The 121,896-nt window shown below is 48.6% G+C and overlaps 8 protein-coding genes, 2 long non-coding RNA genes and 1 other non-coding gene across 18 annotated transcripts; 6 read left to right on the forward strand and 5 right to left on the reverse strand.

The window, feature by feature from the left end:
- Positions 1-2,908: 2,908 nt before the first annotated feature.
- On the reverse strand, positions 2,909-3,331 carry SMIM33 (small integral membrane protein 33). Its single transcript, XM_050905597.1, has one exon. The coding sequence runs from the start codon at positions 3,329-3,331 to the stop codon at positions 2,909-2,911; it is 423 nt and encodes a 140-aa protein (XP_050761554.1).
- Positions 3,332-6,444: 3,113 nt separating this feature from the next.
- On the forward strand, positions 6,445-28,337 carry ECSCR (endothelial cell surface expressed chemotaxis and apoptosis regulator). Of its 3 annotated transcripts, XR_007767276.1 has the most exons (12): positions 6,445-6,503; positions 17,658-17,699; positions 18,271-18,321; positions 20,289-20,402; positions 20,917-20,964; positions 22,900-22,947; positions 23,543-23,641; positions 24,956-25,054; positions 25,661-25,697; positions 27,056-27,155; positions 27,713-27,776; positions 27,982-28,337. XR_007767276.1 is itself a non-coding variant. In XM_050905307.1 (11 exons), the coding sequence occupies exons 1-11, from the start codon at positions 6,446-6,448 to the stop codon at positions 27,719-27,721; spliced, it is 705 nt and encodes a 234-aa protein (XP_050761264.1). In that variant the 5' UTR covers position 6,445; the 3' UTR covers positions 27,722-28,337. The 3 variants fall into 3 exon arrangements, 2 of the variants coding, with proteins under 2 accessions (XP_050761264.1, XP_050761265.1); XM_050905307.1 differs by having other exon boundaries at positions 27,713-28,337; XM_050905308.1 differs by lacking the exon at positions 24,956-25,054 and having other exon boundaries at positions 27,713-28,337.
- Positions 28,338-30,728: 2,391 nt separating this feature from the next.
- On the forward strand, positions 30,729-45,475 carry DNAJC18 (DnaJ heat shock protein family (Hsp40) member C18). The gene is made up of 7 exons (XM_050905190.1): positions 30,729-30,766; positions 30,971-31,116; positions 32,296-32,481; positions 35,666-35,778; positions 37,133-37,242; positions 39,290-39,462; positions 43,187-45,475. The coding sequence occupies exons 1-7, from the start codon at positions 30,729-30,731 to the stop codon at positions 43,309-43,311; spliced, it is 891 nt and encodes a 296-aa protein (XP_050761147.1). The 3' UTR covers positions 43,312-45,475.
- Positions 45,476-50,303: 4,828 nt separating this feature from the next.
- PROB1 (proline rich basic protein 1) lies at positions 50,304-54,517 on the forward strand. Its single transcript, XM_050905598.1, is given in 3 exon segments — positions 50,304-51,032; positions 51,087-53,667; positions 53,670-54,517. Coding segments are annotated over 3 exon segments (4,158 nt in total).
- A 969-nt stretch (positions 54,518-55,486) lies between these two features.
- On the forward strand, positions 55,487-56,662 carry MZB1 (marginal zone B and B1 cell specific protein). The gene is made up of 4 exons (XM_050905531.1): positions 55,487-55,678; positions 55,987-56,093; positions 56,222-56,326; positions 56,425-56,662. Exons 1-4 carry the CDS (start codon positions 55,487-55,489, stop codon positions 56,600-56,602), a joined length of 582 nt encoding a protein of 193 aa, XP_050761488.1. The 3' UTR covers positions 56,603-56,662.
- Positions 56,663-56,951: 289 nt separating this feature from the next.
- On the forward strand, positions 56,952-61,197 carry SLC23A1 (solute carrier family 23 member 1). Its single transcript, XM_050905387.1, is given in 16 exon segments — positions 56,952-56,989; positions 56,991-57,041; positions 57,043-57,109; positions 57,598-57,669; positions 57,889-57,990; positions 58,104-58,261; positions 58,343-58,431; positions 58,518-58,585; positions 58,670-58,851; positions 58,952-59,072; positions 59,185-59,341; positions 59,536-59,906; positions 59,985-60,114; positions 60,369-60,516; positions 60,670-60,761; positions 60,944-61,197. Coding segments are annotated over 16 exon segments (2,088 nt in total). The 5' UTR covers positions 56,952-56,963.
- Positions 61,198-64,586: 3,389 nt separating this feature from the next.
- Positions 64,587-73,518, reverse strand: PAIP2 (poly(A) binding protein interacting protein 2). The gene is made up of 4 exons (XM_050905532.1): positions 73,438-73,518; positions 68,722-68,881; positions 66,101-66,280; positions 64,587-64,826 (listed from the first exon to the last, which is right to left on the reverse strand). Exons 2-4 carry the CDS (start codon positions 68,857-68,859, stop codon positions 64,761-64,763), a joined length of 384 nt encoding a protein of 127 aa, XP_050761489.1. The 5' UTR covers positions 68,860-68,881; positions 73,438-73,518; the 3' UTR covers positions 64,587-64,760.
- A 3,882-nt stretch (positions 73,519-77,400) lies between these two features.
- Positions 77,401-104,636, reverse strand: MATR3 (matrin 3). 5 transcript variants are annotated; one of them, XM_050905579.1, is made up of 15 exons: positions 104,464-104,607; positions 95,028-96,103; positions 90,446-90,507; positions 89,891-89,932; positions 89,529-89,632; positions 88,307-88,359; positions 87,683-87,808; positions 86,930-87,055; positions 86,574-86,744; positions 85,158-85,289; positions 83,692-83,735; positions 82,832-83,222; positions 80,816-81,209; positions 80,078-80,199; positions 77,401-78,468 (listed from the first exon to the last, which is right to left on the reverse strand). In XM_050905579.1, the coding sequence occupies exons 2-15, from the start codon at positions 95,916-95,918 to the stop codon at positions 78,418-78,420; spliced, it is 2,709 nt and encodes a 902-aa protein (XP_050761536.1). In that variant the 5' UTR covers positions 95,919-96,103; positions 104,464-104,607; the 3' UTR covers positions 77,401-78,417. The 5 variants fall into 5 exon arrangements, with proteins under 5 accessions (XP_050761536.1, XP_050761537.1, XP_050761540.1 ...); XM_050905580.1 differs by lacking the exon at positions 104,464-104,607 and adding an exon at positions 103,746-103,764; XM_050905583.1 differs by lacking the exon at positions 95,028-96,103 and having other exon boundaries at positions 104,464-104,636.
- A 3,701-nt stretch (positions 104,637-108,337) lies between these two features.
- On the reverse strand, positions 108,338-110,048 carry LOC127022049 (uncharacterized). Of its 2 annotated transcripts, none has more exons than XR_007767289.1 (3): positions 110,010-110,048; positions 109,479-109,576; positions 108,338-108,664 (listed from the first exon to the last, which is right to left on the reverse strand). It is a non-coding gene; the product is annotated as an uncharacterized LOC127022049 (long non-coding RNA). The 2 variants fall into 2 exon arrangements; XR_007767290.1 differs by having other exon boundaries at positions 109,967-110,012.
- LOC127022195 (small nucleolar RNA SNORA74) lies at positions 108,835-109,038 on the reverse strand. Its single transcript, XR_007767313.1, has one exon. It is a non-coding gene; the product is annotated as a small nucleolar RNA SNORA74 (small nucleolar RNA).
- A 5,244-nt stretch (positions 110,049-115,292) lies between the features above and the next one.
- On the forward strand, positions 115,293-120,583 carry LOC127022075 (uncharacterized). Its single transcript, XR_007767297.1, has 2 exons — positions 115,293-115,599; positions 119,790-120,583. It is a non-coding gene; the product is annotated as an uncharacterized LOC127022075 (long non-coding RNA).
- The last annotated feature ends 1,313 nt before the right edge of the window (positions 120,584-121,896 follow it).

A 121,896-nucleotide genomic window follows, 5' to 3' on the forward strand; every position in this document is an offset into this window, starting at 1 on the left:
TCGAGAATCCTAATGCATTTTATAAAGTCTTGTGCTACGCAGAGCAGTCCTGTAAGCGGATAGCAGTAAGAGCTGGCCAAATATAAAAGAGGAGAATCTGTAAAAATGACCTTTTATTGTGTAGGAGAAAGCAACGAGAAGCAGAGTTGAAATATAACGCTTGGTGTCCTTCTGGAGGAGAAAGCTGGCAAAAGATTGTCGCTGGCTTGTATGATCTAGTTTGCTGTTATGAGTCTTACAGTAATTTTTTTCCTGTATTTCAAAAGGTTATATCTAAATATTTGTTTGCAAATGAAATACATGAAAAAAAATCCTGAAGGCCAGAACTGCGATACTAGATCTTTCCAGAAAAGGTCATATAGAAGAAGGGGCCGCTGACAGCTCCTGGCCTGGGCTGGAAGGATCAGAGCACAGGAGAAATATGGGGGAAACTGGAGCCCCATCAGCACCACCGTTCACTGCCAGGTTTTTTGCTTTTAGTTTGACAAGCTGAAATACCTGAGCGATGGCAAAGCGTTTTGCAGCGGTGGGGTTTCCCCGGCTCCTCCACTGTATACGTGACAGATCTAGGCCACAGCACGCTGTAACATAAATCAGACCTTTACAAGTCCCCAGCGGCTGCAAATCAATGAGTTCTAGTAATAATTACCCATTTTATCTTTCTCTTTATTAATATTTAGATGTTTTTAATCTTTTCTTTGCAAACACAGTGTTTCCCTGCTGCAGTTGTCCTTCAGTGGGAGCTGCCATAAAAGCTCCTGTTTCCCCGATTAAAGACTTTGTCTTGAACCAAGCTGCTCCCTGATCTGAAACGACGCAACCACGAAAGCCGGGTGACAACTCCGCCGATTCACCCTGGACGGGTGACACCATCTCGGCGCACGGCCGGTGTCCCCGAGACGCGGTGTAGCCAGTCTGGGTACAGCAGATCTTGTGACGGTTGTAAGGGGTGTTCTTAAGCTCTTAGACTGAGCCCTCACCACGGGTGACCACGTGGATTATCGCAACCTACAGCCGGTGTTTAAAGAGATGTCCCTGGAAGGTGGGTAGCTCTTCAGGTCGTGCTGCTAATGAGGGATGTATAAATTAAAAAATAAGCCCTGTGTTGACATGCAGAGGGAGGCGGGGCTCTCAGTGATTTTCAGTTGAAGTGACAGACCTTATCTCCTCTAACACAGGCGTGGGGAAGCTGATAATGCACTATCACCTTGGGAAAACACAAGGGAAAAAATCAAAACAGAAAACAACGCCCAAAAAAAGTAATATAAATTATGTTTATTGTAAAGACCAAAATTTTCCAGCAAGTCCAACCACTACTTAGCTTTAAAGTAAGTGAGAAAAGAAGCTGGAAATAAGTGAGAGGAAGGATGCTGGAGCATCTGCCATGTCAGAAATACCTCCAGCACCCGGAGGAGTAGGTAAAAGACCCCATTTCTTGTCCAACAGTGCACAGAGGGATCTGTGCTGGGGATGCGGCGTAGGACGGACACGGATCTGGCTTTTCTGTTCTGGGATGGGGAGGGGAGAGGCAGGAACCATACTTTGACTCCTGGGACTATTCAGCAGAATAAATCCTTGAGAGTGATCCCAGAGGCTGCGCTCCCTCCCCAGGGACTGTCCTCCAAGCCCAGGGACTGTCTTCCAAGCCCACGCACTGAAGACAGGCTTTGATGTCCAGCTTGCACCATGTGAGGAGAAACCGAGACCAATTTCTTCTCCGAAGAGATGCCCAGCACTTGCAGCAGCAGCAGGACTCCCAGGGCTGAGCAGGTCACCACGGTCTACTACCACCAGGAGCCTGACGGGGCTCAGGATGATGTTTCACCCCTCCATCTGCTCCCTCTGTGCCGCCTCAACAAGCTTCTGCCCAGGGTGACATTCATCCCAATGGATGGACGACCCCACCATCGCTCCCTCCTCAGCTGGGACGTGCCCTGCTGCTTCCAACGCTGAAATCAGCCAAGTCCCCAGGTCCTCAAGCAGAGCTTCCCTTGGCACAGGGACAGCAGACAGCAATGGGGACAATGAGGATGACCGCAATGAAGATGACCTCAGCCTCCCCATCCCTGCCATTGTGCACGGAGATGCTGCAGGCTCTGCCCAGAGACGCACGTGTTTCTCCACCGGTGCCAACACCTCGAGATGTTCAGCCAACTGCAAGGGGTGGCCGATGTGCTGTTATCACCTCTCCTGCCTCTGCCGTGTCACCTCTCTTCTCTCACCCACCTCCACTGAGGGACCGGACACGTTGTCCTCTGCCGCTGGCTCCACCGCTGAAACGCCAACACAGCTTCAGGTGCTGCCTCCTCTCCTCTGGCTGTTGGCCACGCCGGGCTGAGCCCACTGCCGGGGCCGGCAGGAGGGAGGACAGCGTTTCAGCCCTCCGACAGAGGGAAAGGGGCTGTGGCATGGAGGAAAAGAGGGGCTGGAGGCTTTGCTGTGCCATACAAGCGGCATAATGAGGACACCGTGCATGTGGAAACATCTATAATCTGGAAAGCAATTCCAACTTCCAGCTCCTGCCAAGGGGCTGAGCGTACGCCCAGAGCTCCCCAGCTGGGGCAAGGACCAAGACAGCTCTCCTGGGCACTCCCGACAGGTAAAACCAGGGCAAGAAAAACCAGAAGAGGTGCTAATGCTGTCCCACGTAGGCTGACCCAGCCCCAGAGCCCCCAGCTTCTTGCCTGGGGACAGTGTTCCCCCTGGGCTGGACTTTTGGGGGCTGATGATGGGTCACTGCAGTGACACAGCCTTCTATCTGAGCCTACCTGGGGAGAGACACAATCCCGGGGAGCTAAAACCTCCACGTGCAGGAACCGGTGAGTCTCGGGCTAAGCTAACATCCCAGTCACTATTTTTCCAGCGGGACATGGTCCCTTGAGTCCTGCCCAGGTGGCCCACAGCCTTGTCACAGGTACGTGATCTCGATGACACTGGGCTCAGCGCTCCCGCAGGGAATGTGATGCTTGCAGGAGCACTGGCAGCTCATGCCGGCCGCGTCCGCGCTGCCCAGCTCCCGCTGGCAGGGCTGGGCAGGCAGCTTCTTCTGGGAGCCCAGCTTCTTCCAGTCCGTGAGGTGCACCCCATTGTCCAGGTCCTGTGGCATGGGCTCGTGGTAAAGGGTGATCTGGACGGTGCGGAGGTGAGGGCCGTAGTGGACCACGACGATGATGAAGACGGCCAAGAGGACGAAGATGACGACGATCACGGAGATCATGGGCAGGGCATCGGATTTCTTCGTCACGCTCCTGACAACGGAGATGGGAGTGAAGGCGGCCACGTCCTGGGGCTCGGGCTGTCTCAGCTGGCTGCCGGACGTGGAGGTGTTCATGGCTGAGCAGGCTGACCTGGGACAGAGAAACGTGGGGTGGAAAGGGGTGACCACCGAGCAGAGGCGATCCGATGTCCTTATCTCCTGCCCTCCAGTTGGCAGCTCCTGCCTGCGCTTGCGGCTGCCGGGGAATGGGACCGTCCCGTCAGTGCTCCCTCCCTCGGGCTCACGGGACAGGATAAATTTTGGTGGTTGTAGCTGGGGTTGTAGGGATGGTGCCCTGGACATGTTCAGCCAGGGAGGCGATGCCCTGCATCCCCTTGTCCCGGACACCTTCGGCGGGGGGGTCTTCCCTCCCCGCTGCACCTCGCTCCCCAGCTGCAGCCAGCGATGGGAACGGGGAGCCCCTGGAGGGGAGCCCTCCACCCTCCCCTCTTCACCCCCAGCCCCACGGTGCTAATCCAAAACCAAACCCCACGGGGACCTCCCTGGGAGACCCAACCCCACCAAAACACACCACGAGGCTTCCCTCGCGACAGCCGCGAAATCCCACGGGAGCCAGCGCACGTGGGAGCAGGGGGCGGCGGGAGGGGAGAGGAGGGAGGGAGAGCCCTCCCCGGCCCCGCAGGGGTACCTCGGCGTCCCTGCTGCGTGGGAATCATCATCTCCAGCGGCGAGGCTGGGAAGCTGAAGGCAGGACCAGCAGAAAAAACCTCCGGGATGGTTCTCTGGTGTAGGTGCAGCCAGACTCACCTCGGCAGCTGCCACGTCATGCCTCGGCCCCACACCCCCCCAGGATTCCCCGGGGTAGAGGAGGAAGCGCCTGCTCATCCCGTGGGCAGGAGAGGTGCTCCCTTACCTAGCCCGGTGCCACATCAGCGCCACCGCCCCCTCCCTCGCTGTCACGCACCCTCGCCGGAAAAAACCCTCCTCTCACCCGCTGCAAGACAAGCGCCCTTTTGTTCGGGGAGAAAGCACCTACCGCCCCTTCGGCTGCACACACGCAACCCCCGGCCACCTAACCGCAGGAAACCTCCCTCCTTCCACCGCCTTGGCGTTCAAATTTAATGCGGTTAAGAAATCGGTGTAAAAAAATCACCCTTCTGCATGTGAGCTCTTTGCACAGCCCGGCAAAGTGTAGCCACACGACGGTCCAGGCTGGAAGGACCCTCGCCCCAAGAGATGATGCAGCCCCAGGGGTGGGTTTTCTCTGCCGGGGGTCCCACTGCTGCGGAAGGACCATTCCACAGCACTGCTATGGCCAGCAGCGGTGTGAGACCACGGCGAAGCTCTGGACCCTGGGACCCGCTCAGGGTCGCAGGCAGGAGCCAGCGCCAGGTCAGTGCTCGCACATCTCTCCCCTCGCACGGCAGCCATGCGAGGAAGGCTGCAGGGATGCCCCGAATCCGGCAGCATTTACCCCTGCACGCAGGCGGGTACCGTCCCCCGTCCAGGGATGCCGTGCGGTCAGACCCTCTGCCACCTGGAGTGACCCTGAGCATATCTCAGAGCAGAAAAGATGGATCCTCTGGAGTTTTAGCCATTACAAAACATGTCTCCCCATCCTTCCACCCCAAAACAACACTGCTCTTACCTGGAGGCTCTCAGCAGACAAGCTGGGATGAATATTTGGGCTCTGTCTTTCCTCCACATGGGGAGGACGGGGTGGGAAATGCCTCTTCCCCCATCCAGCTGAGCGGCCAGAAGAGATTTGGCCACACATTAGAGCATCTGGGAATTTGCACTCATTTCAGGATTCAGTAAAACCTTAATCTACAGCGTAATCTCTGAGCATCACATCTGTGCAAAAGAGAGAAAAAATGAAGGGGGAGGCTGCTAACAGAGGTTTTATAAAAGCAAAGGCTGCTGCGGGATGCTGGCTGCTTTTGGCCTGATGGTCTGCGTGGGTTTTTGTAGGTGTTTGAAGAGACCCCCTGAAACACAAATTGCTGCGCAGTGCACGGGAGATCTCTCCCTCCGTTCCTGCCACCGTCTCCCGGCCGTGGAAAGCAAGGACCTTGCCGGCAGTAGAAGACACCCCCTTGATGCGCTCCATGCAGTGAAGAGGCAGCTCCATTGCCCTCGGCCGAGGCTCTGCGGCTTTCCAGGGGGCTGGGGGAGGGGGCTGGACCAGCCCCTCCAGCCAGGAGACACAATCCTGTGGATTTGCATCCTGAACGCCCGCACGGACCCTCCGAGATGCGGGGACATGGGAGCCTTTCCCGCATGAGGACACTAAGACCTTTCTCCTCCCCCCCAAACATCCGTTCGCATCCAACGCGGGGCAACTTGTTACCTCTGACGTTCAAACTATGCCAGCAGGGACGGACAGACGGACAGGGCGTGCATAGACAAGCGCCTCACAAGGTCGGGGCCGAGAAACCAAATGCCCCGAACCCATGGGCTGGATGGGGGGCAGAACCGGCCCAATTTTCCAGTTCCTCCCCTCGTCAAGGAACTGAGGTTAGGGGAATTCCACGCCAGCCATGTGCTGTTCGTGCTGTATGTCCTGTGGGGAGGGATGCTGCTGTTACCTGAAAAACAGCATCCCAAAGCCAGCATCCCAAAACCAGCACATCCTGGTGCCCAGACTCGCTGGAGCGGCACAGGGAGGCGCAGGGCATGGGGCAGCACCGGCTGCTGAGTGACCCTGGCTCCACGAGGAGCTAATATTTCCAAATCCCTCCCGGAGATGTTAAGAAATCCCCTCTCAGGTGGGAGAGGAGGACCGGCTCCTCCAGCAGCTCTTAGCCCACGAAACACCAACGCAGCCTGCAGCCCTCACGGCTGATGTGGAGCAGATTGGACCTGGGGTGCACATCCTCACCACAAACAAAGCATCTCCCAAAAAACCCAAGTGCCAGAAAGAAGCTACTGAGGCCCAAGCAGGGCAGGCCCGCCGTGACGCCACTCTCCCCCGCTATGAGAGCCGAATCCCCCAACAAACTGATGGCGAGGTTTCCTCTGCCATCAGTAAGCGATGTCTCACATCCTCTCCGACCATAATGGGCTAAAAAACACAGTTCCCCTGTGGATTCAGCCCGTTTCCTTCTATTCTTTAACAGGAAGCTCTGCGAGAGTCAGCCCAGGCAGGCAAATCACTCCTCACCCTCTTGTCCCTCCCGGGATGGACAGAGCCTTAGCGGGGCTGCAGAGCCACAAGCCACCGAGAAGATGCTGGCTCCGTCCGTCCATCCGCTCCTCTGGCTGTTCGGCTGCGTGCTGTTCCAAGGTGAGATGCTCCGCTCGCACCCCAGGTAGGGTGAAGCGGTGCTGGGCGGGGGGGTTTGGGGAGCCCAGCTTCACGGGGGGTACCAAAGGGAACCGGCCAGACGTTCGAACATGTAGTACCTGCCATGGGAAAGCTCAGCCTTTAAACGCAGGGGTGGCAGGAGTCAGGTTGCTGGGAAAAATGCGGCTGTACCAGGTTTACAGAGTTTATTTGACGGCACTAGAATAAGGGAACCCGTTTCCCGGTTAACAAAAGGAGTGTTTCTGCCAAGGTTCGCGATGCTGAGGCGTTTTGTAGTAAGTGACTTTTGTCAAACAAGCGTAAAGGTAGAACATTTAAATGTACAGGACATTATTTTCCTCAAAGGTATTTTTTCCTTGGCTGATTTTAATTTTTCCTCTTGTCGATATAAATACAAAGACCCCGTGCAAGACTCACGCAGAACATGCCTCATCCTCACTGTAATAATTCTGCTCCTTTGTGATCATTCTGCTTTAACTTCTCTTTCCCACTGAGTCGCTGTGTGGGATGAAGGAACCGGTTTCCTGCTCTGAAGGGTGACAGGTTCTTTTTTCCTGCATCGTCAGGCACCTCTTGTGTTGCTGACAGCTGTAGTAGCTAGGAGCTGAAAAGCATCCGAAGGAATATAGACTGCAACATCATCGCTACTTCTAATAGACAACCACCTAAAAATAATGTGTCTCCAATCCAAAGTTTTTATCATTAAACCATAGAAGTTGCCTACGGGTTACAGCCAGTGTGCTGGTAATAATGGGATTTTTAAAAGGCAGAGAATATAGAAACCAATTCAGTTAGTAGCTGTCTAATTCTGAGAAGTAAGAGCACATGGACTGGAAAATTTCTCTCTTCATTAGAGGGCAATACTGCTGGCTTCAGCAGAGGAGTGATTTGTGCCTGGTGTCAGACAAAGGGCTTCGAGGCCCCTTGGCCATACTGCGACGCTCCTTAATGCCTGCCCAGAATGCTATTTTTCTCGTACCAGTACTTGGTATGCTTTGCATGGGACAGGAATGCCACAGAGGTTGTCAGGCACCTTCTCGGGCTCGGCTGCATCATGCCAAGATGCAGCCCCCTGCCCGGTGCGGGACCGCCGGCCGCGCTGCCCCCAGAGATTCACCTCCCGGGTGGACCCGGCTGCTGCAGCGTCAGGTGGAAGGGATGCCGCCCTCCGTCCTTCGGTCCTGAGCGCATCATCTCTGTCCTCTGCAGCCTGCTTAAAATCCTGGGGCAGGGACCGCTCTCACTAGCTGTGTGTCCAGCAGCTAGCGCCGGACCCCAGCAGGGCCAATGCCTACAGACGATAACGACGGCACTGCTGATGCTCACTGTACATCAGCTGATGCTGCAGTTGCACCTCTCCGGCTTTGACCAAAACAACCGGCCTTCCCCACTGTCATGTATGCTGTCTCATTTTTTTTGCATCGATCCGACAGTTCTGAAATGGCTTTTTTAATTTTAATTTTATAGCAAAGTCACTAAGGTGGTCTAGTACTTGGGAGGAAAGCTCCTGCGCAAGGCAAAGCAGCAGGCTTAGCGAAAGGGGCAGAGACGGGGTGAGTGGTGCCGACGGTTCCCCGACATACAGGCAGCTGGAGAAGGGAATTAGAGGCTCTTGAACAAGACAGAAGAGCTCAGATGTCTCCCTGTACCTGAGGAGATGGAAGTAACCTTGCAGAAGAGACAGAATTTGCTTTGGCTGGAAACTAATACCTGCCTGTTTCCACTTAGGGGTTTTTTTTGGGTTTTTGTTGTTTTTTTTTTTTTACTTTGTACAAGTTCATTAATTTATTAATGAATTTATTATTTCTAAATTTAAACTTCTAAGCTCTCGCAGTTATTTCTAAAGGGAGGTTCAAATACTGTTATTTTGAAATTGCTGAAGTGGGAAGGTTTGGAACATTTCCAACCTGGTTTTCCTCCCCCAGAAACACTTAACAGAAAATTGGTCCAAACAAACCTCTTCCTATGAACCATTTCCATTTACAATGGGCAGGCATTTTCCAGACAAAAGATTCCCACTGAAAAATTCCTCCTCGAAGCTGATGGAGTGGGAAAATCCTGCTGGGATTTTCCCACTGTCAGTCGCTCCATCCACTGCTCTTTTTATCTGTGCCACAGCCAGTGGATGGATAATGCCACGAGAAGCATGGTAGATCAAACCCATGTACGTATGTTGATACATATTTTCAATATAATCAAAAACATGGCGTGCAGCTAGAGGATAGACATTCAGCTACCAGGAGACCTTCCAGATACAGTACTCGCATCCTTAAACCAGGGCATCCAGTGCATCCTAAAGCTGATTCCTTGGCCAAAGACGAGGCCAGCGCAACCCCGACCTGGTGAACAAGGAAGAGAAAGCAGGAGGTGGCTAGGAGAAATGTTTGTTCACAAAACAAACTGCTCCCTTCTAGTAACATGAAACCCTGCAGATGACTCTGCAAATCTGACCAAAGTGGCCGGAGACGGTTTCCAGGAATTATGTCCCATTTACAATGGGTGAGTCAACAACAGGTGTCCTTGGAGGGGATGGTGCTGGTAACCCAACGCCGGGAACGCTCCTACTGGGAGAGCCAAGGCGTGGGCTTAAGCCCAAGACTAGAAAAGGGAGATCTGTGTCTTGCATAGCACCAGCAAAAGCCACCACTGCCAAGCCTTGGCTAGAAGGTCTCATTACTCCACTTCCCAGAGGAGTCCACTCAGCATAACCCAACCACCACAACAAGGAGGAACCTCCCTTTTGGTCTTTTTTTGTAGACATGGGCTGGGGGGGCTGTTTTTACCTTTCAGCTGAATCATCCCAGCACAGCAGAAAGAAGCAAAGTCCACTCTAATATCTCTGGTTGCGGTGGTGTCTGGAGATAGAAAAGGTGCAAGGAGACTTTGCCCCTAATGCTGGTAGCTGGTGAAACTTGCTACAAACCTGGTGAAACACCAGGGATGTGGTTCAATGGCACTGCCTTACTAGCAATTGGATTTCACAGGTTAGGGAGAATCTTCTTACCCCTTGCTGGTGAGAACCCACTGGCTTGCGACCCAGTCCCCTGAGATCAAGGTTTTGCTGGTCTGGGGCACAGGGATGGGACAGGGACATCGTAGTCCAGAAGCAAAGCTAGTGGCTTGGGCTTGCCACCCTACATAAAGAGGAGGCAGAGAGAGCTCACGTGGAGCTGTTTGTAGCAGCAATGTGGGTCTGTGGAGGTGTGGAGCATGTCCCTTCACACTCCAGAGCAAGCCAGACAAACCCTTCTGGCATGGGGGACAGCCATCACTGGTTCTAGGCAAGAGAGAGGATGCAAGGTGGGTCTCCCCTGCCCTTCCCACCATCATCAGGCACAACTGCAGACTCTGCGTGCTCCCGAGGGCAGCACAGCTCTGGGCGAGCAGCTCCAGACATACGATTCAATAAGCTCCTCTCGTACATTAGCTAGAAGTGACTCTGGAGTTGCTAAAAATCTTGGAATCACACTGAAATTAGTGTGATTAGAAATGAGGGAGAAACATGTCACAGCTGACGATGCACCAGATGGAGACACAGGACCACTGGGCTCTGTGTCTGCCACTTATCACAGCTGCGTAACTGTCGTGGTTTAACCCCAGCCGGCAGCTAAGCACCACGCAGCCACTCGCTCACTGCCCCCCCACCCCTGGGATGGGGGAGAGAATCAGGAAAAAAACCTCGTGAGTTGAGATAAAGACAGTTTAATAGGACAGAAAGGAATGAAAAACAATGAGAATAATAATATGACAATAGCAATACTAAAAGAATTAAACTATACAAAGCAAGTGGTGCACAATGCAATTGCTCACCACTCGTTGACTGATGCCCAGTTAGTTCCCGAGCCGCGATCCCCCTCCCAGTTAACTCCCCCCAGTTTATATACTGGGCATGATGTCATATGGTATGGAATAGCTCTTTGGCCAGTTTGGGTCAGCTGTCCTGATGGTGTCCCCTCCCAGCTTCTTGTGCCCCTCCAGCCTTCTTGCTGGCTGGGCACGAGAAGCTGAAAAATCCTTGACTTAGTATAAACACTACTTAGCAACAACTAAAAACATCAGTGTGTTATCAACATTCTTTTCCTACTAAATCCAAAACACAGCACTATACCAGCTACTAGGAAGAAAATTAACTCTGTCCTAGCCGAAACCAGGACAGTAACGCTCCCGTGCCTTGTTTTCCCCAGATATGAAATAGGGATAATAAAATGACCTCTTCCATGAAGTGCTTTGAAATTCGGGAATAAAACCTAGGTGATATCACCAGGGTCACTCACCTAAAATCTGGACTCAGGCGAAGCTTGTCAGGCCGAGATGCTTCACCTGCTCTTTAGCTGCCACTTCTGCAAGACTCAGCACTTCAGGCAGCAGCGGCACGGTGCCTCCCCAGCACCCATGTGCTGAAATGACTGCCCCCAGGCAGGGACGTCCTTCAGCCGCTCCCCTGGGGTCCAAGCCAGGAGACTTAAGAAAAGAAAGTGGAAAGAACAGGAATTACGAGAAATCCCTTTGCCACCCACCCCTTACACACCTTGTCTCCTGGGTCACTCGGTGGGAGCTGAACTGATCCCAGCAGATCACGTTCCTGCATGGCGTGGTTCACGAACACCGCACAGCCTGGCTGCTACCAGCAACGCCCAAATAAACCTGGGGAATCTTGGAATTACTGGAAAGAATAATAAATTTGTGAACAAACTTGGAAGCGGTAGCAAAGAGCCTTCATGAACTCGGGGGAAGCAAGACGTGGCTGGTAGGCACCTACCGCCGATCCACCACGTTGGCTGTGCCGCTGCAGGGGATGGTGACACGTGTGCTGTCACAGGGCTCTGCGGACGCCTGTCCGGAGGTGTAGTGTACAAGCAAATACAGCAGCTGACCTCCTACAGCAGCTGGAGCACACAACATTTGGAACAACATCACACAAACTGCTGAGGACCGCCTGCGAGGTGGCCTGGACAACAGCAGGACCTTGGCTGGTAGCCTCGTCAAGGTGTGAAAGCAGCGCTGCTGAACTAGCCTGCAACTCCTGACACTTCCTCTGCGCCTCAGTTTCCCCACCTACAGAAAACAAAGCGGAGCTAACACTACCCCTCTCCTCTGTAAAGTGCTTTGAGATCTGCTGATGAATAATATTATTTTAAAAAAACTGTAGGTAGGCGAAAAGCACACGCTGGGCTCCAGCTCCCATCAGGCCTGGATAGGTGGTCCCCCCATCTTTCATTTGAACTGGGCATGGAGTGATTTCCTCCTCTAAAAACCCAGACCCAGCGTCAAACCCTAGGAGCAGTGCAGCCAGGAGAAGGGCAGGACCCATGTCACCAGCACTACAAAGACCAGGAGCAAACACAGAGCTCTAAAACAAGCAGGTCGCGGAGGGAACCAGAACCAGTAAGCAGTTGGGAGAGTGACGGTGCAGCAGCATGATGGAGCTGGTGTTTACTCCCCAAACACCGTGGAGTGTGTGGTGGTCCAGCCAGGAGAAAAGCCATGCTGCTTTCCTCTTCTAGGAGCAACCACTTTTCGTGTTAAAAACAGACCTCAGCATGCACGGTGATGTGGCAGAGCCCGCTCCATGCACGCCGTTTCCCCACATTGTTTGTCTCCTGGCTTGTTTTCTACATTCAAGTGGTTTTTAATTGACTTCCGCTAAGATCTGTTTCCAGAACAGCTCACCAGAGAGGAGCACAGAGCATGATGCTCAGAGAGGATGCCCAGGCCTGGGTGCAGCCTTTGAGGACGGACAGAGGAAGGCTAAGATTAATTTTAATTGCTGATGAGATCCGGCTTTAATTCCTGGCTCTCTAAACTTTCCATAACACTTTGGCCGAGTCATTACAATTCAGAACCATTTGGCAGTGAGCTGCCAAACCCCCCATGTCATTTGGGAATTAGACGCTTAAATACCTCTGTGGATCTGGGACCTGATTTAGGCTGTCACTTATCCAGCCTGCATAACAACACTTTTCCTCTCTCTCTGCCATAATTTCCACCTTACCTGTTCTGCTGTGAGACCCTCAAGGCAGAGGCACCTTTTTTAGGTGCTTAATAAAATAGGACCTAGATTTTTGCAGAGCTCTCTGCTTTCCAGGTTTCCTAATACAGGATTTTTTTTTCCATGTGAAAATCGTAAGAACTGGGTGTTGTTGCTCTCTGCTGCTTCAGCAGCTGCTGTGTTTCACCCAGGAAACAGCTGCATTTCTGTTCAGCGGTCAGTATATTTTTGTCATGGGTCGTTTGACAGAAGTGCCAACATATGAATTGAAAAGTCTAATTTTAGGTTGCTCGGTCTCTTTTCTGAAAGCGTTTTGCAACCTGCAAGCAGAGGGTGACACCGAGGTTGGTACAGCAAGGCCACACAGTGCCACGCGGGCTCTGCAGCTCCCTGCCATGCAATGCGCTACCTGGGGACAGGTAGGACATCACCACATCTCCCCCCCAAAACTGCCAGGGAAGGAGAAGAGTCCAGCGAGTCCAGGGTTACACGTCATCGGGGATAGACGGTCCCTCTCCATCACCAGTTCTGAGTGGACAGGACCATTCCCAGTGCCATCACACTAGCGCCAGAGATCCTCCCCTGGGACTCCATCCCTCTCTGAGTACAGACTGGAGAGCACGAGTCCTTCTTGAGCCTCATCTAAACCCTGCTGAAGTGTTTCCAACAGCTGGCCCAGGTCTCTGCTACAGCAGCGCTGCTATACGGAGGCTCTGATGTAAAGTCTGGGGTTTTTAAATGTCAGTGCCTCTCTTTGGTCAGCAGCCAGAGAAACCACTCTTTAAATGATTGCTAAAAACAATAGCAAAGCAGAAATAGCTAAAATTCACCTTTTTTTGTTTTGACATCGTTCTCTTTTTGTGCTGAGGAGTGAGCAGGGTGAGCTGCTGGCTCCGGCAGCATCTCGGCTGCCGTGTGAGAAGGCTCCATGGAAAGACCCCTCCGCTCTCAGTCTAACACTCACATCTAACCTCACAGAAGAACTACTGCAAATAACAGAAATCCAAAATTCCCCTGTTCATCCTCTGGCAAAATTAACCGAAAAGCAGCTAGCGCTGAGTCAGAGCTGAAATGCACCTGCAGCTCCAACGCGCTCCTCTGCAGCCCTATGGCTCTGGTGGGTAATCAGGAGCTTCCCATTACAGCAAGAGCAGAAAGCCGTATTTCCCATCATAAATTCCTTAGCAAGCTCCCTGTCTCCACCTAGAACTGCACAATCCGGCTATAAATCACTTGCACCCAAACACGCAACAAATATCTTGGCAGTGCTTACGCTCCATGGCGAGTCATTTGAACGGCTTTGATGTTTATTGCAATTACAGCTGCGCTGGCTGCGTCCCGATTATTATTGTTAGCTGTTTACAGAGGCAGGGCCCTCCGTGGAGGGGAGCAGGGCCGTGCTGGCAGCGGCACCGGGAGGAAACGGCTTCCAGCACCGTTTGCACGAGAGTCCCCCGGGGACGTCTGCAGGGAGCCGCGACGCGTGGCGCTTTTTTGTTCGCACCCACCGTGCTGCCCAGCCCCACGACGTGACTTGGGTCTCTTCCTGCTTTGCGCACGTCCGTCCCCCTCCGATGTAATTCAACCGGGATGCTAAGCACCTCCACCAAAAGAAAACACCTAATATAACAGGACTTTTGATTATTTGAGTTGGCAGGGAAGGCACAACAAGCAGCAGTGGCCAGAAGTCAGAGCCAGACCTGCTCCGCTTTGAAATAACGTGCGGTTGTGCTTAGAGAAGCCAGGGCCATTTATTCCTGAGTAAAGTGCCAAAAGTGGATCTCCATCCCTTGGCCTCTTCACAGCAAGACCTGTCACTTCTCTGCAGCAAAGCTCAAATGCGGCAGACCAGGGCGAGCATCTACTTGGCCAGGGGAACTCCAGGGACCGAGCACTGAAAAAAACATGCTTATTCATCTTATTTACAATAACCCCAAGGTTTAGTTTTGCAAACGGAGAACTCCTTATGAGCCAATGCTCTGGTGTGACCTTCAGCAAAGGGCTGAGCTGTGGTGGAAGAAAGTGTTGAGTACAATCCTCTTCCTCTTGCCCGAGGGCCCAGGGGTGCTGGAGCTAGCCCATGGGATGGTCCCATCAGGGAAGGCAGGACAGGGCAACGTCATCCCCCTTGCTCTCAGCTTCCTCACGCCCTAGAGCTCCGTTCAAGCTCTCAGATTTCTCCTCAGCTGCACCAAAAATGGTGGAATAAACAGCCAGCTCAGCACCTTTATTCCCCTTTTCCTTCGACAAAGACTAAGTGTAGACAATAGCTCTTTCCTCAGCGATTCTTGATACTTTCACATGCCATGTACACTAAAAAGCATGTGTAATAATTTTAAAAAGAAAATGTGTTACAAGCAGCTACTCCTCCCCACGAGAAAAAAAGACAATGGCTCCTGCAAGCAAATTTTGGAGAAAGAGGAGCTGTTTGAGTTTGGCAGCTGCTAGAGGATATTGGCCCCCCATGATGATCTCAGCACATTCTTTTTTGCGCTGAATGCATACAGAGTACCTTAAGGCATTTGCAGGCCAACATCCAGAAATTGTGTTGTAAAGCTGTTTAAGAAGAGGAAGCCCAGTGACAAAGTGAAACCTTGGCAAACTCTTGGGATCGATGGAAACAGCCCAAGTCACCGCATGTTCTCCATGGAGTCAGGTGGGCCCCCGGGGAGGAGGCAGTGACCCACAGCATCCCAGGCGACAGGGCTGCAAAGGGGTGCATCCCCCTTCCTCAAAAGCAGCACCTCTACACCTCTTTAAGAACAACCGTGCGCCCAAAAGATCGTTTTTCCCATTATATTAGTTGATTTAGTAAGTGATGCTGCATATGTCCATAATCCTGTCTATGTTACTAGACTGATGTTCATCCAACCTGCTCTTCAAAACCTGCAGAGAAGGATATCCCATAACTCTCCTACGCAATCACTCCTAGCAACTCACTATCCTTATGTCAAGGCAGTTTCCTATTGCCCAGCCTCCCTTTTCCTTGCTGCAGTTAAAGTCCTTGTTTTCTGGTCCTGTTCCCAATGGACTTAGAAAACCAATTAGTCCCTTCCTCTCCATGTAGTTAAAGATCTGATCATGTCTCCTCTTTCATGGACTAAGCAAGACAGATTTTGCCAGCCTGCTGCCCAGTGAGCTAGAAGAGAAAAGCATGGAAAAGATCTGAAAAGTCAGGTCTGATTTTCACAGCCAAATCCTATCTGGAAAGACACTGTGTTTTATTATGTATTCACCGTGGTTTACACACTGTTTTGGTTCCTGTTTGGCTGGGATCGCTGTCATAAAGCCTCAGACAAAAAAACAATTACGGCTCCAACGCAGTTACATGAGAAAGATGAGATCAATCAGGAGCTCGCTACACCCAGACGGTCCCGAGGGGTGGGCTCTGAGCCAAGCCCCCATAACCCACATACACCAGATGCTAAAGATCTCGTTCCAGACACACACCACTATCAGGGCAATCATCTGACCTCTTTCAGACACCTACAGCATAGGTACCTACCGCAAAGTTCATCGCCTACATTGCCTCTATGGCTCCTGATAAGAAACGGGACGGCGCAGGCTGTGGCTCCTCTAGCCACAGCCAGAGTAAGGTAGAAATCTGAAAGAGGTAAGGTAAGGTAGTAAGGTAGAGGTCTGAAATAGGTCAGAGCAATAGGGTTTTGGAAGTGCCTGGTCCTCTCTTTGGTGAGAAAGAGAGCCTGGAGATGAGCTCTCTTGCAGGCTGGCTCATGAGAGATGTAACGCAGCAGTTGAGATGAATCTCGCATACAGGGAGGACAGATTCTGGCTGTAAACGGCGCACAGAGCACTGCTCTGCTCTGGCCAGCGCTGCGTTGCTGGACCTCCCCTCCTGCCACCCCACAAGGCTCAGCATCCTGCAAAGGCACTGCACCTCATCACAGACCACTGTTGCAATGGAGTTACGCGGCATTACAAGGGGACAGCGAGCTGGAAGGATTCAACCTTTACTGCTGTCCCTTTTTGTCCGAAACCTTTAGCTCTCGTGGGACTCTGGTGAGATGGATCACTGCTGGGATCAGATTCAGCTGGTTTCTGCAGCTGTAATGTAGTTTCTTTCATTAATCTTAACTACAGGCAGCACCAGGATCACCAGCAATAACCATTTAAAAATACCAGTTAGGATGTGCATTTCCGAAACTAAAAGTCACCTTTTCAAAGTTAAACCAGTTGGGTTTGATGGGAGCATTTAAAGTGCACTTACATTTTCCAGTTCCTGTCCCCAAGTGTGGGAACTGGACATTTCTTTTTTCTGTTTTAAATGGCAGCATTTTTAATTGGCATCTCATCTAATCACAGGACTCCAGGAGCTGGGGCTTAAAGGAAAACACCAGGGATCCTGAGAGTAGGCAACATGGGGGATTGGTGCAGGGATGCTTTGTCATAGATCCAAAACAAAAACCAAAAAAAACCAAACCCAAAAAGCCCACCTTTCAGTTGAGAAACTAGGAGCTCAGTGCAACACCTACAATCCCGGGAGAGCAAAGCCTTGCACGGACCTACAGGAGTACCCACCAGTACCAGGGAAGGCAGCTCCGAGCCAGTCCCCAAGCTGCAGCCCCCTCGCTGTGTCCAGACTTACACGGCCACAAGGCTTCAGCCGGCTTCCCAGGATACAAATACATGGGACAGAAGGATCAGAGGTAGGAGACAGGAAGGAAAAACAGTCCCATCAGCTCCTGGGAGCCTTTACAAACCTCATCAAGTGTGTGTCTTAACTCTTTAAACAGCTCCAGAATACAGGTCAAAGAGCCTGTCTCCACCAAGACGGAGCTGGAGGCAAACAGCTCATGGGGAGGGAACGACCCCACTGATTTATATGGCCTTGCATATTCCCTGTAAGAGAGGAAGACGGCTCTGTGAAGGGTTTGGCTCCATCTCAGGAGGAGGGCATTTCTTCCTGGCTGAATAAACTCCAGTACTAATTTACTCAGAACCTGGTAGTTTTGCACTCAGTGTTTGCTACTACTTCTTTACTAATGCTTTTGGGGAAATCATGTATTTCAAAGTCATTCCTCCAGAAGATGAGGAAAACCCAAACCACACAACCAGCAAGAACACAAATGCATTAGTGACAGTCACAGATTAGCACCGCTAATACCCTTATTCTTTCATTTCAGGTACTACAACCTCCACAGACCCTTCTGTCCACGCTGTAACAGGTACCTCCTGCATCGTGATCTGCTTTATATGTCTATTTGAATGTGGCTGCACATGCCCACGTGGGGATGCAAATGGAGAGCCCACAAACGGGAACCAGATTCAAAACTCCCAGCCGCTGAAGCACCTTCTCCCAGGACCCTGCGTTGCCCACCTCTGCCTGCCCCATCTATCGTCATTTACCCCCAGATCTCCAGGGGCCACGGAGGCCACTGCACCCCAGAGGATGACCTTGCCTGGCTCCCCTTTTTGTCTGGAAGAGAGCAATGCGGTGTTCCAGGAAGCCTAGTGAAAGCCTCATCTTTGCTCCCCGTTTCCCCCAGCTGTTTCCTAGCAGTTAGCACGCTCTCCCTCATGGATCCTCAGAGCCAAGGTCCCTTTGCCCACAGGTCCCTGTAGCCACACCAGTGACAAACCCTCTCCTTAGCATCTCTTGCCCCCATCACCCTTTCAGCTCTCATTGGCTCCAATGGCTCCTTTCTGGCCCATCCTTCAACCCTCCCTATGGGGATCCTGCCAACAAGGAGCACGCGTAGGAGACGTCACCTTCATGTCTCTCTGCTTGTGTTACAGGTCAATCCCAATCAACAACCCACAGCCCTGAAGTAAAGAACCATACCTCAGGTAACGCTCATGCGGAGACCTAAGAGTGCAGCTCAGGGGCATCCTGGCTTGTAACTGGTCTGACCTTCAGTCCAGCTGGGCCATCCAGCAATAAAAGGGGCTGTGCAGCGGCAGGTTAGATGAGAACAGTGGTGGGGAAGAAGGAAAATCTGTGGCATAAGGGCTTCTGATCCAGCCAGCTCACCCCAGAAGGATCAAGACATGGAGGTGAGCAAGAACAGGAAAAAAAATCACTAAATTGAATAGGGAGAAGCAGGGTCAGCAGGTCACAACCCAGGGAAAACCCTGGGCTTTCCATCTTGTGCACACAAAGGATGCGACTGCCCAGAGCCCAGGAGCCAGGCTGGGCGGTGTCCGCGTTGCTGCATCCTCCTGCCTGGCATCACCCGCTTTGCGTAGCAGCTCTTCCGTGCAAGGACCGTCAGGTACGTGCAGTACGTGCAAGCATAGTGCCTGGCACGCCAGGTCTGGCCTTAGCTCCTGGTGTCGTGACGGAAGTAACAGCAATGAAGTCGTCGTTGTAAGAGCTTCCCTGCATTGCATTTACTGTTCAATACTGCCCTCTTGACAAGCCTGACCACACTTTTTTTTTTTTTTAAACTAAAAAGTACCAGTGCTTTGCACACCCTCAGCACCTCCCATACAACAGGTCAACACGTTCCCCATTTCTCCAAGAGGAAAAGGTGAAGCATGAAGAGGCTTGTCCTAAACTGTACAATGTTTGCGTCAGCACAGGGACTGAACACTGCCTTAGCTCTAATTCAGTTATTCATGTCGGGGGTTTTGCTTTGTTATCTTCCTTCAGGGAAACAGCAATCACTCATAAGGACAGAAAAATATTTAAAAGTAATATGAACCTCTGAGGAGTTCCCTTACTTTATTCTCTTTTTTCTGTTCTCCTCCTCTGCTGAAACCAGCTTCAGGACACTACCACGTGTACGTGGTCACACAGAAGCCCTGGAAGTGGGCGTAGGGAGGTGTTAGCAGAAAGTTATGTGTTTCAGTCTGAAAATACACAAAACCAAATACACAAGAAGGGATCTCTCCAACTCCAGATCCACATCTGTTAGTCCACTTCGATCTTTGGAGACAGATCTCTTCCAGCTATGTTTGGAAAAAGAAAAAAAAAAAAATGTTTCTAAGCACAACTACCCCTCCAAAGGGACCCCAAAAATATAAAGGAAAAAGATCTCAAAAAGATCTCAGATTCTGCTTCCATGCCTTGCAGAAATAAGAAACTTATTCCTAAATTCAAATATTTTGGTGAAGCATTTGGATAAAAGGGGGAAAAAAAAAAAATACAACCTTAAAACCATTTTCACTCTTTTCTCATTTTTATTGGAAAGCCAAGAGAAGTCCAGACAAGGAACTTGCCTATAAATTCCAAGCTGGTGATCTGCTCTTCCTTGCAGAGGGATTACTGAAAGCTTTTTCCTCCACATCTTGCTCTGGATCATTTTCTTGCTACGCAGCTTTGAGTAGCAGGTTGAGAAAGATGACAGAGCCTCCAGACCACTGCAAGAACTGAATTATTTGTGCTTAGAGACTCTCAGTGAAGTGAAACATAAAAGTTAGCATTTCAGTAACAAGCAAACAAACACGCAGGTGCCAGGCAGCTCTAGCCAGTTAAAGTGTCCAGTGATAAAAACACCTTCATTTTCAAAGCAGGAAAAAAGCGGTGGCAAAAAGCAGACTTTCTCCATGTGTCTCCTGAGCTCTACCAGCTCAGCACCTCCGTACACTAAAAAAACCCAAAAGCTAACGCCAAAGTACAAGAGCTCCCTGACTCTGAGCAGGACGGAGGCTATTTCCTTGTCTACTCATGCCCGTGCTTTCCCTAGCAGATTATCCATAACTCCAAGGAGTTTGAGGACTCTTTGCAATAGCCATGCCCTCCTCCAAGCTGTTTCTGAGCAGAGCTTGTGGGGAGCAGAGCTCTTTGAAGTAATGCTATGCTTCCTCTACAGAGCCTTCAGTAAAATCAACACCACCAACCGACTTGTATCTCACCTCTGTGGGTCAAACTACTACAGCCAAATCCTCTTCCATCGCTACAACACCGCTAGCATTGACTGCACGAGGTAAGTACGGAAAACTCAAATTTTTCCTCAGGCAGGACCTGTTTATGCATCCCTCTTTATCCAAGCAAAACTGGGGGCATCAGAAAGACTGGGCTAGTCCATGCCACGCTACTTATTCAGTAGCAGCAACTTTTTAATCTCTCTGAGTCTTTGCTAAAAGAGCAGCTCATTCCAGCTCCCCAGAAGCACAGGGCTGGACACAACCATGACCTAGACGTGGCAGCTGCACAGCAAGCCCATATCAGAAAAGCCAGATCATGCTTTACCACGTAATGTTTTGTGGAGGAGCTACAGGCACCCCAGCCTCCCCAGCAGACCTCTCCCATGCTCACCTCTCATGTACACTCTCTAAATTGACTGCACAGCTTGCTGGCTGGACATCTTGATGTTTGTTTGGAGAGGAAGTCTCATGCAAACAAAGATTTTTACCCTGTGGAAAACCCAACAGCTCTCCATAGCTAATTAGTAGCAGCTTCAAGAGTTAATTCTCCTTTCCCATGTTTTCTTTATCCAGATGAAAAGTCTAGTGGAAGCAGAAGCACAGCAGCTTCACCACCTCAAGGTACTTTGTCCTTTTATAGAGTAATAATAAGTTTATATCATTTCATGGCAATTAGTTTACTTGAGTCACGTGGTACAGGTGATCTAAGCACTAGTCTTTATCTTGGGGTTGAGCTATCAGTAACACCCAAAATCATGTCTGGTATCCTTACAAGCAGTGATAAAACACAAGGCCAAATGCACTTAACATCCTCTGCCTGGGATGAACTTGAACAGTTCTGATCTGTGTTTAGGAAAAGGGAGCCCTTTCAGCATCCTTTAAAAACAAAAAAATAACTTTGCTTTTGACAGTTTGCTTAACCCAGCCTGTAAGCAAAAATTAGAGAATTCAGTAAGAGTTTTCTCAGTATACAGGCAGAATCCAAGAGAGTGGGAAGACTGAAATCTGACAACTGCGCTGATTCCCCATTAAAGATTCAGCCTCAAAAATCTGCAACGGTCAAGACAGAAACTGCTCTGCCTCTCCACGTAACTCTTAGATCTTCTCTAACGCAAGCAAGGTTAAAAACCCGTGGTCAGCTCTGCCTGCACAGATGTCCAACCAGCATGCCTGTGCCCAGCTAAGCCAAGAGCCCTTTGCATCAGAGCAGACTGCTATTAATTATAACCCTGCTTTATATCTGAAAAGCTCCATACATCTTTGACTATAGAAATGTTGCTGATGCTTCCAAAAGCAAAGTCTCCTGTTGTGTGAGACCCAGCATTTCCCAGGAACGGGGTATCCATGCCAGGCTCAGCAAACCACAGCTTCTGCCCACCGCCTGTGGCTAGAAGAACAATTTCAGAATGAAACAAAGGGTTTGATGACCGGTGAAAAAATTGCACAGCAGTAGTCCCTGCTTCTCAGGACTGCTCTGCTCCGTGTGGTTACCCATTTCTGAACCAGTTAGATTTGTTATTTCAAACCGTTTCCCCTTTTTCTTCTGACTTTTGGCAAAATTACATTCCGAAACAGTGATGTTTTCTGCAAGACAGGAACCCCAGTTTCAGCTGCACGCCCTGTGGTCCACTGCAAAGTGCCAGAAGCTGTTTCACACTTCTCCAGGCAGCGCATACTTTTGGCCAACACTGCTGTTGGGAAGGTGAGGATGGGAAAGGAGGAAAGAAGATCCTACTTGACCTACAGATGATCTTCTGAAGCTCTAAAGTATCATTTTTAGTCTCCTGACAGGGCCTGTAGCTCTTCATTAAGGTCAAGGCAGACAATCTGGCCGTTCAACACTCATCCAGGAGGCAGCAAAGGGTTTTTTCCTCTGTACAAGCGAAACACACAGGCTAGCTTTAAATTTGCTTGCACAGGCATTGGAAGCAGCTGTCACAAACCAAACAGCTTCATACAAGCCAGTTCATCCCACTGAGAACTGGAGTCCTTGCTCAAACAAACCTCTACGCTGCCACAGCTAGACTACATATGGTGTACAAGTTAGCCCAACTCAAACTAGCTTAATTACTTCTAGATAACCCAGGACAGCATACCCACTAATTCCAACTCCAAGGACAAGCCGAACAGTCAATCCACACCCATATTCTGCAGAATTTCTTCCCCTAAGCAGATTTTTTTTTTTTGAAGTCTCAACATTTATGAGCAATAGCAAGTCTATAACCTTCCCAGCTTACTCTTCCAGTATTCAACTGCTGTATCTGCCTAAAAACTGCATCTGGGACTGCAGAACCTGAACAGTTTATACAAGGGTATTTGAATTTTGGTTCCCTGAGTTTCTATTTGGACATGGAAAATAGTACAAAATATGTCTGGTGGGAAGGTTTTAGCCCGAGTATGAATTCCATGTTTTCCCAGATATCACCAGCATTACTGTGAATCTGTTCTCCTCTCCAGCATGCCCATTAATTCTTTTGGTTATTAGATGGCACTCAAGGACAAGACTATTAGATGACACTCAAGGACAAGACTCACATTCTGCGTTTCTCTGTGCAGGTCAAGAGCCCAAGAGAAGTGAGAGTACCACATCATCAGCAACTCAAGGTGCTTTCTCCTTTCTCACGCAGAGAGATGGTTATCCCTAGATGCTTTACAGCCCTCTTCACAGCCAACAGCAAGGCCATCATATTGCTGTCTTCAAGGCAGCACGGTGAACAGCCAACGAGTACCTGAGGGATGCTGGCCATCCCATCTAGCCCTTGAAAATCCTGTAAATCTCCACAGAAGCAGCATTTTTGGGGCAACCTGTTGAGCCTGGGAACAGTCGTTGTGAGTCACAGCAGGAAAGGTGCCACTATGGCAAAAGCTTGTAAAACAAGGGAGACGGGACAAGCCTCCCCTCAAACACACTGCCATATCAGTCCTTCACCTGCCACGCTCAGCTTCGTCACTAGGGCCCCAGCAGAAAACCCTGCGGGTGTTCTCCAACTGTCGATAAAAGGGGCCACACCAATGCCATCCGATTCCCACATAGGTCTTGGTCACTTTGCTGTTAACATTGATGGGGCTGGCCAGGATCCAATGTTATTCTCTTCAGTAAAGTACGAGTGCGAGTTAGGTCCTCTAGCATTGCTAGGAATCCTCTTCCCAACCTTGGAAGAAAGATTTTTTATAAAGCTACCTTTTTCCCCTCTTGTAGGCACCTCAAAGCCAGTCACCCCAACACCAAAGTCCTCTGGCTACTTGCCTGTGCCCACTCCGACAGATGATAAATCACCACTGACGGTGGCAGCTTTTGGTAAGGTCTTGTGCAACCTGGGGAGAGGAGGGGGATCTGTTTTGCCAGGCCACGTTGTTTTGGACACCCAGCTTCAAAGATGCTTCCCTAGAGACGGCTCCACAGTTTTCTTCTTCAGCATGCCTGAATCTGGAGTTTTCAGAGTGCAAGGGAAAACCCTTGAGAAAAAGACTTGTCACCAGCAGGTGATAAAGCACCTAATAAATACTCCCAGCCATGCCCAGCATACAAGGGACAGACAATTTAAAGTCCATCATGGCTACACCTGAGCTTGGGATCTTGCTCCCAGCACCAGTGTTTGCCCCAGCTCCGTGTTAGGACCAGACCTGGGCACAAATGATCCCATGCTATGCCTTTGTTTCCCTGATAGTGTCTAGAATAAACACGCTACCCGCCTGGCAGCTTAGACAATTTTTTTTTCCCCTGCAAACCTGTAGGGACTTCATTCCCGCCCTGCCTTACTGCCTCCCCCTGTTCAGTTGCACCCTGCTTGGCAGGAAGCAGCCAAGTCCTCCGCACCCTTCAGACCATGGAAGGATGGAGCCAGAGATGCCACTCCTTAACCTGGCAATAGATTTGAAGATAGGCACGGGGGAGATTTAAGAGACCCACTCTGCCTTGGGCTATACTGTCCTACTCCTCCATGAAGACGAGGAAAAAAAAAAAACCAATTTGCTCATTTCTATCACACTATAGGAAAAAGTGTTATTTCAGAAGCATTTTTAAAAGTCAAGTGTTAACTTTATAAGTATCATTTGCTTATATTCTCCGAGGGAAGCCACAAGAAGTCCTGAAGCAGTCTTAACAGGACAAGATTCCCGTGAAAAGAATAGTTTGATTTATTGAGGCCTCATGTCAGAATCAAATCTGCACTTGGCCATTGGTTTATGAGACAGATAACATCGTTCACAGTCTTTAGCTTGTCTCTCCCTGTTATATTACATATTTATCTGACTTTATACACCCTTAGGATAAGATTTACCAACTGTAGTAGGGACATACTGACTTCAATCAATCCCCAGAGTAATCAGCTCACTTCTGCCCTCCTGGCACTGCCTTACCAATCAAGTATTCATCAGAAGCCTTTTGAGGCTAAAACACAAGAGGATAAAGCCATTCGCTCTAGTGACTACTTACTACTACTACTCTAGTGATTACTTACTTCTCTGCCTATTAAGTACTATGCTCATTTTAATGAAAATATTGATTTCCTACCCAAGTTTTGCTGACAGTCAAAGTCTCTCCACTACCCCACAAGCCGAGGACAGGCACGTTGTTTGATCAATCGCAGACAGTTCTTTCCTCCATCCCCAGGTGTCATCAGCTTCATAGTTATCCTGATAGTGGTTGTGATCATTCTGGTCAGCGTGGTCAGCCTGAGGTTCAAGTGTAACCGCTCAAAGGACTCAGAAGGTATTTGCCTGCGGCGATCTGTCTTTCCCTCATCAAAAAGTCATCAGTTTCTACATGGATCTGGCAATTCCTAAAAGATGCTTTTGAAAAGCTTACACAGTGGGGAGGTTTTGAAGCTAAACTGGAACACAGATTCAGCAGTTAGGAATGTAGTGCGAACCACCTCTTCAGAGCCCCAGCCCAGACCCATCTGCACAAGGAAACAGTCTCAAGTTTGCTGCAGTTAAATGGGCAGACTTCCAGAGGTGGGCAGCTCTTCCAGCAAAAGTCATGGAGTTTGACACTCCTTTTCCCTAGGAATCCCATTTCCCACTAAGCAGTGCCCACTAGAGGGCAAGGCTGCTCTACAGCAAGACAGATAACTGCCAAAAGACCGAAGGATGCTAGTGACTAAACAGGCAGCAAAGCATTCAGTCCTGCCTGTATGTCACATCGGTTGAAGAATTTCTCTAATCAACTCCCAGGTACCCGCCGCGGTGTCTCTAATCTCATTTGGATTTCATTTATAACCCTGTACAACATAATTCTGAATATAGCTGACTTATTTTATTGCTTGGCTGTGATGTTTTCTCACCTGTACATCACCAACTGCCTTTCTCCCTCCAGACAAACAGAAACCAGGGACCTCCATGGTATCAGAGAGGTAAGGCTGCTCACACTATACACTTCCTACTGAAAATGCCAATTTTATTCCAGAACTAATTTTAGCAAGGAAAAGAGGCTGCTCTGGTTATTTCAGGTGGAAGCATTTCAAGACATCTTTGAGACAGGTAAAAAACCAAAATGAGCGTTGATAGCACCTCATCCCCTGCCTGATGGAGTCAAAGGTTCAATATTCAGGGGCCTCATTTCAAAGCTGCACTGACATCTGTGAAGACTCATCACCTTCCAAAAGCAGTTTGCTTGTCTTTCTTTGCCTAGATACAGACTTGAGGTCTAAACTTGGGTTTCTGAATCTCAAAGCAGCCTCAGTGAGATGAGATCAGGTCCCCAAAAATATCTTCCAAGACGCCTATTACTGTTATCTAGCAAGAGCAGGATAAGGGGGCCCCAATCCAGAGACCTTTGGAAGAGAAGCACCAAGCAGAGGATGGTCCATCACTGCTACCCAAGAAGAGAGGCTGCAGGTGGGAAAGCAGCAGGAAACAAGAGCTGGAAGGGACCAAAACATGTTGCTCCTACTTTTCCATCTGATAGTTTCCTACCAAAGTAATAAACCCTGCTTTGGAAAGAGGCAAGGTACACAGGGAGCAAAGTCCCTAAGTATTTAGGTGCCAAATTTGCATCAACATCAATGGTTCCCAAATACCCTTAATAATCATGATCTAAGTGATGTGCTGCCACTGAGGCAGGACATGCCACAGCAGAGGACTGTGCCCCCGAGGGACCCTAATCCTCAAAGTCATCCAGTCTCCACTGACACTAAATGCGCATCCCAGCCCTCAGGGTAGGGAGAAAGGGGAAATCCACCTTCCTAACACTTGCAACTCTCACTCTTAAGAGAGACGCTGGCAATACGTGAGCAGCAGCAGCAGATGTAAAAGTATCTGGGGCTCCCTTTGTATGACAAATAAATTTAAGGGCGTAGGACAGAGGGACCCGGTAATGTTTCTTTTTGTTCCAGTTCTGGTAATGGCTGCAGGGCTAGAAGGTAATTGAGTCACTGAGAACCAGATCCAAACTGTTCCTTGATTCTGCCTACAAGTAGTGACGCAGGTGACAATGGTGCTTTCTGTCAGGCAAACCAGCGCCGCATCCGAATTTGTCTGGACGCACTGCTTGTTTCCCCAGAGATCTCCAAACTTGTGCTCAGACAGGGGATGGGGAATTTGGCGCTAAGGATGGGCCTGAAGCAGGACAGCAGCTCAAAAGGCAGCTCAAGTCAACCCTGGTCCCGTGTACAGCCAGCCGCAGCCTTGCCTGTTTGCCTCCAGTTGTGTGCAAAGAAACTTCCCTCTCTCATTTTCCAGAGTAGTTAATGTTGCCTTCTCTTCTTGACAGCTGCTCGACAGGCACAAGCCAGAAGGATAACAGCATCACTCTGATCTCCATGAAGAACATCAACATGAACAACAGCATGAGTTACCCACCGTCAGAAAAGGTTTCCCTTTTAAGCCTTGCTTTTTAGAGAGTTAGCTGGGGATTATTTCTCTTGCTGGATAAAAGCATGCCTTTGAGGTATTTCTTTGCTCTCTTATTCCTTCAGAAAGGTGATAAAAAAACAGCTGCCATCAAAATCCTACAGGTCCAAACTGGTTCCAGTGAGCCTCGTGAAAGTTTGGGTGCCCATCTCAGGTTTATCCAAGCTGCCTGAACTCAAGGTGTCAAGTGTACCTCACATATATAGGTGTCATCACCTAGGGCCAGCCATCAGAGCTAGAGTGGTTTGTCATTAAAGGAAGAGGTAAATAAGCTAGCCTTAGTGAAGTCAAGGTCTCGCCCTCTAGTCCAAGCTTACCACACTCCTGCTCCACAGGTGATGTTTGGAGCACATTCCCATCAGTACTCGCAGATCCATTCCACACAAGTAATTCACATAATTTTAAGTTGTTTTAAAGCTAAACTAGCACTGGGATTGGGTTTGAGGGAACACACCGCTTAACTTCTTTTGCCAGCCCAAACAGGCTGCTGATGCACCATGTTTTGTTCCTTTTGCAGGTGCTATGAAGCCAAGGGCCCAGAGCTTGAAGCTGACTTGTGACAACCAGCAGTGACTTTCTAGGTTTTTTTTTTTTTTTCTTTTCCTTGGGGAAAGAGCAAGGGTGGACTTTATATATAACTTATTATGTCCTTTCTGATCAATACATTTACAGTAGCATCCCACATAGCTTCCTCGCCTGGGGTCTAAGGGCTTTCTCCAGTAACAGCCTGCCATGCTCAGTGGTTGATATCTAACTCTATTTTTTTATATGCCTTCAAATCCTCAGACTATTCCAGCAGCAAGAAGCACCAAGGAACCATCTACTTCGCTAATAAACTGCTGCCTTAGATTAATGGCCTTTATACTCTGTGCCAGCCAGTCACAGGCTCATCAATCAGTATAGCCCCACATTGAGTCAAACCCACGCATTAGAAAAGCATGATCTGAGGCTGAAGGCCTAATGGGACATAAACGGCCAAGTGCTAGGTCAAATCCCAGCACGATTGCTCCAAGCCCCTTATCCTTGGTGCCCTCATTGTCCCCGCAGCGGTGGGGATGATCATATCCACCTACCTCACAGGGTTGTTGTGAGGCTATGTTAATCAATGTCTGTAAAGCATTTGGAGAGCCATGAATTAAAGGTGCTGCTGAAATGCAAATTGCCATCTTAAATACTTTATTATTAATAAACTGAGCTTCAGGCAGGCAGATCGCTATCTTCCCGCAGGTCCAACATGCTCAAACACGACTCATCTTAAGTGTAAAGAACAAGGTCTCTGCATAGACAGGGTTTTATCCGAGTGTAAAAAGGAATGGCAACAAGCAAAATGCTGAGCTACTTCAGCTCCTGAAGTTTGGCAGCCTGAGTTTGCTGGGAGAGCTTTCATCTTCCGTACCACCGCTTTCCCAGAGCTTCCCGATAGACCAGAAAACCAGATGCCCCTTCCAGTTCAGCCAGAGCACCCACCTTATGGCAGCACCAAGAACCACCAGTGCAGCCCCGCGTCACCACGATAATGCGAACAGTCCTCTGTTAGGCTCCACAGCGTAACAGCTCACGTTTGGAGCCAGTCGGTTCACAACCCGAGCTGGCTCAGACCCAGCTGCCAGTCACTTACTGCCTGCAGCAAAATACTTATCCTTATAAACCGAGCGACCGAGGATGACGGAGACGTCAACACCCAGCCCCCATGTGACTGTAAGAGAAGTGACGTGCTGTTGGGTATTTCTGGAGGTCTCAGCTGCCTTATTCAGCAGCACAATGTACTAAAGCACTAACCCTGCAACTACCTTTGCCTCTGCCCATCTTCACCACGGCTCCTGCTTGCAAGCTTCACCAGCTCCACAGTCAACACAGACCTCCAGAGCACCTCGTCTACCTGGCAGCAGTACGCTGAGATACTGCCTTCTCCTAACATGAGCATCAACATCCATCAACCCTGAAGGTAAACTGTGAAGTTAAGGAAAAAAAGATCTAGCCAAGCACTCAAAATAGGTATCGCTGCACACATTCCCCTGCACAGTTTGATGAAACGTAGTAATTTAGCCTGATTTAATTTTATACGATGGATAAGAGATGTTTACTGGAACGTGCGGTGCTGGAGGAAGCTGTGCTTTGCAGCTGGCAATGAAGTGTTCAGCAAAATAAATGCAATGTTTTCACAACTCCTGCTAAGATCCAACACACTTTCTATCTTTAACATACGCACCAGGTAGTTTGATACGGTATTATTTAATAAATGAAGCTTTTCTGGTAAAATTCCTGAAAAGTAAAACAACATCACTCCACTCACCCAGCCTCCACCAGACTGGTGAGTTTGCTTAAGCACAAGGTCCCAGGTGATTCCCAGCTAGGGGGATCCAGACAGCTCCAGATCCCAGAGACCTGTGACTCGGTGCGTGGAGCCTCGTAGGTATGGTTTTGGTCCCAGCAGGACAGCGCAAAGGCAGCTGGTAAGCACCTGTAATATCAAACACTTCAGTAATGGTCAAGCTTTAACTAATCTCCCCTCCACACCGACCTCTGAAAGATGATCCCATGCTTAATTTTCCTTCCTTTGAGCTCCTTCTTCCCAGACTCTTGAGGGTATTGACAAATAACCCAAACCCGCTCCACTTTAAAACTGATCCACATCCAGAAGCAAAGTTCCAACTTTGACCTCGTTGAAAAGAAAGCCTGAATAAAAAATAAACAATAGAAGTGATGTAACGCCCAACTTCCAGTCGCTGCCGCTCACGTGAAAGGAGAGGTCTTCTCCAAGCTGCTGTGCTCCTATGAAGCACACTGGTGGAAGATACCAACTCCCTCACACCATGACTCCGCTCCCACAGCTCGTTAGCCCAGCTTTAATTGGCAGGTGGGATGAGGGGAAACAAGCAGCAGCATTAGCAATGGATGAATGCAGCTGGAAGGAGTTGCAGGACAAGCCACTGAGGGGCTTCCAGCCAAAGCTCAGTCAGAAGGTGCGGAGCAGGTGTTTCTCCAGGCCCCTTCCAGGCTCAACACGACGACTCAAGACCATCTCCCACAGCTCTGCCAACGCGGCAGTGCTGCCAGGAAGGAGCCTTCAGCACCGACACAGTGATGTCACTCCCTGAAGCTATCGTCCTAGTCACAGCACTGACCTCACCCCAGTTTGCCCTGGGACATGCTGCGATAGGGAGGCGAGCGGCTGAGGCTTGGCTCACGTGAGCCACCACCACAGCTCTGAGGGCAACCCGCGGTGCTCCTGCTGCCTCCCCGGCACCCGCTCCCCTCAGGAAGCTGCCTATGACGTCACCGAGCGTCGGTACGACGTCACAAGGCACCCACTACAGTCGCACGACCCCCCTTTAAGCCCCGCCCTCGCGCGGTGCCCCCTGGGTACTGTAGTCCGCGCGCCGCCGGCGGGGGGGACTGGGGACTCCCGTACCCAGAGGCCCCCGCGCGGCCGCCGCCTCCGCGCACAACATGGCGGCGCGGCCGGGCCGGGGCGGCGGGCTGTGAGGGGCGCGGGGGGCGGGCGGGCTGCCCCGGGGCCCGCCGCGGCCGCCATGACCTACACGGCGGAGCAGCTGGACGGCGTGCGGCGGTGAGCGCGGCGCGGGGGCTCCGCGGGGCCGGGGCCGGGGCCGGGGCTGGGGGAGAGGAGCGCCTGAGGGAGCAGCGAGGGCCGGCTCGGGGGGGGTGGCCGCGGCTCGGTGACAGGCGGCGGGGGGCGATGGGTCTCTGGTGGGGGCCTGCGGCGGCGTCTGGGGGGAGAGGCCGGTGAAGATAACGTTGTGTGCGCTTCCAGGATAAAGCGGTGTCGGAACTACTATGAAATTCTGGGGGTGGGGAGGGACGCCAGCGAGGAGGACCTGAAGAAAGCCTACCGCAAACTGGCCCTGAAATTTCACCCTGACAAGAACCGCGCTCCCGGAGCGACGGAAGCTTTTAAAGGTAAGGTGGGGGCTGGCCCGGTTTCGAAGTCGTAAAGCAAGATGAAAACGAGGACAGACTGCCTCAGACTTACAGTTCTGCCCCTTATATAAAGGCATCATACAGGCCCATATAGCTTGCCGTTTTTATAGGCAGATACGCGCATCTCCACAAAATCCCGCAGCTGGTCAGCAAGATTTGCCTTTTAATCTTCAGAATACAGATTCCCATTAGAAGCAAAAGGAAACGTATCCCAAATCTCATTCCTAGATACTGCTAAAGGTTCAGAACAATGCTTGGAAATAATACTGGCCATGCAGGAGAGTGTGGTGTTGTGTAATCAATAACTGCTATGTGTCATAAATAAATCTATATGTATATATGTGTAAGCATATGAAATTTGAGTCCAATATTCTGTGTCTGGACTTTTCAGTAATGTTGCAATCTAAACCTGTATCAACGATGTTAGCATCTAAACTCTTACATCTTTTGCCTTTTCCGTGCTGTGTTGCAGCTGTCTGCAACAGCACTGTAAGGCAGTGCAAGGACAGGTACTCATTCATAGTCTATTAGAATAAGGAGTTTTTGAAGGGCTTTCCTTTATTTTTTTGTGTTAGGGTTGTATTTCTCTATGAACTTGTTTACAGCCGTGTTCTGTCAAAGATCAAGGAAGAAGATGAACCAAATAAATACTTCTGGGTGGTTTGACGTAAAGTGTGAAATAGATATGCTGTACAGCTTCACAAGCATCTCTGCCGACAGAAAAACTTGGAATATGGTTCTGCATTTTAGTTAGTCTCTGCAGGTATTAACTTTGTATTAACTGTATATGGTATATGGAGATGCACTTCTATATCAGTGCTTAGTTTGATCTGATAAAAGGTTACATTCTCAGTCTCTTGACTGAAGTGGACTCTCTCACCTCAGTTTTATAAATACTTCAACTCTCTCCATATACTTTAACAATTTTGTCTTTCTCCCGCTATCAGTGATAGCAGGAAATAGGTTCCATCACAGGTAATGCCAGTGTTGTAACACTTACTTTACAAAGGCAGTTCTTTCAAAAGTAACTCAGTCTTTGGTCAAGCACAGATTTTCTATGCCTGTTTGGGCTTTTTTGCTACTCTTCTTATAAAAGTCTGAGATCTGGAAATACTGCGTGATATGTCTGTGTAACACTTCTTTTAATTCACTCTCCAGCAATAGGCAATGCTTTTGCAGTTCTGAGCAACCCTGAAAAACGATTACGATACGATGAATTCGGAAGTGACCAAGAGCATGTCAGCACTGGCCAGGCCAGGCACTATAATTACTACACAGAATTTGAAGCAGACATTACACCAGAAGAAATATTCAATGTGTTTTTTGGTGGGCACTTTCCTACAGGTCAGTATCTGTCTGCAGTGGTTTTGAAATGCAATGAACTGACACTAGAGCATAAAGGAAGCTCAGCTTCTCTTGGTACTGCTCAGGGAGTTGATTACACATCTGAAAAGAGCAAAAACTTTTTTGGATTTACTCTTTTCTCCCTTCCTAGCTTTTTATGCCTGGAAAAGCTCCCTTAATGCACAATTTAAACTTCAGATTTTAGCAACTCTGTTGCCCAAAAAATGTTGTCAAAAGCCCAGCCTTGCTGTCCAGGAATGCTCCTAGAAGAGAGAGCTGCCAGTGGGTTAATGGCTGTTGCTGCCAGGGCAAGTTCTAACCTTCCAGCCTCTCTTGAAAATTTCTGACAGTACTAGTTAGGGGTAAGAACATTTTAGTCTGGCAAGGGGTTAGGCTGTTTGATTCTTGGGTAGGCAACATTTTAATACCAGCTGTAGCTGAAGACCCTTCTTTTTGTTGTTGCTTTTATTCCCTCCATTGTCTGAAGCCAGCAGTGGTACGGGAGATAAAATAAAGTGTGAATGGGAAGGGCTCAGAGGTATCTTTGCTGATGATGTTGTACTTGAGGCACATTACTGCGTTCTAGTACAGCATGGCAGCAGCTCCTGGCATTGTGGTCTCAGTGCCCCTATAACTAGGAAAACATAGGAGTTCATTTGGCTTGCAGCAGCTTGTGTGCTGTAAAGAAATGAAAACTTCTTAGCTTGGAAGTGATGCCTGCCAGGAAAGGCTGGCTGTTACTGGATATGCAGTATCCAGTAACAGAACAGTAGATTCGTACCTGTAGTAGCTCTGTGCATGTCTCAGTCCAGCCTTGGCTTTTGTGTTTGTAGTAAAAATAGAAAGATACTGCAAGATCAGTGAAATACAGGTTTGGATTTAAAGTATATCTGAAAGGTATGGTGAGCTCAAGGGTCTTTCTGTGGCAGTATCTAACGAATTGCTTTAGCACTCTTGTAAACTTTTTCACCTCCGAGGCGTGGTATAAAGCAACGTACACGCCAATTACTACAGCCTAAAGCCACAGATACAGGTAATTACTTATAAGCTCCCCATAAGCTTAGTCTGTGTGGTAGCATCTTGCAGCTCAAGGGACCTCAAATTGTTTTCAAAATTCAATCGGTAGATGTGCAAAGTGAGCCGAACTCAGTGTGGCATAATTCCACGCTGAGTTTGCAAGTTTTCCATTTCTGACTTTGCAAGAAATTGCACCTGCGTGTGCCTTTTGCCTCGGCCACCAGTGAAACATTGCCCTTGTGGAACGTGACCGCTTTGTAGCTGCAGGTGACAGGGGTGCTTGGAGTTGAGGACAAGAAATTGAGGAGCTGCAGTAGGAATTTGGGTACTGGGCATGGCAGGTTTAACAGGTAGAGTGGCATGAAGAAGTAAAATAGGAATCTTTATCGAAGTGGCAAAGAATAAGAAAATGAAAAGATAATTTCATAGTAATAGGTGTTGGTAGTGAACAATAGTTTCCTCACCAAAAAAATGTTTGAGTCTAAATTTATGTACATTTTCCTAATCTAAAAGTGAGTTTTAAATTATGGAAAATCGTCAGTTCAGTAGTTTTCCAGAGAGGCAAAGTCCACACAGTTTCTACTTAGCAAGAGAATTACTGGTTAAGAGGGTGTCCAAATAGTTCGTATAAAGAGAACATTTTTCAGAGTGTCGTAATATTAAGCAGGATTTGCGTGCGTGAGCTGAAGTTTGTGCTAAGCTGCAGTGTTGTGCTGGTTTTTGTTTTGTGACACCTTGCTATCACCAGGCTTTCTGGAAATCTGAATAAGAAATGTTGGTGTTAGGGTAAACTCATTTGTATAGCTTTTGTGGGCAGGTTTGTGGCTTTGTTTTTACCGCGCATTTTTCCTCTATGGATATTCAGTGGAAAAATCTTAAAAGTTAAAATGTTAAATGTCGTAAGTCTAAAAGGAGACGCTCCATGTGGCATAGTGTTGCAGTTATAATGGGTAGAGGCTACAAGTTGAACTTCCTTCTCATAAAAAATAAATGCACATGGAAGGAAAGAAACTGCTGGCAGAAATTCTTTGAGAAACTTAGAATTTGGGAAAACTTTTTTCTAGGCACCCTGCAAACGCCATTCTTCTCTTCCCACACTTGCTTCTGTTTTTTCACAGTTTGATAAAATATTGTCTGAGCAGTGTTGAATGATAGAAACAAACTTTCTTTTTCAAGAAGGGAACTTTCCTTCTTCAAGCCAGCCTTGTTTGGCTCTCTGTTGGAGCTCTGACTGCAAACGTGCCTAGACCCTTGGAAAAATCTTTGAACAAGCAATGAAACGGATGTTTTGACGCAATAGCAAAGGTCACTTCCGCCCAGGTTTCTTGCAGAATTCTTTGGGAAATTCAGAGAAAGGACAGTATAAGAGTATAAAATAGTGTGACATCTTTCCCAGGGCTTAAAAATAGATTTGCGTTTCTGTTGTCATGATAAGGCCATAAATTTCAGTTCTCTAATACAAAGACGTTCTGAATTTCAAAAGAGGAGAGCACAGCTATTATTAAGATGTTCATATGGTGATAAACTCAGAGTTCAGGCTTCAAATTGAAAAAGCATATGCAATTCTTTCCTCCTTTTAGAATTTTAAAAAATAAATCAACTACATTCAGTGTGCAAGAAAGGAAATCCTGAATTGTACTCCTTTTTTACTCAAAAAGCTATTTTTTAAATCTCTTTCCTTATTATAAAATCATTAAGTGAAGCTATTAATAGCTTGAAGGAAGAGGAAGTAGAAATGAGTGTAGAAGACCATATTCAGTAATTATGGGAAGCCATAATTCATGGCCTGAGTCTGGTGAAGCAAATTAATTTTCCTGCTTAGAGCCTGGGGATGCAACACAAGCTACGGCCTTGCAAGTGAGTGTGACAAAACCAACATTAAAATATGAGATGCAATAATAAAAATTATAGCATGTTTCTGCAGTTTGATTTAAATTAAGATGGACTTGGGGCAAACTTCACAATTTCTCTGGTACACTTTTTGGAATGACATATTATTTTGATGTTTAAATCTGAGGTGTGTTTGCGCTTTTTAATCTGAGGTCTCACAACTGTAATTCAGGCCGTGTAGTATAAGCCTGGATAATCAACTGGAAACTCTGAGAAATACAGGCGAGTACCAGCAACTCGATGAAAATCATGACTCTCTCTTGGTTTCTTTTAACAGGAAATATCCATATGTTCTCAAATGTAGCCAGAGATGCACACTATTATCCACGGAGGCACCGAAATGAAAGAGCATGGACGCAGGAGCAAGAGGAGGAAGAAAACAGGCCACAGGTAGCCAGGAGGAGGGATCTCTTGGGCTTAAATATTTCACCAGGGTGAGGGGTCCACTTACACATCTGAAGCCAGGACAAACTTTCCCACGCTTAAATGCTCAGTGTTTATCCTCAAGTGCTGCAGCCAAAATGGACGTTTTCAAAAGTAACTAGATTGTCTTTTATTAATTACTACTTTAAAATACATTGTATTAATAGGATTACAGGTCCTGGAGTTTCTGTCACAGAGTGTTTTCCTGGTGCTTGCTTTTTGCAGGCTCTAATGGTTTGGTAGTCCAACAACAATTAGTCCAAATGTGGACTGATAACAGATACAGAAGTACTGGCTGGTCCTCATGGTGTATTTAATCCTTCAGTAAATTAGCACACAACTTCTGCCCAGGTGCTGCACAGGCTTCTTCCAGCCCTGGGGCAGGATGGGTCTGGGATACATTTCTACCAACTGAAACCTCCAGATGATACACAAGGTGTCATTTGTTGCTAGCACACATACACACATGCCACCTGCCTTGGAAGAATCTTCGTCCGGAGGCAGTCGGTTAACCTAACAAGATCGTTCTCCAAGGAAGATGAACTTTTCCCTGTGAGTCTCTTATAGTCAGGCTCTGAAAAAAACCTGATACAGCCTACAGACAGCTACGCTAGGGCACATGAATCCCACCTACTGCTACGTCAGCTATCCTTGTTGCTATCCCAGGGCAGAGGGCAAAGCCTAAATAGCTGCATATTATATTTTGCTCCTGATTAGAAAAGGCATTTTAGAAGCCAGCTTAGAAATAAAATGAAGAGCCGAAGTAAAGATCTGTGTTTTCTCTTTGATATTTTTTCCGGTCTTTTGTTCTACCAAATTCATTCAAACAAAAAAAAAGTGCTTGCATCCTGTCCCAGGTTACACTACATATGGTCTCTTAACCCTTTTCAGCCATTTTATCCAGTGTTTGAACAGAGATTGAGATTTTTAGAATGCATGTAGCATACTTCAGAAGACGCACGGGAAGCTGTAGGCACAAATGGGAATTGCAACATGTTCCTTCACTTTGGATTGTCAGCTGGTCACTGACAGGTACAGTGCTGTGGGCTTCTATTGCCTTGTGAAGGAAGCGGTAGATGAATGAAATGTCATGAAAATATAATTGAAAGAAAATGGCTTTAAAGAGTTTTCTGAGATTATTAATAAAGGTTAGTTTGAAATTAAAATGTCATCCCTCTCAAAATTCGAAAGTACTGTTTTTCTTTTCAGTTTACATTTAATACATTGTTGGTCTATGATAGATAGCCTGGTTTCTGTGAACAGATGCATCCTTTTCCATCTATATCTTTTCTTGACTACTAATTATTGTTGTTCTTTTCAGAATTCATATTCTGCATTTATTCAGTTGATGCCAGTTTTCATTATTATAATAGTGTCAGTTATAACTCAACTGATGGCCACAAACCCACCCTACAGCCTATTCTACAAATCGTAAGTCATTTAAAAACACATTTTTCTGGTCTTCAGTGTTTGCGATAAGGAGGTAAACGGAAGTTGGATTTGATAGCAAAATGCATGTTAGTGTTCTGTCCTGCTCTTTCTAGAAAGTGTTATCAATTTGTAAATAAGGAAATACCGACAGTCTCTATTGACGAGTTCTCCTAAGCATTATCGCTGTGAAGTTAACTATGGTGAGCTTTATTGTACTGTGTGCTGAACAAATAGAGGCCCTGAGCCAAAAAGCTTTCTCAACTGGTGTGAAATGTTTTTGCACAGCAATACAGTAGCAGGAATGTGGGTGTAGCTCAGCTACAGTGCTGATCAGCTTCTGGTCCGCCCAGCCCCCAGGGATCTGTGGACCACCGCTGAGGTTCCCACGTAAAGCAATGAAAAAATGAAGCCTGCGGTTCGCAGTGTAAATCCAAATCTGCTCTGGAGCCTGAATTCCACGGGAAGAATTGTCAATCTCCATGAATCATTAAAGCCTTGAAGTGCCCTGGTTTAACATCTGTAAAGAAGCAGGACCCCAGGGTTGCAGAGGGCAAACTGAACTGGTCAGCTCTGGAAGTGGAAGGAACGCCACCAGACCTGCTGGAATCTGAGTTTGTGGGGCAGAGGAAAACCCACTTGCTCCTCTCAGCATCCAGTGTTGGGAGGAGGGAAGCTCTCTAGTGGGAAAGAGCTCAGTTCAGTCACCTTCACTGGCTCTTACTGCGAGAGGAGTGGGAGTCAGCAGGTTTTGGAGAACCTGCCGCACACAGCGGTAGCAGAGTGCTCCAAACACTCCCTTTGCTCCCTTCTAGGAGTAAAACTACTTCAGTTTAGGCCCATCTCCTCTCCGCTGTCACAGTAGCCCAACACCCTTTATCATTTTTTACCACAAGATGTCAGTGTGTAGATCTAGCATAAGAACAGGAGGGTGGTTGTTTTTTGGGCGGGTTTTTTTTTCAGAGAGTGTTTTTGCTATCTGCCAGTCCCACGTGAAACCTCCCACACTGTCCCCAGAGCAGCTAACCTCTCCTGCTTTTCTTCACTACCGCCCCTTCTCCTGTTGATTTGAGATAGTCAGGCCTGAGCTGGGTACACAATTATGCTGTTTTTCTAAATCATATCCTTAAAAAAACCTAACAGCCTAAAAATTAAAGGAAATTGTTTATATAAAGAGAGCCTACACCTCTGATACATAGCAAGAGAGATGGAAAAGAGGAGTCCAGGAAATAGAAGGGGCAAACTGGATTCCATTGAGTAGAGTGTAACCTTTGTGTTTTGGCTGCCTGCCTCTTTCTCTGGGCAGTGATTTGAAAAAAATGCCTGGGTATCTTTGCTCAAATAAGGAAATTCAGTGTAAGAGTGTAGTTTAATCCAACGGCTGTGTCAGAGTGGCTAATTCTACCTACAGGATATTCTTCAGGATATTCCATGCCCCACTTCACTTACTGATGATTACAAAACCCTAAAGGAAAGTGTAACTAGAATCTCCCCTGCTAATCTTTATTTCTACTAAAGGATCCAGAAATCAGGAAAATCCAGATCCAATTGCATTGTGCCCTAAGTAATACTACGGCCGTATGCCTTTCCTATAATCTCTACATTTGTTACCAGTTCCCTTGGATTTCTGGACCTAGCTTGTCAGAAATTACCAGCTAACAGAAGAAAGTGTGTGAAGCTTCCGTTCACAGATAAAATTTGCTCTTACGTTTTGGAAGTGTCTTGACTGAGCTCTTGAGAACAAACACAGTATTTGGAAGTAACAGTGTCAGCTTGGAGTCAGTTCTTTGTAGATATCTCCAAATATTAGATATTTTCCTGTGGTTTTTAGCAGGGGGTGTGAATTCTGTTTGTTCTGCCCAGCTTGCTGTGCCTGAGACTTGTAATTTCCTTATTGGATGGTTGAGGGAGCTGTAGTCCTGCAGAAAGTAACTGTAAAGAAGTTGTTGTAAGTACTGTCCTCTGGAAATGCTAATATGGAGAAACATCTCTTGATTTCTTTATATTTGAACTGCTAAAAAGATCTGTTTTCTTCATGATGTTTTCACAGGTCCATAGGCCATGTTATTAGTAGAGAAACAGAGAACTTGCAGGTGCCTTACTATGTTGATAAAAACTTTGAAAAGAATTATCAAGGAGCAGAACTTAAAGAGCTAGAGAAAACGGTTGAAAAAGATTACATAGACTATATTCAGACCAGCTGCTGGAAGGAGAAACAGCAAAGTAAGTTATTTTTGTTACAAGTGTGTGCCTACAACCCATCAGTAGTTGTATGATGGCTACGCTTCACAAAGCACTGCTGTTTTTAGCCTCATTTTCCGATGCTTATAACATCTCAGACCTTGCACTGGTATTTCTCACATCTGCTCTCAACCCTGAATTTGTTATTCTTGAGAGTCTGTCAAAATTCATTTTAGGTGATTCTGAGAGACAAGTGGAAAGTAGATTTCACCATCTGAGACGTTTTTTTCCGCTCAGTTTTTATGCTTGAATAACTCTTAGTGATGATGTTTTAAAGGTATAACCCACCACATTTGTCTAGCTCTGACAGACTGTTAGGGCTAGAAAAGATCTTGAGACCTCACCTGTTCCACGTTTCCTTTGCTGGAGCAGAATCATTTTTGCTTCGACTGGCTCCACGAGAAGATTATCTAACTTTTTCTTCAAAACTTTATCAGGAGAGCCCATAGCCTATTCAGGTGCTTTTGGTAATCTTGCAGTGGACTGTGTTACTGGTATCAGTTTTCAAAGAGCGTGCTTCTGTGCTTGTTTTGTGCGCTTATTTACATTTTCTATCTTTAGATGAGTTTGAGATCATGTTTTTCACCATAGTCAAGATTGTCTTTTAAAAACAAGAATTGAATGCAGAAAGGGAGAACACAAAAATGTGAGCATTCAAAATCATTATTCTCACGTCAGTCCTAAGGCGATCAGTGGCAGCTATACAGGCATGTATTTTAACCCCCTATTGTATTGGTAATTACTGCTAATCTAGTTCACTGAAAATAGAGCCGAGCCCTGCTTCTTTTGGAACTGTACGAAATAAGAGAAATCAAATTACAAGGACTAGCTGAAGTTGGGATGTTGTGACTGATTTTTTTCAGCTAAAGAGCTCATCACCTTCAAATGAGTAAACACAAACTACTGCTGTGCATAAAGGAAACTGGAAGAAGTTGTTTCTGTGTAAATGTTTAATAGTAGCAGGGAAGCTGCTTTCACACGCTAGTAGGGCTTTCCGTGTAAAACAGTTCTCAGCACAGTACTAAAAACTGACTTTGCACATGTTTACAGTTTCTTGACCAATTGCATCGTTATGGAAGCATACACTTTGTCTAAACAAGACTTGTTTAATCCTGTGCTAGAGGTAACAATAGCATTGCTGACTCCAAACTACTTACAGGTTTTTGATGGGAAGGGTTGTTTTGTTTTCATCCAGAGACTGTTTTGTTTTATTTTACATAAAAGTTACCGATCTTGCTTTTAAAGAGAAATATATAGATGTAGGCTCTGGAGTTAGAAAAGAATCCATAATATAAGACCATAAAAATCCCAAACAATCCCTTAGTTTTTGGTGTGCTTGACTTGTGATCTCTGAGCATCTGTGGCTGGCAGTAGCAGCCTCTGGGTATAATGTGGCTGTTAATAACCATAAATGTAGGCTTCATGCGTAGGCTTGCTATAGGGATAGAATTTATTTCTTACAGAAAAATCCTTTTAATTGACCTTGTACAACTGAAAGTCGCCATATTGTCTCTTTCACGTAGACCTTGAGCTAAGGAGTGCCATGCCCCAAAATGGGCAACAGGGCTTGCAAGCCTAAGAGTGACTGGTAGTCAGAGAGGGGGAGATGATCTAGCATTGAATGCCAACTAATGCCTGCAAAACAGTGCTCCTCTGGAGCTTTTTTACACTTAGAGACTTTATTAGTCACACATCTGCAAATATATTTACAACGTCCACAATTAGCAGCAGCCTGAGGAGACCACTGTAATTAAAAAAAAACGTTTTCAGAATGATTACCATCTAGGCCAGCGAGCAGGTAATGAGCACAGCTGAGACTGTGCTAACTTTAGCACAGCCAAGCTTGTAAAAATAAACTGTGAATACAAGATGGAGTGCTGGGGAAAAGTTCTCTGGAGATATCGAGACAGTTCTTAGCTGTTGCTTCATAACTTTGGTCCATTAATTCTTGTTTAAGTGTTTAACTTCATGTGGTCAACTTTTTTTTTTTTCCAGTTGAATGTCAATAGTAAGTTTGTTTTGTTTACTGAAGGTGCATTTCTCTTTAGCACCAGCAAAATGGACATAGATTAGTTAGATAGGAACAGATTGATTTTTAAAGTTCTTGACTTTATGACTTGAAAAGTGTTACCTGGTGTCCAACTACCTTAATGAAAACTTCCAAAGTAACTGATATATCGGTATCTTGTTCAGCCAGTCACTTTTATGCTGCTGCACTAGACAGAGTCCCTCCCTTCACAGCAGAATAGCGTGTAAAAGTTGCGTATGCTGTGGTTTTTGGTCTTCTGAAATCTTTGATACAGTTAATACCAAAAGCACATCCCAGGTTTTTACAGCAGATTGTTCAGCTGCAATAGCACAATTGTAAAGTAAGACTGCAAAGAGCTCCGAGTTGTAGAAAATTACAAAGAGGCAACTGAAAACAGAGAGAATAAGGATATGGAGTTGCAATTCAGTATTTTAGGACTTCCTTGAAGAGAAAAAGTTCAAAGGAACAACTCTATGTAAAAGATTGAAGAACACAAGAAACAGACGTGACAGAATGAATGCTGTCAAAAGTGCAAGCATTTGCAGTGAATAATTTTGCCCAGTTGGATTAAGTGTAGACTTCCTTAGCTAATCAGCAAAAGAAACCTCTCTGAATTACTGGGGGGAGATAATTTAAACAATGGGATTATTTCAGTTTTACGTTGCTTTTGAGAAGACGGGGAAAAAATATGCAAAGTACATTCGAGATTGTATTGTTAATGAAAGGGCACAGAGGCCTTTCAGACAAGTCCCTCAGCTAGCTGTTCACCTTCCTGTAATCAATACCAAAAAAAAAAAAAAAATTAAAAGAATTTATAAAGCTTTCTGGGCAAACCTCTTGCCAGACAGAGTTTGAATTCTGAGAAGTGCAACATCAAAAAAACAATTATCTATACCTTAAAGTATATATTTGGATGGGTGCTCTGGGCCCTTGCAGAATGGATCTGCCAAAAGAATTGGGTTTCTCAGTTCCGTGGGCAGGGGTGTATGTCTTGTAGTTCCTGCTTAGCGTATGAGGCTGCAGACAGCTGACACAGCCCCAAGGAAGCGATAGGAAAAGTAGTCACGAGGCTCTCTTTCCTTCTGGCTTGTCACTTAAATACCGGTGGTAGGTGTAGAGTAACCCCCCTTGGCCGGTCTGTGCCTGGTGATACCTCAGTAAGGATCAGTGCACGATGAGATCGAATTCAAATGTAAATAGCGGTATCTCCTAAGGCTGGTGCTGTGTAGCAGACCAAATGGTATCCTACTAGCCCCTTTTTATGCACTGTTAGTTTAACTATATACATAGATTTTAAAGCAATCGCCTATTCTTTAGATCATTAACAATTTTAAATCTTACGTGACTTCTAAGCTATACTTCTACAGTTTGTGTTTTCTTTGTAGACAGTAATAATCAGTCTTCTTTTTTGTTTTAGTTGTCCTACTAGTGTGCTGGTAGAGAGGGTTATTATAACCATTTGAGTTTTCAAGCAATTACGAAAACAGTGTTTTCTTAAGTAGCTAGCCTGGTTAAACCTGATGGCCTCGCTTTAAAGAAAGTTGTTAACATGCCCAGTTTCACTGAAACAAGGCGAATTAAAAAAAAATGTGCCACAAGGATAACAAAGCACTGAGAAACAGTTATTTAAAGTAGGCTCACGGCTTCATCCTAATACATATCTTTTTCGTCTTTCAGAGTCTGATTTGTCAAATTTGGCCAAGCTATACAGAGATGAGCGGTTAAAACAGAAAGCAGAATCACTGAAACTTGAGCACTGTGAGAAGCTCTCCAGTCTGATTGGAATGCACAAAGGGGGCTGACCAGGACACACACGTTCTGTAGTTTTATTTATTGCTGTTTTAAGTTATGTTTTTATTTTCCTTTGTATAAAAAGGGAAGGAGTCTATTGTAAAGAGTCTGAATATTCGAGTCCTTCTGCATATAGTGCAGAGATGGGCAAACACAAGCTGTAGAGCTAGTGTTTGCTGTAATATATACTGTACACTGTATTTGGTTCCAAGGACCAGTGGCACTTTGTAAATTAATTCCCTGGGAAACGCTGTTAGTTTGGAACCTGTCTTCATCGGTAGTTTGTCTGCCATCCAAACAGTATCTGCTTCCCAGGAGAGCAGACAAATGTCTTGGCTTTCTGTATTTTATATGGACCTGCAATTCACTCGATCGCCCGAACAGCGTAGTTCTCAGTATGAAGTGCGCTAGCCTTCTCGTACTGATACCAAGTGGATGTCCTTGCTTCTACAGCGGTTTGTAATGAGAATTTAGAGGGAAGGCGTCACGTTTCCTGTTCGAGTGTAATATGCAATGCTTAATTCAGAAGAGTCACGTACCTGCTTCAGGTGAGCACTTGAGCAGGCTCCCAGCCCTCCCTGCTGTCAAAGGGACGTAACCCCGTGCTTGTCTGACTGGAGGGCCGTGCCCGTTCTGTTCCGTGGTGAGGCGGCACGCCGAGATGCCGTGCCCGTTCTGTTCCGTGGTGAGACGGCACGCCGAGATGCCAACAGCAACATCGAAGAAGAAGATGGAAGTCTGTGAATTGCGCCAATTCCGATGTCTGCCAAACTGTAGAGAAAGGACAACTGTATTTATTTTCTCATATGTTTTCAGTGGCATATTTTTAAGCTGGCTGTTTAATTCTGATTTTTATCTGCAAACTCTTCTCCAGCTGTTACAGGGGTCCTGCTTTTTCTGGTACAGTTTTGATGTAGCATATTTTTACTCTGTTGAGCAGTTATGAATGTTTCACTGTAGAGAGTAGTATTGCAAAGAAAAAGATCCATGTAGTAGTGTCCTGTTTTTTCTTGATCCTCCTTTACGAAACCAGGCATTTAAAGGCAGGTTGAGGATGGGTTATACTCCTCAGCAGCAGAGAACAGTGTTACTCCAGCTGAGCATCACTAACCTCCTGAGCCAGTTTCTCTGGTGGGGTGCGGCGGGCACGTACCGCACGTGGAAGGAACTGTCCTTACAAAGGACATCTCCGAGCAGTACAGGCACTGGAGGTGCGGGCGTCTGCCCTCCCTCCCCGATATGTGGGCTCAGCGTAGCCACAGCAGAGGCAGCGCTCGCCTCTCTGACATGGAAATACATGTCTATTAAAACTGAACAAGTCTCCGTTGTTGCCCCCATTCCCAAAACGCACTACGAGTAGCACAGGATGCCACAGGTGGCCTTGGCTTAAACCTAGGAAGCAAAGTGCTCAAAATTTTGAGAAATGCCGGAATTAAAATTGCCTTTAAAGCTTAGACTTTGAGTCTCCGCGTGCCTGGGCGTTACGGTGCAGTCGCGTACTAGTGCTCTGCCCGTGCGCCGAGGGCGTCCCGTTGGCACGGTGCACGAGACGGCTGGTACTGAGAGCGGGGAACTGGGACCATCGGTACCAGAAAGGGTCCCCTTGGTGTCCCTGTCCCGTCCCTTACGGCGGCGGGAGGTTGGGCAGCAGGCGAAGGAAGAGAAGCTCTTCTGGTGGTCTGCACCAGGGGCGGGGTGTTTGTCTTGGGGTGTGAGACTTGGTGCTTCTGCAGATGAGACGTACACATCCCGTCTATGATGAGACCATTGCAACTACAGCAATATTGCTGCTATGAAGTGGTGGTGTGTTAAAAAAAAATTTAAAAAACTCAGCATAATGACTCCTTAAAATAGCATTTTCTTATTACTGTTTGTTCCCGTTGGGAAACTTTGAGGGAGCCCTTGGGGAAGCTGAGCAGAGTTTGTCAGCCACTCGGGATGGGAAGAGCGGCAGTAAAAAAGGCATTTGGAGGGGGTTGTTGTGAAACATGTTCAGTGTGTGAGAGTCTGTAAGGGCAAAAATGTTGATTATTCTAGATTGGTAATGTGGCTGGCAGTAGGACAGGCAGCCTGAATTCTGGTGTTTCCCAGTTTTGAGCACATAACATGAGTGTGTACCAAAAGCAAAATTCTTTTAATGTTGCTTTTTATATATTAAATAGTTTGTAGAATATATTTGAAATATATTAAAGTGGTTGGACTTTGTTCTAGGTTTGGTATCTTCCCTGTCATTCCTCTTTGACTCCCATGGCTATGAGGTGACAGAGGTGGGGAGACCAAACACGATGACTTTGCTGGACCTGTGATGTCCTGTACGGAGCTTGAATTCACGCGTAGTATTTTGCACTTAAACTAGATTGCATCTTTCATCCAAAGATCTCAAAGTGCTTCATGGGAGGTGGGGGACCTCCTGTGAGAAGCACAATAATTTTAAGAGTCTTCTCTGCAACTAGGAAGGAGGCCAGGATGAAGCAGAAGATGAGGGAAGGTAAAAATATTTCAAAAAGCAATAAGATGTTCTTTGTTCATAATCGCAGTCAAGGGTGTTACGGGTGACTATTTGCGCGCTGGTGTTGTACACTGTGAGTAAGGGCATTTGGCTCTAAAATGTCTTCAGTGATAAACACGAGAACTTTTTGTAAAGCGCTGGCATCCTACTCAATAAGGAAAAAAAAAAAAAGGAAAATCGTGTCTCCTGCCCGTGGCTGTTGAAATGCATTGCTGTCATTAACCAAAGGTTACCTGCCAAAATGCGATTGACTTCTCATTATTTTTGGGTCTCTGAAGGGAGAAGAAGGTGTTGTCTGAGCAGGCCTGGTTCGCTTGGAGCAGGCACCCAGCGCTGCCAGCCGCCCCGTGTCCCTGGGTGCTGGTGGTGCAGTGGGATGCTCTCATTTCTTGGGACTTGCAAATGGGTTTATATATATACACTTTTTTTTTTTTTTTAAAATGAAAGCCTTAACATTTCTGTGCCTGTCTGTACCGTGGCAGAAGCCTGATTTTGAAACAAGAGGTAATTGTGCCGTCTGAGAGTTCGTGCCGTGCCAAATGGCGGCGCGGCAGCACCCGCGGGGATGGGCAATGAACTAACCCGCCCTCCCCGCGGCGACAGCCCGCCCCAGGCGGCGGCTCGCCCGGGAGAGCCGCGGGTATTCCCCGGGGCCTCGGTGGAGGCCAGGGGCCGCGACGAGCGCGCTCACTGGGAAGGGAGTCCCGGCCGCGGCCCCTTTAAGAAGGGGCTGCGGGGGAGGGGGGGGGGGCAGGCACGCGCGTTGCTAGGAGACGGGGTAGGCCCGGCGACGGCGGCCGCCATTTGCCGCGGGGGTGCGGGAGATGGCGGCGGGCGCTGAGGCCTTGGGCTGCCGCCAGCCGCGGCACCTCGCCGAGAGGCGGGCGGCGCCCTGCGAGCGGCGGGGCCGGGAGCGGAGGCCTGGGGCCGGGATCGGGATCGGGATCGGGATCGGGATCGGCGGGGGCGTGACTACCTCCTCTCCCTGTCTGAGGAGGAGCTGCTCCTCACAGGGACGGCTCCTCTGGGGGCGGGGCCTGGGGGGGCGGGGGAGCTGAGAGCCACGCCTTCCTGGCTGTGCGGGAGGGAGGGGCCTGCGCAGGCCCCGCCCCCGGGCGCAGCAGGGTCTGCAGATGGCGGTGGCCCCCAGCCCTGCTGTCGCCAGCGCGGGCAGAGGGGCCGGGCAGCAGGGCCGGGCCCTGCCTGTCATGGCCCCGAAATAACGCCTGTGTGGCCGGCTGGATCCCTCCTGCTCCGCCGTGTGCCCAGCCCGGGCCCACGCTCTGGGAGCTGGCGCTTGAAACCGCCATCTCAGCAGAGCGGAGCTCCGAGGTCGCCTCCGGCGTGCAGCCCCGGGCGCCTGCTCGGGCATCGCACCCTGCGCCGTGGCCGCGCAACGCGGTCGGTGCGGCGGAGAGGAAGGCGGCGGCGTGAAGTCCGTGCACAGACTCAGAGGTCGATCAGTTTGCAGGCTTGGGCCAGCCAGGCTGTTTGTGTCTGCCCCGGGCTCGCACATCCAAACCCTTGGGTACTGAAGCGCCTGAGATCTGTCAGAGTTTCGGACATCTGGCGTGTTTCGGACGCCTGGTTTTCTTCCGAACCCCAGAGGCAGCTTCGAAAGCCTCTGCCAAGCTGGGCCAGCCTTTCCTGCTCCTCTGGAGTTGGGAAAAGTAGCTCCAGCGTGGGAGAGGCGCGTCCTGCTTTCGGCAGCTACTAGCAGCCTTCGTCTTCCTCCTTGCTGCCTCTCAAGCTTGCCAGCGTTGAGAGGCAAGCACGCACAGAGCTGGCACGAAAAACCGGTTAATAAGCAAATGCAACAGTAAGTCTACAGGCAGTATCATGCTGGCTTAAACATAAATCAGTATTTAATTAGCAAGTCTGGCTCAGCCTGTGTCCACCCGTTGTTCTGTAACGTGCTTGTGCCTAACAGGCTGCTCCCACACACCCCCTGAACTGCTTTGGGTCCTGGAAGACGAGTTTACAGCCTCTTAACCTAAAATGGCTGTATTTCAGTTGGTAGGAGGACCCCGGGGATCTCTGCCATGCCCTCCTCTCTCTTTCCTGTTTAGAAATCACAAGCCGCACCGAGGAGGGGGGGTTGCACCCAAGGAGCGGGAGGAGGAGATGCAGGCGCTGGAGCACGGCTCTTGCCCGGCGGGTTGCTGGCAGCCTCAGGCTGCAGCCGGGGCGGTGAGACGGGACTGCCCAGCCGCTTCCCTCTGTGCTTCAACAACACACCCAGACAGGTTGTTCATGGCAGCCTTGGGGATGTTGGAAGAAACCAGCCAAGCCGGCAGTCCTCGCTCCAACCCGGCCACGCTTTTCCACAGAGCTGGCCCTATGGAGCAGGGAGTGTACCGGGGCCACCCCGTCTCCCGCAGCGCTGAGAGCGGGTGCCGGGGAAGCGGATGAACGGCTGGGCGTGCGGCGGTACTTTCCAGCCACCCTCGCAGCCTCCGGTATCGCCGTGCCGCTTGTCGCAGCTGTTGACACTCTGACCGTTTCGGTTTTGGCAGGACCCGGGTGTCAGAGTGAAAGAGGCAGCAGCAGCAAGAATTGTGCCTAGCGCGAGCGCTGGAAAAGAGGGAGAGGAAAGGTTTAAAGCAGTTATATGAGTCATTGCCCTAAATCTGCCTCGCACCCGCTGCCGGGGCAGCGGGACCTGCAGGCAGTAGTGCAAGGACCTTTCCCTTCGCACCCAGGGAGAGCTGCCTGATCCTCCCACTGGGTTGATTATTTTACCTTATCCAGAGCTTCACCAGCTCCCGCAGCCCATTGTTCCCCTTGTGCCTTCCCTGCCCTTCCTCCTCGCCCCCAGCAGTGGTACCCCGGCTGCACCGAAGGCACCAGCAAGGCACCTCGGGAAGGCTCAGCAGGACACCAGTGGCCCTGGGCTGGACCAACCTCCCTTTCCCACCAACTACCAGTGGCCCTGGGATGCTGGGCACGACCCTTCGGCAGAGGAGAGGGAATGAAACAGCATCTCTCTGGGATCTGGAGTGGCCGGGGACCAAGGGGTCAGCTTGGCCCAAGGGGAACTGCATTCCCCCCCCCGGCACTGCAAATCCAGCAGCAGGCAGGGGCTGCGTGCCCGTCCCCGCGGTGCTCCCTGCTGCGCTGTGCTGGGGCTGGAGCCAGCAGTGACTCAGCAGGCGCCCGCCGGGCTGCCATGCCACGAGCCCACGCTGCGGGGAGCCGGGCTGGGGGGGCTCAGGGATGCTCCCGGCGGCCCCAAGCTGAGAGCTGGACCCCTCTCGCATGGGGACCATAGGGTGGTTGCAGCACCCAAGCAGCAGCCCAAGGTTTTGGGGTGCAGCATGCCATCCAGGCAGCACAGGGAGCTCCTGCGCTGGCAGCTGCATCCCGCTGGCTCCCTGCAAAGCCAAGCTGTAGGGATTTGGGATTTGAAATCCCCCCACATACACTCTGTTGCATGAGGCCACCGCACCAGCGAGTGCTGCCCGCGGCAGGTCTCCTCCACTCCCCGTGGGCACAAATGCCACCTAGAAGCACAGCCCTGCTCAGCAGCAAAGGGTTAAGCACCAGCCCAGCTATCAGGGAAGCTTTCCTCTCCTCCTTTTCCTTGCCAAGGTTTAAATTTAGTCCCTGCATGAACCCAGACGACTTGGGCATCAGGTTGCTCTGGGGCTGGCAGTGCCGGGGAGCACCTGCTCCTGCTGCTTCACTGCAAAAATCCCCCCGAAAACTGGGACTGAGCTCCGCCGGCAGCGGTCAGGGCCGGCAAGCTGCGGAGACCCTCATGCTGTGCCGGGCACGCCGGCCACTTGCTTTGGGTCCCCCTGAAAAAGGCAAATAGTAGCCATCCGTCATTCGGTTCTTGTGAGTCCTGGAGGTGCTCGGTGCCCGGTTTGATTTCAAGCCTTGAGTTTGTTCCTGGCCGCTTGCAATTAGTTTTGGGGGAGCTGCTGCTTGGGGCAGAGTGGTTTTGGGGGAAGCCCCCAGGATGGGGACACGCCGTTCCTGCAGCGAGGTGGACAGAGGCACCGGGAAAGGAGCCGTGGCGGGGACGGAGCGGCAGCTCGGGGCCCGGCCGTGCCCTCCCCACTGGGGACGGGAACGTCCCCGGAGAGGTCTGTGGGTCCCCCAGCTCCGGAGCAGCCCAGCCTGCTGCACCGGGGGCCACAGCCCAGGTACCCCTGTGGGGTATGGGGATGCCCTGGCACCTCGCCTGCGGATTTGAGGAGCAGTGGCGCAGGGCGAGGGGGCAAGGGACGGTGCTGGCAGCCCCCCGGCAGACCCCTAAGGCCGGGGGCGGCGGTGGCATCCCTGCAATGCGCTTGGCGTCGCCTCCCCCGGGCTGGCGCTCGCTGACGTCCATGTGATCGAGGGGCTGCTCCGTCCTGCCGCTGGGTCCAGCCGCCGCGACGGCGAGGGAGCCAGAAGGTCGAGCCTGCGTCCCCAGCGGAGCGTCCCCGGCACCGAGGAGGGTCTCCTGGCACCGACTGGCACCTCCCTGGGGTCGTCCCTGCCATGATGCCCCGCGGGAAGAGGGACCCCGTCCTGCTCTCCCACGCTGAGCTGCCCGGCACTGACGGCGAGGGTCCCCGCAGCGGCGGCGAGGGCCGGCGGTCCACGTCGGAGGAGGAGGGCCACCTCCTCGGCCTCCCCCGCGACGACCTCACCAAGAGCATGTCGGGCTCCTCCGTCTCCTCTTACCACTCCGCCCTGTGCTCAGAGGCGACGGAGACCTTCAAGGACTGCCTGGAGTTTCTGGACGAGGAGGGGACGCCCCCCCGGGACGCGGGGCGGCGGGGCGGCCATGCCGAGGGGGCTGCCCCGGGGCGCTGGGCTCCGGTGGGGGCCCCCGGCGTCCCCCCGCCGCCCGGCCCCCTCGCCCGCCCGCAGCAGGCTCAGCTGTCCATCGCTGCTAAGAATAGCCCGGCGCCGGGGCAGGGGGGCAGGATGGGTCCCCTCGGCGGGGACCGGCAGCCTGCCACCGCTGCCACCACCGCCAGCGGGGAGCTGGCTCTGCCCCGGCAGCCCGGGGGGATGCTCGGCGGGGCGCCCAGCGATTCGGACGAGGCGGACGGCGAGGTGCGGGCACTGACGGCCAGGGCTTTTCGCAGCCTCTCTGGTCCCCCAGGCGCCCGCCTCGACATGTGCAGCTCCCACACCTCCTCCAGCCTCTCCAACTCACTGTCGGAGGACGGCGGGCGGCCGCGGCGGTGGCCGGCGGCTGGCGGTGAGCCCCGGGGCACGGTGGCAGCCCTCCACGGCAGGGTGGGCTGGCCCTTCCCCACCGGCGTGGACGGGGAGCTGCTGGGCTTGCTGGGGAAGGAGCAGTTTGAGTGCGTGGATGTGGAGCTGGAGAGCGGGGAGGCCAGGAAGGGCCACTGCAAGAAGAGGACCGTCCCCAAGCGCCAGATCCTGCTGAAGAGGAAGGAGAGGAAGGAGACAGGTTTCGGCCCCTGGGGGGACAGCCCGGTCCCCCAACCCCTGCCCCCCACCAGGAAGGAGCCCCTCAGCAAGGGCAGGGCCGTTGGAGAGGACTTCAGGCTCAACTACAAGCAGTTCATGAAGGCAGCCTCCCTGGACACCGACAAGACCAGAGTGGCCTCTTGCCTGGTGAGAAACGTCCTCGCCAAGAAAATGCAGTACGAGCAGAGGATCAAGATGGAGCAGAAGGGGCTGCGGGGCAGCTCGACCTCCTCGGGGCCGTCCTCCGCCGGCACCGACCTGCTGGGGGACGGCCTGGAGGGCAAGTCCAGCTCGCTCTCCCGCTCGGACTGCAGCTTCTCAGCCGAGGACCTGCGGGGCAGCGGGATGCCAGTGGCTGTGGTGGCCACGGTGGCCGTGGGGGATGCCACCGCCACCCATCCCGCCAAGGGGGTGGTGCTGAGTGAGGCAACGAGGGAGAGCGTCTGCAAGCTGAAGAAGACCTTCAACGAACTCAATGAGAGGATGAAGTATCAGGAGGTGCTGGAGGGTCACCGGCTGCCCGGCGCTGCCGAGGAGCCGGCGTCGGAGAGGACCCGCTACCGGCGAGCACGCGCCTTGTTCGAAGCCCACCCCGGGGTGGGGAAGGCGCTGGACGTTGCCCCCAGATTTGAGAGAGCGCCGAAGCCGTGGCCCAGCTTGAAGCAGCGAGCCATCCGCCCCAGCCACCCCCAAACCCTCCCCTTCGAGGCCGACAGCCTGGCGCTCCCCGCCACGCCACCACGCCGCCTCTTCACCTCCCGGGCGCAGGAGGTGAGGCTGGCGCCACAGAACCGGCAGAAGGAAAAGCCACCAGTGGTGCCCCGCCAGCCGCCGAGTCCCAGCAGCCCAGACCGGGGGTCCCCGCCGGCTGCCCCCCCCAAGCTGGAAGAGAAGGGGAAGGGGCGCATCCCAAAGCCCCGGGACGTGCGCAAGCTGGTGAAGAGCAGCTACAGCCTCTGCTTCGCGACTGCCGGTGCATCCTGTGGCACCACGGCACCGGCGAGAGGCGGGGAGCCGCCACCGGCCACCCCGCTCGTCATCCACTGCACCTCGGTGTGCCGCCGGGAGCCAGCGACGGAGCCGGGGGATGAGGAGGTGCTGGCAGCTGCCGGCCAAGAGCCAGCCCCGGCATGTGCTGAGGGCCCCGCAAAGCTCACTGGCAGCCGGCCCTCGCCCACCCAGGGCTCCCCCGTCCACATCACGAGGGTCCAGGCCACGCGGAGGTGGGCGGCCGCCACGGAGGGGCCACCAGCATCCCCCCCGCGCCGGGAGCGGAGCGAGCTGAGGGTGCCGCCGCGGGCACCGGCAGCTGAGGGGGTGCCACACGTGGAGACCCACCTCCACGTCCTGGTGGGCCGGCGGTCCCCGGCAGCGGCCAGGGAGGGCTCGCCGACTCAGAGCAGTGCGGTGCTGCGGACGGAGAAGACTCTTCTCCTCCCTCCGCCACCGCCGAGTCCCACGGAGGGAAAGGGGGGACGTGGCCATGGCGGCACCGGAGGGCTCCACGCTGCTGAGGGGCCCAAGATAACGGTGCCGCAGCATGGTGGCAGCGACAGCGGGGACCCCCAAGCCAGACCCCCGGCCGGCGGCAGCACGTACCCACAGCCTGTGAAACCGGCAGCAAGAAGCACGCCAGAACTGCCTGCAAGCGAGCAGAGGCAGAAGCAGCCAGGCAGCCGGCTGGTGTCAGCGGGGAGTGGCGGCTCTGCTGCTGGGACTGACCCCGCCGCCCCATTTCAAGCCGGGGAAGGCGGTGAAGGTCCCTCTGGCCAGCTGCCGGAGCGGAGGGAGGCCTGGGAGCATTTACCGAAGTGGCCGGCAGCCACCGAGCCATACCTTCCTGCTGCCCCGGCGGAGAACTCCAACTACTTAGCAATTCCTGTGAAAGCCCCCAAATCCTCTCCGATGCCAGAGCTGCCCTCGGTCCCCATCCCAGCCAGCACGTCCTTTGGGACCCCCTTGGTCCCCAACCCAGCCAGCACATCCTTTGGGACCCCTTTGGTCCCCAAGCCAGCCAGTGCATCCTCTGGGACCCCCATGGTCCCCAACATGACCAACTCATCCTTTGGCTACCCATCAGCCTCCAGCCTGGCCAGCACATCATTTGGGACTCCCTTGGTCTCCAACCCCACCAACAAGTCTTTTGGGACCCCCTTAATCCCCTACCCAGCCAGTGCGTCCTTTGGGGCCCCCTTGGTCCCCAACCTGTGCGGTGCATCCTTTGGGACCCCCTTGGTCCCTAACTCAGCCAACGCATCCTTTGGGACTCCCTTGGTCCCTAATCCATCTAGTGTATCCTTTGGGACCCCCTTGGTCCCCAATCCATCCAGCGCATCCTTTGGGACCCCCTCAGTCCCTAATCTGGCCAACTCATCACTTGGGGTCCCCTTGGTCCCCAACCCAGCCAGCTCATCCTTTGGTCCCCCTTGGTCACCAACCCAGTCCCTGCTTCCCTTGGGCACCCATCAGTCTCCAACGTGGCCAGCTCATCCTTTGGATCCCCTTTGGTTCCCAACCTGGCCAGTGCTCCACTGGGGACCGGTGTGTGTCCCCTGCCTGGTGGGGAAGTGCCCTGGAGCAAACCCGGCCCCGAGCCCCCCCTGCCCCGGCCCCCCGAGGCCCCAGCCGCTGCGGAGTGCCCGGTGCCGCTGCCCCCAGCCCAGCCCCAGCCTCGCCTCGAGGACGCTCCCCATTTCCTAAAGAGGACCGACGGTGCCTCGCCAAGCAGCAAGAGTGCACCAAGCCCCACCAAGCCCTTTGCCCCGCACCTGCCCGCACACCGGAGGATGCTTGTCGATCCCGACAGTGGGAAGTGCTACTACATGGAGCCACCGCGGCAGCCCCAGCTGAAAACACTCTACGACCCCGAGACCGGGCAGTACCTGGAGGTGCTCATCCCACCGGTGGCATCGCACGCCGGGCTCTACCAGGCTCCTTTCAACCCCCTGGTCATGGCCCCGGGGGTCTATGGCCCACCCTACGTGCCCTACGGCAGCTTCCCGGGGCTCCCGGCACCCCCGCCACCCTCCGCCCCCTCTCCGGCGCAACTTGACCTGCCGGCTGCCGAAAACCCCAGCTTGTCCGGGACCTTCAGCTCTGCTCCCAAGGGCGAGGGGCCGCCCGCTGCCGGGGGTCCTGACTGCGGATACCTGGAAAGCCTGTACTACATCCCCACAGGGATGCGGGCCAGCCCCGGCCCCAGCCCCGGCCAGCCCCCTGCCCACGCCAGCCCTGCCGGGCCCGAGAAGGGACCGCTGCTGCGGATGTGACAGTCCTCGGCTGGGGACAGACCCGCATGGCATGTCCCTTCCCGAGCGGCCGGGCTTTAACCCCAAAGTCAGCATGACCCCCGGCACGGGATAGACCCCCTGCCTGCGGCTGAGCTGGCGAAGCACCACGGGGTAACGGGCACCGGCTGGACCTCACCGGCTCCTCATGGGAACGGGGAGAAAAAGGGTATTTTCCAATGTGAGCACCTGGCAGCCCCGGGGCGGGCCTGAAGTCATGGACCCCAGCCAGCAAAGGGACTAGATGGACGGCCCCCGCCTTCCCCCCGTACTGCCGGTCCCGTCCCGAGGGTGACCCGGGCTGGTTGGCACAGGGGAACAATGGCCTGGCCACCGCCAGCCCCCTGCAGCCACGGCTGCGGCACGGACGCCCTAAAATAGTAATAAAAATGCTGAGACAGCATTAAAACCTGCATATTCATCCTGTGTTTGTGTCGTCTGTAAAGGGGGGTGTGAGGGGCTCCCGCAGCCCCTTCGGGGGAGCTGAGGGGCTGAGGCACTCGGACCTCGCAGTCCGTCCGTCTGTCCTGGAGTGTCCACCGGATGAATCCCAGTCCCTGGGAGCAGGAGGGGGCTCTGCAGTCATCAGCGAGCCCTGAACCCCAGCCCTTGAACCCCAAACCTCAGCCCTGAACCCCAAACCCCCACCCCAGCCCCAGCGCAGGTAGGTCCACGCCATCCCAGGGAGGATTTGGGTCCAGGAGGAGGGGGGGGTCAGGCGTTACAGGACTGAATGACACCAAAAACCTCCCGGAGAGGGGGCAGTCAGTCGGGGACACCCACGCACCCCCTCCCTCCCCCCCCCCCCCCCGCCCTGACACCCCGGGGATGGCCGGGGCCGCGTCAGCCGGATGCAGATGTGTCAGCTGCGCATCGGCGCCCGCTCACCAGCCCCGGGGGGTTTATAGCCGCCCCGCGCCTCCGCCCCGGCACTTTCGGCATCGCGGCAGGATGCAGCCGGCGCTGGCGGTGTGGCTGGCCCTGAGCCTGCTGGCAGGGACGGGGGTCGAGGGGATGTGTGGGGACCCCCCCGCCACCCCGGCCCACTCCATCCCTGCGCCCCAGCTCAGCCTTGAGGAGCGGCTCTCGCCCCACATGCCCGAATCCCTGCGCTGTGACGCCTGCCACGCCATCGCCTTCCAGGTGGGGATCAAGGAGACGGCACCCTGAAACCGGGGGTGAGAGCCCTCACAGGGATGCTCCGGCCTGGGGAGATGCTGCCGGCTCCCCTGGGGCACCCCGCTGACGGCTGTCCCCCGCTGGCACCCCAAAAAAGGCCTTTGGGGCCAGCGAGCCCCTTTGCAGCTACTCATGGACCCACCACCCCGTGCAAAAGTGCTTCAGCTGCCGGGGCCGTGAGGAAGCGGGTGTGGAGCCCGTCCCTGCTCGGGAGCGGGGTCACGGGGGGGCTGCCACCCTCACCGGCTGGTTTCTGCCCTTTTTCACCCCAGATTGAGGAGCAGCTGCGCAAGGCGGAGGGGAAGGTGGGCAGGAAGGCACTGAGCGAGCCCGACTACGTGGAGGTGCTGGAGAGGAGCTGCTCGCAGGGCTGGGAGAGGTGAGCGGGGTGTCTCCGGGGACAGGGGTGTCCCCAGGGATGGGGGTGTCCCCGGGGACAGGAACATCCCCAGGGATGGGGGTGTCCCCAGGGATGGAGGTGTCCCCAACCCCTCCCTCTCCCCGCAGCTACGGGGTGCAGGAGCTGGATGGGGAGAAGCGGCTGGCAGGGCCAGGGCTGCCAAGACAGGAGCCCATGAGCGTGATGGTGATGGGGGGACCCTGGCCGGGCAGGTAAGTTGGCAATGGCGGGGGGGGGTGGTGGTGCCGGGCACTGTCCCCTCGCCGCCATGGCAGGGGGACGCGGCGTGACCCTCTCCGGCTCCTCGCAGGCTGTCCAAGATGTGCCACGGCTACGTGGGCGAGGAGGGAGAGGCGCAGATCTACGGAGCTCACCGGCGGGGCCCGGCCGCCCTGCGGGAGCTGCTCTGCCACGGGGAGAAGGGGGCCTGCGCCGGCGGCAAGGCCGGGAGGCCGGCCCCACCCAAGGCACTGCAGAACGAGCTGTAGCCCCGGCGCGGTTAATGCTTAATGCCCCGGTGACCTTCGGAGCCGACTTCGTCCCCAGCGAGAGCCGACACACGCCGGGAGGTGGGCGCCTTCCCGGCGTCGCCCATCACCAGCGTCGCGACCATCCCTCGACGCCCAGCCTGGCCGTGCCGGGAGGATGCCGGCGGCAGCCGGTGCCCCACACCACCGGACCCCCTGCGAGCCAGGAATTACTCTGTAACCCGCTGACTCTAATGTTTTACCAACGTGGTGCTCACGGTGGGAGCGCCCCGGCCCCACCGGCGGTGCCAGCCCTAATTAAAGGAGTTAATAGCTGATCTGTCCCCCCGGCAGCACTCCCCGGTTTCACAACCAGCAGCCAATGGCCGCCTTCCAGCCTGCCGCCCCGCGCCGCGGCCCGGGTGGTGACTAAAGTCCTTCCCACGGCCATAAAACCGCCCGTGCGGTGACATCGGGCCGCATCACCGGAGGATGGGGACCCGCTCGGGAGACCTGGCTCAGCCCCAGGTGAACGCAGCCTCCATCCCCATCCCCATCCCCGTCTCCTCCTCGGCCGTGTCCCAGGGCAGTGGGGAGGGAGATGGGTGACCGGGGGGTACTGACCCCAGTGATGGCCAGCTCAGGGCCATGATGCCCAGCCGGGGCTGGCAAAGGATGGGGTGAGCTTGGGGACTGCGGTGAAGCCCGGGACCAAGGGGACATGCTGGGATGCTGCGGCTGGGACTGGCTGCGCCATCCTTCCCGGCACCTGCAGGGTGCTCCAGGCACCCCAGGGCCAGTGGGGACCGCCCTCCCCCCTCCCCTGGGGACAAACCATCACATAGGGACCGGTGGGTTTTGGAGCCCAGACCCCTCTCGGGGTCAGAGCTGGCACCAGGTGGGGTTTGCCGAGCCATGCCTGGTGGCCCTCACGTCCCCGGGGCAGAGCCCAGCCCTGTTCCCATGGGACACCCGGGACAACACTGACCTGGCTCCCGCCTCGCCCTCGCTGCCAGAACGGGAGCTCGGCTCTCACCCCCACGGGCCTCCCACATCCCCCTGGGAAGGAGCTGCCTGCGGATGGCAGGGTGAGTACTGGGGCACCCCCGCGGGCAGCACGGCACCCACCCCAAATCCTTCTGTAACGCACCGTCGGATGGAGACCAGCCAGCTGGGACCCCTCCCCGTCCCTGAGGGCGCAGGGGGTCCCGTGGGGCAGTCTGTGCCCCCCTGTCCTGTGCGGGGTGCCCTCCCCTGTCCCCAGCCCCCAGGGTGAGCCGGGGCTGAGCTGTGCCCCCGCACGCCAGGATCCTGGGGCGGGCACCGGGCCCCCCCGGCCGGAGGTGGACATGCTCTACAGGATCGAGGACGTGCCCCCCTGGTACCTCTGCATCCTGCTCGGCTTCCAGGTACGGACTGGAAGGGGGGTACCCCCCATCGGCAGAGCCCGAGCCCTTGCTCCCCACGGCGTGGGGCACCCCACAGCACCCCAGCCCCGCTGAGCCCCCGCCTCGTCCCCCAGCACTACTTGACCTGCTTCAGCGGCACCATCGCCGTCCCCTTCCTGCTGGCCGAGAGCCTGTGTGTGGGCAAGGACCAGCTCACCGTCAGCTACCTCATCGGCACCATCTTCACCTGCGTCGGCATCACCACCCTCATCCAGACCACTGTGGGCATCAGGTAGAGCCGTGGCCGTGGCGGGGACCCCCCCTGCCCATCCCCAGGCCGCAGGCGCAGGCGTCCCCTCTCGTCCCCCCCCAGGCTGCCCCTCTTCCAGGCGAGCGCGCTGGCGTTCCTCGTCCCTGCCAAGTCCATCCTGGCTCTGGAGAAGTGGCGATGCCCGCCTGAAGGTGAGGGCAGAGGGGGTGCGGGGCGGGGGGGGGGTGTCCAGCTGCTTCCCCCCCCCAGGGACCACCTCACCCCCCTCCGTCCCCAGAGCAGATCTACGGCAACTGGGCGCTGCCGCTCAACACCTCCCACATCTGGCAGCCCCGCATGCGAGAGGTACGCTCCGCCGCCACCCCCGGGGGACCCCAAAATCCCCTGCGGGCCGCTGACCCCCTCTCCCCCCGCCTCCATGCCCTGCAGATCCAGGGGGCCATCGTGGTGTCCAGCCTGGTGGAGGTGGTCATCGGGCTGCTGGGGCTCCCCGGGGCGCTGCTCAGCTACATCGGGCCGCTGACCGTCACCCCCACCGTCTCCCTCATCGGGCTCTCCGTCTTCCAGGCGGCCGGCGAGCGGGCCGGCTCCCACTGGGGCATCGCTGCGCTGTACGGCACAGGGACGGGGGGACAAGGGGGTAGGGATGTCCACCATGGAGCCAGGAGGATGCCAGGGGCACGAGGGACCTCGTCTCTCTCTCTCCCCCAGGACCATCTTCCTGATCGTCCTGTTTGCCCAGTACCTGCGGCACGTCGCTGTCTGCCTGCCCGGCTACCGGCGGGGCAGCGGCTTCGTCCTGCTCCGCGTCCAGATCTTCAAGATGTTCCCGGTAGGGGCTGGCCGAGAGCTGCCGGGTCCTGGGGCATCCCAAAAATCCCCTTTTTTTCCATGCGTGGATTTGCAAGCGATGCAGGGCATGTCCCTGGTCTCTGCCCCCGCAGATCATCCTGGCCATCATGGTGGTGTGGCTGCTCTGCTACGTGCTGACGCGCACCGGCGTCTTCCCCGGCCGGCCCGAGGCGTACGGCTACAAGGCCAGGACGGATGCCCGGGGGGAGATCCTGTCCGTGGCACCCTGGTTTCGGGTCCCCTACCCCTGTGAGTGCCCAGGCAGCCCCACGGCGCACAGGTCCCCCCGATACCCCTTCACCCTGGGGGATGCGGGGACCTGGCGCAGCATCACCAGGGCTGGGGAGCACCTGGGGGGGCCCCAAAGCGGCACCGGTGAGCACCAGGGGGGTCGGGTCCTGGGGTCCCCCCCACCCTGACACCCCGCTCCGCCCCTCGGGCAGGCCAGTGGGGTCTGCCCACGGTGACCTCAGCGGCCGTGCTGGGCATGTTCAGCGCCACGCTGGCGGGCATCATCGAGTCCATCGGGGACTACTACTCCTGCGCCCGGCTGGCGGGAGCCCCCGCTCCCCCCGTGCACGCCATTAACAGGTACGGCCAGCTGAGCCCCCTGCCACCCCCTGCCCATGCCGTGGCATCCCTGGGGACCAGGCAGGGATGCTGCAGGAGAGCAGCAGCGGGGACCAGCCCGTTCACGTTGTTCCCCAGGGGTATTTTCACCGAAGGCATCTCCTGCATCATCGCGGGGCTGCTGGGAACCGGCAACGGCTCCACCTCCTCCAGCCCCAACATCGGTGTCCTGGGCATCACGAAGGTACCGGGGCTGGGGAAGGGTCCTGGCTCAGCCCAGGGGAGACGGGCGCCGTCACCCACTGCCAGTCTCTCCGTGCAGGTGGGGAGCAGGAGGGTGATACAGTACGGGGCCGGGATCATGCTCGTGTTGGGGACCATCGGCAAGTTCACGGCGCTGTTCGCCTCCCTGCCTGACCCCATCCTCGGCGGGATGTTCTGCACCTTATTCGGTAACCTCGCCACAGCCGCCCCTCAAACCCCGAGCGCTGGTATCATCAGCCCTGGGCCATTTCCCCGGAGATGCGGGTGCTGGCGAGCCCAAGGGTGCAGGGCGGGCTTTGAGGTTTTGGGTTGAACCGTGGCTGCGTTTGAACGCCCCTCACTGCCTTTGCGGGCAGCCCACCCCGATGCCCGGCTCCCAGCCGGCAGCAGCAGCGTGGGCACCTCTGCCTGCCTGCAACGCAGCCGCCATCTCTGCTGGCAGGCATGATCACGGCCGTCGGCCTCTCCAACCTGCAGTTCGTCGACATGAACTCCTCCCGCAACCTCTTCGTGCTGGGCTTCGCCATGTTTTTTGGGCTGACGCTGCCAAACTACCTGGATTCCCAACCCAAGGCCATTAACACAGGTACCCGCCCACCACGAAAAGCCCCAATTTTGGGTGTTTAGGGAGAGAGGAGGACAGATCTCGGGGGCGCTTGCCCACCCCAGGTAAGCACCTATTAAGTAGGTAAATCTGGCTTATCTCAGCACGCCCCGGCTCAGTCCCCACGCTCTCGCAGGTGTCCCGAGCTGGACCAGATACTGACGGTGCTGCTAACGACGGAGATGTTCGTCGGAGGGACCATCGCCTTCATCCTGGACAACACCATCCCGGGTAATTAAAGCACAGGGAGCCAGGGGAGGGAAGCAGGGTGGGGTTGGAGGCAGATTCATTTTGGTTTAGAGCTGCAAGAGGGGATCGCAGGGCAAGGCGGGGTTGATGTTGGGCATCCCAGCTGCAGGCAGGCGGGCAGGCAGGGGCCGGGGTCTTGGCCGACACGGTGCCGGCTGCCACAGGGACGCAGGAGGAGCGAGGGCTGGTGCAGTGGAAGGCGGGCGCGCACTCGGACAGCGTGGCAAAAGCCAGCCTGAGGAGCTACGACTTCCCCTTCGGGATGAGCGCGGTGAGGAGGAGCCGGTGGCTGAAGCACGTACCCATCTGCCCGGTGTTCACGGGGTTTAAGGCCCGGGCGCAGGACAGCGGCGCGGCGGCAGCAGCCGCAGACATGCAGGATACCGCAGATGGGCTCTCCGTGTGCACCAAGGTCTGAGCGAGGGGAGGGCTCGCGCCCCAGCGCCGGAGAAGCCGAGCCGAGCTCCCACGGGTGCTGTCGGAGTTTGTTAGCACCCGCCAGGTCCAAAGCCAAGGCTTCTGGTGCTCGTCTCGAACACAGGGCTAGGGAAACTCAAAGTTGCCTTTCAGGGACATCCCAAGCTCCCGGGGTACCGGCCTGGGGACCACCTTTCCCATGTCATTGCTCCACCTCAAGCTTTAGCTGGTTGAGACTCATTCGGTGCTTGCTGAAGCTCGTTAGCCACTTGCTGAAGCTCATTAGCCACCATCGGAGCCAGCCAGAGTCCCCGGAGCCACGAATTTTCATGCTGTGCCCCTCGGCTTCGGCAGGGCTACCCAGCGGCTGAAGCGGGCTCTGTGTGGGGTACAGTATCCAGACCAGCGTTAGGATGCCTGTTTTAAGATCATACATGAAAAATAGTAAAATAAAAAATTCAAGCCCGCTTGCCCTACCAGTGTCTTTGCTGCGTCCTGCACCATTCCCTCATCCCTTCTGCGTCGCGAAGGCTTCAGCAGCTTTCCGTACTCTCTCCCGGGCTGCCCAACGTGGAGACACGCTGGATTTCGTCCAGCCCTAGCTCCTGCGTGTTTGGTGGGCTTCTGCCCAAACCCCGGTGCAGCGGGAGAGGGGGTTCAGCACAAGCCCTTGGCAAACCCGTCCTGCTTTGGGGAAGCACGGGACAGACGGCTTGATCCCGGCCGCTCCGGTGAAGCGCTGCCTCGTGCAGCCGGTTGGTTTTCAGCAGCAGGGACAGAAGGCAGCCGATGGCCTCGCTGCCATGGCCGACAGAGTCAAGCCCATTTCTGGGCTTGGGTTTAGCACCAAAATCGGAAGTTGAAGCCGGCGTTGCATGACCCTGTCACAGTCTGTCCACGCTGGCGTGGCGGCACGGCCACGCACTCGCTCCCCAGCCCGTGCAGGAAGAGCAGAAGTGAGAAAACCCGTGGGCTGAGACAAGGAGAGTTTAATAAGTGAGGGGGGGGGGAACCACCAAAAAAACCCCAAGTGATGCAAATGCAAACACTTGCCACCTCCCACAAGCACAGCAATGCCCAGCCAGGCTCTCAGCAGCGGAAAAGCCCCCTCTCTGCTTCTGCTGTCCCAGCTTTGTTGCCGAGCGTGACGTTACACGGTGTGCGATACCCTTTGGGTCAGCTGCGTCCCCTCCCAGCTCCCTGCCCACCCCCAGCCTGCTCGCTGGGGCCAGCGCAAGAGAAAGAGAAAGCCCCGACGCTCTGCAAGCGCTGTTCAGCAACAGCCAGAACACCGGCGTGCCATCATCATCCCTGTTTTAGTCACAACCCCCAAAACACAGCAGGGCAGGGGCTGCGATGGCGAACGGCAGCTCTGTCCTAGCAGAGACCATCGGGGAGTTCACCTCTTCAATGAACCTCCCGGTGTTACATCGTTGGCTGGGATACGGCAGGGAAAAAAACAAAGCAAAGCAACCAAACCACAGCAAGGCTGGCTGTTTCACAAGCAGCTGGCTCCTAGCAGCAGCATTTGGTTGCCAATCGCCCCAAGCTAATCGCACCCAGGCTGAAACTGCAGGAGGAAGCTCACCGACAAGCAACTGCTGCCAGCCGTGAAGGGGTTCTCCGGTGAAACTCCCACTCCAGCTAAAAATAAGCCGGGACATGGTAGTACGTTACTTCCCGACCTTCTGTCTTTAGGTGCTCGAGTCTAAACTATCTCCAAGTCGGTGGAAACGCCAGGATAGTTTCCCTGCTTCTAGGAAGGCCGGATCTCAGGTTAGGAAAGGGGAAGGTAACGCTCAAGTAAGGAGCCCGGGATAATTGCAATTAACATTTTGCAGAGCAACAGCAAAATGATTTGGTCTGACTGAACTCCTCCAAGAGGGGTTCTTCCATCTGCAGCAAGACCAACGCAGCGATGCGGTTCTGCCGTAGGGTAACACCTGCGTAAAGGCTTCGCCTCCCTCTTCCCGTCCTGCAGTACTGCGTAATTTCTGAACTGTTTCCATTTGGTTTAATCAGAGCTTAAAAAAAAAAAAAAGACGACATTAACAGCGAGGCCGGGCAAAGTTACGAAGCCAGAGCGGATCAGAGCGGGGGCTGCTGGAGGCCGTCGCTGCAGCCACCACACGACTCGCCCACAGCCTCCTGCAGCTCTCGGGTTTACGGGACCGAGGGCACCCCAGCCCCGACAGCCACCGTGCCCCAGCCTCCGACAGCGCGCGCCAGGCAGGAGGCTTTATATAGTGCCATCAGCTGTCAACTAGGACTGCCTGTGCTGCCAGCAGCAGCGGAGCTGAACTGGGATCAGCAGCGGTGAGAAGGAAGGAAAATATGCCCAGGCAAAGCGCTTGAAGCGGGAGGAAAGAAAGAAAAGAGCAGTCAGACTCCAGCCTCAGAGGAGCGTTTTGGGCTATCGTGTTACAAGCGGCCTTACAGGCACCGTATCCGTAGCGGCATCCCTTTCCTCTGCACGCTGCCAAAGGAGTTTCCATGCAAGATGCATATTCATGAGACGGCCACCACATCAGTTCTACTATTATTTATTTTTTTAAATATTTTTGAAAAAATATAATTTTTTTACAATATTTTCAACTTAAACACTATTCACACTGAACACGTATGGCAGCTTAACCTACCCGAATATGAAGTTTAAGAAGCCAAAACTGTTCTAGCTTTATTAAAAGGAAAAAAAAAAAAAAAAAAAAAGTCGTTGTGCTGTAGACTATTGTGTAGTGATGATTAAACAAAGCAAGGGAAAAGCACCACTCAAATCACTAATGCTAGGGTTTTTTCTTGGTTAAATCCAGCTATAATAAAGTTGTATGCTAAAAGTTACATAGGCAGTGCTATGTACGTATCTGGGCTCTTGGAAGAAATTGTGATGAAACTCACATCTCCTTTAACATAATCAGGAAGTGAAAGGTTTCTAACATGATAACATACTGCAAAGTACAGGGAATTTCTTTCTTCCAATCGCTTGGATGTTAGTTCAGTAGCTGAGATCTACGACTCTGTACAGGTCTGTAAAATTTCTGTTAAAGCTCACGCTGCTTAAAAGGAGCATGAAGTTTTTTAAGGGGAAAAAATTAACATTAGTAACAATACTGATATTTCAAAGGAAAGTTAGCTAATTTGCATAACAATCAGGTATCCTTGCTTTCACTTTTAAGTTAAGGCATTATCAGGTGCAAACTAGCACCAGTTAACACATCTTTAGTTAAAAACAGACCATCCATAGCAAATTCCGAGTCCTATTTAAAAAGACAGAGTCTGCAGAAGGTTTTATAAACGTGGTACTTTGTCTCAACTTGACTGGTGCTTCTTACCTCACTGCCTCCTTTGCAGAGAGCCAGGGCCCAATTACGTTTCCATTAAACTTTTGACAGATTTACTTAATAACAGTCTCAGCACTTTTATTGAGCATGCAAGACTAACAAAACTTTGGCAATGCATAAGTGTAACACAGTGACAAGAAGAGAGAGCTTTTACAATTAAATCTTCTAATACTGGCTTCACAGTGTGGAAATTGTGCTACATCCACCAAGAGAGGGCCCAGTCTACTCAAATATTTAAGTACTTCACCCCAGGAACAAACTCCTTTGCGTTTGGATTCAGATTACTCTTGACCTGAGGAAGGGAAAAAGAGAAGTCTAGTTGAACCATTATTTTCATCTTCCATTTTCAAGCGGAACACAATTCTAGGCGGACAGCATTAGGAACAGTTTACGGATTTAGAGTAACAGTCAGGCGTGTAATAGGGCTTTTGCATATACCAAAAGTCTCTATAATCACTAGAAAATCCCGCTCCTCTGTCCTAGTACCTGAATTATCCATCCTTCCTTAGCACCACCTGGACGTTTCAGTCAGATGAGGGCTCAGGGAATAACAAACAAGAAAACCACAGGCATGCATCAAATACAGCAACTTCGCTTAATGCTGAAATAGCTTTTTCTGAAGTCGAGCTGTTAAAACGTGCCATGAGGTTTTTAGATCTTGCTTATTTAAGAGGGAGGAGACTTGTTCCAGGAACTTAAGCCACTCCTGGGATTTAACGTATACGAGCGCTGTATTGATTTTTTAAATTTCTATGTCTGTGAGTACCCAGTCCTCCCACTTGGCAAGCTGCCGCTCTACAATGTCCTGCAGTTACAGGTGGGCAGCCAGCACCTCCAGAATGAGCTCTTTATCGTAAAGAAATGGAGGATTAGGCTTTTGTGTTCTTAATTGAGTCTAAAACTGCTGCCTGCAGCTGCTTAAGCTTGGAAAAGTAGGGGTTTGCACCTGAATTTCACAGCAGTTATGTGCCGTGACGATGTGTTTTTTGTGCTCTGTATCAGTAACTTCGTATTTTGTTAGGGAAAACGTGTACACGCTGCCCTTTCCTTTTAGTTAAGCTTTGCACAGAAGTCATACAGCAAGAAAGAGGGAAATAATCATAGTTTAGCTGCTTCCTCTTCCTTTTTTCTACAAAGAGATCTGCTATGGTTCACATGATCCAAACCAGACCTCAGAACACAGCTCGTACCTACTCAACACATAACAGATGCTGAATTAAGCTTTTGCAGTCCTGTCACCGAATGGCACTTCACAGGGTCAGCGTGCTTCGCCCACGGCCTTTCTTTCATAACCTAGTACGCACACCCAAAGCCACTTGAATTTATGCCATGGGCTAGGAAAGGCACCATGTGGTTTTGAAGAAAAGCACGGAATAGGTCACGTCACTTGAGGAAACATCCCATACCCAACCGTTCCACATCTCCCCCTCCACCATGGCCAGGCATGGCTTAAGAGTCTCTGGCCTATGCGTAAAGGATTTTCTCTTGCCATTATCAGCAACAAAAATCAACCTTGGACAAAGAGAGATGTCAAGTTTTAGAAATATGATGAGAAACTGAATTTACCACTAGATCCTCCAGTGATGAGCTGTCACTGATAACAAGGTCATTGAACTGGTCCTGGATTTGATCCATTGTTTGTGGGAGATCACGGGCTGGAATAAACCATTCGTGCTCCTCCTCTTCTTCCAGCATCTCCTGGAAACAGCGCTCAATAAATTCTTCTTCCCACAACTCCTCTTCGATCTATACAAGGAGAAGAAATGGCTTCATCAACAAACTTACTGAGAGCTTGTGTCTTCATTCCAAGGTTTGTGCACGTAGCTGACCTTCCTTCTAGCTATGCAATAGGACTTCTAGCAGAACACCACGCTTGTGCTGCAGGAAGGCAAGCAGCTTTGAGTTTTTCATGTAGAAAAAGTGCTTTGTCCCAGGAACTTGGGCTGCAGTTAAAAGCGAATGGCAGGAGAACCCCCCAGCCCTAGCTGTTCCGTTTGCAGCTTTGCTTGTTACGAGCTCAAGGAGAAGGAAAACGTTGGTTCCAAGTGAAAATTTCAGTTGTACCAACTAGTCTGGATTGAACTCATGGCAAGCGTGAGGAAGGGAACCAGGGACAGCACATGTAGCCAGGTACGCTCCCTAGGAAAGTGCCCTGCAAGACTCCTGGGAAAAAAACCAACCACTGCCTGTCACTTGGAACAGGGAACAAGCAGCATCTCCTCAGCTGTAGATTACGCGTTCACCCTATGTAGTTCTCCTAAGGAACTCCACATGATCTTAGCAGTTGTTAAGAATGCTGACCTGCTGTACTATAAGCAGGACAAATCAACTGATGCAGAACTGACACACGTTGCAAAGATTAAAGGAAAGTTTTGCTTGGTTGTTCAGTAAACAAGCTTTGGAGGGAGTTCATCCTGACAAGTTTTCCATGTCCTGCATCGCAGTACTTAAGAGTGGAAAGCAGGGAAATAAAAGCTGGTGTGAATGACCTGGCAGACATAAGGGAGCGGAAAAATGATTCAGGACAGATTTAAAAGTTCACTCAATGGAAGCTTGAACAAATTTTCCTATCTATCCTTCACTCCGAAATCAAACACATACTCGATCCTAAAGTGGAAATTAAGTTACATACCACAAATACCAAATCAAAAAAGTTAACGCCAGAGTTCAGGATTCCTGTAAAGTCTAGGTCCCCTGTGCTTCGGGCAAACACACTCACCAGCTCACTTGGTGCTCAAGACGCACAGCTTTGGGGAACAGGGACCCATCACCATACCCTCTAAGCCACTGTCCAGACAATTCAAACCCTGCACGAAGCACCGACTTAGTGATTTCCGCAGTAAAGCACTCCAGCAAGGACAGCAGTCTCCGATCAATCCTTCCTGTGAGGCACTGTCTCCATCCTGCGTGCGGGTAAAAGGCAGCTGTGGGCACGCAGCCACAAGCTAGTATTACAGCAGGGGTTGCCCGGCTCCAGGTTTTTTGTTACGTGGTTGTACACCTACAGGTGCCTCCAATGGCAGCTCCACAAGTACTAAATAGCGTTTAATTTCCCAAATGTCTTGAAATTAATATTGCCTGTTTGTGTTTTCCAGCCCAAGTTTAACTTGTTCAGGTTCCCACAGAGAGATGTGCCTGCAGCGGCGGGCAACCGGGCTGCCACATGGTGTTTGCCTGCCTGAATAAGACCATCCTCCCCTCCTGCTCCCATCTTTCCTCTTCTCTGAAAATGGAGCCCGTACCTGGAAAATAGTTTATTCTTGGCACAACTCTCAACTCCTTCCCCAAGAACTACACGTCCTGTATGCTAACTACAGCACAGTCCCCAGGAGGAAAAACCCACCGAACAGGAAACAACACTGAGACCATCCTGGCATACGCACAAGAGAATTTAGATTTTGCAAGCAACCTGAATTTCAGATTAGCTTTGTGCCCTGCTGGCACCCTAAAAGAGTGAGCAGCAGACGTATCCTATTTCAGAAGCTCGGACTTCTGCACAGCCATACTGTGCCGGAGTGCAGAGAAAGGAGCTACTTGAGTACAGAGATCAAGTTTTGATTAAGAAAGGGGTGGTGGAAAGAGGTAGGCTGTTCCCAGCCTCCACAGGAGAGAAAACTGCATCCAGATGCAAGGTGAAAGATGAAGTTAAGGCTTCCTTCCAACCTGATGGTGAAGGCCAGCTGTAAGACACTTAAGTATTAAGCAACGAACAGGACTGTCACCCAACAGCTACATCCACCAACTCCCTTAGGAGCAACAGCCCTGTTGACGAGGCAGGTTATGTACCTGGACGTATCCACTTCAGAACTGCACAGCCGGCATGTTTGCACATGTAACACCTCTGCAGCTCAGCAGCCTAGCAAGACCCGTCCCTTCCAAAGTGCCACATAAAGTCTGTCAACTATTTTTTTTTTCCCCTCCCTCCTGCAGAAGTAGGGAATTAATGGATGCATTAGTACACGCTGCACTTCCCATATTTTCCACCAAGATTATAGAAAATAAGTATTTATTGCCAGAGAAAATGAGATCTGTCTGTTCCCCGGGATTATTCTAGCAAGCCTATCTAAAAACCCCATCTCTAAAGGATTCCCAGTCTTGTACCCCGGTTGCTAAGCCACAGCACCTCTCCCTTCAGCTAGAAAACGGTAAAGCACATCACAAGACATTTATAGAGGAAAATGACTTGCCTGCCTGTTAAATTCCTCCTCGTTCTCCATCCACATGTACTCTGCAAAGGGATTGTCATCTTCATGAGAATGACCATTTATAATCACATCTTCGCTGATGATGCTTGGGCTAGTACTGCTGCGACTTGGATCTTTCATGGCTGCGTCTTTGATTTGAAGTCTGCAATTAAGAAATGCAGTAATTAAAGACGTGCAGATTCGCTCATCACCCTGCTTCTGCATAAGCCCGGCCCAAGGGAAGGCTGCACCTGTATTTGAAAGCTCCAGGTAGCTTTACCGTGACTGTAGCAGAGGAGCTCTGCTAATCGCAGCAAGTGAGAGAGTATCAGAAACGTCGTTTCCATTGTATGCAGATGCGAGTGACAAATTAATTTCCCAAATGAAACCTCACCAAATCAGCAAATGCCAAGCACCAAGGCCAATGAAAAGTGACAGAAAAAAAACAAAAAGCATGCGTACTTGCCAGTAGGAAAGTATTTAAGGCAACATTCAAGAAACAAAAGGAAAATTTGGTTTCCAAATTACTTTTAAAGCTCCCACCTGAGTTTCAACAAACTCCCCTGGAAATGAACTGCCCGGTGTCCGTACTGTTTCAGAGGCGGTGGGCAACACTTCAGGGGAATTTCCAAGGATACCCATGGTAGGGGAAACCTCGGTGTGACTTTTAGCCTACCCAAATTCAGTTACGGGATGTTCTGTGTGACCGCATGAACCAAATTTCACAGCCATTTCACCGCTGGGAAACCTTGCAAGCGAGGCAGAAACCATTACGCGCCGATTCCTCACAGAGCCAAGCTGGCACAACAGTTCTTACAGCCACTTCATTAGCAAAAGCCCACTGATTGGGAAGCTTCAGGTAAAGACAACATCATAAGGCACTGGAAGACAGTACGTGCTTGCCTGTCATCCCACTTCATTCATATAGACTGTCATGCCTGCAGAGCGCTCGACATTTCTGCGCGTCCACGATACGTGGTATCGCAACGTCCTGAACGCAAGGAACGAAGGTACAGTTGGCGCGCGTGTTTGTTCCACCTAACCGCCGTCAAAAGCAGGACAAAACCTACATTTGGTCTGAATCCTTGTCGTACGAACGGTATTGCAGCCTTTCCGTCAGGCTCGTAAGCCCGTGCGAAGCTCGTAACTCTGAGTTCAGAGACCCAAGTCTGCTCACAGCCTAGGTTCTAACTGAAAATCTTACTTGTGTTGTAAAGTAAATGAGACAATGCTGCTGGTTTTCCTATACCATGCTTAAGTACAGACGTTAATACTGGAAAAGCTGAGTATTTTTAGATACTAATACTGGCAGTGTTGAATATTTTGACAACAGTATACCAAGCATACGAGGCAATGAGCTCAAAAAAAAAACCCACCACCAAAAAACCAACACTGGAATGTTTTTCCAGTGCTAAAAATCTGCAATGAAACGATGCAGCAGTGAGTGAAAATACTTTTATTTTATTCTCAAATTAATTTTTAGCTCATTGTCTGCAAATCAAAAAAATTACTTATTCGGAGAAGAGGATATCAAAATATAGCCTCCATTGTCATTAGAGTACAAGGGCTTATCACGTAGCAGCTCTTATTTTCTCTTTATATTTCATTTGGTCCTATTATCTATGAAATTAATGCAAGTTTTGGTTCAAAATGTGTTCTTGATAATACCAGCTTAAAAACCTGCCACATCCAAATGATCAATTAAGAAAAGCACAAAGCAAAAGGAACTCGCCTGGTTTGCTCTATTCAAGGTTTTTAAATCAAAGGCAAACCCAAGTACGGAAGTCACTTCAGCTCCCTAGGAAGTACAACAAATGAGACCAGAACCCGGGTATTCTAGCAAGAGAAAACAGGTTCTTTTTGATGTTCTTTCAAAACAAACTTGCAAAGGATTACTGGCAGCATTTAACGTAAAACAGGAAAACACACTGCATTTAACACCCCAATTCAAGCTTGAAATTGCTTTAAGTAACTTCAGCTGTTCAGAAGCTAACAAACAGGATGGACTGAAAGAAATAAAAGACCTCAGAGTCTAAAAAGCCTGATTTCTTTTTTTTTTTTTTTTAACTGGCTAGCATTTTCACCTTTTTTTGTGTGGAGTGAATCTTGATATCAATATTCCACTGGGCTTTCTGCACACCAACAATTTACACTACAGGTGAATAACTCTGCATTAGCAGCGTAAGGTACTCAGGCCAAATTCCAGGCAACTTCTGTACAAAGAAGACAGCACCTAGACAAGTCCATAAAGGTGAAAATAATAATTAAAACACCCCTACTTGTCTGTGTAAAAGCTTGAAAGGTTAATTTGTTGAATCATGGGCAAGTTTTCCAATTTCTTAAGTGTTCCCATCGAACACAAGCTACTTGCTTTAGGAGAGAGGGAAGAGAAGTGCAGTGTTTCATGTTTGGACTGAAACAACTTTTTCCATTACTGCCCAAGGAGGACATGGATGATTATCTTCAGGAAAGATCCGAGGCTCAACCCGAATATCTGAAGTTTATCTGATCAAGCCCCAAATCCGCTCATGCTTTCCCACAGGAAAACATGTCAACAAACACTTATCCTGCACGAACAGTTAGGAAGCCCCAGGCCAGTCCCTTACTCACAGCACTCCTTGTAATTTGATTTTCTGCAACTTGTAATAAAATACACTGTATGGGGAGCTTTCTGTTTCACCGTTTCAAATACAAACCCGTTGGCTTTCTGTGCTCATTTGCGAGGACAAGATTAGTCTCGTTTCACCGGTATTAGATACAGGCTTTTTAGTCATGAGCTACAGGCAATTCTGAGGAGGAGAGCCAAATGCCACTTCAGTCTTGCAAAAAGTCACAATCTAAGAAGGCTGCTGCAAAAAACAAGCCACAGTGACAGGCTACACTACTGTCGGGAATAAAAATAATACATTTTCCATCTGGGAGTAGGTGGAAAGCAGAGGATCTCAAAGCTCCTTACACTAGAACAGGAAATAGAACATTAGTAGTGCTAAGGAAAAGAAAACACGGAGAATTCTGCCATAGTGATGTGATGGGAGATCCAGCCCCAAATTATTCCAGGATTTTGGCGGGGGATGGGGGTGATGCAGGAAGAACAGTGTAAGGACACAAGAAAAGACAGTAAAAAAATAGGATTTTTATCTCAGGAATGAAGTCAGAAATTAAAAGTCCTGTAACAACAGGAATTTCAGTTGACTCAAAGGGTTTCCTGTATGAAGTGTGGAACTCGTTACTCCAGAACATCATTAAGGTCTGTTAGTTTACCTGCTTCTCTGAATTTTGCTGCGTTTATAGCAATGAAGAGCCCTAGACCAACCATTATTAAAATTCAAAGCTTTGCGATTGAAGATTTTGCATTTAAACCCCAATCACGAAAGAAGATTATCTACCGCCTACTTCGGAAGAGAAGGTCAACGGGCCTAATTCCATGTAGCAAAACCCAGGTCCTCACCCTTAAAAAAAGAAAAAAAAAGGGGGGGGGGGGCAGGGGGAAATTAAGATATTTGCTTCCAGCACCCACAAGCAACACAGAACAGCAAGCAGCACATTAGGATTTTAGTAGCAGCTGAAGTTTAAGCAAAGCTGTTTCAGTGCAGCAGGGAGTACTTTGAACTTCTGCAGAAGATGGTGTTATTTGTTTATTAACTAGTGATTACTCTTGTGAGTCAGGAGTGCTGGCCGAGTTTCTTGCTATCTAATTAGATTAGCAAGTGGCAGTTATCAAGTAAACTGATTATACTCCGTATAATAAATAGATTTCTTAATCAAATTCACGAGGGATGCCAGTGCTATCTGATACAAACACTTCAAAGCATTGCACTGGAGTTTACTTGAAAACAGCCGACTCATTTACACAGCATACCAGCACTGAGGCTTAAAAAAACCAGTCGGTTGTAAAGAGCAGAGCCCTCGCAGCTCTGCCGGGAGCCGGGCAGGCAGGCCGGCTAACGAAACCGCTCGGAGCCGGTCGGGTTCGCTCCCCAAGACACCTTTCTCGGTGCCGATGTTTTCGGTAAGAACGAGCGCCGACGCTCGCGGAGCCGCTTCGCTTCAGCGGGAACCGGGCGAACCCGCCGGGCCGCGGGGGCAAGCTCAGCTCCGCTCCGCCGCTCGCTCTCCGCTGATACCATCTCGGTTATGGAGGCGGGACGGGCTCTACCCCTCCCGGGGGCCGGTCGCGTACTCGCCGTGGCGATAAACACACTGGAATGGCAGACCCCCAGCTCCCGGCGCCGGTGGCTCCGGTCCCGGTCCCGGTCCCCCCAGCCCGCCCCCGGCGCAGCGCGCCCCGCCCCGCCCCTTCCTCACCCCGCCAGACCCGCGGCCTCCCGAGCCCAACGGGCCGGTGCGGCCTTTGCAGCGCTGCGCCTCGGCGGCGGGGAGCCGGGGGAGCCGGGGCCGCCACCCCCCGCCCGCTTTGTTCGCCCACAAGGGCCGCCCCCGCGGCGGGGGTTCCGTCCCGTCAGGCCCCGCGCCGCCGGAGAGCCGCGCCGCGCCCCCCCGCCCCCCCCCGCCAGGACCCGGATGGAGCTGGAGACAATAAAGACGGCGCCACGGGGCGGCCCCGCCGCGCAGGCCCCGCCGCCGCAGGGGCGGGAAAGGGGGGCCGCCGCCGCCGCGGCCCGGCGCCGCCTCAGGGGAAGGGGCGTCTCCCTCCCCCAGCCCCCCCCCGCGGCGGCAGCGGCGGCCCGGGGCTGCGCGCCCCAACCCGCGCCGCCTCACCTGCGCGCAGAGGGAAGGGCCGCGGGTGCGCCCGCCGGCTCCGAGCTGCTCCGCCGCCGCCGCCGCCTCGTCCCCCGCGCGCTCCCGGCTCCGCTCCGCGCCCGCCGCCCCGCTCCCCTCCCAGCGCCGCAGCCCGCCGGACGTGAAATCACTTCCGCCACCTGCGTGACCTCATAGACACCGCCCCCTTCTGCCCCGGAAGCAGCGGCGGCAGGCGCGGGGCGCCCGGCCGGCAGCCCTGGCGGGGAGGCGGCGCGCTGCATGCCGGGACTCGTAGTCTTTCCGTTACCTGGGCCCTCGGGCGGCGCGGGGCCGCGCGGCATGCCGGGAGTTGTAGTTCCACCTGGCGGCCTGGCTGCCATTTCGCGCGGCGGTACCGGCGCAGGGCACGCCGGGAAGCGTAGTCCCGCGGCGGCAGGACAAGCCTCCATCTTGTGGCGCCGGCTGGGATGGAGGCGAGGGAGGCCCCGCGGGGCCAGTCGTGCTCACACAGAGGTAGTCACCGAACACCCTCCCGCTCCCAGGGCAAACCTGCCCCGCTTGCAGCAGCCCTAGCGCGGTGAGGGCACCGCACCGCACCCTGTGTGCAGCCCCGGGCGGCTGCAGCCTCGCCGGCTCCGGGCAGGAGAGCGGACAGCACGGGGAGGGAAAAGGCCTTGGGGAGCGTTACCACACGAGAAAAGCTGCCCTGCCGTGCCTCAAGGACTCCGAACATTTTCCAGCCTCCCTCGGTGGGGGGGGGGGGGGGGGGGGGCGCTAGGCCAACGCAGGGAAACCGCTGAGCCCTCTGCTTCACTGAGGGAAAAGAAATCTAAATACTTTCTGAAAAACACACCTGTTTACAAAACATATATTTTTAAGGCTATTAGGAAACAGGACATAATGAATGCTCTTTTCTGGGACCTACATTAAGTGCTCAGACTTCAACCCTATTTACAAAATGGGTTGAAAAAGCAATTTTTTATTCTCTTCTTTGAGTCTCCCCCACCTTTTTCTTAAAGGTAAGGTGGAAATGACTCTTTCAGACACTACCTGCTAAAACTAGTGCACAGAGGTTTCAGAGCAGTGCTGCTCACTGTGTTTACCCATCCTCTCAAGTACTCTGCCTAGGTACAAGCTTTTCCAGTCCTCTGATCTTCACAGTCTCTTAAAAAGCAAAGAAACCAGACACCGACGGAGTTAAAAGCCCTTTGTTCTGTCTAAGCCCCTGATGAACACAATCTGACTTGATCTGGAGTCAAAACGCAGGGTCACAAAGCCACCTCCATCGTAACCCAGGTGGGCGTTGAGTGGACACAAACCTATCCACCACAAAAAGCAGGCCATCTGCCCCAACAGCAAGGTGGGAGATGTGTGGCAGAAAAATATTTCCAAAGTACAACTGCAAAGCCCAAAAGTGTATGTTACTGAGGACTGAGCTGCACAGAAATAAGTAACCTTGGATAACCCTGGAATCCATTAGTGGTTGAAGAGTTACCATACGCAAACAGGTTTTTTCAGGCTCAAGAACAGTTAGTGAGCTAGCACTGTACAGACCCAAGTCGCTCAGCTTAGCTCTTCGCGTTACACCACCTGCTAGGCTGGAAAGTCTCCTGCGCTATCCAAACACTTGTGTGGGCTGCTTGTAAGCAGGAAACGGGCTATCTGAGGATAACAATTTCATTAACATTTCTCTGCTCAGCCTCTTTACTTCCTTCCTCCTAAATTTTCGTAAGGGACAACCAACTCTACAGGAAGTCTGAGTTTTCTCAGATTTTCCAGGGACATATTCTCCCTTGAATCAAGCTGTTTATACTGATTTTATTGGTCACCATTACCAACTTGTTTCCAGGGCATAAGAGCTTTCTCTATGGCCCATCATATGCTCACTAAATGCTTACCTTAAGCAAGTACAACCTTAAAATACCCCTGGCAAGGATCATCCTTATAAAAAAAAAATATCAAAAATACTGTGCTCTTACTGCTCTTATTTCCACAAATATTTCCAACTCTTATTTTAATAAATCCAGCGTGACATGTGGCTTTCTCATCTATAATGGAGGCTTCTCTTTCTACTTATTTCCCACAGTGTTCAGCAAGCCCAGGGCCTTGCTGCACCTCTGCTGAACTACACACACAGCAAAGAGGCAACAGCCTCCAGGGTTACTCTTCTGAGTCGAAATTCATGTATGAAAGCTGGCATCTAAATTGCAAAGCCTGTCTAATATTTCACACTCTAGTCTCATGCTCTGCGTGATTTCTCCTCACCCCTTTACAGTGCAGATACAATTATTTCCAAAGAGTAAGCAGCCCGTGGCAAGACCACATATCAGTCTGCCACCAAAGTGTGTTCCTGGCATCCGTCCTCAAGATCAAGTTATTCTGATGCCTTCATCGGAAATTATCGTAAGGCATGTATTCTCTCCCTGTCCTTTGCATGTAAACAGAAGACATTTTGCAGAAGCACATTAGGTTTGACTTACTTTCTGATGTATAAAAGCATCATGTTGCACATGTACAGGTGTGAAGACTTAAATACAGCTTATCACACGCGTTAGGCACCTAACATCCGCCGATACCAGAAACTGAGAGTTGACAGGAGCAAGGCATTTTCTGACTCTGAAGTTGGACTATGCCATAACTACTTTACACCTGGGAATTCTTTATGTTTAGACACTAAAGATGATGTAACATCCTCCTACAGTTTAATCCCCAGCAGTTACACAGGTTAGCATTTACAACAGGCTGAGGACACTAGCTGCAAGATCTCCGAACTGCACAGCTATTAAAGATGCAGGTAATAGCTAAGGAAAGGCTACTTTAAAAATAAAACATACAGAGCTGTAGTATTTCAACACATTAATCTTAACTGCATGTTGTAAGGAAAATTAAAATGCTTGTGGGAGGTGGAGACCTTCACAATAAATTCTTATCTACCACCTTTAGAGACAAGGGGGATGACTGCCAAACACTGAATGACTGCTTTGAAGTCAGGTGCTCTGCTTGGCTGATGAACTCAGCAGCCTCTTGGAGACAGATGAATGACAAATGTCATCATAAGCAAGTGAGGGTCCAAGTACATCCTTGTGACTTAGTCAAAATAGAACTGACTGCAGGGCTGCTGTTGCTTGCACTTTCTTCCAGGGGCCTAGGAAAGCTGTAGAGTATTTTTAAGACTATATCACCGCATTACATTTAATCAATTCCATACAAACACAAACAAAATTCTGCATACTAATGAGTGCCATGTACAAATCGGTAACTTACCTTTGTAAAAGTGCAAGAATGAGTCACTGCATTAGAAGATTTTATAATTTGGATATGGTATATAAATAAAATCTGCGCCATCAGCTGCTTATTAGCATTTCACCACTCTATACACAGAGTCTCCCGAGAAACAGCTACCATCACAGTAGGAGATGTTTGAAGTTACACTTAATTCTTGCACAAAAGGGATTGCACACCTCCCCTTTTTGTGAGGATGCAACAGCAGAAAGTTACAACTGGAAAGACAAGTTATCAAGACTTTACTTCCACAAAACACACCATCTTGTGTCTGCCAGATGTATTTGCTTAAGTTAACTTCATCAAGATTCAGCCTCCTACATTTGAAAACCCTTCTTAGCAGTGAAGCCTCCCTGTTGGCCAAGAGGCTCAGGTTGAAAGAACTGTCCCTAGTCATTTTTATCCACATGAACGTGATGTGGCTTGAACTTCAGCTTTGATGAAAACAGCATAAACCTCAAGAAATAAAACTGTCAGCAGAATATACCTACCAGTGTTTTAACAAGTGATATTTTAATTTGTTTGGAAACAAGAGGTTTTAGGAAAGAGAAAGAAAAGTTATGCAGTAAGCTGCTAAATCACAGGTGTTAAGACATGCACATTTTAAAAAGAGAGCTAGAGTTTCAGTGTGGTATCATGAACACAGGAGTAAAGAGTTCAGTAGACACATTGGTTAACATGCCAAACATCTATAACAAATTACTGTTGCCTAGCTTTGTTTATTGGTAAATCACTTTAGTAACCTGAATTCACAAATAAGCAGTAAATAACAAAAACTACAGATAAACACAGGTTACACATGCAAATTCCTGTTCACATATCACATGTGCAGGTACATTAAGAGCACAGTTCTAAAGATCCTTGACGAAACCAGATTTTAACAAAAACGGTTTTAAAATGCAGGTATGAAAAAATTACATGTGAAGAATATAAAGATACCTTTTTACATTTCAGGACTCAAATGCTGCTTTTGAATATACTAGAGATGTACGACAGCTACAGGATTCAAGTAAAAGCAGGAAGAGCTCAAGGAAATAATACTGGTCAGAGGAGAATGGGCATTTACTTTTCACTAAAAATACACGGAATAGCTGAATAGGAGAGTCTATCAAGAGCTTAGAAAAAAATCACAAAGTTGTAAAGCTGACTAATCACTAATTTTCCTATTTGCTATATAACAGCAATGACATTAAAAGAAACTGCAATTCAACATTTAAAAATGCAACTTACATTTAAAGACTTCTCAAAAGTGAAATGCAATGACAGCCTTACACTCAAAATTAAATATCTGCTAGGCTCAGACTGAAATATGGAATGTTCTAGATAAAATAAAAATACAGTGTTACTTTTTACTGTTTATTGAGAATGGAATTGAAAGACAATTTCTGAAGCTTGAAAGTAGTAAATTTCACTTAAATGAAGTTTTCTTCCCATAGATGAGCTTTCCACAAGGGTGCAAGATTTTTTTTCTTTAATAGCTTGAAGTGTCAAAATGAAAACTTGTTGCCATTCTCACATTAAGAACAAATTTTTGTCATTAACTTAACTGCATATGCTTTTTGCTACAACATTTAACACATGAACAGACCTATAATGCCTACTGTATTTCACTAAAACAAAAAAGAATACAGTATTTCCATCTACTACTTGTACTGCTTTTAAAAAAGATTAACATTAAAAACAAAGCCATTGTTTTCCTTACATCTTTCCTTCCTTTTAAGCTTCTTTCTTTTGCCTGTGGTCTTCTGCCATTTTATCCAGAATTTTCTGTTAAAAGAAAGCAATCATATTTCAGATATATTTAAACAGTTTCTCACAGTCGCAGCATCAATAATAGAAACATAAATCCAATTTTCAAGTTGTAAAATCTGTGAATATTAGCTGCAAAGGTCATAACTAACACGACTGGCACTTCTCCATATACTGAAGTGGAGCTCCTCTGAAGCACCACATTATCATGTCACCGAACACACAGCTCGCCACCACTAAATACCAAATGGCAGCCTCTGCGAGCATTTACCCGGCCCTGCCGTTAACGCCTTCCTAACAGGCTGGCAAGCCAAGAGAATTACTTTCCATTTTGTCATGGACTTGTGACAGCAACTGTGCCACTTACCTGGTTGGAATTTGCCATCTATAAAGCCAGGGACAAAACATGTCCCCACCCTAGAGAAGGGTTATTTTGGAAGTTTGAGGAATTTGTTACCACTTCGATGACATTTGGTAGCAATATCAATGCATCTATTCATTTACTCTTACTGCTCTCAAAGTGAACGAGACGCCCAGCTAGAGAAGTGCCTTGTTGCCATTGTGAAACCACAGCTGCATTTCCCCACTTCCTTCCCCGATTCTAAAACCACACCAATGTTACAAAGTCATTCAAGAGCAGCTCGCTAGTCATTTGTGCCATGGAAAAAGCAAATCAAATCATGTTTCATTTAAGTAAGTGATAAAGTTAATAAATTGGGATTATCTCCCCCACTTCCCCTTTTACATCAAGTCTTTAAAGTCCCATAATCAGGTACCTCAATGGAAAAAAAAAAAAAGAAAAAAGCTATGGGTGATGGATGAGGTGGGTTTTTCTTACTACAAGATTCCGCGTGGTAATTGATTTTCTGATCTACTCCTTGATAATGTTGTTTGCTTTGTGACATTTATTTGTGCCATCTGCCTTCCAGGGCCCTGTATTTGTTTAGGGTTCCCTATTATTGCAAGGGAGAGAGATGCCACCTTCTTCTTTTCTATGGAACCCCCGGGGTTTGTTTTCAGCTCAGTAATCGACTGGTATGAAATCAATTTATGTGAACACTGCATTATTACTAGAATTTTGTTTAGGATTTCCCTTTCTCAGAGGTGATATTTAAAAGCAGCTCACAGTACACAAAGATACAGCAGCAGCATTATCATTCATGCCATGCAATCATGTGATACCTAATCCAATTAGAAATTGTAAAACATGCTCACAAAATCAGAAGTTGCAAATATGGATTTTTTTTTTTTTTAATATATAAAAACTTCAGCTTAAGCTCTGTTGACTGGTTAAAAACACTCTCAAAGGGACAACTGGAAGGGATTTGAGTCAACTGTATTTACTCTGCACCACTACTTCTAAGCCTGGCCTTTACTCCAATCAGAACGCCCTCTTTAATCCAAATTTACAAAAAAAAAAATGCTAGAGCCCATCTTTAAACTGTGTATCCTGCATATTATTTTCACAAGATGAAGTTTTGGAGAGGTCTAGCTTGAGTTAAAAGTTATAGAATAAGCCAATTTCCACTGCCTGAAAGCTTTTTTTTTTTAACTCAGTCCAGTCTCATTCAGATCTATTCCCCAGGAAAGAATCACGCCATTTAAAATGAACAAGTTTTTGCCTTACCTTCAACTTTTGATAATGAGGAAGGCTGCTGCAATGGGTCTTTTTTGCAACATCTTCATTTGTGTAGAACAGGGAACACAATTTGCAATAAAACCCTGTTTTGGGTACCACATAATTCACACCTAGAGAAGTAAACACCACAAAATAAACTAAGAGATCTACTCTATATCATTTCTTTTAATGTCATATGTCATTTCAGCTAAATCTTAAAACCATAATTCACTTTACATTAAAAGCTGCTTTATCTTTAAAAGTCCTTGGTTAGTTTAGTCAAGCCGGGGCCTAGTAATAACTAAATATGTGCAGGCTTTGCTTTTTTTTTTTTTTTTTTAAATTTAAAAGCAACCTTTCAGATTAAGGGTCCATTTTATTGGTTCCTTCAAAAGAACTAACAACGTTCTGTGATCAGTATCTGAGTTCTGAGTATTTAGTATGAATCTAAACTATTATCACTGTTGTGATTTGTGCTATTAATTGAATTTGTGTTGCTAAAAATATACCTCTTTCAATTTAATTTCTGCCTAAGGAACGTGTTATGGAGAACTGTATGAAAATAAGGGGAAAAAAAAGAAAGAAAATACTAGGGTTAGGGGAGCAGTGAAGAAGGGGAGAAGAGTGGGAAGCCCTAAGATGAAAGGCTCAGAGGCAATGTGTTGCCAGAAATAAAAGTCAAATGAAATGAGAAATGCTACTGCAATGCACAGAGACATATTTGAAAAGAAATGGAAACAGCCTTACCAACAGGAATGTTTGGCTGGTATGGCCCAATCCTAAATTCATCTGGAACAAGAGATTTCTCTTGGACATTCTTTGTTTCCTGTTCATCCTGGGTGTCTGTATTTTCCTGGGCGTTTTTCTCAGTATCCTGTGCTGTTGTCGTATCAGAAGCTTCAACAGTTTCAGCCTTCGAATTATCTTCGGTTTTGGTTCCATTTTCTAACGTTTCATTTTCCTGCTCTGGCTCCTCAATCTTGTCTACCTTGATTTCTGCCAAACTATCATCGTTTTTGCCAGCAGATTTTACTGCCAAACCTGACTTGCGGAGTTTTTGATGATCTGAGTCTTCTTCATCACCAACCTCATCTAGAGTGACAAAACCTTCCATGCTCCGCGGAAAGCCACCCACGTATCGCTGTTGAGAAAATGTTTTCCTTATGTCAGCTTATTCTTATATTTTTTCCCCTCAAACTGTCTTAAGTTTCAGAAGAGAAATATCTTCTCCAAATTCCCTCGAAAAATGCTCAAATTCTTCCTTCAAGACCTACCTCACTCATTCAAAATGTTACTCAAGCATGCAGAAGTGTAACAAGCTCTTTTTAAAAGTACTCCACTGTCCCAGAATCAAGTGTTCAATTTCAGAATAAATTTTTTTTTGCATCATGAGGGTCCATTGTTTCATCATATCAACATGTGATCTTCAACTTGAGAATTTCGGTATCTTTTTGCTATATTCTTACTTTGAAAGTCCTTCTAACACGAGTATTTTAATTTTAAGTGGAAGTCATTTTGGAATACACAAGTTTTGTTTCTATTTGAGACAGTCCCACAAGTTCCTCAAATTCATGCCTGCCTAAAGGGTAAAACCTTACCAGAACAATTCCATGCCCACTAATAGTGTGAAAGTTCATTAAAAAAAAAAAATTAAGAGCTCTTTTTTAACCAGTGGAAAGCTTGGAGCTTCCACATTTAAAAAAAAAAAACAAAAAACAACCCTAAACACACCAACCACCAAATCTGTGGAGGTCTCTTGAAATCCAGCTTCATTAAAAGACAGTGAATCTGTCTGAATTCTGATTTTTTTGAAACATTCCTGCTGATACGGAGGCATCAGTATTCCGCGTGCTGAACAGCAATAGTGAGTAGTACTGAAACAGCATTAGCTTTACATCTGTGCCTTAAGAATGTAGGTCTTCAAGGAAGCAAGTTTGGGTTTTGAGGCAGTTTATCATAACGGATACCCACATAATAAGAAATAATCACTGCCGTTTGCATTGGCAGTATTAATCCCAACACCATGTAACTAGCTTCCTGACAGAAGGATCCCCCAAAATTGAAAACCATGCACACTTCATTAATAAGGAACATGCCTTACTTTTTTGCAAAACATCATTCCAAGTCAATAAAGTTACTAAAACGTCGCATGCTACTCCACATAACTGAGTATGATTAAAAAAGCAGCTGGTAGGACATAAAAAACCATGAGAGTGTGGGATCATCTGGTGCAAAAAAGGAAATTCACAGCAAGTAGCCTATGACTGAAGACACTAAAGCTAATTTCCACCCCCCCCTCAATTGGAAATGGGCCTTGGCTAACCACAAATGGATGTGACTACCTTTCTGGCTAAGTAATTTTTTGAATGTCATTGTTCTGCTCTGTGCTCAAAAGAGTAACTACAGCCAGTCTCACGAGAAACTGCTCGGGAGAAAACAGTTCCTGGCTGCTTAGTATTAGTCAAAAAAGGGGTGAAGAGAAAGGCAAAAAAACCCCAGGAAGGGACGTGGGTAGAAGCCCATAAGTTAGCAGTTTCTGTCAAAACGGAAACAGTGATTTATAACTGATTCCATTTGCAAGTTGCATCCAATGGGATCTTCCATTTTCTTCACAGGAGCTTTAACACCTGTTTCTCTTCAGACAGGTCTGCCATGCATGTGTTTTAAAGACACATAGAAAAAGATCTGAAATAGAATGTACTGTGGTGTGCTATTTAAGTTAGACAGGGTTTTCCACACTCAGGTACCTTGCTATATTATTACCTTTTTAAGCTTTTTCTTTGTTGCTGGATTGGCCACAACATTCCCCTCAGTTTTTACGGTCACATCATCAGCTGTGTCCTTTTTTTCTTCAGTAGTCACATCAGCTAAATTGGCAACATCTGCATCATCTCCTGCTGAGCTGCCACTTTCTAACAGTGCTGCTGCTTCCTCCTCATCCACTAGCAGCTCATCTTCAGATTCAAGGAGTAAACTAGGCTCATCTTGGTCTGCCTGTTCACTACTTTTAGTACCCGATGGCTCAGCAGCATCATCTTGTTTCTCCTCTTTCACTTTATCTTCTACACTGCCACTTTCAGGTTTCTGAGTAGCATCTGTTTTAGACTTCTTATCACTTGGAGAATCTTTGCTGTCTGGAGAATATGTCCTCTTTCTGTAAAGAACAAAGAATACTTGCTTGTAAACCTGAAGAGAGCCCAGAAATTACTAAAACAAGGTAGGTTATATTTTTCTAGACAAGCCTGAAAAAGATTGTTTTAGTTCACAAAATGGAAGGTTGAGGGAAACCTTGAAGGATACCATTCTTCAAATACGCAAAAGGCTGGTGCAAGGAGAAACTGTCCTTACAAGACAGGACAACTGCTCATGGGTTTAAATTGCAGGAAGGCAAGGCTAATTAAGGACTGGAAAAAGATTTCCTGAGGAGCCTGAAGAGGCTGTGGAATCTCCATCATAAGAGGAAGAGGGTAGGTAGCATATTAGAAACAGTTAATCTCAGGGCATAACAAACAACAATTCGATGTCAGAGCTTGCCTGACTTCTTTTGTATAATTTCTGTACTCTGGATAAGGTATTTTCATATTTCTTTTAAACAACATTATGCTTTAGCAACAGGAAATTACCTAGTTTTATCCTTTTTCAGCAGTTCAACTCCTTTGTTTGGAATCTAAAATAAAATTTAAAAAAATTGTAAGTCACAGTAGAGTATCATTTATACAACTGTTGCAGCATTAATGCAGACCAGACAGCACAATCTAGCCAAGCACTTCCAATTACGTTAATCTACAGATACTCTCTTACCATGCCCACCTACTAACCAATTAATAAACTGCTATTATGTTAGACAGGACCTTACCAACCTAAAAATCCCATGTCTTTATTTCACAGTAATTATCAGTTATTCAATACAAAAAAAAAGGGATATCTTGGCTCCAGAAAAATCATATACAGTTCCTCTTTTGTTTATGAACTGATACAGTGTGGTGCAGGCAATGGCACAAATCAGTCTTACTCTATACTCTTCTCCCTATCATTAGTAGTGGGCTACATGGAAAGCTTTAGCAGACTCACACCACTTCACTTATTTATGAGTTACTGAATAGGAAATTCCACTTGTATGGCAGTAACATGGAAAACTATTCAATGCATTGGGTAAGTATTTGAATTTGCCATGAAGTGTTCATTTTTGGTGCATGATCACGTGCAATAGTAAGATTTCTTCATAGTCCACAACAGAAAGCTTATGTTTTTATGAGACAGCTTGACAGTTCAGATTTCTCCTGCCTTTCTACCTAGTGTGCTAGTTTGATGGAGAAAGTCTTATAATTGCAAGAGTATTAGCCTGGTGTTAGGTCAAAAAAAAAAAAGTATCAGCCAACCTTTCCCTTCCTTGATATGAACTACACGTGCAAAGGTGCAGTTACATCCTAAGTTTTGATAAAGCTTATTCTTAAAAATTAGATCATAAGACAATCTGTCTGTCTAGGTAGTTGGGGTTAGTGTCCACAACAGGGATCAAAAAGCTTTCCGGAGCTAAAGAAAAAAGGTTTTGGATGGCATCCAACACAGGAAACACATTCTGTTGTAATACTTCATAGTTTAAAAAGGAGTCCCGAATAACATTTTGTCTTTTTTCTGTACACAAGAGTACCTGTACAACAAAATGGACAAATCGACGAGCAGCTGTGAAAAGCCAAGAATTAAGCATACAATGTATGAGTACATAGTTCTGCCACCCGCATGGATTTTACTCACTAACCATTTTCACAGGAGGGTGAGGAAAAAAGAACTTGCATTACAGAATGTTCTAAATGGAGAAACTTTACTTAAAATCTACACCAATTACTCTAAAATCTGAATTCTAGTAGTAGTTTGGGTTTTGTTTAATCTTAAAGGAAAATCCTTTTACTTTGTTCTAGGCCTCATAACACCACACTCATGCCAAGTAACTGCACTTAAGTAGCCAGAAAATACTAAAGTGAATCCTTCCATTTTACAAGCAGCACTGACTTCTCAAGATAAGTGGTAGCTGTCTTCTACTTCACTTTACACTTCAAACTACAATTAAAAAACTAAAAACACTACTTACCCTTAACACCAGTTTCTTGTATTTTTCAGATAAATCCACTTTCACACATCTGCCTTGGAACCAAAGCGCTTTGTTGGCACAATGCTCAACCATAGCTAAAGCATCTTCTCTGGTCTCCATCTCAATGAAAGCCTGAAAAGATTAAAACACACATTAAAAACAACTATGAAATACACAACACTTTTGCAGGCAAAGCTATTTAACTTAAAACACAGCATTTCCAAATGCTGAAACAAAATTGAGACTCAGCTATATCCATCCTCTCCAAAGTAGCCGCACATTTTAAAATTTACCAAAGTGCTCTATATACCCCAGCTTTTCAATTCAGTAATATCTGTCCCATAGAAAGTTCTGAAATTAAACAACAGGCATTCAAATAATCTGAAAAAAAGTCACCATAAAGTAAAATATGATTCCAAATGAAAAGCATCTGGACAATGAAACTCATTCACTTGGTGCTTAAGTATCTGGGAATTCCAGGGTAGCTAAGAAACTACCCCAGTTTTTTTATTTTTCGAGAGAAGCCTGAAACAGGCAGCAACTGCTGGTCTAATAAGCCCTGCTTTAGAAGGTGTTCCTCCAAGAAACAAGCCTATGACACACTAAGTTTGCTGAACAAGCTTTTAGAAACACATCTGGGCTAGAGTATCATTGCCAGATAGAAGAAAGCTGTTTCTGCATCCAACTTAGACAGCAAAGGATTTTATTTTTCTAGTGAAATAAGGTCAGGGAGGACTTCCTAGGGGTCATACAATAGATTCTAGTAATTTTTCACTCCACTAGTGTGGCATTAGGGGATTCAGGCACTCATCTCTTCAAAGAAGCACTAGAATTTCCTATTTAACTCAAGAGAGCAACAAACTGGGACAGCAAAGCTGAAAAAAGATTTAGAACTAAATACTTTAAACTCCTGTGTATTTCTAGAAATCATGTACATGCACATCCAAAGCATTTTACTATACACATGCAATGCACTATCTTCAAATTTTTTTTTTTTAAAGTTAGAGGGCCACAACAGGACTGCTTTTGTTTAAAGAATGAAAAATAAAGGGTAAATGAAAGAAACATGTAATAGTGAAATATATTTGTTAATGTTTCATAGATAATGTTTTTTCAGCCTTAAAAAAAGTTCCAAGACTCCTAGAAATCTGCATAACAAAAAAATTAAGCCTCAATGCTAAATACACCTTCTTTACAGCTGAGGCCTGTTCTTTTTTTTTAAAGCAGCTCACATCACAGTAACATTCTGCAATAAGCTAGATAGCAAAACACCACCTACATAGACCTCTAATAATTTCCATATCTATGCTAGAGCAAGAAAGTCTACACATGCACCAATTAAAGGCACATCATTTCTTCACAGTTAAAAACCTCAGTTTCAAATCTTCACACACGTATGTTCCTATGGTCAGTTACCTGGCTTTTCATTCTCATGAGTATGTAGTTCTTAATTTTTCCATACGGTTCAGCCAGTTTGAGTACTGCGTTGTCAGAGTATCCCGAATGAGGCAAATTGCTGAGGTGAATCACACGACCAAGTTCTGGTTTTGGTGGCTCAGTTTTTTGGTCAGGTTTACCTTCGGGTTTCTAAAATTAAGAGGGAAAGAAATTTTTTAAAGTACATACTACATAAAATATATATGGGTGACTGTCCCTTGATTAAGTTGATACAGCTGAGAAATACATAAATTAAGAATAACTTAAATGCGCCTCATAACACTGACTGCCCTAGGTTAAAATAAGGTAATGTTAAAAAAGCAGAAGTGTTTTACCTTTATTCTTTTGTATTTCTGTGACAAGTGGACTCTGACTGGTTTACCAAATACCAGTGCGGGTGTTGTTGAATAGTATTCTACTGCAGCCTGGGCATCTTCAGTGGTCGACATTTCGATAAATGCCTGAAATCATATAAAAACAAATTAAGCGCTACTCCTTCAAGAATTAGTATTTTTGTTTAAAATCTCAAGCTCCTCCTTGCCTTCCTGTAAAAACAGCTGCATCAAAAATGAAAATTGCCTTTTGGTTACAACATTAACTGACCTGCAGAGCTTGGCATGAATTTCACAGACTTTATTTAGGTGCACAAACAGAACTATTTGGTTTGTTTACATTCCACCTAGAATTGGATTCAGAACATTCAATTGCTTCCTGCTTTTTCTCTTCTATGATACTGGCTTTTTCCACACTTCAAAATATGACACACTGTATAATACAAACTAAGACCAAGTAAGTCTTCAGAGAGTATTAGGACAAGAACAGAATTTGCAAGCATAGTGTATTTTTGAGAAAGCTATAAACAACCAACAAGAAGGATTTTTTTAACAATCTTTAAGTTAAAATGCAGTACTACAGCATTTCTGGAAAAAACATACTAGTCACTCTTCCTTTCACACATGTGACCTTGGTGACGTGTGTCATCTTGCTTGGTAGCTAAGTAAGTCCTTTTACAAAAATTAAGCTCAGACAGTAAGCATACTAAAGACACCAAGCAGTGCCAACAGCAGTACTAAAGGGCCTAATCTTACCTCATTGATTTTGTTTAGAATCAGGTGATTTGTAATTATTCCAAATGGTTCAACAAGCTGAAGCAGCTGATATCTCAAGTTCTTGCCCCTCTGGAAATCCATGATGTGAACAACTCTGCTTGTTTCCTGATGAAGACAAAGCATGCACACACAACATGAAAAGAAAATGTGTATCAGCTAACCTAAAAAGAAAGCCTGTCAAGGCCCTGCTCTACTTCTGTAATTTTTTTTTTTTTTAAATTTTTAAATCTTCAGTAGTAACCAAAACGAGATGCATATAGAAATGACACAGAACCTCCAGGGATTTCCACAGAGGAAGATGCCTGCCGTGCCAAAGTTGCCTTTCTATACGTTCATGTCCCACAGCTTCATTGTAAGAGAACGTTTAAATAGGGTCTGTACGGTTTTGGAACAAATATTTGTAGAGTACTTGGCACAACGAAACCCCAATCTTATTCCAAAGCTTCAGTATTTCCACACAAATAAATCCTAAAATCTCACTTTTAAAGACAATTCATTTATTAAAAAAAAACCAACCCAAAAACCCCCAAAACCCACCTTATGAAAGCAAACAAAGTATATAACAAAATTGTGTTTTTTAAAAAAAAAATTTTTAATACTAACCACTCTGCCCTTTTGCATGTGTCTCGGTCCTTGCATATTTCCATTCCCAGCTCCTTTAAGAAATTAAAAGAATAAGCAAGCTTAGTTCAACCTGTAAGACTGGTATTAACATGTCTCTTCACAAGTTCTGAAGAGATGTAAGTCACTTGTAATACTAAACCAGAATGACATCAACTTTTAAAAACTAATTATTTCATTACAGTCTGAAAAGGTTGTTAATTTGTTTATTTCACAGCTCTTGTAACTTGAGGTCCTCCTTCCTGATCATTCTGTTCAGTTTAACATTAGTGAAAGAGCTGCATTTACTGATGTGCAGAAATAGCAGAGAATAAGTAAAGTCCGTTGAAAAAAAAATCTCTCCTGTTCATAGCAAAACGTCTCCGTACACAAAAAATGCGAGATCTCTAACTACGATACACTTTTTACAACTGAGGTTTTAGGTGTAGAAAGAGACTCCTAGTTTTGGTTCCAAAACAACACCAATTCTATCGTAATGCCCATTTTACTAGGAAACACCTGAAAAAAGCCTTTTGGATAGTTTGGCTCAAAGTCAAGTTTGAGATGTTTTGAAAAATTAACATTATTTTAATGAAATTAAGTATGAATGCATCTATCATCTAAAAATTCCTTTAAAGTGTCTGAAATACTTGTACTCTGTCAGGATACCTAGGTAAACTAATTAGTTTTGCTCTTTTAGTCACTCAAACTACTTAAAAGGTAGAAGTAACAACTTCAGGCAAGAACCTGATTCTTAGCCTGCCTTCCTGTGAAGAGGCTTGCACCATCTGTCTTCCCATTTCTCAGTTGCTATTCAAATCTATTTGTCAAATTCATTTGAAATTAAGGGGGAAAAACACTTAGGCCATTGAATTCTTGCAAGTTTCACAAAAAAACCCCACCAACACGCAGCTAATCAGAAGACAGATACAAAAAACTTCTAGACAGGAAAAAATACAAGTCCAAAACCTGTGTGGATTAATCAAACAGTTAAAAAACCAACCATAATAATGTGGCTGGTAGTTAGCAGATGGTAGAAAGGTGAAAGTGTGGGATCTCAGTACCAGTCTTTGGCCAGGGAGGGACTAAAGTGTTTCAGTTCCACCGCTCAGAAAAGCAAGTGTTTTGTTTTGTTGTTCTAACACACTGATAACAAACTAAAACAAGAAAAAAAAAATCAATTAAGAACTTAAGTCTTGTAAAAGTAGGCGCCTGTTGATGTTACCTCTTGGCCCAACAGGAGGTCCTCCAAGGTGGAATGGAGGTGGTGGTGGTCCCAGGATTCCTGGTGCAGGGTTTGTGGATTGCTGCAACATAAAGGGATCACCCCTAGAAAGAGGGGAAAACACACCTTAATTTTAAACCAAAAAACTGTGAAGCTTTCATTCTCAAAAAACCCCTAATTTCTACAGAGCATCTAAGGAGAATTCAACTTTAGCTACTTTTACTGTTGCTCTTCAGCTAGTAGAAAACAAAGGGAGGTATCCATTTGAAGAAAAGGAGGTGTGTTGTTTCACATAAAATGTTAAGAATGTCCTCTGCTTCAAATAAAAAATTACAAATCCTTTAAAATTCATTACTACTTACATTCCATGTCCTGCATCACTGTCAGGATTCCATTCTGGATATCTTAAAAGAAACAACAAAAAAAGAAAAGGTAAGAAAAATACAATCTCCTCTACCTATGTAATAATTTTCATACAAGCACAATAATTTTCATAAAACACACGGTAACACTGCCCACTGCAGGACCGCTACAAGAGACGTGAGCAGTATCTACTGACAGAAGTGCTATTCTTAATGAGAAGTTTCCTACACTATATGTAACATGTCTGCCAACTTATAATACAAATTGCAGTTTGGTTTACAACAAAAATTTAGAAGTTGGTATAAGCGACTAGTAAAAATTACAATAGATTCTTAACTGTTACGATCCAACTCTCTCAAACGTTACATATAGATCAGTAGAATTCAAAAGTTATGAACAGAGATCCCTTTTTTGTCCTGAAGATGCTCTTTTGTTTTTATTCCCTACAAGGCACAGCATGTTTTCTAAACCTGCTTTGTGCAATGTAATTGACCATTATTTAGTTGTACATGCCCTCATGCCGCAAGAATGTTTACTGTACTTCAGATTCATACATTTCAAGCAGCAGCTGACAACGTCGGCTGTGAGTCGCTCCATTGATATGATGGTTCCACTCCTGCAGCAAAGTAAATAAAAATTAACAGCCACATATGGCAAGCCATTTTTAACAAAATAATGTTGTATAGCGCAGTACCTTCTCTTCTAAGCTGAAGTATCGAAGAGACATAGATAACAAAATCTTTTTGTAGTGCTTTAAAGAGACACTGAAATTGGACCTACCTCTTAACTCCTAACCTGGGTGAAAAGGTGTCTGATGAAAAATGTCTTGCAATCTATGGGCTCGATCCTGCCTCAGAGGTGCAAAGCTTACCAGGGGATAACTGCTACAGCATACATGCATATCATAGTGATTTCAATTTTTAGAACTGGATGCTGAGATTTTTTTTGTCTTCAGTAATTTTAGAATTTCCTCCACTCTCTCTGCTTCATTCCTCAGACTTTTAAAAATTAATGTCAACTAAACATTCAAGTTTTTAGAACCATAAAGAAGCCAAGAAATTGCAAGGAATTCAGAAAGGAAAGACTAAAAGAAATGAAAGTGCATAGCTAGGACAAACCACAAGTATACAGGTGAAATATAAAAATATATGACCATTTGAGGGGAATAATCAAGAAAAAAAAGGAGATCTAAATCAAGATGGTATAAAGGAGGAATAATGGAATTAAACCAAATCAGCCAGGTAACTCCTTCTGGTTCTGGCTTTAGCACTAGAAAGGAATGAGGGCTTTCTGCTTTTTCTCTGCAGACTATTTTGATTACGGAGTTATTTATTTCAAGAGGAGAGAAGGCACGGGGACTCCTCCTTTATCAAAGTACAGAGGCCTGATCTCCATATCCTTACATTCTTACAAGTAACAGCTATATAGTTTGTGCTATATTCGCATTTGTAAAGTGACAGAACTTGTGAAGTTTCCCTGCTGCACATCTGTGAGCCACGGTCTAATTTCCACTCTGCTGCTCTTCAGTAAGCAAAGGGAACAGCAGAGACACATGGGGCAAGTCAGCTTTAGGTTCACAGAGAAATGAAGGGGCGAGTAATTATGGATCTTTGGGGGGCAGTTTAACAACAGAAGGTTTTCTCTTATTGCCTACATTTTCAACTGTGAACACGTATACTGCACTGGCCGACTGTTTCATCTGTCTCTTCTTACATGTATATTTCTGCTCAGCACCCACAAATGATTTTTTCCTAATCCCTCATCTTTCCTGATTTTTAGTTTCCGCCACACTATATCCATCCTTATGGATACAATGAGACACTCCTGAGGCTTACTGTCGAGCTTCTGTATGCTAAATGCTCACCTTGCACTTTCCACAAAGGAGAAAAACCTGGATTTAAAGTCTCCCATAAAGTACTATCGTTAAGCTACGCTACAATATTACTCCATGATACACAGAATATGATGTGGAGCAAGATGAAACTTTCATCCATTTTATCAAGATGATGTAAAATGAGAGCACCACTTTTTGTTAACTGCACAAGATGTAGGCTCTGCAACTATAAATTAATAAATATACTGGCAATTAGGATGGAAAAAACCCACCAAAAACCCCAAGCAAACCTACCTATGAAACATTCAATAGTTAAAACCAAAGTTTTTTCAGTTTAAAACTTGCTAACAAGTATTAGGACTATACTACAGAAAACAGTTCTTTAAACAGTAAAAAACCCTCTAAATTTGGGTGCATAAGCTGTAAAGCCTCAGTGGCTGATTCTGCTAGATATAACATGCTTTGAAGCTGTCTTAACATGTAATTTAAAACTATTATAAACTGAAGTAGAAGTTATCTGCAAACCAGAGCCAAAGTTTGGGAGATCTAATTCTGATTATACTTCAAATGCTTTTAAACTGGCAAAAAAGGGAGATCTGACATATAACTTAAGATTTTTTTTCCCCAGGGAAAGTTTTCAGAACAACAATGGCTCATCTACATTATTAACTTTTTATTAAATACAATTCTTAATCTGGACTTCCCTTTACTCCCTGCCTCTACCCAGTCTGAAGCGTCACTCCTGAGGTTGCAGGGCACTAGATATTTACAGATGCTAATTAACACGAACGCCCAAAGTTAAGCTAGAGAAAACCTGAACTGAGTTTCTTAAAACTCAGATTACCTTTTGCCTCAATTGATGCGAGCAAGAGGACGCACTGTTCTTCAGAAAATTAGGCCAAACGTAAGCACCTAATTTTAGATAGCTCTCTTATTAGGGACACGGCCATGTTTTTCCTTTGAGATGTATCACCATTTCAAGTGTTTAACCTCCAAACTCATCTGCTCACGTTGCATCAGCCTTTTTCTTTGGCAGGGAAAACAATCCCTCCACATCTAACACTTCATTCCTTGATAAAGGGATTGGGATTGACAAAATGCCTAAAAAAACTGGGGCACAATTTACTTCACAATTAGACAGAAAACAAACTGAGTCTTAAAATATATACACATCAAATTAAAGAAGCAATTAAGAACATCACTAAAAAAGAAAAAACAGAGGGCTAGTCTGCCAGCTTAAGTTACACTAAGGGTGTTTAACCCCTTGCTCAGGCTTAAAATACACATTGCTTTCTCATATGCTCTAAAAAAAAATCTTTTATGATATTTTTATTTGGAGGTGGGGAAAATGAGATTTTGATACTGCAGTAATAAGTTTACATTGTCCCAGCTAAGAAAAGCATTCCCTTTCTGCTTTCCATAAATTTTGGTTCAGATCAGATTACTTTAAAAGTTAAGTTCTACTTGATTCAATTTTGTGGGAGACACAAAATAAGAAATTCTGTAACCGTTAGGTATGCAAAGCAGAGGAAAAAAGGAGAGAAAGAGAAAAATTCTTGCAGTGACATGATTTCTGTAATTAGAAACAAAGCCCAAACTTGGGTCATAAGAAACAGATGATCCAATCTCAAATATTTTATGGTGTACTAGCAGTTTAAGTCAAAGCATATTCCTAAAAAAAAAGATGGGTTTACATATTACAGAAGAAGTCAGCCTCTTAAGTTATGCTGTCAAAAGAATTTGGTATTTCTCATACCTGGAAAGATATTTCATGTTGGATATCCTTTCAATAGATCTTCATACCAAAGCAAACTAAGAATCACAAGGCTTTAAAATAAAGTGCTAAAAAGAACCCTACTTACAGGATTACTGGTTGTCATCTTCAAGGGCCTCAGAAGTTTATGTTTTCAATCTAACCAAATGAAGTCCTTTTACAGAACTGAGCATGGCATCTAAACTGTTAACACTTAAAACCTTTTATGAAAATAAATGTCAAATATAGGAGACAAGAAACCCGGATTACTGTGATTATTTTACACAAAAAGTAATTAAAGCAACACAAGTTCATAAACTGCCAGATCAGCTCCAGTCATACAGTGTGTGCTCTAAAACTGGTTTGATCATTTCCTTGCAGGGACAGAACAATTCTCGTGTTTCAAAAAGATTAGATGTACAGAAGCAGCACTTTTTGAGAGGTAACTGTAAAGAAATGGTTAGTAACAGCAATTCCACATTGTATCAATTTTACAGTAACAGCATGTATCATATTTTCAATTGAAGGCCTTCAAGCTAATTAGCCACTAATTGTGACAAGAAGGGCACTGTATTAGCCAATTAGCCAATTAAATTGCCTAGTATACTGAAAATCAGCAAGATGAGTAAAATTGGAAAAGCTGGAAGTGAGAAGGCTCTGAAAATAACATCTGAATAAACAGGCCATTTTGAGTAACCTGCTACCTTTGCAGAGAGTAGAACTACTCATGAATAAACTAAGAGGGAAGTCTCAGCATAACCGAATATACCCGAAGATCCACTCTACTTGTGAGCCAAGTAAAGAACACTACTAGGAACACAGAGCAGGATACTGCAACAGCAGACTGATTGCTCGGAGAGTCTACAGGGATAGATGCAACATGTGACAATAAAAAGTGAGTCTGAAGTGTCTAAGAAAGTTGTGAAAAAGGAGAAAAATGACGACAAATTTCAGCCATAGTATGAGATAGAGTGTTAAAGTGAAATTAAAAAGGCAAGAATGAGCTAATCTAAAACGTGGTTTTTACTTTTGCAAATAAGTTCCAGGGCTCTACATTAACTCTCTCCCTTTGGACAGGGAAAAAGCAGAACTGTGCAAGAATGCATCTTAACTACATATAAATCAGCAATCAAGACAGATGTGGAGGAGAGCTGAAACTAGCTTCCTGAATAGCACAGTAGATACACTGCAAAAAAAACCCAAACCAACAAAAAATTAAAAAACCCACCCAAAAACTGCTTGAATGCCAGATGTTTGTGGTTAAGAGAACATGTAGATGTAAAATATAAATAAGATATCCCAGCAGATGATAGTTGTTTGACTTGAAGTTAAGCAATCTGGGCAAACAAAATACATTAATGTAAAGCCCTGGTTTACAATGTTTGTTAACAATTACCTTGTAAATAAACCAAGTGCCTTTTTCACTCTCAAACCAACTTTCAGATCATTTCAAAAGCAACCAGGCTATAGAAATAATTAAAGAAATAGGTAAAAACAGAACAGATACTACAACGTAAAGGAAAATAGAAGTATCTGGTGCATAACTCACCTTATTAGAATGAACTGGCATATCACATATAGAGCACAGATGGGGATAACCCTTCGGTAAGAATCCATGGAAGTCTTCAATATTGCTATTTGGAGGAGCACCTCTCTTTTTCTCAAAGAGAGATCTCTCAGGACCAGGACCACGACCCATTCTGTCATACTCACTGTCAAATTTATGATAGTTATGCGAAGTCTCACCATAAAAAGATTCATCCCTACACCTTTCTCCATCTCTTAATCTGTCATCTTCATAATCCATTCTGTCATAATAACCAGATTCTTGAGAACGACTTCCATGGTCATAGTCAACCACTGGGTTGAGACTAGGACCACGATCATCAAAGCTATCTCTTCTAAAATGCCTTTTTTCTTCCCAATCATCCCTAGGTACTCTGTACGGTGGTTCCCGTGTGGATGATCTGCCATCTCTACCATAACCTTCTTCAGCTCTCCTCCTTTTAAGTTGTAGAAGGATCTGAGGCAAGTTTTCAGGAGTAATCTTGTCCTCGGGATAGCGACTCAGTTCATCTAAGTCTCTAGCAGACAGACCAAAGCTGGCCAAAATGTTAGTGGCCTGGTCTGCATCTCCACGGTGCTGAGAAGACAAAGGGAGCGGACCTCTACTTCCAATGTTAAATATAGACTGCAAATTATGGGAAGAGGTACTACCAGAAGACAGTGCACTATGAGATCCTTGTTGGTTCAATGAAGAACTCATTCCAAGATTCATTAAGCTAGCAAGGCGTGCAGTACCCTGGTTCATCCTTCCAAGAGATGCTGGCATATTTAAAGACTGGGTAGCAGCAGCAAGAAGGCCTATTCCTGCAGAGAGGTCACGCCCATGACCTTGTGAATCCCTACTCAGAGATGACTGCTGGAATGACTTGGACATTGTAGAACTATAGCTTGTCTACTTTATGGATCAAAAAAATTTCTTTTTTTTTTTTTTTTTAAGATGGCTGAAAAGAGAGCTCACACTAGAAAGCTAGGCAAACTTCACTTCAAAAATGGTAACGCCAAGAAAGAGGATCAATAATGACTGCAGATCTTCTTCAAGCTGAGAAACACCAGACAATTCTGTAGAAAAACAAGCAGTTTTAGTCATAAATCCCTTTAAACAGATGCAGTTTTAAACTTATGCATCATGTTGATCTAAAAAACATTAGATCTCAATCTTACAAGGCTTTTATTACATAACTTAACAGATTCAAGAGGTACCCAGAACCTACATATATTATTTCAGACAAAAATACAGTAGTGTTTCCTATACATACTACTCTTCTTCTACAAAAAGCTACTTGCATACTGAAGACAAGTGAATTTCAGAAGTTTGGGATGTCTGAAAGCATGTAAAGTTTACTAGCATATAAGCCTCGATCTCTGGTTAATGGTTTTGTTTACACCCTACATTACTGTACGGTGTCTATGAGAAGACCACAAAAAACTTAAGCCCATAGAATCCAAGATGACTTTGGCATATAATACATATTTGAAAACGAAACCTATACCACCACAGAATAGGACGAAAGGAAGTTAAAAGTAACTGAAGTTTGGGCAAAAAGTTTCTGCTGTAAGATCTGGTAAATAAGACCAAACATAATATTCAATCTTTATGCAGTAAAATTCAAATTACCGATGTGAAGACAGATGTGAACAAGAAAAATAAGTTTTAAATTTTGCAGGAAGTAAACAAGACCTCTTGCTCAAATTGCAGTTATACTGATAACAGCACTTAGGAAGTGATTCTTTACTCTGTTATATTGCAGCTGTGACATCAGCCTGTACTCGCAGACCTCAAGCTAAACAAGGTCAGGCTTAGTACTGGGATGGGAGACCCAAGGAAAACCCTGCTCCTGCAGAAAGAGACACTACGCGAGTCAGGAGATGGCACTACGCCCCAGCCAGCCCTGCATGACAGTGGCGTCCATGTCTCTTACCAGCATACTGCTTCCTTGGTTCAGGCCCAACACTTTGATACCATGACCACATGTGGTAGTTAAAGATCCTAAAACAATACTCGTAAGAGAGAGATACCTGCCCCGTGTCCCACTAAAATACTAACCTAGTATTTAAATATTTGGTTCAGCTGCATTTACTTGAAGTTTTAACTAACCATGTATCAATATCCACTGTATATTTTATGGTGCAACAGATATATTTCATAAAATGTTCTTTTTTTTTTTAGTGCAGAGCAGAAATAAACTGTGATACTTCTCCCCATACTCTTTCAGCCTTGGGATAGATACAGAAAATTTAAAGCAATTCAACAGACATGAAAACATTCCACCAGGAATACGCTGTTCTTGGGTCCCTGATGCGGTAAAGCCCTTTCAAATCTCTGCAGAACAGTTCTGCTTCTCCAGCACTGCCACTCAGATGCACATAAAACACATAATCACTTGAAAAAGAAACAAGCACAAATTACATAGCTCCAAATGAAATCAGCTTCTAAGAGAACAGGTACGTTTGGGGAGGAATGGAGAGGACAAAATGAAAGCAAGGATTTTTCCTTGAAGAGACCAGTTCTGCAGAAGGCAATTTTTCTTGTACTGGAAACAGAAGAAAAAAGGTCAAGGTTATAAGCATGTCTCTATCCCAACTGCCTACTCAATCCGGAGCCTTGTTTCAATAGCGCATAAAGTTTTTTCTACTTTAAGTTGAAAAGCACTTGGGTTTTCTTTCTCAGTAGCAGAGTGTTAGAAAATGATGCATTTATGTAGAAAAATAACGGACTGTATGAGATACATGAAGTACACAAAACCCACACAACTCTATCTTTGAAAAGTAACTGCTTTATACAGTCTGCTACATATTCTGTTATCAGTACATCTAAACTCATACTTCAGCTATGCTTTTAAGATCCACATACGTTGGAGTCACTTCAAGTAAGCTTACTTGTGTAACATTTGGTTAAGAATAAGAGATTGAGAAACATGGGGTGGAAATAAGTTTAAAAGTATCTGAGGCAGAATACAGAAAAGCACTGCAGAAAGCTTCAGAGGAAAACAGTAAAACAAGAATATAGGGAGAGCAGACAAGGCAAATTCTAAGTGAGATATCCAGGACAAGCTGACCACACTAAAGAACACCTGAATAGAAAGCATTTAAGAACTATATTGTAAAAATCAAGACTCTTTCGAGTTCAAACATGAGAGAAACATTAATATTCACCTGGGTACCGTGTTTTATCTTACACACATTCAGTAATCTTCAAAGTACTTTATGACAATTTTACAAATTAATCCTTACTCCTTCCATTTTTACATATAAATTTCCTTCTAGTTCATTCACACACTTACAGAATGGTTTGAAGCTGAACTTACTAGGTTCTTCATAAAATCAGGTGTTCCAGAGGGCTTTACAAATCTGACCCTGACAGTGACTCAGCAGACAACCACGTGGTCAGGAAACACACAGTGTGTCCTGCTGTTAATGCAAGGACCTGCACTATTCAAGTTTTCACTAAATCAGGAAAGTTCTCCACTCTTCAAAAATACCCTTTCTCTTCAAACAGATGCTCACTAATCCTCTTGTCACAATTTTCAATTGGCAGTTCGTTGTCCGCTGCTCTGGAGAGATTAGCAGAGAACAAAACCCATCGCATTGCAGTCTGGCACGGACCTGGGCTGCAGAGAACCTGATTACATGCCATGCTTTGACCCCACATACACATGGAGGTTTTGCATAACCATACCGTGCTGCTGCTGCAAACACCCACAGAGAAAGAAGCAAAGGGAAAAATAAAAACAGGAAAGATGGGGGGGAAAAAACAAGACAAAGAAACAAAGAGGGACAATCTTATGAAAAAGCGTGAAGTGGGACAGTAAGACAATTGTATGATGAAGACAGAATATAACATCGGCAGTTGGTATGCTAGCCAGCAAACTGCCCTACACCTAATTAGGTATTCGAGTGGAGTACTTACAAAAACTAAGTTTCTAAGTTATCCTCAAAAATCACTATTTATCACATCCCTGTCATCTTGCAATTGCTGTTGTACTCTACTCCTAACCGTCCCCATTCTTTAAGATCAGATGAAGACAACAACAAAACAAGGTGGGGGAAGAGCACTAAAAATCATACCAAAGAATGTTTAACTTCCACATGGTCAGGTTTAATATGTGATTCTAAGATAGCATTTCTTGCGTTGATCACTTCTGAAAGATTTCATGCCAGTATCTGACAGAGACATGTTCCCACGGACCAATGCCAGCTTTTAAGCGTGTGTGCCATCAACTGAGTCACAGCAACAAGATGAGTATGACTGAACAATGCTGTCTAAAGATCCAGACACGATTTAGCCGAGTTGAAAGTGTTATGCTAATTGTTCTTCATGTAATTTCAGCTATACTGGGAACAGACAGCCTTTCAGATATACATTTTTAAGATCTGTGGACAGAAATTTGGCCATATTAAGATTTGAAAATATATAGTACAAAGCAATCTTGAAATAAGTTGAAAGTCAAAATGTTACTAGATTTCCAGACAAATGCGGACAATGAAAAAAACATTTTATATCTACAAGTTGCAAAAGAGCTTTCTGTAAAGGCAGACAACAAAAATAAGAAATTTGAATCCTACAGAATACACTGCTACCAAATAAAGGCCAAAATGAGGCTGATTTTCAAACACTATAGAAGGTTTTCCTTTTCGTGTAAAACTGATTATAAACTCTTTTCAATAAAACTTATAGAACTCTTGCTCCACATAAATAATAATTTTGTTCCTGAAAACAGTTTAGTTCAGTGAATTCTTGGGATACATTGATCATGCTGAACATGGTAACCTTAGATTACCATCTTTTATGGAACACCAGTAGGCTGAAAATAATTCCCTAGCTCTCTACTCCTTCTAACGCTCTCAGGTTTTTTTTTAACCCGTGCATACATATTATAGCTTTAATATTAATGTTATTTTTAGAACAACTCATCTTTTACCCATTCCTCTTCCACTATTTATAGAAAAGTCTCAAAAATGAAAAATAACTGTTTTCACTTTCTAGTCAGTTTCACTTTCACTTCAAAATTACTCAAAACACATTGAATTTAATCAAACTCACTCAATTATGGTAAAAACATGAAATAATCTGCAGGCTGAAAAACACCCCCTCAGTTTGTAACAACACAAGACTTTTGAAGAACGTACACCCTTGGGAAAAAAGTCTCAAAGAAGTTTCACATCCACAATCCTTGCTCTTTGGATAAGGGAGGAGAAGAAAAATCTGTAAATGCTTATGCGTTACACTCAGTGTAGCAATCCCTTTTGCAGCAATCTATTCTGCTATGGAAGAATTCATACGCTTCTTGGCAAAACTGTCTCCAACACATCATGGCAAAAAAGGTTACTGACGGAAGAGATCTGGAAGTCCAAGTGACAAATTTAGACAAGACAGCTCCCCATGTTGCTCTGAGAATTAACGGTAGTAAAAACAAGAACTTGCAAGGAAATAAGAAGCAGATGTTATCTAGCCGCTGAATGACTCAGTGTAATGGATTTGAAATCTACGGGATTACTTTAACTTGGACAATACAGAAAAGGCCACTGTCTTTCCAAAGGCAAAGGAGGAATTGTCTAGCAGCCTCAGATAGAGAAAATGCAGATTATCACCCATTTCAGGTACCAGTATTCAGAGTGGTTATTTAACACTGCTGTTTCACATGCAAGAAAACAACTCATTCTGTTCAACTGATCTTCAAAGGTCATGACCTCAAAAATTGAAGCAGCACCTGCCACACTGGATGCATGCGCTTTTTTTGTGCACAGATTAGACAATCTGTTTCAGGCAGAACAACTGGAAGAGTTTCATTTCTTAGGATTATGTTCAGCTTCATCTCAGTGACTTGCTTGAGCAGAGGAGCACACAGCAATCTGAGATGTGAAGTTACTGTAACCGAGGATTGCTTCAGAACAGAGAAGTATTACATATGAAAAAGACTTATTTATAAATGGGGAATTAAAATGACTAGTTTAGCAATTAAGAATCTTAAAAGAACTTACAGTTTTCAACATTTGAATGCAGAAAAGAGCACGGTAAAAGATGCTGATTTCCTATTTCTGCTCATTACATAATTTAATAAATTCAAGCATCCTTCTTTTTGTATGAAGTGCATGGAAAAAAGTGCATTTATTCCTTTACAGAAACAACAGAAGTGAAAAAAGGGTCCAAGGAACAGTACAGAAAGAGTAGAGGAGGCAAAAAAATGTGTATTTTTAAACAGGGAAAATAGAAACAGCCAGGAACATATAGAATAACTGCCGTCACGCGTACTGACCGCTCCGTAAACACATGATTACCTCTATGGCTTCCATGTACTCCTTCCTACTACTTGTAAGTCCTCTCTTTATCACTACCTTCAGAGCTCCAACTCTACAATAAGATGGATGCACACAGGTTCCAGCACCTACAAAAAGCTTCATGAAGCCATTAAGACTTGGTTCAACAGAAGGGGTCTGCCAAAAACAGAGTCACTGCAGAATGATGTAGTGGAAGCTCTGGTAATAATGACTGTACGTTCGTGCACTTGGCACAGTGAGGAGACAATCACTATTCATTCACATCACTTTTGGAGATGAATAGCCTCACAGGCACCAAAACTTTTGACAAAACCCACCCACTTATGACAGAACATACCACAATTATTTCTTAAAAATAAATAGGTCATACATAAAGCGATCCAAAGACCAAATCAGAGAGTGAACCACTGTAAGAGAGAACCAATTTTACCTTTTTTTTTTTTTAAAAAAAAACAAAACAGAACACTCTTGTATTCTGATTTGGTAAGTGATTAAAAAGCCTTCTGACTAATCAGTGAATGTAAGTCTGCCTCCAGGCATTTCCAGAGCTGGGATAAAATCACATTCTTTCCCTGCTGAAATCTTGCATGAGGTTGTCGAGATGTATTCTAGCTGCAGAGAAGAATCAAGGGACTCTCTGACTGTTCTAGTGCTCAAAATAAAAACTCTCTTGTTTAAGTTGTAACTACACAATATGGTACTTAAACACTTGCAAACTAAATTAGTTCAGAAATATTGTGAGGTATTTGCTTTTGTTTTCAAGACTTGTTGACTTGGAGCACTGAGGAAGAATGCAAGCAGCACAGAGGCTACAAAAATACACTCATAAATTAACAAATAAACTGAATGGAAATAATTTCTTTGCAGCTTTGCTTACAACAGCTTCTCCCCCAGATTTGCTGAGCTACCCAGAACACTGTCAAGTACTAGATTACAAAATATCTTTGCATTCACCAAAAATCTCAGCAGAGATGTGTGCATGTCACAGAGAAGGGCAGTAGACATTATTTACTTCTTTATTTGCCACCAAATTAATGAGCATTTTTATTTAAGTGTAGTCCTGAATAAAGCAGGTGGCAATTACATTTCAGTTGTATGGATCATAATACCATTGATCCTTTATTCAGTTTGGAGCCTCAAAGACTGACTCTTCTTCCCTCCTCCTTAATTGGTTTTTAGTTTTTACCTTTAGGAACATGGATATTCACATTTTAAGGATGCATTCAGGAATTTCTCTTGGTTATTCTTCCCATCATTTAGTGCTGGGATGTATGTAACACCTAGGTATGTGCCAAACACTGGAAACTGAAGTTTTCAATACACGGTAACTTTAAATAGCTTCTCTAAAACAAACACACAAAAAAGGCTCGTGATATTGCAAGCCTCACCAGATCATTAGGAAGCCATCAAAATTCTTGAATTTGTTGTTCAGATTTCATCTCCTTACCTAGTGCACAACGTAAAAGTACGGATATTGGGTCACCACTGAACAAACACATGTACGAGGCTCAACTGCCAATATCCTCACTCAAATTTAATTATTCCATGTAATTCAGTAATGAATAATTTTGTGTGGTTTTGATAAAATTCAAGACAGAAGTTCACTAATTTCTCAGTAGTACATTAAAAATGTTAATATATGTTTCACTACATTTTGAAAAAATAATGTATGATTTATCAAAATTTTCAATGTATTAATATGTTTCAAAATCCAAGAAGATTAAACCACTGGATCAACAGATTCTTTACAAAGAAGTATCAGAAAACACTCCCTTTTCCTCTTCTGAGGCACAAAAACTACAGACTGTTTTAAGAGACTTACGTTTTCAACAAGAGTTGCTCCCTACTTATCTTACTCTAGGAAGTCAGGACCATCTACTCCACCGATAGTTCAAAAAACCTGAAGAATTTAAGGCTGAGTAAAAAGAATAAAGGCTATTCAATAGTTTAAAACAGTATCAGATACTTTTTTCCCAAAGGAAGCTTTGTGGAAAGGAAAAAAGATGCACATTTAAAAGAGGGATTTTTCAGCTTGCTTTCTACAGCATAAATGCTTCATGTATCAGAACAAAGCAGTTCTTCAGGTTCCCAGAAAGTTCTTTTTAACTTTTCCTTATTTTCAGCATAGGTGAACTTTAGATCTCATTACTTTGATTCTGGAAACAAAATATGTCTATAAAAAACATAAAACGTTAATAATCCTCCACAGGAGTGAGGGGGGGGAGGGGGGAAAATCCCTGCAGCGTGACTTGTAACCACAGCCTAAATTGTATGAAAGTGAAACTGAGTAGAAAGAGGAGTCAAACGGATGCTTCCGCTGTCAGTATTCTTAATGCTCAATTCATTAATTCTTAATGCCAGATAAACATCAAAACCAGCAGTTTTTGAGACTAACGGCCTTCAGAGACCTTAAGGAGGCACGCACGTTATTGACATGCTGTTTAGCTTCCGAGTGGACGTTTCTGGGGGCTGGGGAGGAAAGATGCCGACTCTGAGGCCTCAGCTGGAACCAGAAGCGCTAGCAGGGCGCTCCGGTAAAGTTTCAGTCAGGGAGCGAAGCGTGGTTTTAGCTGGGGTCACCCCTGAGAACACGTTTTACGTGCCGAAACACCGAGCAGCCGAGAAGCAGCCCCTCTCCCTGCCCTCAGCAAGCGCTGGGCAGTGCCAGGGAAGGGGGCACTCGGCCCGCCGCTGCGCCGCAGCGCGGGGAGGACGGCGCGGCGCAGGCCGGGGCAGGCCGCGCACCGCCGCCGGAGCCGGCCCTTCCCGGCGAGCGGCCGGACGCGGCGCAGCAAGGGGAGCCGCGGGGCGCCGGCGGGCCGGGCCGGGCCGCGGCGCTTTGTTCGGGCCCGCCGGAGGCCGCGCGGCCCGGCCCGGCCGCAATACCGCTAGGCGCGGGCGGGGGCGCCGGCGGCGGGCGGCCCGTGGGGCAGCCGGCGGGGCCGCGGCACCGGCCGGGCCCGGCCCGCCGCTCCCGCATGCGCGCTGCTGCCGCCGCCGCGCGCCAGCCCCGCTCCCCCCCCCCCACCCGCTCCTAACGGACGCTCCCCTCTCCTCCCCCACCCCCACCCCGCGGAGCGGCGGCCGCCGACGCCGGTTCCTAACATGGCGGCGGGCCGGGGCGGCCGCAGCGCCGCTCCTACCTGCGGGCCGGGGGCGGCGGGAAGGGAGCGCGGCGGCGCCTCCCGTTCGCTGTCGCACCAGCGGCGGGGGAGGGGAGGGACGGAGGGACTGAGGGAGGGAGGGAGGGAGGGAGGCGGCTGCGCGAGCCCCGCGCACGTCTCGCCGCGCTCGCGAGAGCACGCCCGCCCGCTGCCCGCCCGCTCACGTGCCCGGCGGCGGCCGCCCCGCTCCGCGCCGCTCGCCTCCGCGCCGCTCCGCTCCGCTCGCTGGCGACGGCCGCCCGCCCCGCCCTCCGTGTGTGGATGTGGCCGGGGGTGGGGGGGGAGAGGGAGGCGCCGCCGGCCCAGGTCTCGCGAGAGGTGGGAGCCGCTCACCCTGCTCTCGCGAGAGTCCCGCCGCGCCGCGCAGCGGCGGCCCGCCGCTCGCCCCCCGCTCATTGTCCGCGCGCTCCCGCGGGGGCGGATGGGAAGGCGCTCGGGGGCGGGGCTCGGCGTCGCCCGCCTGTCCCCGCCCACCCCGACAGGGGCTGAGGGAAGAAGGGGGGGGTCGGGGGGCCGCGGGTTCGCGGCCGCTCTCAGCCGCCTCAGCGCCTGCCGCCCGCGCAGTCCGCCGTCCCCGCCCGCCACTGCAGGAGCGGCGCGGGGTGACAACCGGAGGGACGGTCCCGGGGTCGGTGCCCTCTGAAACCCAGGTTCCCCCAGGAAGAAACGCGTCCCCAGCCCCGGCGGAAGGAAACCCTCCTCAGACGGAGCCAGGGCTCCCGTCAGGGCCCGCGCCGGCCGCTGCCTGTCCCGCTTTCCGTGACTGGAAACGGAGGAAGGGGTAACGCTGGCCGAGCGCTTTAGCGTGTATTTGCCCAAGATAATAAGGATTCCTCCCTGCCACTTGGCTCTTCTAACCCCCAGAGCGTTGTTACCTTCGTAATAGGGCAGACACTCATAGTCCCTGCAGCTCCCTAGGCCGGGCTCCTGGCAACCAGTGTGGCCATGCTCTGTCAGCATAAGCCTAAGGACTGCTCTCCTCAGCAGAATGAAGATGTTACCGTCCCTAAAATATTTAAGACAATGGGCTCTCGATGCCTATTAGGTTCATTAGAAGATTCTGGTAAAAACCGCTTACAGCTTATGTGCAAGGTTTTCCTTTTCATCTAAGCCAATATTGCCACCTTGCGCTGGTATGAGGAAAGTCACTTTTCCTGTGCTCTCCTTAAATTGGTGGATTTTATGACCAAAGTAGTACTCGTACAATCGGGCAAATACTATTTATGATTTGAAATTCTTTCGTAGTCAATATCTTTCTTTCCAGTTGAATTCTGTGGCTAAAGAACCGGTCTCTCCATCGTCTTGGAAGCTGCTGTGTTCCGGCAGCTTTACAAAGGTGAGGGTGTGTAGCTGAATTCAGTCTCCAGGGGAAACGAAAAATCTGCCTTTTGAATTCATAACAGGCTGATTTTTCTTCTCTATAGGTGGCTGGAGAGCACAATGAAACAATAACACAGAAGGTATTTGAGAAAAACAGAGGATTGGTACAAAATACGTGTTGAAATAATACAAAAATGCTCAGAGAACAATCACAACAGATTCAGCTTTCTTAGCAAGCTCAGGATAAAGAACAATTAAGTGCTCAAAACCAAACACATAAATCTAAGTTAACAATACTTCTGTGCTCCAGTACTGCAGAGCAGTAAAAGCAGAGCAAAGTGCCTTGATGAAATGTAAAGCAATCCAGCCACTTTTGCCCAGTAGAAGTCATATATAGATTGCAAAACCTACACTGCTAATAAACAGAATCATAAATCACGCTAGCATTTCCCAAGTACGAAAGCGGGTCTCGTTCCATTTCCCTGGCTTTATTTCAACGCCAGTATTTTGTTCCTCTTGGACCGCACAGGTTCTCTCTCAATTTCCTTTGTCGTCCTTCAGTCAAGGCACCAAACTGGCGGCGAGGTGAATCATTTTGACCTTTATTGATTGCATTTGCGCTGCAGAAGGAGCCGTACAGCGCTGACCATCACTACCCTGCTAACACAGCTGCTGCGGTAAGACGCAGAGCTCCAGTTCCCTAAGCCTGTACTCGTGCTGATCACTGGAGAATGTTTATGACATTCCTATATTTTTTCTTTTCCAGTGTGCGCGCAAAGCCTGGTGGATTTGGGGAAAAAGTGGTACCCCTCCAGCTGCCTGAGAGTTGCAGGGCCTCAGAAGAGCTCTCATGGTGCGCAAGGCGTGTACTGAGCAGAGCTCTGCAGCCCTTCCCAAGTGCTCTGATGGGATAATCACCACTGCGGACAGACTTTCTCCGTCCTTTTCTACTGCATTTTTTTGTTACAGCGCAACCAGGCCTACAAAGTCTTGGGTTCAGCCCTGAGACGAGTGCATTAGAGCTTTATCGCAGAAACAGTTTTTCAAGGAAATAAGCCAGTCAGCGTGTATTTATTGTCCATATAGCACATGCTTTATGTGGCTGACAGTAGAGCGTATATTCCTCATTTTTTGCCGATTTCAGAAATACCTGGTACAGCAGCAGAGACCCCTGAGACAGCGAGCGTGTTTCTTGGCAGTCAGCAGGCAGAAACCCGCGCCCACCCTGAGGGCAGCGGGCAGCCAGCCGTAGGGCACCCATCCCCTCCTGGGTGAGTACTGGGAAAGAGGAAGATTGCTGGGTACTATGTAAATCCATAGGAAGCCTGGTTATTAGTTTTGCAGGTAGAACTTGTTCATATAGAAACAGTAAAATTATTTACGTATAAGACATCAACTAAGAAAAAACTTTTTTCCAATAATGTTGAATACTGGGACAAATATTTCCATATAAAGTATAAAAAATGCATATTCAAAGATGTCGATAGTCAGATGGCAGAGGAGCTAACAGTGTCAGGGGCATTTAAAAATTAGGAGAGCCCTGGAAAAATTCAACACCGTAATTCATCTATACTAACTGCATGACAGAAGCACCTATTTGACATAAACCATCAGTAACTTGGGAACTAACCTGGTGTGCACTCGTGTTTTATCAAAAGCCTCACATTTATGAACTCCAGCCACTAACAACCTAAATACGCTGACGCTGTTACGCTCCTGCAGATAGCATGGTGTACAACGGCAATCTCGTGTCTGTGCTTCCGAGTTTAATTCACATATAGATGGCACTGCAGCTACAGCAGCAGCTACGACAGGGTAATTGTAATGTAATGATGTGACTGAAGACCATTAAATTGTTTTTTAGAAAATGAAAACAGAAGTTTTAGCCTAAAAAACTCCCAAGTTTGGATTATTTCACAAACACGGGGTTCTCCAGAAAACTGCGCTGAATCCAAATGGGTCAGGCATCTTGGTGAGAGCAACATACTCCTTTGCTCTGACGACGACAGTCACTTTTGAGTTTAAAGAGCATTTTTGTCCGAATCCATGATGGTCGTCTTTCCCCTCCCACCGGTTTCAATGTATTTTACACATCTGGCAGCCTTTATCCAACTCACCCACCTTTTGTGGGCTTCACCTCCCCCCAGGCCAAGGGAAGGGAGATAATGAGAAAGTTCTTTCAAGCCAGGAACTGAAGCACGGGAAGGGAAGAATATCTCGTGAACTTGTACGGGCCGTGTATGCAGCAGAAATAGTTATTCCAGACCTTATTTATTTCCTTTATGGAAAAGGTTAAACATCTGATCTCCTTCAGAGCGCTGGAGGAAAGGAAGCCTTGTTAAAAATCTGTCCTTGCAGCAGAGGCTCTGGAGGAGAGCGCGCGTGCGTGCGTGCGGCAGGAGGGGCACCAGGTGCCCAGTGCCGCATTCCTCCCTCTCCAGGCTCCCACAGAGGAGAATTCAACGCGACTTTCCAATCCTGCTGTACCCCACAGCCTTATGATATAATGAAAGCCAAAATGAGCAAGTTTAAATATAAATAAGTTTAATAAATAGAGGTCATGTAAAAAATATCATTTTAAACAAGCAGTGAGAGGGGATTAACAATTAACAAATTGTATATGTGATTCTTGTTATACCTTGCCCCCAACCACCTCTGATGGTTCAAGTTACTACATCCAGATCCTGAAAACAAGTACTGCTCCAGTAGTCCCATTTCAGTTGTGGACTGAAAGTTTCCATCTTCTCAATCTCGTTCAAATGGGGATCTTCAAAGCAGCACCAACAGCTTTGCTTTTCTTCCGACAACTACTGCTGCTCCAGCCAGCCCCCACCTGCAGCAAAACATGTAAACCGTTTGCCTGTAATTAAAAAACATACGAAGACAGTTAACAGGAGTACCTCTAAAGACCCCAAATTCAACCCCTAACACTGACCAGTTAATTAGCTGACCTTCATTTTTATATTAAAGATTCAATATTAAACAAAATGTCTGCAACAGAAATTTTTTTTATTATTTTTCTGACTGTGCATTGTCTGCATCCAATCTAGGATTAACTCCACCGAGAAGGAGTTACTCCACTCTCCAGCATGCAGAGTGCTGCCAAAACCTGGCACCATCTAGCGCTAGAACAGCACCGGTGGTGCCAGGAGCGACTCGGCAGCGCGTTTCTCTCCCAGCAGCATAACACTATCACAGGCACCGAGCAGCGACGGGTAGCTGACTACCGCTGGATGAAACAGAACTCAAAACTGAGTTTTTAAAGGACAGAAGGAAGTAGAGGCCCAAAAGTACATCCCTGTGGTGATGTGGGCCTCGCTTCTAACACCTCCTCTCACCAGGGCTTCCTCCAGCAACTGGAAGCACTGCGTGCTTCGCTAGATACACCAGGTTATTACTTCCACCCCAGAGCACCAGAGGCTGGCACAGCAGCCCATTCACAAGCCAGCAGAGGCCATTTAGTTTATTTAGCAGGGCAGAACGAACAGTCTTTTGCCCATCTCTCCTTGCTGGCTGATGGAGAGATCTCACCCATGTAGCTCAAAAGGCTCCCAAGCTCTCCCTGTGCCTCACGTGCAGGTTATTCCTTTGCATCTCCTCTCCACAGGCACCGGTCACACTATTGCAAAACTCGGGGGTTTCACAAACGAAGGCCACCGCTGAGGACCCGTTACCTGAGGGCTGTATCTTCCAGACAGCTCTTTGCCATCCGAGACCTCAGGTTTACAGCGATCCCTTCACACACGCTTAAGCTGCGTATCAGCTGGAAGCCCTAAAGAGAGCACAAGAGAAACATCACTTTAAACGTTCAATTAATTAAATCTGTATTAATAGAGCTAAACAGCTGGGATCTGGCTTGCGGAAGAGGGGGGGGGGGACCTCAAACCGAGTAACAGGCTGAGAAATTACTTCTAAACGGCACACCTGAACAAATTACCCTCCGGTCCCAGGCCCTCACAGGTTATCAGCCAGCGCGGGCCGCCGGGCACGACCGCCTTTCGGCCATTAATAACAATTAAAAAAAAAAGGGGGGGGAGGGGGAATATTTCACGTGGCGTTTTCCGTTCCCAGTGCCCCGGGGAGGGGTGAGGCACCCCAGGCCTCCAGCCCCGGTGGCGGAAAGACCCACGGCGGGAGACCCGGCGTCTTCACCTCACCTCACCTCACGACGCCGGGACGGGGGAGGCCCGGCGCCTTCACCTCACCTCATGGCGGCCGTCCCGGCCCGCCGCCGCCGCCACCGCCGTCCCTCATGGCGGTGGGCGCCGAGAAAGGCCGAGCCGCGCCGCGCCGCCGAGGTGGTTCCGCAGGCGCCGCCCCGCTCGCCTCGGCCGCTCCCCTCGGGGCGGGCCCGGCCCGGCGCGGCCCGGGCGGCGGTGGCGGGGCCCGGGCGGCTTCCGTCGGGAGAGGCTGGGTGAAAATAAACTCACTGACCTCGTGAAAGAGAGGAAGAGGCAGCGAAAACGGCGTGGCTCTGCCTTCAGCTCCTCCATTCGGGGTCAGAACAAATGCTGGTGTCGAGTATTGGCTTGTGTCTCATCGCGCAGTGCTCGCAGGAAGAAATACAGTGTGTTACCATCTCCACGTCCCCAGCCGTGACAGACACTTAATGTTACGAAAGTGATTTTCATCAGAGCCCAGCCGATGCCCCGGAGCTGCCTTGCAGCCGGGCTGGACCTTACAGCCGCGGTGCATGCGGCAGTAATGGCCAAGGGAAACGGGACTGGCTGACACAGCACGTTCGCAGAACTTTTCTTGCAGCGATTTACTGAATTTTCTTCCCCCTCCCACAGCATTGCTCTTTCTTTTGCTCCGGGGACCGTCTGTGCGGCACAGACGCTGTTGAGCCAAGGTCCGATAAGTACAGAAGCATCCCGGTACCGATCCCGCAGCGCCGGAGCTGGAGAAGAGCCGGTGACCCAGTGCAGGTAGCGAGTCCCCGGGCACGGGCGGTTTCAGAGCTGAGGATGACAGTCACGCATCGCTCTTGCTGTTGCAGGAGCTCCAGACATTGGTTACACCGTGGTGGGTCCCATCCTAGGCTTGTAGCACACATTTTTTAAGCATTACAGCTCCATGCTAATGCAAGTCCCTCGAGCAGATGAGCTGTGCCAGCAGACAGTGGTTCATGTCCTGATTTAACCCATCCTGCTAATTCATGGGAGCAAAATCTCTTGGATGTGATCCCTCCTTTATTCTGTAATTGAGCATTTACTCGACAGGGGTTAAACAGGCTTCTGGAGCCTGTTGAGTTGCTTTGAACACAAACTGCAGGGCTGTGTGAGGATGCAGGGAGTTCAAGTGAGGCTGTCTCTAGACTAGAGGAGCTCTTCTGAAGCCTGGCTGTGCTTTTGTTTTGTGGTAACTTGTATCTCTAATCTGGCTTGAAACAAAGCGTCTCAGTCACTTCAGTCCCCAACACTGCACTTGCAGGAGAGAAGGAGGATGTATTTAGCTTCCACCAAGCTAAGATGAACGACAGGCCAAGCAGGGATCTCGGTATCAAAGAACAACGTGATGTTTGCTGACATCAGCTATGGGCCTGGGAGAGAGGGAAGGCCAACACAGCTAAGCAGATGAAACCGCCATGAAACCAGCTCTCGGATAGTCAAGCCAATGCTGTGGACACTTCTGGGGTATTGCTGCAGGCAACTGCCCGTATCTCCCGTCTCCAGGCCTGGAAGCAGGCGGGAGGTCAGGCAGGAGGACCTGTTGCCCAGCTAGGTGCTGTTTCCAGTCACGGTGTGGTTGTGCTCAGCTCTGCAGACCGGCATCTGGCCAGGCTGCTGCAGCACGGACTCCAAGCACGGCATTGCTGGGCTCAGCCTGTTCCAGAAGCCTTTTCTCATCCCCTCAGAGGGATGCAGCAGCTGTAGAGAGCACGCTCACCAGGAAGCTGTGGCAAAAGAGGGCTCTACTCGATATCCATGGCAGAGCCGTTGTCTTTCACCTGGTGTGACACCATTTATCCAAAGTTCACAAATAACGTGCAGGCATTTGTTTGAGATAAACCAATGCTCCAAACCCAACTGCTGGAGGGGAAAGCTGTGCAGGAACGCAGGGAAATCTATGCTGTGAAGTGAGAGGCTGGTGCTGGCATTGAGAGTCGCTGAGTTCTGGTATTTGGCATTCAGAAAGCTTTTGAAGTATATCTCCCTGGTCCTGCTGAAAACCACGTTTGAAAACCACTGGGCCCAATTTGGGCCCCACGCTGCGCTAATGAGTTACACAGCTTCCAAACTGGAGCTGTTGCTTAGGCAGTGTTGTGGTTTAACCCCAGTCAGCAGCTAAGCACCACGCAGCCGCTTCCCCCTCTCCGCTCCCAGTGGGGTGAGGAGGAGGAAAGGGAAAAAACAAAACTCATGGGTTGAAATAAGAACAGTTTAATAACTAAAGTAAAATATAATACTAACAATAGTAATAATGAAATATAATAATAATAATAGTAATGAAAAGGAATATAACAAAAAAAAGGAAGGGGGGGGAAAGGAAAAAAAAACAGTGATGCACAATGCAATTGCTCACCACCCGCTGACTGATGCCCAGTTAGTTCCCGAGCCGCGATCTGCACTTCCCAGCCAGCTCCCCCCAGTTTACATACTGGGCATGACGTTCCATGGTATGGAATACCCCTTTGGCTAGTTCAGGTCAGCTGCCCTGGCTCTGCTCCCTCCCAGCTCCTTGCACACCTGCTTGCTGGCAGAGCATGGGAAACTGAAAAGTCCTTGGCTTAAGATAAGCGCTACTTAGCAACAACTAAAACATCAGAGTGTTATCAACATCATTCTCACACTAAATCCAAAACACAGCACTGTACCAGCTACTAAGAAGAGAGTTAACTCTGTCCCAGCCGAAACCAGGACAGGCAGCCTGCTCCGGGTCTCGGCAGAGCTCATCATCCATCCCCGTCTGTGGGCACGTGCCCTCGGCCACAGGCAATAACACCTCCAGTAACAAAATCGTGAAGTGCCCTCTGCGTTTGCTATTATCTGTCCCGCCACCATAGCAGCTTTTTGTCAGCCCTGGATCTTCTGTACTGGAGCATAGCCAGGAAACTCTTGTCCTTCACTAGGTTCATCACCAGCTGGGAAAGCACCTAACGCTTTCTACCGCTCAGCACCAGCCTCTCTCCCTGCCAGGGCTGTCCTGGGCAGAACAAGCCCAGCGCTTCCCGGGACGAGGCAGGGACAGGCTGTGTCGGGGAGGAGCACCCCACATGTCATGGCCTGCATGAGCATCCTCACATCCAGGAAGAATAGCTGCCCACCTTGGGCTGAAAAAAGACCAAGAAGCATTTGAGGAAGACAGAGATGGAGTGGATGATTGCCTAAGGCAAGAGACAGCTCCAGCTGAGCATCGGTGGCATCCCCAAGCTCTGAGAGCCTAAACTACAGGAGGAGCACGGGGGAGGGATCCCAGCCTTTCCCAAAAGGCCTTGAAATGTCGCACTGGAGCACAAAGCCCTGCTGAAAAACTTACTTTGAATGGATCCCAAGTGAGAGACGTTACAGCTACACCGCTGTGCCTGGCCACGGATAGACGGAGCGCTGAGCCGGTGTTAAGGCGTCCAACGGAGGCTGGGGAAGGTATAGCGGCATCTCTCTCCCAGTGCGGGACTTGGCAGGACTACAACTTTTTTTCTGCTTGTTTCAGGGCAGGGTTTTTTGCTGTTGGCAGCCCACAGCCATTTCTGAGCTGACTCTTCCTACCTCATGTGTCTGAAGTGCAGTATCAGGGGTAAGCAGAGAGCCAGCTCGCCTGCGCTCTGGTTCCCGTTAGCTGGCGCTTGATTTCATTTTTTCCAGCTTCATAGATCCTGTGTTTCCTGCGCTGGTTCTCCATGCCCCTACGTGTGCATCTCAGCATTGAGGTCCGCGTGGATGCTTACAGCAAATTTGATCTTGCTGAACTCTCCAGCTTCAATCTGGGAAGAAAAGTACTTTCACTGCTTGGATACGGCACTTTGAACCAGAAATCCTTCCACCGCAGCTCATGACGCAGGTGGCACTGTGTCCTTCCATGCTGAGAAAGAAAATTAGCCCTCAGCACCCAAGGAGAGACACAAGTCAGATTCTTCAGCCTGGAAAAAATTGCTTTTGTAGCCAGATAATTGAACTAGAGAGAGAAATATTAACTGAATGAATGATTCTCACTCTCTCAAAGCAAGAATAGGGGCTTCTCTATTAGAGACAAATTTTCTCTTAGCCCCCGACTCGTTAAACTGGGGTGCTTCTGGGCTTTCTGCCCATCTGAACAAGAGCCACGCATTTCATCTGACTGCGCAGAGGGGACCCTGCAATTTCCCCTTCCCAGCTATCATCACAAGATGGCATTACAGACTTAAAAGCTGAGCCAGCTCTGCTAATGCTCAGAGATCTTTTCCAGACCCTGGGGCGTCCAACCCCAGAAGAAGCTGTGGACTTAACCCTGCCTGCTGAGCTCCTCCGCCAGGTCTCAGCCCCCGACACTTGCTTTTAATCACGTCCCTTTAATGTCAAGGCTGTGCTTTAAGCACACGGCATGCGGAATGAAAAGCTGCAGCCGTTACTCCTGCAACCTGTGAGCCATCTAATTGCACCGATTTAAGCTAGTTACAGTTTTGACAGTTAATGGCATGCAGAGCGCTTTAATCTTGACCTGCAACACCTCCGGCTCTTCCAGGGCCACCTCTGCCCCCGAGGAGACACTGCTAATCAGACCAAGCAGTGAAGTAGTTTAAGATACGGCTAAAGGGAGCCAAGGGCAAATCATGAGCAAAACGCACCCGACTCATTTTGTTGCAAAGCACTGTCAAATTTAGACCTGTCTTTTGTTTGCCTGAGAATGATTTGGGAGAGCAATGATAAGTCTTTCAATAATTTACAGCTTTAAAATAATAACAAAAAGAGAAAAATCACTCTTCTTAGATATGTTTTTTAAAAAATAAAGCTTATTTTGAGTTAGGTGCATAAAGCCCGGGTGCAGTACGTTATCCCCTCTGTGTCCCCCCGCTCCCTCTGCCCTCACGGGGATGCAGCCTGCCCTGAGCTGCCTGCCCACCCACGGCATGACCCACAGCCAACAGCCACGGCTCAGCTTGGCCCCACTGGTGAGGAAGCTCCAGCCCCACACGCCGCCCCATCACCTCAGGAGAGAGCATCAGCAATGGCCTTGGCTCACAGGGGACCGCGCTCCCCTTCAGCTCTTGTTGCTGCTATCAAAGCAGGCAATACTTTACCTAGGCCAGGCTACCATAGCTGTGCTCACTTGCTGGGTAGTTTCTGTTTGCTGAGGGTTATATGCAGCTTGGATCAGCCCCAAGGGCCCAACAGCCCCTTAATGGCCCTGACCAACCTCACCTGACACCCCTACACCCATAGGACAGGAGCCCCATTTAAGCTCAGCCCTGGAGCTTTACTCTTCCTATGAGTGATGCTGCAGGAGCGCCTGGCTCCAGCCCTGCCTCTGGCCCTGCTCCTGGATGGACCCCTTGGCTCCCGAAGGACATGTGTTGTACCTGTGTCTCTGGCTCTATTTTCTAGATGGACTTTAGACCCATGTTGTAGCTATGCCTCCAGACTTGTCCTTGGCTCCTCTCCTCTTGCTCCTGGGTGGGCTCTGGACTTGGGTCGTTGCAAGCTGGACCTGGGACTGGTGGTGGATGCTGTAACCAGCACCTGGCTGTGCTCAGACCTAGTGGGACTCTGCCTGCTGGTGAGGATGAGATCTCTGCTGGGGTCATCTTGGCTGCCCTTCCCTTAGGGAGCAGCTGGCCTGCCCTGCTCCCTGATGGGCCCATCGTCTTGTCGCAAGAGAGTAAGTACAAAACCTGTTAATCTGTATGCTAATCCTGCTCCTCTGTGGACCTTCCTGGGCCCCAGTAGGGGGGAGCTGTCCTGCTATGGTATTCAGTGGCTGTATCAGGAGATGAAGATGCAGGGCTGGGGTAGCGTGAGGCTTGCTGTTCCTGCATGTGAGTGGGTGCTCCAGGCTTCATCCACCAGTTGCTCCCTGCAAGAAGCAGTCACGATCTAACTGCATCTCCTTCCCCGGCCAAGGGCCCTGCAGCCTCCCACCAGGGCTTAGTATTTGTCTGTCTTGATAGATCGGTGGCTGTGCTGTCTCCTGGGGTGACAGCTCTCCCCGGTGCAGCTGCCCCGGGGGTGGCAGTGGGGCAAGATCCGTTGCTGAGCTGTCTCTGAGGCTGTAGCTGGATGTGTCCCTCTGGGCAGAGCAGGGCAATGCCAGTCAGGCTGTTCCCTTCACTGTGGAGGTAGAGAGCAACCTCCCTTGGCTCAGAGGAAAGAGCAATCAAAAAAGGTTAAATAAACCAAAATCAGCCCGCTGGAGGGGCGGACGCACCAGCACCAAGTGCGGTGCCACTCCGCATCTGGCTGGGCAGGAGCATGCTCTGCCTGCTGGGAGAGCCCTGCCTCCCCTCCCTGCCTGCAGCCCCTCTCCCCAGCTGCCCTCCCTCCAGGCCTGCCTGGGTTTCATCTCGCTGCCAGACCCTGGGTCTTTTTGTTGTTCAAAATGTACCCGGGCAGCATGAGGAGCCTGTGCGGTTCCCCTCTGTTCTCGACTGAAACTGCTGCAGAGCAATTTCTTTTTCCCTTTTGTCTCTGCAGAGCCCTGGAGCTCTGCTCCCTTCCCCTCCCATCCCTCCTGTCCTCCTGCTGAGCTCCTCCCTGGCCGAGTCTCCTTCCCTGGTGTCCCCTTCCCCTCCCAGCTCCTATTCAACTCCCATTTTTTCACTTCTTTCCCTCCTTCAGTTGCTCCCAGCCAGAAGCCAGATTGCAAACTGCAATCTCTGTTACTCAGTGCCTTTCATCTAACGGATCCTAAGCCGCTTTCTCAGCATGATAAATGTGATCTGCTAATCCTATGGAGGGGGATCCCCCAGTACACAAGTCACCTCTGGGATCTGTGGCACATTTCATGGCATCAAGCCGCAGGGTCTGTCTCGGTTGCAAACGTACAAGTGGTAAAGTAGCTGCCTTGCCCCTGAACATGGGCATCACAACTTGCTCCTCTCCCTCAGCCCCTCCACCACCCCTGGGGATTCATCTTAGGAATTTACACATGCAGGAAGACTAACCAAAGCAGATCTTCCTCTTTCAGTGGTCCACCAGGTCCCTTTTCAGCAAGGAAGAAGCTCTGTAAGGCAAGCGGCTGGGTATGGGATTAACTACATGGAAGCGGGCTTGCGCAGCACCAACCTGAACATGCTACCGGGCTGTTCTGGATCTCTGGTTACTCTAAATGATACTAAGACCATAAACCCCAGTTACTCTGAGTGCCATTTTGCTGGTGCTGGTTTAATTCTGTGAGGTCTTGTAAAGCCTGACTCAAGTCCCAGGGGAGTTTAGCCAGTGCTAGCACCAGGAGCAGGGTGGTGTAAGCATGGCCCGTGTATCCTGGGGTCGGAAGTGGGTAGAGATGAGTGGACACACCAAGAAAAGCACCAGCCCAGCATTTTAGAGTAGAGCTAACTAGAAACAGCTTATTCCACTAAAAAAAAAAATAAAGAAGGAAAAAAAATCATTCTTAATTAGGACAGAAACCCCCAGATAGGCTTTTTTAAAGAAAAAGCCTAAAAATATCATTTTTGCTTTGATTTGAAAACTATTTTTGCTCTTCAGACTGTAAGATAAAACACATTTGAATTGATGATGCATTTCACAACAAAAATATATCCCTTTTCATCTTGAAAATGCTGAAATGGGTTGTTTCAAAATTTTCAACATTTACACCCCTTTTTAAAAAACAAAAATTTTTAATCTAGCTGAAATGTCTTTTTTTTGAAAGGAAACTCTTGATTACATTTTTCTTCCAACAGCTTTAATTAGAATTAACAATTACAGCTGATTCTTAGCTGGGTGATAAACAGCTGAACTGTTCAGTGGACTGAATCCACTCTGCAGCCCTCTCTGCTCTGGGACTTCCAAACGAGCTCCAGCACTACCAGCAGTTTAGCCCTCTGCAACATTTTAGCCTTGTCTAGTCACTGGAATTTATTTTTCTTTCTTTTTTTCCCCACTCTTTCTCCTTTGAGGATTAGTTTTTACCAGTGCAGCATCTCTAACAGTCAGGGAACTTCACAGTGAGTGGAGATCACATTGATTTCTCGAGGAAGAAGCTGCATACTAATTTTTCCTATTTTTCTCCCATGAGGAAAGCAGGTAACAGCTTCAGTAAGGCAGCTGGGTTTGTAGATATTATGTTCACCTGCAGGATGACAGGGAAGTCTCAGGTCTGCAGGACCATCATGGGAAAGAAGGAGACCTCAGCTGGTCTGATGCAATGTCTGGAGACGAAGCTAGTGTTGTTGGTAAAGCAAAGCACATGGGCTTAAAGCAGAATGGGTTAAACCTGAGAAAAGCATTAGGTGAGGATCAGGGGATGGATCAGTCCATGGTCCAGCCACGAAAAAGGCCAGGAAGGGCATCCTGCTTAAACCAGACCCCCTATCAGGCAGAGGGGAACCCTTGCTTGTCATGCACAGGGTGATGCTTGTTGTAACAGCAGCTCAGGACCCCCAGGGCAAGGGCTTGTTCTGGGCAGCTCTGAATCCTTCGGCTCAAGCTGCTGTATCCCCTGCCTTGATGCCTCTGCAGCAAAACCCATCCGTCAGCCGGAGGGTTCCCAGGCTCGTGACCACCCTGGAGGGCCCCAGTGACCAGCAGAAAGGAGCTGCAGAGAATCCCAATGGCTTTTTGGGGCTGGAGCCCAGGTCAAAGCCTTCTCAGACAGCATCCCAAAGGTGTCCAGGGCCTTCTACCCCATGGTGCGGGGCTGGGGGCTCAGCTGCTGTCCCACCAGTGCTTCCCTCTGCGTCCAGGATGATTTTCACACACCCCAACTCTTTGGGGCCAAGGGAAGGAACGCTGCAGCAGTGTGAACGGAGAGGAAGGGCATGGTGGTGGAGGGGAAAGGAAGATATTAGTCTGCTCTTAAACCCCCTAAAACCTCTGTTTCAGGCACCCAGGCAGGTTTGTCCAGCCTTTGCAGGCAACCTCCAGAGAGCCAACAGGCACTGGGGCGTCCTCCTTTGCCGAAACCAATGTCCCCGGTGCCCACGGGAGCTCTGCTGCTGCCAGGTCCATTGCCCTTCATCGCTGCTCGTCCCCGTGTTGGCTCGTTGCTGTTAAGGGCTGATCTCTTCTCCCTGGAGGCAAGCCCATGGCTTCAGCCTGTCCCACCTCGCTCCTCCTACTCCCCTTGATGGTATTAAGCGAGAGGGAGGTTTCTGTATAGAAGTCTCCCTGTGATTAATGGATTAAGGGATTTTGTGAAAATTAAAGCCTTTCTTCATACTTCACACTTTCAGCTCTTCAGCTGTTGCTTTTTCCCTTCTACTTCCACACAGAAATCCCCGTGGGCCTCGCTTGCCCCATCCCTTTTGCCGATGTTTTCTCCCCGCACTGACCTGGAGACGTGGCTGGCAGCACCCACTGCTCTTTGCCACCCAGTTTACCCAAAAGCTTCACCCTGCCGAGCCCCTGGCAGACCCTGCCGCTCTTGGGCCAGCAGTTGCAGAGAGGAGGGTGCTGCAAGCATGGCTTATTTCTATACGAACCCAACCCAGGAGAGGGGCTGTAAATGCCTCTTTATTTCCATATTTATCATCGCAGTTCAGATGGATGAGGAATCCAATGGAAAGTTTAGGTGAAACGGAGAGGAAATGAAAAAGTGTCGGTAAGCGGCAGCTCAGCCGAGAGACTGGCAGCCTCGAGGGTTTCCAGCAGCAAAAAGGCTTTCAATTACCGTGCCGTGCTGCTGCTCGATAACATCTTCATTTCCCCAGCCGCGCTGCCGGGATGGATGGGGCAGCGGGTCCTTGCTGTGGAGCACCCTGTGCCCTGCCATCGTGTGACCCCAGCTGTTTTCCCAAAGACTGCAGCCTGGTCGTTACAGGGATGTGGACCTGAGACTCTTTTAAAAAAAAAAAAAAAAAAAGGCACGTTTGGTCTCGTTGATGTTTTACAGGGCTGTTTTCTTCCCAGATGCCAGTAGGTACCGTGAGCAGCAGCAGAATGTGGGTGCTGAGGCGCAATAAATATCTCCAGGTAATGAGCACCGCAGTCACTTGCTCCATGGTGGAAAGGAGCCGCAAAGGCTTTGCTGGACGACTTCAGAGCATCCAGCGCTGGGTGTTGGTGATGGATGATGATTTAAAGCCCATTTTTGCAGGGAATAACGGCTCATAACCGTCCCCTCTCCTTTAAGTGTGCGACACCACTGAGATTTATGGTCTCCTTGTTTCCACCTTATGGGAAGTGTTTTATTAATCGTCCCTGTGCTTGCTCCTGAACCCATGTGTGCTGCAGTGTGCAGATGCTTCAAATGCAGTGAAGAGGAGGTGGCAGTGCGGGATGCGGCTCCTGGGGAAAGCAGCCGGAGCAGCAGGGATGGGTGCTTCCCGAGACCTTTCCAAGGATCTGAAACCTTCAGCCCTGGCAGGCACCGTCTGCCCACAGGCCGAGGGAGCCTGGCTCAGCCCAGGCTGCTTTGCCGGGGGATAACCAGGACTGCAAGTCTGTGCCTAGGGCCTGTGCATCCCTGGGGAGGAGGTGGCGGATGGAGCTGCCCCATTGCTGCCTGCACGGTCCCCCTCTGGCACCCCATGCCGGTGGCTTTATTCTTACCTAAATCCCTGCTTGGACACCTGGAAAGGCTCCTGCTCAGGTCATTAGAGATGACTGCTTCTAGAAAGGGTCCTTGGGACGCTGCTGCCCTCGGCGTCCCAGCCCGGTCGTAGCCGAGCTGGTGGCACTAAAAACTTTATGTTCCCTTCACACCGGTTACATACCCGCCAGGTCCCTCTGCTCTTGCTACGGGCTTTATTCTCCTCTCTGCTTCTAAATCATTTGTGCATGGCTTCCTAGGAAAGCAGCTTTGAATTGATCACCGTTGCCGCCTTATCTAATTTAATCCAAACCTGATATCAAACGGGAGCGAGCGAGGGAAGCCCAGTGGGAAGCCTGCTTGTGGCAAACCACTTGGCTGTGATGAACAGCATCATTAATAACCTGTAATGAAATGCTGGAGTCATCTGGCATTGCCGGGCTCTTGAAATAAGGCAGAGCCTGCCCTCGCTCCCCTGGCTGAAGCCGCCAGGCTCCCATGAGGGCCGAGCCATCCTGTCGATGCGTTCCAGAGGGAAAAGAGTCGTTGCGAACTGACACGCGCCGGCATCCCGACCCCGAGCTGTGCCGCTGCCGTGCTGGCAGCAGCTCACCCAGAAACCCTCGTGCTTCGCCTGCTGGCAGAGCCTCCCCGTGAGCGGGGACGGCCCCACGGCTCATCGCATCCCATTTACTGCTCCGGAGGCTCTGAGGGATTGATGGCAAAAGCCCTCGGACGAGTCTTTTTTTTTTTTCTTTTTTTTTTTTTTTTTTTTTGGGACAGTGAATTAAATAGTATTTGGGCTGGTGGTGATGAGAGGCTGCAAGTGGGACCCATCTGATCCTTCTGGCAATTCGGAGAGGCTGATGCTGACGTGGCAGAACTGGTCCTGCAAAAGCCCCTGCGTCCCAGCACACAAAATGGGTGAGAAAAAGCATTTTTAAAAGCAAGCGGGGTAACCCTGCAGCTGCAATGCCACCCCATCTCAAACCCAGGGTTTGCCCCTGTCCTCTCTGGATGCATATGCACTGCAAAAATCATCTGCTCTGAACTCAGGCTGAGTCGTGACTCGCTTCTTGGGTTGTAAAGACATGTTTCATCATCTCAGCGTGGAAAGTGGCTGCCGCCAGCTCTCTGGCAGCGGCGAGGCTGGCCGGGGCAGGCTGGGAGGCGATGCAGCATAGCACCGGAGCTGCAGGTCATTGAACAATTACACCCGCTTGGAGCCTGAATTTCATCTAATCTTTTGGAGCTACAGCATGACACAAAAGGTTGAGGGGAAGGAAAGGCTGGAGGGCAAAAGTGTTTCAGACAACAATCCTGGTAGGACACTCTTCCAAGTGACTGTCTGGCCACAAATCCATCTATTTTGGTGCGTGCAAGCATGGAGTGCAAAGCCGGACCTGCCACCTGGAAACTCGACCTAATGAGTCTCCTGCAGCCTGTGGAGTTTGCTTATTATCCAGGAGAACGACACCTTTCACA

The sequence above is a fragment of the Gymnogyps californianus genome, chromosome 14 (genome assembly GCF_018139145.2).
Source record: "Gymnogyps californianus isolate 813 chromosome 14, ASM1813914v2, whole genome shotgun sequence".
NCBI lineage: Eukaryota > Metazoa > Chordata > Aves > Accipitriformes > Cathartidae > Gymnogyps > Gymnogyps californianus.

Coding starts and splice junctions, on each gene's coding strand:
- SMIM33 (XM_050905597.1), bottom strand. CDS start 3,331: ATGAACACCTCCACGTCCGGCAGCCAGCTGAGACAGCCCGAGCCCCAG.
- ECSCR (XM_050905307.1), top strand. CDS start 6,446: ATGCTGGCTCCGTCCGTCCATCCGCTCCTCTGGCTGTTCGGCTGCGTG. Junction 6,504..17,657: donor CGGCTGCGTGCTGTTCCAAG/GTGAGATGCTCC, acceptor CTTTCATTTCAG/GTACTACAACCTCCACAGAC. Junction 25,055..25,660: donor CCGCTCAAAGGACTCAGAAG/GTATTTGCCTGC, acceptor TTCTCCCTCCAG/ACAAACAGAAACCAGGGACC.
- DNAJC18 (XM_050905190.1), top strand. CDS start 30,729: ATGACCTACACGGCGGAGCAGCTGGACGGCGTGCGGCG. Junction 35,779..37,132: donor AGGAAGAAAACAGGCCACAG/GTAGCCAGGAGG, acceptor TGTTCTTTTCAG/AATTCATATTCTGCATTTAT. Junction 37,243..39,289: donor TACAGCCTATTCTACAAATC/GTAAGTCATTTA, acceptor ATGTTTTCACAG/GTCCATAGGCCATGTTATTA.
- MZB1 (XM_050905531.1), top strand. CDS start 55,487: ATGCAGCCGGCGCTGGCGGTGTGGCTGGCCCTGAGCCTGCTGGCAGGG. Junction 55,679..55,986: donor GCCACGCCATCGCCTTCCAG/GTGGGGATCAAG, acceptor TTTTCACCCCAG/ATTGAGGAGCAGCTGCGCAA. Junction 56,327..56,424: donor GGGGGACCCTGGCCGGGCAG/GTAAGTTGGCAA, acceptor GGCTCCTCGCAG/GCTGTCCAAGATGTGCCACG.
- PAIP2 (XM_050905532.1), bottom strand. CDS start 68,859: ATGAAAGATCCAAGTCGCAGCAGTACTAGCCCAAGCATCATCAGCGAA. Junction 66,281..68,721: donor AGGAGGAATTTAACAGGCAG/GCAAGTCATTTT, acceptor CTCCTTGTATAG/ATCGAAGAGGAGTTGTGGGA. Junction 64,827..66,100: donor CATCACTGGAGGATCTAGTG/GTAAATTCAGTT, acceptor TCCCTTCCTCAG/GTCAAGAGTAATCTGAATCC.
- MATR3 (XM_050905579.1), bottom strand. CDS start 95,918: ATGTCCAAGTCATTCCAGCAGTCATCTCTGAGTAGGGATTCACAAGGT. Junction 87,809..88,306: donor ACATGCAAAAGGGCAGAGTG/GTTAGTATTAAA, acceptor TGTCTTCATCAG/GAAACAAGCAGAGTTGTTCA. Junction 83,736..85,157: donor ACAAGAAACTGGTGTTAAGG/GTAAGTAGTGTT, acceptor ATTTTATTTTAG/ATTCCAAACAAAGGAGTTGA.